The sequence below is a fragment of the Muscardinus avellanarius genome (assembly GCF_963383645.1).
Source record: "Muscardinus avellanarius genome assembly, chromosome: 15".
Taxonomy (NCBI): Eukaryota; Metazoa; Chordata; class Mammalia; order Rodentia; family Gliridae; genus Muscardinus; species Muscardinus avellanarius.
In genome coordinates, this window is record NC_137801.1 from 50,912,932 (window position 1) to 51,057,110 (window position 144,179).

The window sequence follows — 144,179 nt, forward strand, 5'->3', positions numbered from 1 at the left end:
TTTGGGAACTGGGTCTCTTAAGCCAGCACGGCTGGCTTTGAACCTGTGAAATCCTCCTGTCTCCAACTCCCAAGCACGGGGATTACAAGCATGTACCACCACGCCTAGCTTCTAGTGCTGGTTTTGAAGACATAAATTCCTTCAACTTCTGTTTGTCATGGAAGCTTTTTATTTCCCCATTTAATTTGAGAGACGGTTTTGGTGGGTAGGAAATTTTTGGCTGGAAGTTGTTTTCTTTCAGAATTTGGAGTTTGTCACTCCAGGCCCTTCTGGCTTTCATGACTTGGTTTGGGAAGTCTGGAGTGATTCTAATTGGTTTTCCTCTAAATGTCACTTGGCCTTTTGTTTTTGTTGCCTTTAAGATTCTCTCCTTGGCTTCTACACTAGTCATTTTGACTATTATGTGGTGTGGGGAACCTTTTCTCTGATCTTGTCTAAAAGGAGTTCTATAAGTTTCCTGAACCTGTGTATCCTCTTGATCTATGTTTGGAAAATTTTCTTCTATTACTTCTTTGAAGAGATTATTGATCCCTTCGGTTTCACCTTCTTTTCCCTCCTCTATGCTGATTATTATGCTCTCTTAAGATGGGCTCATATTTCTTCAATGTCCATTTCCTGTTGTTGAATTGTTTTTTCTAAGTTATTAACTATGCATTCATTTTTGGAGTGATCATCTCTAGGACTGAGATTCTATTCTCCATGTGGTCTAATCTACTGTTTATAGTTTGAATTGATACCTTACTTCAATGATTGCATTCTTTATTTCCTTCAGACTCTCTCTATATTCTTTTCTAAAATCCTGTATTATTTCTACAGTTACATCCCTAATTTGCTCTTTTGCAGATATTTGCATTGTTATCAGGTTCTGTTATTGTGGGGTTGTGAGAGCTCATTGCTCTGTTGTTCCTTCTTCCCATGATTTCAGAAGTTTGTACCTGTTGCTTTTGGTAGATTTCTCTCAGTTTTTTGGTGTCAGCTGGTATATTCAAGGGCAAGTTGTATTGTATTCAACAGTGAAGGTTGAGTAAGGAGGGAAGTGAAGGAGTAAATAGAAGAATAGAAAAAGGTCTCAGATAGGGTCGAATAGTATGAGTATATGAGTTTGGTAAGGTTGTATATACTAGAGATTAGAGATAGTACAAATGTAGTTGGATTCTAGTAACCAATATAGAGTTTCTGGTATAGTGATATGAATTGGATTTAATACAAGACAAGGGAGCAATAAAGAGAAGAGAAAAGATAGCAAAGGAATAGAGAGGCAAGAGTAGGTACGTAGAAGGGAAGAAGCTTGGTAGATGATTTGGGACGAGGTTTAAAACAAAAAACAAAAAAACCAAAACCAAAACCAAATGAAACCAAAACAAAACCACACACACACACACACACACACACACACACGCACACACACACCAGAACTCTCCCCAAAGGAAAAAAAATAGTCGGGTATACACTGTCACACACACAAAAAAGAACAGAAAACCCAAACAATCCCAATTATGAATTAATGTGATTCTATAAATAAATGACTATTCAGCAGTTTCTCTCTGTGTAGATACCGAGTGCCACCTTTCCCTCTGTGAGTCTGGTTCTCCGAGTCTTCTCAGTCTATGCAGATGGTTGATATCAGTGGGGCTGGATTTAATATTGAGTGAAGATCACCTTCCACACTTTCCCCAGATTTGGAGTCTAGGTCTCTCCCTGACACTGTTGGTAGCGTATGCCTCTGAGACCAAACTCAATGTAGGAGTCTCTGTTTTCCATAGCTAGGGTTGGGCTAGTCTGATTTCTCTCTGTACCACAATTGGGAGGTCTGTGGTATTCTCGGAGATCCTACTCATTGGGTTTAGTGTTAAGTGTAAGATTCCCCCAACACTTTCCACTGATCAGAGCCTGAGTCTGTCTGAGCATCTGATATGATCCCACTTCCACCTTCTCTAGGTTCTTCTCTGGATCACCATGACTTCACTTATTGTGCTCTAGATCTCTGGAGAGTATGGTAATCTCAGCTGCTACTACTCCTTCACTGGGTTGTTTCACAAAGTCTCAGACCCAGAGAGTTAGCTGCAGCTGCGCAAGACCCTGAGGGCACCGAGCTGGGCATTTTCCCTCAGGGAACTGCAACTAAGGTGTAGTAATTTCTACCACCCCTACTTCCTTACTGGGCTGAACTGCAAGATCTCAGACCCAGGGAGTTTATCAAAGCTGTGCAAGTCCCTGGGGGTGCAGAGCTGGGATTTCTCCTGTAGAGGTTGAAATTTTACTTATGACTGTGGTGAGTACTGGGCTGGAACTCTCATGGGCATGGTGAACTCACCACCACTGTTGGCAATATGACGCTGATGCCACGCCTTTGGCTGAGAGGCTGGCATATTTCTTTTCTGGTTTTGAGCTCCGCTCTGAATCTCTGGAGGGTGTGATGGGCTTGGCCGCTGACAATTCTAGCCAGTCTTTGCCCTGAAAGAACTGCTGAATTACAACCAACTGGACTGCAACTGGTCACTTCAGCTCCTTGTTTTCATCCCTGGAATCTGGTTCTGTGAGGCAAGATGGTATCAGTGTGGCAGCCACAGCTGCAAGGTGGGTGGGTTTCTTTTCTGCTCTCTGGTTGTTCTTCTAGTCTTCTTTTTCTTTGTCCCTTGTATTTATAGCTTTTATTTCTCTATTGATAGTATTTTCTGGCTATGTATGGCATTATTTTTGAGGCTATGTAGATCGAGTGTCTGCAGTATTTGTAGATGCTGCTTTATTTGGTCGCCAACTTCCCTATCTCCTCTGCTAATTTTTTTTAAAGTTCAAAAAAATCAATAGCCACATAGAATTAGGCATTGGCAGTTGTGAGGTGGTTGACTATAGATTTTGGAGTTAAACTGACTTGGGTTAAAGATCTGGTTCCACCACTTTCTAGTTGTGTGACCTGGACAGTTTCTTATTTCTCTGATGCTCAATATTTTCATCTTTAAAATGAGAAGGAAAAGCCACGCATCGTGGCATATGCTTGTAATCCTAGTACTTGGGAGGTTGAGATGGGAGGATCACAGGTTTGAGGCCAGTCTCAGCTACTTAGGCCCTCTGCAACTTAGTGTGATCCTATTTTAAAATAAAAAACAAAAAACTAGGGCTGGGGGTGTAGCTCAGGGGTAGAATGCCCACGAGTTCAATACTCAGTACCACAAAAAAAGGAAGAAAATACTCATGTCATAAAATGAGATTATCTGTAAAACACATAAATCTTTTAGCACAATATGAGGCTACAGTACATTGTATATAATAGATATTCAATACATGTTTTCTATCATTATTACTATTTAAACATCAAGCCAGGCGTGGTGGTGCACACTTGTAATCCCTGCGCTTGGGAGGCGGAGACAGGAGGATCGCGCAGGTTCTAAGCCAGCCGTGCTAGCTTAAGAGACCCTGTTTCCAAATAAAAAGTATAAAAATGGGTCTGGGAGTGTAGCCCAGAGATAGAAGGGTTTCCAGGAACCCCAGTACCACCAAAAAATAAATAATAAAGAAATAAACATCAAGGCATTTTAAAATGCCTTTTTCAGATGGGCATAGTGGCACGCACCTGTAATCCCCGTACTTGGGAGACAGGAGGATCACAGATTCGAGGCCAACCTCAACAATTTAGCAAGGCCCTCAGCAACTTAGTGATACCCTATTACAAAGAAAAAATAAAATAGGGCTGGGAGTTTAGCTCAGAAGTAGAACACCTCTGGCTTTAATCCCCAGTACCACCACCACAAAAAATAAATAAAGTCTTTCTGGAAAAATGCTAACATAGGTTTTTTTTTGACAGTAAGCTATGCCTGTAAGATGTTTTGAAGGCATGTCAGAAAATGTGGGCCTTAGTTTCAAGTTTGGTACTAGCTTATATCTCGTAGGAAATTAACATGAAGTGGCCAGCACCCGAACCCTTGCTCTTGACATTCACTGAATACACCTCAGTCCAATTTGTTCCTCTAGCTTTTGCCTCTTGCATCTACTCGTGGCACCTCCTGTTCCTGCTGCTGCAGCAGCCAGTCTGACCTGCCCCAGATCCATCCCCTTACCAGGAGGTCTGGCAAATCTTCCTCATCTAGGCAGGCCTGACCCTCTGGCTTGAGCACTGGTGTTGCCTTGCCTTTCAGGCCTGCGTAGATGGGTCTGTTTTGGGCTCCGCGCATGATACTAAGATGTTAAAGTCTATGTTTAATGAGATTGGTAGGAAATATACAAACCACTGTGGCACGAGCATTCATATGGAAGACCCTGCTGCGTTGGTTCCATTTCTACCACTGTGTTAAAATACCTGACATAGCTAACTGACTGTCAAGAGAAGTTTGCTTAGCTCATGGTTTTGGAGGCTGAGAGTGCGGACGGCGTAGTGCAGGCTCTGCAAGGGTTGCTCCCGGGCTGCAGCACCTCCTGCACAGTTGGCAGCGGTGGAGTGCGTGTGCAAGCAAGCCAGGGCTTACATCTTCAACAGGAGGAGAGAAAACGCTAGGGGCAAATTAGAAGAAGAACTATAGGGAGAAGGAGAAAAATAAGTGACGCTAAGAACAAGTCTGGGAATTGGAAAACTATTCTGTCCCTGGAGAACACTTCCAGTGCCATAATAAAAAAATATACTCATTTTTTAGCCAGGTGTGGCGGTGCACACTTGTAATCCCAGGACTTGGGAGGCTGAGACAGGAGGATTGCAGTTCAAGGACAGCCTCAGCTACTTAGTGAGGCTCTTGACAACTTAGTGAGACCTTGTTTCAAAATAAAGAATAAAAAATAGGACTGGGGATGTAGCTTGAAGGTAGAATGCCCTATGTTTCATCCCCAGTACTGCAAAAAAAAAAAAAAAAGAAAGAAAGAAAAAAATACTCATTTCTTACCTTGTGCACTGAAGCAGTGACTGTTAATGAGCAAGCCTGTCTGCTTCTCCTTCTGGAATTAGCCAGAATCTCTTTCTCAGCCTTCCTCACAGAGAAGCAAATCCAAATGAAGGTAAGCAGAGAGATATAATCTACTTCCAGGCTGCCTCCTCGCAAGTGCTCACAGTCAGTCCTCCATTCTTTTCCCACCCACCTTGGAAGCCATCTGTTGAAAGTGGTGGGACCCTGAAGAAGAAGCCTAGATTCCTTAATCTCTACTTGGAAATAGTTGCTTGCTTATCAGGTTATAAAAGCCAGACATTCACATTAATTTTTTAAAAAATTTAAATACTTTTATTGGTGCAGCAACATACATGCACACAGCACTTGGTGGGCTCTCATCTGGCTCTCTTCCTACCCTCTGCTTCCCAATACATGATATATTATTGGCCTGGATATTCTTACATATGTACACAGCATCTGTGGAAGTAAACCTTTATGAATCCACCCTCTCTTCCTCCCCCATTCTTGATTTGTCCTTTTCCCTTACTCTGCGCTTCGAATCCATCACTAAGTTCTTGATTTTGTTTCATAAATATTATTGAATTTGTTCCTTTTTCTTCATGCTCATTATCAATACTCTTGCCTGAGTTTTCCCATCGTCTTTGCCTGGGTTGTTTGAATCTTTCTAACCTGCGTCCTTTTAGCCCCTTTTCCAACCTGCTTCCTGTTCAAAGGGAGTGTTTTTAAAGTGAAACTCTGGTAACACTACTTATCTGCTTAAAATATTTAAATAGCTTCCCACTGTTGAAGAATAAAGATAGGTCCAAGAGGCGCCTGCAATCACAGGAGGAATCACAGGTTTGAGGCCAGACTCAGCAATTTAGTGAGACCCTGTTTCAAAAGGAAACATTAAAAAAAAAAAAGAACTAGGCCTCTTTAGATTGGAGATAAATGCTCTTGGGTTTAATCCCCAGTACTAAATAAATAAAAAATAAATAAAATTAAATAATAAAATAAAGACAAGATTCCTTCAATGGAATCTGCTTATCTTTATTTCCAGCCACCCTGGTATTTCACTTTCCTATATTCTACCAGAGAACATGCTCCCTCCCTCCAAAGGGCACTTGCAGGTGCATATCCCTTTCTGAACACCATCTTTTTTATGTAGCAGTTTCTATTATCTTTGAGCTCTCAGTTCAAGAGAAACTTTTCCAGGGTGGCCTGAGTGGGTCATTTTATTTTCTCCTTCTAGAGCCTATTGTAGTACCTCATGCCTTTTCTGTAGTACGTGGCACAGTTGTAATTTACAAATTACATTTGTCTGTAAGATTATTTGATTTGTTTTCCCTTCAAACTTTTAAGTTCCTTTCAAGTAGAAATGTTGTTTAAGTAGCTATCATACCAATGCTTGTGGAAGGAATGAAATAAGGAGAGAAGTAAGAAAAGAGAGGGAGAAAAGCTGGGGAAGTACAGAAAATGTTGGAAGAAATGTGATTTGTCACCCACGATTCAGTGTTAGGAGTCAGGATCTTGGTTGAGTGTTTGGAACCATAAACTTTATGAGGCTTCTTGGCCTGTAGCTTGTTGTCTTCTGTTCCTTTGCCTCTGTGTATAAATTCTCCTTTGCTGAAACACCCTTCCTTTACTTGAAGAAAGCCCATTCCACCTTTCAGATCAGCCAGGAGTGAGCTCTCCTTGGAAAATAGTCAGGTTTTATTTCCAGACTTATTCTATCCTGCTTGATATTTGGTCCTAACCAACTCGTTAAAATTATTTACTTACTGCCGGGTGTGTTGGCGCACGCTTGTAATCCCCGCGCTTGGGAGGCTGAGACAGGAGGATCGCACAGGTTCAAAGCTAGCCTCAGCTACTTAGTGAGGTTTTCAGCAACTTAGTGAGATCCTGTTTTCAAATTAAGTATAAAATAGGTCTGGGCGTATAGCCTGGAGGTAGAAAAGCCCCTGGGTTCCACCCTCAGTACCACCCCAAACATTATTTCTTTACTGGTAAAATTAGAGCTATGATGGGTCAAAAGCATCTCATGATAATAAGTGGTTAATAAATGCTGCCTATTTTTAAAAGTTGAATTCAACATATATTGAATATATATATTTTGCAGTACTGGGGACTGAACCCAGGGGCATACTGCCTCTGAGTTATATTCCAGACCTATTTTTAATTCTTTATTTTGAAAAAGGGTCTCACTAAGTTGCAGAGGACCTCATGAAGTAGCTGAGGCTCGCCTGGAACTTGTAATCCTCCTGTCTTAGCATCCAAAGTACTGAGATTACAAGTGTGCACCACCACGCTCAGCTTCAAAATATTGTTTTTAATTTTCTAAACATATCGTAAATTCTTTGAAGCCAGTGACTATGACATCTTTATCTTTGTCTCCTTAGTACTTAGCATAGTACCTGGCACACAGTGAATGCCCAATGAAATATCTACTAGAATTATAACACAAGATTCATAAGCTGCAATGTAATCAGGCATTTACGTAGCCTCAGGTCTTTTTTATTTTATTAATGGCTAGTCAATAGAAACAAGGAAGAAATGAAGGCAGATAATTACTAGTAAGAGATAAGTAGGGGGGATAGAACATTAAAGTGCTCTAAGTAAAACCATTCTATGGAAGCAAGGGTTGAAATATATTTTTCAACTTTTGAACCTGAGTCAGAACTTAATAATCTTAAATTCACAATTGATATCGGCAAGACTAAATAATGGCTATAGGTTGTGTTGGCAGCTGTGAAATATAGGGCCATCTCCTTTTTCTGCCTATTCATGTATTTCAAAACCCAGATTGTCTTCTTTGGTTTGGAAAATCTTTATTTCTTCAACTCATGTTTATGGCTGGTCTCCAAAGTGTTGAAAAGTGGTGGACTTTTAAGAGATGAAACTTAATGAAAGGTGATTGGGTCAAGACCACACTTGTAAAGGGAGGAATGCTGGTATCATGGAGTCTTGCAAGACTGGATTAGTTCCAGAGGGAGTGGGCTGTTATAGGAGAGCCTGGCCCCTCCCTGGTCCCTTGTATCCTCTCTGGCCATATGATCCCTTCCACATCACTGTAACATGTATTTCTGGCATAAGATGGCATCTGACATGATATAACTCACCAGAGGCCCTAACCAGAGGCCAAACAAATAGGGAACCTGGTCTTGGGCATTCAGTTTCCAAAACTGGGAACTAAATGAGTCTCTTTTCATAATAGTATTTGGTATTTTGTTATAGCAACACAAAATGAACTAGCCAAGTGTCCTTTTATAATTTTCACAAAAGTACCACATGTGTCAGCAGTAGGAATGCTTTGTGCTCTATCATCTGGAATCTACTCGGGTTTTGAACAAAGCTTGTACATATTTGGGGGTTCACTTCAAGTAAAAAGTACAAAATTATGACACAACGTAAAATTAGACACAAAATTCAGTTTTTATTTAGAATAATAAGAGACATCGCAATAAGTTACAAAATTTAAAAGCTGACAAAATAACATAGTTTGGGAAAATGCCATTTTTATAAGCTGCTTAACACTCCTTAATATTTTTATCTTCCACATATTTGGCTTCATATTCTGATTGCCTATATGGAAATTTTATATAATTTCCTATCGAGAATAGAAAGATAATTGAGCCTTTCCTCTTATAAGTTTCAGTTTTTTTTAATGATGGTTTCTATTGCTTCACAAATCACTACAGTGTCAGGAAAATATTTAATATTGTCAAATTTGAGAAACCAGAGTTTATATCATATAGGATTTATGTGAGTTTAGATCACCCCAAATTTTCTTGTACAATGATTAATTTTAATGCTCTCTGAAATGACACACATTTGTTATCCAATGAGTGGTGTCTAATTATTGATTTTGTGTTATCTTCCTGATGTCAGTGTTTTGTATTGAAGTAGTAGAAAATTTAAATCCTTTTCCAGTGTGTTCACATGATTCATTCTTCCTCATTAATTTGATTATCAATTAATACAAGAGTTTCTTCATTACTTCTATTTGAAATTTATTTCTTCCTCTCAATAAATTATAGCTTTTGGTATTTTCTGAAAAAAATTGGTTACAATTAACTTCTCACTGTTGGAATAGTTTTTGGTGAGTTCTCACAGAAATATATGCAAAATATTTTTACGGTATGGTGTGTTTATAATTGCATGCTGTATAATCAAGTATCTTCTTCGTGACTAGGCACTGATTAAAAACCAAACTGTCTGCTTATCATTTTACACCACTGCTGAATGGAAAAATTTCTCATAGTTTCTTATTGGCTTTGAGTATTCCAAAACTTGTTTTTCCTTTACTATTTACATCTGGTTCTAGTTGCTATAGAATATTATGTGATAGGACTCCTTTTCTTGAACTTTGGAGCTGGCTGTCAGATAAGATCAATACATAGGGTGGCAGGAATATTTTTAGAAGATGTTCCTATATCAGAGGAGCTCACACTAACCAACACAGAAGTGACTGTTAACTCTACAAATGCAAACTGAGTGTACCTTCCTAACACAAATTCCCTAGGCCAGATTTCCAGACATGCCTGTAACCTGCTCTAGTGTCACACAATATGAGGAGAAGTGTGACAGGGGAGCCTGAGAGGAAAGAGAAATCCTACAAGGCAGCAAAAATATGTTACTTTTGCAAATTTTACAAAAATATATGACCTTGTGAACACACAGTGAGAGTCCCTTCCAGGGCTTTGGAAGTGACTGGTGTAAGGGAGGGACCTTGAAGCTTCAGCTTCACTCGCTTTCCTGAAAACTCACTTCTGAAAAGCAACTCCTGTGACCCAGTTCTCTGTGGTTTGCCTTGTGATGAGCTCTGGAATCAGACAGGCTCTTGGTGCTAAGGACATGATACCACACTTTGCACAGTATCTTACATTTCTTTGTATCTAATTGGTATGGTAGTGCCAGACTGACTAATTAAATGATGCTTGGAGGAGAAGAAACCTTTGGTAGAAGAGAAAGAGAGGAGAAGGGGGGATGGGAGAATGAATAGTAAGAGGTCAAGAAAGAGGTTTATGTGATGAGAAGGCATTAAGGCAGTAAGTGACACAAACTTCAGATGCCAGAGGCCTTGAGCATTGCAATGCCCCCCTCACCCCTCAGCCACATGCTTACTGGGGGGGCAGTAGAAGTTGTAGTTTATGGCCCGATTGTGTCCCCTATTGAAGCTCTCTTCCCTCAACCTGAGGGCTTTCTCCAGCGTTGGAGAGCATACCACCTGCTGGCAGTTAGGTGTGTGTGGGTGACCCTAACTCAAGGGAAGGGACTTGGTTGATAAATGTCCTATGCCACCTGACTTCTGGTGTAATGCTTCTGCGGTGGGTTTCACAGGATTTCTCAGCCGATCCCAGAGGGACTGAGCTGTATGCTCTCACAGAGGGGTCCTATCATTATCTCACAGACTGACATCTTTCCCTTGCTTGGCTCACTTTCCCCATTTCCTCATGTGCTACCTGAAATAACCTCTCCATTTACTCCAACTCAACTCTTGTCTCAGGGTTTGCTTTTGAGGCAACACAAACCAAGACACCTGATGTAAGCCATGTGCAAGTAACTTACCTCTTAAAGAAATATAAGCTAACTATTCAGATGCAAAAACATTGAATAATTTTTAAAGGAAATAAATAATTTGGAGATACTTAAATACCTTGTTAAAATCATATATTTGTGTGATAGGCATATGTTTAAAGATAATGCTGATCTGCAGAAACTAATTTAGTTTATGTAGGAAGATAAAAAAATTACTGAATTATTGTATTCAGGTCTTTAAAATTCTCTTGCATTTATATTCCAATTCTGGCTTATTAAAGGATCTGTTCTCTGTTAACATACACACGTGCTTATAATATAAACAGCTTAACTAGACATTTGTGGGGACTACATATAAGAGGCGGTTAACTTTTTGCCTTGTTTCTGCTCAGCGATCTTGATATTTTAGTCTGTTAGCCAGATGAAACAAGATTGTTTTTTTTTGATACCAGATGTGTCATGGTTTGGGTTTGTATTTTGCAGGTGCTCCCCCCAGCTGGGAAGATGGAAACTTGCCATCTTTCAGGGATGATGATTCAGGATAGAAATATAAGTGTGTTAAAATAATTCAACATATTAATGGAGTGCTTTGTCCCTTGTGAGCTGCTTATGCGTAACATATGAGCAGACCCGCAGCTGTTCTATATTTTAAAAGGAGAGTTAGAAACATACACAGATATTCAAAACATAAGCAACTGCTTGAAGTCATGAAAATAAGGTTCAACAATAAGCTTTTGTTTGTGAAGCTTTCCTCCCCCAAGATAATCCCACCAGGTTGTGTTCAGGTGGTCTTAGAATATTCTGTCTCATTTGGATTAATTAACATATCTCCTTTATATAATGGTAGAGATGAATACATTTTTAAGATATGGGAACTGGTTTCTAGCTGATTTCTACCCTCCAATATTTATATTTTTAAATCACAATAAAAAAACCTACTTGTTTTTGCTTTATTTTCACCTAAATACATTGTAAAAGATGTAAACAGACTTTTGGTGACTGAGTTATTAATTGTGATATTTTGCTCCACTTCTAAAAGTAAGACACCCTTAGGGAATGATGTTCATTGTACATATTTTCTCCTTCAACAATAATTTAAAGAATATTAACCAATATTAGCTGGGAAGGGTTAGCACACACCTGCAATCCTAGATCTTGGGAGGCTGAGATAGGAGAATCGTAGGTTTGGGGCCAGCCTCAGCAGTGAGGCCCTCTACTACTTAGTGAGACCCTGTTTCAAAATAAAAACTAGATGGGCATGGTGGTGCATGCTTGTAATCCCAGCATTTGGGAGGCTGAGACCAGAGGATTGTGGTTCATGGACAGCCTCAGCTACTTAGTGAGGCCCTCTGCAACTCAGTGAGACCTGTTTTCAAAATAAAGAATAATATAAAAAAAATAGGGCTGGGGGTGTATCTCGGAGGTCAAATTCCCCTGGGTTCCATCCCCAAACCCGCAAAAAAATAAAAAATAAATAAAATATAATATAATTAGGTTGTAGGTATACCTCAGAGGCAGAGTGCCCTTGGATTCAATCCCCAGTAACACACACACACACACACACACACACACACACACACACACACACACACACACAACAAGAATATTAATGTCAAGAAATGGCAGTATTTAAAAAAATTTTTTTTTCTTTTAAGAATTTTTTTATTGAACATAAATAGTATACATTTAAACTATATTTGGTGCCCTCTCCCCCCTGCCCCCATTTTTCCTTCCCCCCTCTCACCAATGGTTGTCCAGGTTAACCATGTCATATTCATAATTTTACACATATTCAGATGTAGACCCTCATTAATCAAGATAAGCCTTCCTCCTCTCCTATCTTTCCATTCAAACTTTGTTGATATTTCCCCTCCATTATCTGGAGTCCCACTGGTATCTTCTGTGTTTCCTAGTTTGGGCATATTAGAGGAAACATACGTACCTTCTCCTTCTGTGCCTGGCTGATCTCACTTAACATAATGTTCTCCAGGGCTTTCCATCTTCTTGCAAATGATATAATTTTGTTCTTCTTTATGGCTGAATAGAATTCCATTGTGTGTATTTCCCAAAGTTTTGCTATCCATTCATCTGTTGATGGAGATCTGGGTTGGTTCCATATTTTGGCTATTACAAATTGTGCTGCTATGAACATAGATATGCATATGTTGCTGTATTTCTCTGAATTCAACCCCTTTGGAAAGATACCCAGAAGTGGTATAGCTGGATCATATGGTGGATCTATTCCCACCTTTCTTAGAAATCTCCACACAGATCTCCATAGTGGCTGAACTAGTTTGCATTCCCACCAACAGTGTAAAAGACTTCCTCTTTCCCCACATCCTCGCCAGCATTTGTTGTTGTTTGATTTCTTTATGCTTGCCACTCTGACTGGGGTTAGATGGAATCTCAGTGTAGTTTTGATTTGCATCTCCCTGATGGCCAGTGATGAAGAACATCTTTTCATGTATCTATTGGCCCTTCGTATCTCTTCTTTTGTGAAGTGTCTATTTAGTTCATTTGCCCATTTCTTGATTGGGTTGTTTGTTTTGCTAGTGTAGAGTCTTTTGAGCTCTTTGTATACTCTGGATATTAGCCCCCTATTAAATAGTGGCTGGTAAAGATCTTTTCCCACTCTGTAGGCTTCCTCTTTAGGTTATTGATGGTTTCCTTTGATGAGAATAAACTTTTTTAGTTTGATGCTATCCTACTTGTTTATTCTTGCTTCAATTTCCTGAGCTTTGGAGGTTTTGTTGAGAAAGTTACTTCCTTATGCCAATATGTTGTAGTGTTGACCCTATGCTCTCCTCTAATAACTTCACAGTCTCAGGTCTAATTTCTAAGTCTTTGATCCATCTTGAGTTGATTCCTGTGTTTGATGAGATATAGGGGTTTAGATTCATCTTTTTACAAATGGTTAGCCAGTTCTCTCAGCATCACTTGTTGAAAAGGCTGTCTTTTCTCCAGCGTATGTATTTGGCCCCTTTGTCAAAGATTAATTGACTAAAGATGTGTGGGTTTGTTTCTGTATCTTCTGTTCTAATCCACTGGTCAGTATATCTGTTATTGTGCCAGTACCATGCTGTTTTTACTTCTATTGCTCTATAGTATAATTTGAAGTCTGGGATTGTGATGCCTCCTGCATGTTTCTTATTGCTGAGAATTGCTTTGGCTATTCTGGGTCTTTTCTTTCTCCATATGAAGTTCATGATTGATTTTTCTAGGTCTACAAAGAATGTCACTGGTATTTTTATGGGAATTGCATTGAATCTATAGATCACTTTTGGCAGAATGGCCATTTTGATATTTATTCTGCCTATCCATGAGCACGGGAGATCTTTCCATCTTCCAAGGTCTTCTTGAATTTCTTTCTTTAATGTTTTATAGTTTTTGTTGTAGAGGTCTTTTACATCTTGGGTTAGGTTTATTCCTAGGTATTTTATTGGTTTTGAGGTTATAGTGAATGGAATTGTTTTCTTTGTTTCTTTCATTGTGGATTCGTTGTTGGCATAAAGAAAAGCCACTGATTTCTTTTTTTTAAAATTTTTTATTGGTGCACTGTATTCATATATCATAGTGGGATACAAAAAACTTTTGTAGACATACATGCACACATCACCCAGTCAGCCTCCACCCGATCCCCACCCCATTCCCTCCCAATCCCTCTTTCCCATGCTTGGCTTAGTGGTTGACATCTAGTATTATAGCAATTTATCCAAAATTAAAAATGATAATCTCACATAAGTTTCATTTGTCTGATACCAAGCTTTTGATAACTTAAAGATAACATTTCAATATTTCTTTTTGCTTTCTTTCTTACCGGAGAATTTTTTTTCTATTTTTTTTAGGTGAAACTATCATATATTTATATATTTATTTTTCAGAAAAAAATCTATCCTAATATCGAATATGGACTCTAGATACCCAAAACGATCTCGAAAAAGAACAAAGCTAGAAGATATATATTTTCTAATTTCAAACCATATAAAGCTACAATAATTGAAACAGTGTAGTACTGTTCTAAAGGCAGATATATAAACCATTGGAGTTAAATAAAAGCCTAGAGATACATTCTTCCATATATTGTCAAGTTATTTTTGATAAGGTTTCCATGAACATTTGGTTGAGGAAATAATAATCTTTTAACTAAATATTGTTGAAAAATAATAATTACATGAAAAAGAATAAAATTGGACCCTTACCTAATCCCATATACAAATATTAACTCAAAATAGATAAAAGACCTAAATATAAATCTTTCTGATTTGATCTTCTAGAAATCTCTGAATTTCTCTTTTATCGGGTTCTGATGTTGTGGGATTGTGGGCATTCATTGCTCCATTGTTATTCCTGCGCCGAAAAATCTGCTGAATCCCGCCGGGCTCTTCCACAGCCGCTCACCTTGGCTCGCTGTCCGGGCTCTTCCACAGCGGCTCACGTTGGCTCGCTGTCCGAAGTCTTCCGCAGCGGCTCACCTTGGCTCGCTGACCAGAATCTTCCGCAGTTGCTCACCTTGGCTCGCTGTCCAGGCTCTTCCACAGCGACTCACCTCAGCTCGCTGTCTGCCGCTCCTCTCTGGAGCCTGGTGGGCTGTTGAGTGCGTTGGTCTGGAGCCGCCCGGTGAGCTCACTGCTGCCACCGGCTGTAAAGCGCTGCTGCTGCGTCCTCGGCCGTGAGGCTGGCGTATCTCCTCTGTGGCTCTGAGCTCTGTTATGAGACCCCCTCCTCTCTGGGGCTGGTGATTTTTTTGTTTCTCTGGTGATGGTGTTTTCTGGCTATGAAAGGCGCTGATTTTGTGGTAATAGAGATTGGTTGTTAGCTTGGCTCTTAAGCCCCGCTTTTCTCGGTAGCCATCTTCAGCCACTGATTTCTTTAGGTTGATTTTGTATCCTGCGACTTTGCTGAATTTGTCAATCAGCTCCAGAAATCTTTTGGTTGAGTTCTTTGGGTCTTCCAGATAAAGGATCATGTCATCTGCGAATAAGGATAATTTTAATTCCTTTCTTCCTATGTGAATTCCTTTGATTTCCTTCTCTTGTCTTATTGCTACAGCAAGAGTCTCAAGGACTATATTGAAAAGGAGTGGTGATAGTGGGCATCCTTGTCTTGTTCCTGACTTTAGTGGAAATTCTTGCAGTTTTTCCCCATTCAATATAATGTTGGCTTTGGTTTTACAGTATATTGCCTTAATGATATTGAAGTACTTTCCTTCTATCCCAATTTTCTGCGGTGTTTTTAACATAAATGGGTGTTGGATTTTGTCGAATGCTTTTTCAGCATCTATTGCTATGATGATGTGGTTTTTGTTCTTGTTCTATTTATGTGGTGAATAACATGTATTGATTTGCGTATGTTGAACCAGCCTTGTTTTTCTGGGATGAAATCGACTTGGTCATGATGTATTATTCTCTTGATATAGTTTTGAATGGGTATAGCTAGTATTTTCTTTGGAATTTTTGCATCTATGTTCATTAAGGATATTGGTCTGTAGTTTTCCTTTCTTGAGGTATCTTTATTTGGTTTGGGGATTAATGTGATACTGGCCTCATAGAAGGAATTTGGGAGAGTTCCATCTCTTTCAATTTCCCAGAACAAGTTATAAAGTATTGGTATTAGTTGTTCAGTGAAGGTTTTGTAGAATTCAGGTGGAAACCCATCTGGGCCTGGGCTTTTCTTTGGTGGAAGAATTTTTATTGCCGTTTCTATTTCTTTGGTTGTTATTGGTTGGTTTAGGCTTGCTATGTCCTCTTGGCTGAGTGTAGGAAGGTTAACTGCTTAGAAATCTATCAATTCCTTCCATGTTTTCAAGTCTATTGGAGTATAAATTTTAAAGTAGTTTCTGATAATCTTTTGAATTTCTTCACTATCTGTGGTGATATCTCATTTTTCATTTCTAATTTTGATAATTTGAGTTGATTCTCTTTTTCTTTTGGTTAGGTTGGCCAGGGGTTTATCAATTCTATTAATCTTTTCAAAAAACCAACTTTTTGTTTTATTGATTCTTTGAATTGTTTTTTTGTTCTCTATTTCATTTATTTCTGCTCTAATTTTAATGATTTCTTGCTTTCTGCTGGCTTTGGGAATAGACTGTTGCAGACTTTCTAGGTCCTTGAGTTGTGTCATTAGTTTCTTTACTTGGTGCTTCTCTGTCCTTCTTATGTGGGCACTGAATGTAATAAACTTTCCTCTTAATACTGCCTTCATGGTGTCCCATAGATTTTGGTAGGTTGTGCCTCTGTTTTCATTTGTTTCCATAAATTTCTTTATTTCTTCCCTAATTTCTGCTCTTACCCATTTGTCATTCAATAGTGTATCATTCATTCTCCATGAATTTGAATACTTTCTTTCGAGTTTCCTGTTGTTAATTTCTACTTTTATTCCGTTGTGGTCTGAAAAGATGCAAGGAATTATATTACATTTTTTGAATTTGCTGGTATTTTCTTTGTGTCCCAGGATGTGATCTATTTTGGAGAAGGTTCCATGGGCTGCTGAGAAGAATGTATATTCCGTAGTTCTTGGTTGAAATACTCTGAAAACGTCTACTAAGTCCATTTGGTTTATGGTTTCCTTTAGTTCTAAAGCATCTTTACTCATCTTTTGCCTTGAAGATCAATCAAGTGGTGTGAGAGGCGTATTAAAGTCTCCCGGAATTATTGTATTTGCGTCTACTTGGGATCTGTTGTCCAGAAGGGTTTGTTTTAAAAATGTGGTTGCACCCATATTTGGGGCATAAATATTTACTATCATTATATCTTCTTGGTGTATTGTTCCTTTTAATAAAAGGAAGTACCCTGATTTGTCTCTTTTGATATGTTTTAGTTTAAAGTCTGTTTTGTTGGATATCAGGGTTGCTACCCCTGCTCTTTTTTGGTCACTGGTGGCATGGTATATTTTTCTATCCTTTCACTTTCAGTCTGTGAATGTCTTTGGCTGTAAGGTGAGTTTCTTGCAGACAGCATATATTTGGATTATGTTTCCTAATCCACATTGCCAGTCTATGTCTTTTGATTGGTGAGTTAAGTCCTTTGACATTAAGAGATATTATTGAAATATGATTTTTGTTTTCTGCCATTTTGTGTTCTGTCTACTTGGGTGGTTTTATCTTTCTTTTTTACTTAAATGGCCCACTTATCAACCTCCTCTCTTCTCTAATTCTGAAGTCTTCTTCTTTTTTCTTCCTTATGGTTTATTTCTTTAAGAATTTTCTCTAGTGTTGGCTTTGAATTCATGAATTTTTTGAGATTCTGTTTATCCTGAAAGACTTTGGTTTCACCATTGATCTTGAATAGTAGTTTTGCTGGATAGATTAGTTTGGGTTGGAAGTTATTTTCTTCCAGGGTCTGAATCATGTCGTACCAATCTCTCCTAGCATTCATGACCTGGGTTGTATAGTCTGGGGTGATTCTTATTGTTTTGCCTCTATATGTCACCCGTCCTTTTGTTCTCATTGCTTTTAGGATTCCTTCCTTGACCTCTATATTGGTCATTTGGGTTATTATGTGGCGTGGAGTGGTCTTTCTTTGGTCCTGTCTCAGTGGAGTTCTGTATGCCTCCTGGACATGAAGGTCCAAGTCTCTTTCCATATTTGGAAAATTCTCTGAGATTATTTCCTTGAAGAGATTACAGATGCCCTTGGTCTGTACCTGTATCCCTTCTTTAATGCCTATTATCCGTAAGTTAGGATGCTTCATATTATCCCATATTTGCTGGATGTTTAGGTTTTGTTGCTGTAAAGATTTCTGTATATCACTGACTGTTTTCGATTTGGGATGTACTGTCTTCTAATATTGATATTCTGTTTTCCATTTCATCTAATCTTCCAGAATTTCTTTCTATTGCTGTCTTCATTTCACTTATTGCCTGTTTCATTTCATTCCAGACCTCTTTCTGATTCTTTTTTAGTGTTTCTAACTCATCTTTAACCTCCTCTAGACTTGTTTTAAATCCTTCATCATATTGTACATCAAGGTTCTGAACTCCCCTTTTTGCATTTCTAGTAGGTCAGTATTCGTGATTTCTGCTGTCTCTTCATAATTCCTGATTCTCATATTTATAGTGTTCTCTGTCCTGTTTTTCTCATTTCTACTCATCGTTCGTGAGTATTATGCTTAGTCCAATCTTAATATTAGGAGTTTAGGGGTATCAGCAAGTCAGCAGAGCTTTTCCAGTGTTGAGGGTGGGTGATATGGGAGAAGCTGGGGGATGGGTAAAGGAGTCAGATTAGGTAGAAGATATGTTTAGGTTGAGAAAGACTTTAAGTATGATAAGGTAATATCTTGCTGAGAATGAGAGAGAGTTAACTAGTAGGACTCTTGTCGTTAGTAGAGTAAGTATGGATATATAAAATACTTTGAGTATTAAATAAGGAGGTATATTATGGGGAAAAGTTTTGGGGGAGAAGAGTATATAGGTTAGTGTGGGAAGCTTGTATGAGGGGTAATGGAAGGAGCAGACAAACATAAAAAAAAAATCCACACAAGATACCAAGACTATTATGTAATCTAAGAAAAAGAAAGGAAAAACTAATCAAAGGAGGAGAACAAAAAAAGGAAGGAAAGAAGAAGAAAGAGGAAAAAAGGACAAGAATAAAATAAAAGGAACTAGCAGCTGTGTGAAATCAGAAAACAAGGGAAACTATCAAATATATATAAAAAACAAGTTAAAGTAAAAGAAGGATGGGGAAAAAAATAAAACAGCAATAACCGTAACAAAACAAAAGCACTGTAAAATCAAAACAAAACAAAACATCCACAATAACAGTAAAAAAAAAGTCCTACTTATTTACGAATATGTGGTCAGATCCATATAATATTTGCGTATCTAATTGCTTTGGTAGCTTTCAGAATATAATCCAATGTCTCAGTTTTCTTTGTACTCTATTTTTATCTTCTTAGGTCACTGGGTGTTTGGACACCTTTCTTTCATTTAACTGCTTTAGGTTTATGTGTCAGGATGTCTGGTGTCACTGTTATTAGATTCTGTACAATTCCCAGGTTCTGCATAATTCCAACCTGTAGTCAGCACCTCTGCATTCACCACCCTAGACTCCGGCCTGTGCTTCCCTATAGCAGGAGTGGAGGATGTCCAAAGTAGACTTGGAACCTCCTCCTGTGTTCCTGTGCAGATATTGTGTCTCGATGGATTTTCCTGTGTCTCTGGAAATTCTAAGTGGGCTAGCTGGTGTGGTCCCAAGATGTGCCCTGGGCAAAGGGTTGCTGGTTCCTGGATGCCCACACTTACTGCCAGAGCTCTGCCAGTTCCAAGAGTGCAAGCTGGGTGTGCTGCTATTACTGGACCCAGGTGTGAGTGGGTACAGCTGCCTAGTGCCTGCTGCTATGCTCCTCCAAGGTGCATTGGGCTGTGTTCTAGACTAGAACTGAGTCTCAGGCTGCCGGGTGGGTGGGAACTCCCAGCGGTGGGCCAGGGGTGCGGGATAGGTGCACAAGTGTTCGGGGGTCACAGGCGCTGCGAGGTGTCCAGCAATGATCTCTGCCTCCCGTGGGCCGTAGAAGCTGGGGGCCTGAGGAGATCTCATGGGCACACAGAGCTTTTGCTGCCTGGAAAGCAGGCCTCCGGCAAGGTGGGTGTCTGGGCTCCAGAGGGGGGCGGGGGCTAGGCACACAAGGTAGGCTCCAATTTAGGGGTGGGGGTGGCGCAGGCACTGAGTACTAGTGGGGGTCTGGGGCGCAGACAGGGTGTGCGAGGACAGTGCTGGGTTCTGAGGCGTGGGACAGATGCCCCGGGCCAGTGCTGGGCCTGGGGAGCATGCTAGGACCCGCACTTTCCCTGGACGCACTCAGGTACCTGGCTTCCTTGGTCCAGGCATCCATGGAAGTCTCTGTGCCGTTGTGATCCAGTCGCTGGTGAGCACACAGAATTCTGAAGTGGGTGCTGCTCACTGCTTAAGGTGAGGCTCTATGTCCATTTTCAGTCTCGGATTATCTTGCCGTGGTGATTTCAGTCAGGGCTCGGGAGTGCAGTTTGGGCGGGCAGACAGCCTGCGCCGGCAGCCCACCGGTGGAGGTCCTGATTGTATCTGTGGTAGGTCTGGTGCCCGATCTTTGTTCTTCTTCTTCTTTGAGTTCAGAGTTTCCGCCGAGGTACCTGAATCTGTTTTGGTTCCTGGGATGTATTTATTTTGTTGATTAAGACACTACTTTCTAAGTAGTTGAACTTTATTTGTTTCAGCTACTGAGAAGTGCTGTGTCCCTCAGTCGCCATTTTGAATCTCGCAGAAATGGCAGTATTTTTCACATGAGCCTTATACCTTATAGTAGTTCTTAAGGCCCTGGACCAATACAGTGTTAGACTCTTCATCTTCACCACTTTGCATCTCAAAGCACCCCCCTTTTAGAGAGCTCCATTTGGATCTTTAGTGAATATACACTTTTAAAAAAATAATTCTGGCCGAGCTTGGTGGCACAGGGTTGTAATTCCTGTACTTGGGAGGCTGACACAGGAGGATCACAGGTTTGTTGCCAGCTACTTAGTGAGGCCCTCTGCAACTTTGTGAAGCACTATTTCAAAAATAAAGAATAAAAAAAAATGGGGCTGGGGATATAGCTTTGAGGTAAAATGCTCCTGGGTTTAATTCCCAGTACCTCAAAAAAAAAAAAAAAAAAAATCTGTCCTCGGTTCTTGCATTTCAAACTGTAGAGCACAGGACTATTTTACATAACACACTTACTTCTGCCTCTCTGAAGTTGAAGGGGCAAATCAGCTACAGTTCATGAGAACAAATCAGTATCATGTTGGTGTCTGTGTTATTTCAACCTGACTAAATGTGACAGTAGCAGGGTTGACCAGCCACGGAGCCAGCAGGGCTGGCTGGTAATGGGGACGGGGCATCTTAGAAGGAGCTTAGAAAGGAAGTGATGGCCTGCCGGTTTGAGGTATGGCCAGGGAAAAGAGCTCTCATCTAAGTGATGACGAGCATCCTAGGCCGTGTGCTCCTGCTCAACTAACTATGACCTCGAGCAAGCCTTACAAACCAGTGCATCTGACGAGATGGTACTTAAGTTCTCAAATCCTGTTATTCAATGGAGAGTATGTGATAGGAGAGATTTTACATTTTGATGGTATGGTGATTGCAAGTTATCAAAGCACTTAGGGGGAGAATTGGCAGTGAAGGGAAGCTATCTTTTTTCTGAGATGGCCTAACCACCAGCAGGCCTTTCTTAACCAGTGCCAGAAAATAACTCCATCTAGCTGGAGAGCAGGGGCATCTCTGCGCTCTGGCCACAGGCATTAGAAGGCAAATGGTGGAAATACTGAGGCTCACTGAGGGAAAACAGAGGTATTTCCCAAAAAAGCATGCATTTTGGATTGTAATGTTAAAACTTTGTAGTTGAATTAATTGGATTAATTTTCATGTTTTTAGCCCAATGATGAACCCTCCTTGTAAGTACCTGGTTTGGGGTGGGAACTGTTTTTAATTTCTTTCACCAAAGTCTGATACTCAAAGAATACTCAGATTTCAACATTCAACTTTCAAGAATTTGGCAAAAAGAGCTATCTCTTTTCTCAGTGCATTCTTAGGGTAGGGAATGCTTGTAGTTTTAAAAGCTGGAAAAATACCTTGTTTGAACATCTCAGTTTTATAGATAAAGAAACTAAGATATGGAACAGCTAAGTGATTTGTCCAAGGTCTCTCAGATGATTAATGTCAGAACAGAGTCTAGAATCCTGGTTCCTGTCCACTATATCACACTGAGATGTTGGAAGGGGATACTGAGACGTTTCTCAATAAATGTTAGCCAAGAAGAAAACTGTAATAATGACTCTGACAATGAATTATTCCTCTAATTCTCATTTATGGGAGCTGGTTGAAATCAATGATTTTCATGGTTGATAGAAGAAGGGAGGTTTGTCATATTGCTTCGGTTAGATTTTAGCCATCATATTTATTTTGAATTTCAAATTATATTAAGAGAGAACATATTTTTATGTTTACTGAGGATTATTGCCCCTGTAAAGGAACTTTTATATGTTAGTGTCTTGAAATTCTTTTCAAGTTTTTGTTCTCATGAATTAAAAATATTTACTTGTCATTGTTTTTAGTCAAAAATGAAACTAAAAATGGGTGAATTTAGGCCATGAGATTAGAGAACTAATAGTCTAAAAATCAGTTTCTTTTTGACATCAATGATAAAAAGAAATAAGTAGAAACATCTATCATCTGGTATCTATTAACTAATGAAGAGATAAAATGTAATTTATCTTTACAAGGAAATATTATACAGTACAAAAAAGAATGAAGTACTGATACATGCTACATTTTGGATAAACATTAAAAACATTATGTTAAATGATAAAAGTCGGGCACAAAAATTCACATATTATCTGATTCTATTTATTTTTTCTGTGGAACTGAGGATCAAGCCCAGGAGCATTCTACCTCTGAGCTATACTCCCAACCCTATTTTTTATTTTTTATTTTGAAACTGAGTCTCACAAAGCTGTGGAGGGCCTCACTAAGTAGCTGAGGATTGCTGAGAACCTTCGATCCTCCTGTCTCAGCCTTTCAAGTACTGGAAATTGCACCACTATGTCTGGCTATCTGATATTATTTCAGAATAGGTAAATCCTCAGAGATAGGAAGCAGATCTCCCTGGTAATTCTCATGGAAGGTTGTGACAAGTGAGAGAGGAGAGTGACTGCTCAGTGTTTATTTTTTAGTGATGAAAATGTATGGAATGAGATAGTGGTAATATTTGCAAAACGTTCTAAACGTGCTATATATCACTGATGTGTACACTTTAAAACTGTGCACACTACAATGATGATCTTTGTGAGGTATATTTTACCACAACTAAAAAGAAATTGAATGAGCGAGACTTCAGTATATCAACCCTCTCCCTGTGTGTAAGATTTGTGAGGAGGACCAGGCCTTGAGACAGAATGACAGTCGTCATCTTGGCAGTTACTGGCTTCTGGGAGTCTGGGTCACATGTACAGGGGCCGGAGTGGGTCTGGAGGGCCAGGGATCATGTATAAATATTCCAGAGACTCCTATCACTTCGATGCCTCCTGAGGAGCTGTAGACAAAACTCCATCTTTTTGTTTAAGAGTGAAAACATCTGGGCTTGGTTCTAGTACTTAGGAGGCTGAGACCATAGGATAACAGTTTGAGGTTAGCTTCAAAAACATAGCAAGGCCCTCTGCAGCTCAGTGAGATCCTGTTTCAAAATCAAAAATAGTGCTGAGGAGTAATTTAGAGGTAGAATGTCCTTGGATTCAATTCCTTAGGCAGGTGTCCCCCCCACCCCCGCCGCTGTACTGGGGATGGAACCCAGGGGCATTCTAAACTCTGAGCTATACCCCTAACCCTATTTTTCTTCTTTATTTTGCAACAGGCTGTCACTAAGTTGCAGAGGGCCTCACTAAGTAGCTGAGGCTGGCCTCGAACTTGTGATCCTCCTGTCTCAGTCTCTCAACTATTGGGATTACAAGCATGTACCACCATGTCGGGCTTTTCTCTCTTTTCTTGTTACCACACTCAGCTCTGATTTGAGAACTGTGTCCAGATGCAGAAAAATCACAAATGGAAGCATTTAGGTCAAGTCTTAACTCATCCGGAGTGTAGGTAATCAAGTAGACAGGTCTGAGGCAGGCATGGCCAGGCCTCTACCTTCTGCTCTCACATGAGGGGTTTATTTTGGTCCTATGTCTCTTGGTGACTTTCTTTTTGACAATCTTGAACTTTTCCTCTTTCTTTCTTTCTTTCTTTCTTTCTTTCTTTCTTTCTTTCTTTCTTTCTTTCCTTTCTTTTTTTCTTTCTTCCTTCCTTCCTTCCTTCCTTCCTTCCTTCCTTCCTTCCTTCCTTCCTTTCTTTCTTTCTTTCTTTCTTTCTTTCTTTCTTTCTTTCTTTCTTTCTTTCTTTCTTTCTTTCTCTTTCTTTCTTTTTTTTACAATACCAGGGATGGAACTCAGGAGAATTCTACCTCTGAGCTACACCCCCAACCCTATTTTTAAAGTCTTTTTGTTTTTAAAACAGGGTCTCACTGTGTTGCAAAGGGCCTCGCTAAGTAGCTGAGGCTGTCCAAGAACTGTGATCCTCCGATCTCCGCCTCCTAAATGCCAGGATTACAAGCTTATGCCACCATGCCTGGCTTCTTCACTTTTATTTAAATTTTTGAGAGACATTCCTTTTAGTGGCAAGTTTACTTGGTTATTCATTTGTACTTTGAAACTAGATGTAAGAAAAAATTGGCCGTATAATTTTTTGTGACATGACTTTCTTTTTTGTTTCTTCATCTCCTGGTTTATTATTTATATAGATATAAAAATCTAATGGTTGTTCCTTGCTCTGGCAGCTATAACTGATTTCCCCCCAGATATAAAAATTATATTGGCTGTTATTGGCCTCATTAAAAAATAGCAAAGATTGGGTGATCTTCTGAAAGGATATTTGTTTTTATTTAAAAATTTGACACATCAAAGTGAAACAGTTACATTTTAAACAAATAAGAAGACTTAAAAGCTTTTCCTAGAATCTGGAAAAAGGGATTTGCTTTAGATTCTAGTCATTCTAAATGCCAGGAAGAACCATTATCATTTTCTTCCTCTGTGAACACTAAGTAAAGCAAAGATGAAACATTTTACCTATAAATTAGTGGAGTGATAGGATTTTCATTGTATTTAAAAATCAAAGCTTCCCCAGTAAAATACATTCTTTTTTCTCATTTTGCTCTACATCTTGTGAAAATGCTGAATCTGGGGATGTTATTACATCTACTGAATTTTTTCCAATGTGCTTTAGAAACATTTAGAAACATTTTTAGAAAAGTGTGTTTCTTTTTTCATTTTCTCTTCTTAGGTTTCTCATTAGGCTAAATTTCTAGGAAAGACCTGATTAATTTGGGGAATTTGGGGAAATTTTGCTTGTTGTTTTTGAATAGTCATGATAGAAAATTTCTGATAAAAATTTCAAATACCTCACAGAAGCCAGAAGATTCTACAATAACGATTTGCTGCTATGTAATAAACAGCCACCTTTAGACTGACCATGAAATTGAAGATAAACACAAACATGATAGATTCTTCTTTTCTAAAGAAATATATCTTTATTGATTTTTTTCAGTTTTCTTACAAAGCAGTTAAAAAATTCATTGTTGCCCTTGCATGCTACTCAATGTCATGATGGCGGCCTGCTTCTGAGACTGTCAGTGGAGCTGCAGTTACGTTTCCCTAAGCACCACAGAAGAGCATCATTGCTTGATCCCATGTGTACAAGAAAGAATCCAAGTTCCACCGGATACTGCGTGCTTAGCTCTCTTGAAGAAGACCAGCTGAGTGGATTAATGTCTAATTTACACACAGTAATAAAGACACACTTCGAATCTTTACAGATTAAATGCCCACTGTATACCATGGTGTAATTGAATTATGAGTGAGTGTACAGCATATATAGGTAGATGTACTAGATAGATCTATAAATAAAATAGTGCTTTAAGGTAACAGTATTCTTTGGCTGACTTAAATGCCTGTGGTGGACTCACATGAAAGGCTAAAATGAAAATGGCCCCACTATTATCGTCAGTCTCAACACCGAGCTTGTGCGGAAGGTGCCTATACTGTTGACAGTCAGCATCTCCAGGTCCACGATGTACTCTCTCGGTCCTGTTAGTGACTTCACGAGCACAAGCATTGCACTCACAGGACTTGTTTGCTAAAATAAAAGTAGAAAGAGAGGGGACAGGTGATATTTTGGTATTTCTATCACTTGTTATTGTATCTCTTGTAAGCATGGGGAAGTAGTGAAAGCTGCTACCTAGTCCCTTCTTGGTTCCAACTTTCCCCATTTTATAGCTTTTCACCCATTACCACTAGCTCCAAGATGGCTTCCAAATAGTTTTTCCTTTCTAGTCCTCCCTGTTTAAGATTTCTCTACACTTTTAATAAGTTGTTCCAGCCTTTATGAGTTTAGTTGAGAATCTGATCATTTTTTCTTTGTAGTGCTGGAAATTGAACCCACCAGCACTCTACCACTGTGCTACATTCTCAGCCTTAAAAAAAAAGTATTTTGAAAGTCTCTCTAAGTTTCTCAGGCTGGCCTGGAACTTGCGAGTCTCCTGCCTCAGCTTCTTGAGTCGCCTGAGTCACCTGACTAAGCCACCACGCGCAGCTGAGAATCTGATCATTTTAAACCGGTAACCAAAGTTGTCTTTTTTCACTCTCTTAACATCATGCCTCTGTTTACATTCTAGTAGGCAAAGAGATAAGAACAAAGTTAAATTTTTTTTTTCAAGTGCTGAGGATGGAATCCAGGGGCATTCTACCTCTGAGCTAAACCTCCGGCCCTATTTTTTATCCTTTATTTTGAAACAGGGTCTCGCTAAGTTGCAGAGGGCCTCACTAAGTAGCTGAGGCTGGCCTTGAACCATGATCCTCCTGACTCAGCCTCCAGAATGCTGGGATTACAAATGTGTGCCACCATGCCCAGCTGCAAAGTTATTTATTTATTTATTTTGGTGGTACTGGGGGCAGAACCCAGGGGCTTTCTACCTCTAGCTATACTCTCAGACCTATTTTATACTTTATTTGGAAACAGGGGCTCACTAAATTGCTGAGAGCCTCACTAAGTAGCTGAGGTTGGCTTCGAATCTGTGCAATCCTCCTGTCTCAGCCTCCCAAGCGCTGGGATTACAAGCGTGCTCCACCACGCCCGGCTGCAAAGTTAATTTTAATAGAATGTGGCAAATGAGAAGATATAGGGGAATATTCAGGGTATGTGCATAAAGGTGTATATACCCAAGAAAAAAGAGAAGGAATCTTGAAACATTGAGGTAAGGCTTTTTTTTTTTTAGATTTAGATACACTGGAAAACAGAATAAACACTGAAAATATTAACTAAAAGATAAAATATATAATATGAGTCTAACTCCTTTAGAGGAATTCATATTTTTAGTCTAGACAAAAACCCACCTGGACGATGATGAGAAAGAACTTCAGGATAAAGATCACTGAGCCATGTTGACAGTTTTTGAGAAACCATGAAAAACAAGTTTTATCCCAGGGACAGAAAAAGGTTTTATTTAGAAGACAAGAAGAGTACTTCTATAAAGTTTAACTTAGTGAACTTTACAGTGACCTCTCACAAGACTCTTAAATAACTTGAGTGTTTTTTTTAGTATTTTAGAAAGGAAAAGGGCTATAGAAAAAAGGAGTCAAAAGACACCCAAAATGAAAACATGCCATAATAAACTTGTTTTCATAATGTGAAGTGTCAGGGGAGGGGATGCTGTAAATATAGTGTATCAAAAATCCAAGCCAGGCGTGGTGGCGCACGCTTGTAATCCCAGCATTCAGGAGGCTGGCACCGGAGGATAGCGGTTCGCGGACAGCCTCAGCTACTGAGTGAGGCCCTCTGCAACTTAGTGAGACCGGTTTCAAAATAAAGAATAAAAAATAAGGCAGGGGGTGTAGCTTGGAGGTCAAATGCCCCTGGGTTCCATCCCCAGACCCACCCACCCCCACCCCTCCCCACACAAAAGAATCCATCTTGGCAGTGTATGATATCTTTTTTTTTGATGGTGGTGGTACTAGGGGTGGAACCAAGGGGCTTTCTACCTCTGGGCTATACTCCCAGACCAGTTTTATATTTTATTTGGAAACAGGGCCTCACTAAGTTGCTGAGAACCTCCCTAAGTAGCTGAGGCTGGCTTCGAACCTGTGTGATCCTCCTGTCTCAGCCTCTCAAGCATGGGGATTACAAGCATGCACCGCCACGCCTGGCTTATGATATCTTTTTGTAGGTGATGTAATTTAGATTCAATCAATGATAGGTACTATTCATGACTGGTTGAAAGATGTGCAAAGGGGACTGGCTAATCTGATCAGCAAGTTGGGGGCGGGGGTTGGCTCTCACATAGAATAAGCCAGGGTGCATTATTTTCCACTCTGACTCTTTTAGTGACAAAACTGAACTATGAAAAAGGATACTGATAAAAAAGAAATAAGTAACTAACATATTACATGATTAATATTATTTCTAAAAACAATCAACAGGATAAAAAGCCTTATATAAAAAAGTTAAATTTGGCAAGTGCTGTGGGAATGGCCAAGAAAAAGTATACTGTTCAGTTCAAACAAATGAGTGCTTCCCATTCCCTAAGCAAGGCACTGTCCTGTACCCTGGGGATACAGCTTTTACCTTTTTTTAAAAAGAAAAGTTTAGAGGTACTATAAGAAATATAAAAAATAATACTAACAGCCAAGGGTGGTTTTTTAATTTGTTTACTTGTAATCTGAGTACTTGGGGGACTGAAATAGGAGGATTACAGGTTCGAGGCCAGACCTAGCATCTTAAGCCCGCAGCAACTTAATGAGACCTTGTTTCAAAATAAGTAAAATAAGGATAGGGGTATAGTTTAGAGGTAGAATGTCCTTAAGTTCAAGTTCAGTCCCCAGTAACACACACACACACACACACACACACACACACACATCAAAGATAATATAAATATATTCAGGACACATTGGGGATGAGTAATGAACTTGGTTGAAGGTAATTGGCGTGCGCTAGATTGATGAGACTCTCAGTACTTGCTGAGGCTGACCTTGAACTGTGGTCCTCCTGTCTCAGCCTTCCAAGTACTGGTGTTACAAGCATGTGCCACCATGCCTGGCATCAATGGGTATTTCAATATTCAGGAGAAAGCATATCTTTCTGAAGAATTTAGAAGATAAACATCTTTGTAAAGACTTGGACTATAATTAATGATAAGAGAAGTATTGATTCTGGCATGAATGACTTAATTGCTTTTAACCCACATTGGAATAAAGCAAGGAAAATTTTTATTGGGAATGATTCAATTTTGAATATTTACTTTAAAATCCTTTGAGAGAGGCAGTTTGAGGTAAGGCTTTTTTTTTTTTTTCCTTTGTGGTGATGAGGATGGAACCCAGGGGCATTCTACCTTTGAGCTACACCCCCAGCCCTATTTTTATTCTTTATTTTGAAACAGGGTCTCCCTGAGTTGCAGAGGGTCTCACTAAGTAGCTGAGGCTTGCTCCGAACCACGATCTTCTTGTCTCAGCTTCCCAAATGCTGGGATTACAAGTGTGCACCACCATGCCTGGCTTGAGGTAAGGCTTTTGAATGTGTGTGGTGTCTCCAGGGATAACAGAAGCTCTAGAAAGTAGCATGTTCAGAACTGTATGGAGTTTAGTTCTTTACTTTCCCTTTTCTTTTTTGTGGTACTGGGCATTGAGCCCAGGGGCATTCTACCTCTGAGATACACCCCCAGCCCTGTTTTATTTTTTATTTTGAAACAGTGTCTCACTAAGTTACTGAGGGCCTCACCGAGTCTCAGAGGCTGGCCATGAATTCATACTCCCGTCTCAGCCTCCCAAGTACTGGGATTACAGGTATGTGACTCATCTCTTGAATTTCTAATTCATCTCTTTCCATTCTTGCCTCAACATCTTCAGTGTAGGCAGGATGACTTAAACATGGAAATTTGATAGACTTCTCTACTTGGAAGCCTTAAGATGTTCTGTAAGGCCTTGTGTGATCTAGTCCCTGCTTATATCCCCAGGCCTCTCTCTGCTAGCACTTGCGTTCCAAACCAGTTGCACTTTTCAATTTTCCTTTCATTCAATATTTCCCAGTTTTTCCTGAACTGAAATGTGTCTTCAGGAGGCTCCTAGACCACTTCTTGGCTAGATCTACTGGTTATGTACACCCCTGAGAACTTGAGACTGTTGCAGTTTCAGCACACATGTGAGCACCTGTTCCACATTTGACTATTAGCTCTGCTGGAGCAGGATCTAGGCTGACTTCATTCCTTGTTGTGCCTTTGGGATCTTCCATGGTGGCTGCCGCTTGTGAGCAGTAGTTGTAGGTATAAGTAATACATTGGCGGTGCTCATGAATTAACTGATTTTTTATTTTTATTTTTGGTGGTACTGGGGTTCCTGGAAACCCTTCTACTTCCAGGCTATACTCCCAGACCTATTTTTATACTCCTTTTTTTTGGAAACAGGATTTCTTAAGCCAGTGCGGCTAGCTTCAAACCAGCGCAATCCTCCTCTCTCTGCCTCCCAAGCGCAGGGATTACAAGCATGCACCACCACGCCCAGCTTAACTGATTTTTTTTTAAAAAAATATTTTTAAGCACTTGCCAAGTACCATTATGCATGCTGAGGATAGAAGAGTTCACAGGTAGGGAGTCTCCATTCTCATTATGATGACATAGTTAAATTAATATATGCCAGTTAGTGAAAGGGCTATGAGTAAATTAAGGCTCAGTAGAGGGTACAGGTACTGGGGGTGGGGGAGGCAATACTCTACCTTCAATTTCAAGTATTGTTTCTTTACATTATGTCCCCATTTATTTTCCTTTCTTTTCTTTTTCTTTCCTTCCTTCCTCCCTCCCTCCCTCCCTCCCTCCCTCCCTCCCTCCCTCCCTTCCTTCCTTCCTTTTCTTTTTTCTTTTTTACCTTTTTTACTGAGGATTGGACCCAAGGGCATGCGATCTCTAATCTACACCCCCATTTTATTTTTATTTTGAAACAGGTTCAGCTGAGCATGGTGGTGAACTCAGCATATGGGAGGCTGAGACAGAAGGATCTTGAGTTCACTGCCAGCCCCAGCAACTTATTGAGCCTCTCTGCAACTTAGTGAGACTTTGTTTCAAAACAAAGAATAAAAAAAATAGGGCTGAGGGTGCATTTTGGAGGTAGAATGCCCTTGGGTTCAATCCCCAGTATCGAAAAAGGAAAGAAAGAATGAAAAAGAAAGAAAGAAAGACAGACAGACAGACAGACAGACAGACAGAAAGAAAGAAAGAAAGAAAGAAAGAAAGAGAAAGAAAGAAAGAAGGCAGTTCTCAACTTAGTTGCTGAGGCTGGCTTGGAACCTTGGATTCTCCTGTGTCAGTCTCCCAAGAACTGGGATTTCAGGTATGCACAGTGATACCCAACTTTATGTTCCCCTTTCTAAGGAAGATTTCTCACTATTTTTCCAAAAGAAATATAAATGAAAGTCCATATCTCACATATTCTTTCAAGTATCAGGTCAACTCTCATGACTATCAAGAAGCCTCCTCTATCAACTTCTCATGTCTTTAGATCATAGTTAAGCACAATATTGGCTTCTTTTTCATAGATGATAATTTTTGCTGCATAGTAATATGCACAGCCCTTTGGAATCAGAAACTGTGCATGACATGTCTTCTTAATTCCGCACAGCACCTAGCATGGAGCTGAGAACAGAGTAGGTACTTAATTAAGGCTCACGATTTGGTTCTATTAAGTTGCCCTCTGCATGGGTGGAGTTTCAGTGCAGAAATCTTACAGGATTTTATTTAAGTACTTTTGGATAAGAAATAGTCTTCAGGTATCTATTTTTATCAGTTTAATTAGTTTTTGTTCAAACAATTTAAAATAATTTAACTCTGGATAAAAATTTGCAATGTTTTATATTCATGAGGCAAAGAATTTCATTTGAGATAAACATGGTATTCATATTTTAAAAATCAAAGAAATAATGCTGATGTGAATAAAAAGCAATTTTCAAAGTGTCATGTTTATTGCAGAGAAGACATGTTGCAACTTTATTTAACTAGTGATTCTGCTAGGAATTTTTATTTTGTTAAATTATGGGGGTTTATTGTTGATACAAACATGTAAACTGTCTTGTAGATGTAGCAATACAGAATTCATAAGTTTTGAAAAGCTCTCCAGAAATTATTTTTCTATGTATAGTCAAATGTCACTGATTTATAGGCTTGTATTTTGGCAGTCATATATAACTCTATTAGAGTCTGAAGCGTTGTATCTGAGTGATTCTAGGGAAGCTACTTAATCTCTTTGCATTTTACTTTTCTGTAAAAAAATAGATGTTAATATTAATATTTATTTTGTAGTGTTACCAGGAGGATTGAGATAACATGGCATGGAAGTTATCTACACAGTGCTTACACTAAAAGCTCTTTAAATATTAGCTTTCCTTCCATGAGCATACTATACAGTGACAAATTTTCACCTTTCTCAACAGCTAATGCTACCTTCAGGATACTTACTCTTAGGTAGAACTCCCCATTTTCATTTCCAGATTTAATCCGAAAAGTATTGATGGTATTGGTATAAATAGTTGTGGCCTGTATCTGGAAGATGTCTGATGGCACAGACCTGTCCGAGCGGATGCTCATGTATTTGTAGACTATGGACTGGGGCAGATCTCGGCACATCGCATTAGAGACTGGGCAGACACATCGGCTGCAGAGACAAACAAAAAAGTAGTCATCAGGTTGGTGTGGGAGGACTGGGAAATGATCACTTTCAAAATTCCTGATTCTTAGCTGGGCGTGGTGGCGCATGGTTGTAACCCCAGCATTTGGGAGGCTAAGACTAGAGGATCGTGGTTCGTGGAGAGCCCCAGCTATTTAGTGAGGCCCTCCGCAACTTAGTGAGACCCTGTTTCAAAATAAAGAGTAAAAAATAGGGCAGGGGGTGTAGCTCAGAGGTGTAATGCCCCTGGGTTCTATCTCCAGACCTGCAAAAACAAAAAACAAAAAACAAAAAACACCCCAATTCTGGTTCTTACTTCTCTGATGTTAGAACATAAGGATCTTGACAAGGATTCCGTGGGTAACAACGGAAGCCACCATGGTAATTCCAACACATTTCGTCCTCTCGACATTCATTGGTGGTCTCACATTCATTTATATCTGTAGAAAGGAAGGATTTAAGAGTTTCTTGATCTATGAAAATTGTATATATGGCAGACTAGGACAGATGTAGCTGAGCTATTCTGCCCAGATTAGAATGTGTTATTTCATGATGTTTTATTAAGTACACATTCGTTCATCTGTTGAATTCAAAGCCAAATGTTAACCATTAACTCTGCTTATGCAAATGTAACAGAATATCAGTTCCTGCCCTCAAGGAGATGCTAATTTAGTTGGGAATACAGATAGGACAGTTACTTATAAGGTAAAATGGAATTAAATAAGAGCTTGGTAAGTGCACAGGAGGATTTGAAGTAGAATTGATTAATTCTGCCTAGAGGATTAGGGAAGCCTGAAGTAAAAAGTAGGCATCTTTACATGGCCTGGAGGGATGGTGGTTCTATGCAAATTTTATGGCTAGGGCGAGGAAGGCGTTCCAGGACAAGAGAGTGGCAAGTAAAAATGTATGGAGAGGGCAGCTGATCATCTGCCTCAGGAACCTGGGACAGGAAAGGCTAGAAAGGAAGTGTCAGTGGGCAGCAGGATGCTGAGGGATAGCTGATGCTCTGGGACTGAACGGAGCAGAGGGAGCACCGCAGGAGGGAAGCTATGAAGAGTCCTGCCTTGCAGAGCGGAGCTACCAAAGCCTGTGTGGAAAGGAGGCGCACTCAGAAAAGGCAGTGCCAAGGACGCCACAGGGCACAGACCCGGGAAGGAGCCCTGGGGGTGGCCCTGGAGGTGGGCCTGCTGCACCATTCATTTTAGATTTGGCTGTTAGGAGCCACCAGGTGACATCTGGAAGTACAGTTTTACTAGGGAGCCATTACCTATTCGACAACAGCAGCGATTATATTAATATCCATATCCCTACTAAGCCTATATCCTTTACATTTGAGTATGATTTATATTTTATTCAACGTTAGTTTTTCTGAACCATGCCTTCTCCACAATGCATATCTTTATTCCTTAGCTTACTGATTCCACAGGTACTTTACTGACTCCTTGCTGAAAGCTAGGCATGGGCGAGATGCTGGAATTTGATCTTTATTCAATTCTCATACCTCGAATTCCTCTTTTAGCATCTTTGTTGCTTTTTGCTTTACATTATTGAAATCTGTAAGTTTGTGTTAATCCCTCTATTGTAAAGTGCTTGAGGGCAAGAGCTATAGCACCTATATTCTAATTCCTTCATCATCTAGTGTCATAATGCACATATTAAGTTAACTAAGTTATTCTTCACACAAATTGCATGGAAATTTATCTACATTTGATATGGCAGAAACAGGCATCTTTCCACTGAAAGTTTCTCTAAATAAGAATAATTCCATGTCTTTTCTTTTAAGAAAAAAGTTCATGTAACTTTCAAGTGGCTTAAGTTATCTGAAATCCAGGAGGAGACTGGAGAAATAAAGTTTCCAAGAGTCAGCTGCAACTTTGAACTGGCTATGGCTGAAAACAGAAAACCTGCTTTCTCAGAAGAAATCACAACTGGCTTGCCCTTTCAATATTGTTTATTTTTTTTTGGAAAAACTAAAGGTGCTGTTTAGCTACAGGCCAAACTAACAGTGGTCTGTCACATGAAGTCCAAAACAGCAAAAAGAAACTATGATTTAACTTCATTTACTACTGCTGATAATTTAAAGCCTAGCAACATTGACAGTTTAAGCACTTAATTTCTTTAGAAATTAATAGTACTTGATTAAAGAGTGTGTGTGTCTTTTTTTCTTTTTTCTTTAGATACGTACATGGCACACACACACACACACACACTGTTTTCATTTTTGTAAGCCTGTGGAAATGAGAAAAGCGATTTCATACTTTAAATAAGCCTTTGGAAGAAGGTAAGACTCCAAACATTTTCATTTTTACTTTGTTTTTGTGGATAAGGCTCAGGAGGAATGCTTTCAGAGGGAGAAAAGCTTTATACTTAAAAAGAATGTTTTCTTCACAAAAAATGTTTTGGCTTAACCAAATATTCTGCTGTTACATATCTCCAACATAATACTCACGTGCCCACATTTTCAGTTTCAGAGTGCATTTTCCATTTTTAGCTTTAACAGATATAAATGCTTCTGGATATACAAACCAGACCAATAAAATCCTACTGTACATTAATTTGCTTCTATCTCTGCTGAGCGTCAAATTCATTTATGATCAGAAATTCATAGACATTTGCTTGAAGGACCTCAGGGAAATTGGTTAAAATATCCTACTGGCTAACATTTTTTCTGCATGTAATATTCATGTTAAGTCTCAATTAGGGCTTAGTAAGATCATTGGAATGCAATGTTTTCCCACAATTAACATTTACAGAGTCCCTGGTAACCTGGTACGGGTTATAAAGATGTTCATTGTGCAATGAATGGCATTCTGATTATGCACTTGCCTCGTGGTTGGAGTCTAGTTACATTGCTTTGAAATCCCAGATTGTAGATGTTCTTCTGCATTAATATTTCCTTGTATAATCAAGATATAGACTGATATATCTCCAGTGTATCCTTTCCTTGATCTTTTCCTTCCTTAGCTTTTGTGTTTCATAGATTTGAGACTGGCTAACCTATATTAAGTTGTATGCTCTAAACTGACACTCATAGCTAAATACTTTAATAATTGGATAGATGTAATCTCATAGAGATTATAAAGGCCATTTAGTAGGGATATTAATATTTTATTCAGATTATTTACATTTTTAGAAAGAAAAGCTATTCTAAATTCCAAAGAGTACAATGTTACATAACCATAATCCCAGAATTTGGGAGGCTGAGAAAGGACTGCGGGTTCAAGGGCAGCCTCAGCAACTTAATGAGACTCTCAGCAACCGAGCAACACCTGTTTCAGAATGAAAAGATAAAAATGGGCTGGGGGTGTAGCTTAGAGATAGAATGCCCCTGGGTTCAATTTTTAGTACCAATAAATAAATAAATAAAACAAATACATGAATAATAAAATAAGGCTGGCCTTAATAGCTCAGAGGAGGAGACACACACACACACACACACACACACACACACACACACACACATGCAAAAACCCCCCAATAATTTCTGACCCAGTTTCTAAAGGACATTTATAAGGAGTATTAGAAATACTGGGCCTTGAGATCATCACTAAAGTAAATAATAATCTATTTGTTAATTTAAAAATAAATTAACTGCAAAATTTTTTCCAAACCAAGTTAAAGTTAACATCAAATCTCATCTTTATGAGATGTGCTTTATCTCATGATAAATAGGGACAGGGACAGAAAGAGCTCAAATTATATATTCAGGGTGGGAAAAATGGAAGTCTGTATAGTAGAGAATCTTATAACTTCCTTCATGTTCTTCCTGGCTAAAACTGACACTCCGCATGCATGAAGAGACTAGACTTACCCTGGCACGTTCTACTTCTCACCACTTGGTATCCCTGGGGGCACATGCATGAGAATTTCCCGGGTTCATTGACACATTGATATTGACACAGATAGCTTGAGGTTCTGCATTCATCAATGTCTGTTGAGTCAGACAAGAGCAAAGGCACAGAGTTTAAAAGCATTTGTCACTATTTTGTCAATATATTTTGGCATGTCACTATTTTGGCACTATATTTTTTCAGATGAATTAAAGAGAGAGAAAACATTGTAAAATCTAATATAGAAATACAAGCCTTCATCAAAAGCTCAGGTCAAACAGTATCAGATCATGTCCTTCTATGACTTCACAGCACAAGGTTTTCTTACTATCAATTTCGGGTTCATTGTTTTTTTTTTTTTTTTTTTTTTTTTTGTGGTACTGGGTTTCCTGGAAGCCCTTCTACCTCCGGGCTACACTCGCAGACTACTTTTACATTTTTGTTTGGAAACAGGGTCTCCTAAGCCAGCGCGCGCGGCTGGCTTCGAACCTGCGCGATCCTCCTGTCTCTGCCTCCCAAGCGCGAGGATTACAAGCGTGCGCCACCACGCCCGGCTCGGGTTCATTGTTGACAGTTTAGCTGAGCCTGGACCCAACCACAATAGCTGAAGAGACTGAATGAACTGGTTGTGATTGACACACTCTTCTTTGGTCTTTTCTGACCCAGACAAAATGTAGATTCAGCTGGGCGTGGTGGCGCACGCTTGTAATCCCCGCGCTTGGGAGGCAGAGACAGGAGCAGGTTCGAAGCCAGCCGCACGCGCTGGTTTAGGAGACCCTGTTTCCAAATAAAAATGTAAAAATAGGCCTGGGAGTGTAGCCCAGAGGTAGAAGGGCTTCCAGGAACCCCAGTACCACCAAAAAAAAAAAAAAAAATGTAGATTCATGTCCAGCTTCTCAGAAATTGGGTGAGTCGGTTGCTGAGTTCACCTGAGCTTCGACAAGCCCCATTCCTCTGAAGGACCCCCAGAAGTAACATCTGGGCAGGCTCTGGCCTTCAGGCAAAGACAGCTTGGCATTCTGAATAGGGATGCTTCTGTATCTCACTCAGAAGGGCAGAGGCAGGCCAGGAGTGGTGGCACATGTTTGTTATCTCAGCATTTGGGAGGCTGAGACAGGAGGATTGTGGTTTGAGGACAGCCTCAGTTACTTAGGGAGGCCCTTTGCAACTCAGTGAGACCTTGTTTTCATATAAAGAATAAAAAATAGGGCTGGGGGTGTAGAAGTAGAATGCCCTTGGGTTCCACCCCCAGTACTTATGATTTTGGGTACACTAACATGATGTGAGGCCTCTCTGGGATGGGTATGACTTTTGTGGCTCCACGTAAACCCAAGAGGGAGGATGAAGAAGTTAAGGGCATCAAGTGTTGATGGCATCCCCTTTCTAGTGTCTTTCACCTTTCGAATTACATTTTGGAATATGGACCAGCAATGAACTCTGAAAGTCATCTAGGTGGTTGAATGGTCTTCTTTTTACTTGTATGGAAACTGAAACCCAGGCAGCTTAAGAAATGTGCCCAAGTCTCACTGTGGCATGATAAAGTTAGTGACCAGGTCTCTTGGTTTTTACTGTAATGTTTCTGAAATGGCCTCAAGTTTTCAGACTTAAATGTGCACCCAGTCACCTCACATCCTTGCTAACTGACTTCTTCCTCAGGAAGCCTAGGCGGGGCTTGAGATTCCGAATCCTCACTAGCTTCAGAGAGGTGTTGATGCAGGGTGCAGGGCGCTGGAGCACCTTTCTAGTGAGTAGACCCAGGCTGCATCCAATATTTTAGTTCTTTTCTTTTCTCTTGGTAACATATTAACATATTAAAAAGCCAAAGCTATACTAAAACTATATGAACTAGATTTTAGAACCAAATTTCTGTGAGTAAAAACTTTTTTTTTTTTGTCAATAGGTACATAATCAGCTAAAGCAACATCAATGATAAGGATGGATTTTTATTGTACCTTATTTGGAAAATATTTTACCTTCACAGTTGAGCCTGTCAGCGCTCAACTCGTACCCTTGATTGCACTGACAGATGAATGAACCAAGAATGTTGTAGCATTGCTGAGCACACTGGTTGCTGGCATCGCATTCATTTATATCTGAAAGAAAACGATAGATCTTTAAATCTGCCCTTGATCTTTTGTACCTGTATCATCTGATGATAAGTGAGTAATCCCCTTGCTGAGTCCTTTGCTCTGCAGAAGCTTACTGGGGAGTATCCCTTCAGTTTCATATTTGTTGGAACTACTTCAAAGGTCTGTCATATACTTCTTTTAGAAATACCAGAATATTTTTTTTCTAGGAATGACAGTTAGTTTGATGTTTGATAAATCTTCCTCAGAGAATTTCATGCTTCTAATAAATATCATTCTGGTATCTATTTTCTTTTGTTGTTCAGAATCAAAATGCCAAGTCTATAAATAATTGTTATAGGACACTCATACTGATATGGTCTCTCAGTATGCTATGGTGAAGATTTATTGATGCTATTTATTACTTTTTAAATGGTTTCTGTTAAATTCCATTACAATTATAACATAAGACTTTGAGACCCATACAGAGTTTTGCAATGCTCTAAGGCACTGGCAGTATTGTGAAAAGGCATTTTTCCTGCACTAGATTCCTTCCATGTCATGCCAATCTTATAATTGTGTGCCGTGACAGTGCATTCTGATAGGGGAAGAAAGGCATGTAAAAATCAGATGCACTTTCAGTGGAAGGTTTATGTATTTGAACTTCCAGTAACCCCTATAGCACCATCAGCATTTATATTACTGTTGACTAATTGGTGTGTGGATAGCAATTGATCTGTGATTTAAAAAATTCTTTTTGATATACCCACAGAGGGTATCTGAAATCAAACTTAAAAAAGTTTTCCATTCACATGTTGATTTGATGTGTTTTAAGAAACAGATTGGAGCTGGGTGAGGTGGTGCACACTTGTAATCCCAGCATTTGGGAGGCTGACAGGAAGATTGCAGGTTTGCCGTCAGCCTCAGCTATTTGGTGAGGCCCTCTACAACTTAGTGAGACCCTGTTTCAAAATAAAGAATAAAAAATAGTTCTGGGGGTGTAGTTCCCAGGTAAAATGACCCTAAGTTCAATCTTGGATACTGCAAAAAAAAAAAAAAAAGAAAGAAAGAAAGAAAGAAAGAAAGAAGAAAGAAGCAGATTGGTTACTATCTTTTCAGCTTTCTGATTGCTTAAGGTAACCTAATGAAAACCAGTTAATTCAAGAACTTATAAAAGTAGAAATATTGTACTGTGGCCTGGGGGCTTCTTTCCCTTCCTCCCCTTTTCTTTGAATCCAGGGGCATTCCACTTCTGAGCTACACCCTCAGCCCTTTTAATTTTTTTATTTTGAAACAAGGTCTTGCTAAATTTCTAAGGGTCTTTCTAAATTGCTGAAGCTGGTCTCAAACCTGTGATCCTCCTGACTCAGCCTCCCAAGACTGGGATTTTGGGTTTGAACTACTGTGCCTGGCTAGTTTTGCTTTCTCTTGAAGATAGAGATCAGTCAGTGAGAACAGGAGTTCTGAAGGCTTACCTACACAGGTGTAGTTGTTTGCTGCCAGCTGAAACCCAGGGCTGCACTGGCAGTAAAACGAGCCTGGTGTGTTCACACATCTCTGTTGGCAATATGGAGGCACCGTGCATTCATCTATGTCTAGGTGATCAGGCACACACAGAGACAAATTATTCATTTGCCAAGTTCTTAGCAGAGATCATCTAGGAAACCCATCTACAGAAGACATTATTTAAAATTCTGTCTCTGATGTTAATTTTGGGGTATATGTGTTTTAAATATATTTGGTCGGTATTCTGCAGTTTAGTAAGACGTTGAGAACAAAGACTGATGACACATCCCACTCAGTGGTAAATAAGTCTGGCAGGGGAGGCTGAGATGCAAAGAGGGAAAAATCAGTTTAGGGAGTGAACAGCTTATTTAAAATGGAAGAGGTAAAATAGGACAATGGAAGAATTAAGTGGTATAGCACAAAACTAAGAGGAAAGACTGGTGGGCTGTGCTCAGCTGGCAACTGTGGCTGAGTTGCTTAAACGTTTAGTATCTCGGGGATTTCTTCTGTATAACGAAACAGATAGTGAGGCTTGCCATGTGTGTCTTGGGAAGCTTTTCTGAATCATATGCAAGAACGCTGTGCAAAGGAAGGATGCTCAATGAGTTACCTCTTGAGAGTACTCTGCTGACATTGATGAAGTGCTCTAGCCTGTGTCCTTCTCAGATAAATATTTCCAAACATAAAGCGCTCAGCTGAGGACTTGCTGAGTAAGACTAACGTCTTAACATAATAAACGGTCACCAGCTCCACCACGGCAGGTGTAATTCAGAACAACGATATGCACCCACAATCTAACACTGTATAGTGACATCACCTTACAATAAAACAAGACACAACTGCATTGGGCTTTTTGGATATTTTTAAAACGTTGAAAGACAGTATTTTCAAGCGGCCCTACGGTGGCTTAAATATGAATCTTTTTTCTGGCCATTACTAGCTTGGTTTAAACCTCTCAAACTTCCAAGTCCTCTTCTGTAAGGAATAATGCAACACTATGATAGAATTGTTGGGAGGATTACATGACATAATGCAGGCAAACTATCTGGAACATAGCAAGTAAAAAGTGAATTAGAGCTATTATTACTAAGAAGCAAACATTTTTAAAATTTAACTCACATATTGCGATAAATAATAAGGTTGTTCACCTGGTTTCTGCCCTTTGTTCAGGTGTCTGCTCACCGTCACCTCCTGAGAGAAGACGATTCTCCCACACATGTAAAATGGCTTGTCCTGTCTTATCTATTTCTCTATATTATTTCCTTGTAGTCTCTGAAATTATTTGGCATTTGTGTCATGCGTTTATTTGCTTCATGTCTATCACCCTCACTATAATGGATGGCAAGCAAGAGCTGCATCCTCTCCATAAGGCAAAGTTGGTTGGGATTTTGCCATGCATGCTGTATGCTTAATATTTTTGCAACAAGGGCTGTAATAGCATGTGCTCAATAAACATTATTTAAATGTATGGAAACTTAATGCTAATTGAGAGCATTCGTAGCATAGAGCTTCCTAGTACCTTGTATTATAGGCAGGTGCCAGTACTGACAGCTAGCTTGTGTAAATGGTACTTTCTAATAGCTCCATGGGATCCATGATATTGCATGTTTTTTGTTCACTTCTATATCCCAGCACTTCAACACTGCCCAGTACACATATAGGCCTCGTTAAATATTTAATAGATTATCAAGAATGATGCATGTCTTCTTAACTAGTACACATTGATGAAACCATTGCTATTTGCTGGCATTGTGTTTGGCACTGCAGGTTTATAATAAAAATAAACACACAAACATTCTGCATCTGACTAGTGTGGAAGACAGGCATGAAACAAATTTCTCCATGGAATGAGAAGATCGACAATGCAAAGGTGAACAGGGTCAGAGGGAGCACTGTGCTATTTAAAGCATGGCCTGCTTGCTGACTGCTACTGGTCCAGACTATTTGGACCAGTCTATAACAAATGAATTTCGAGGCACATGTTTAGGAATAATAATCTGACATTACAATAACATCTTTATTATGCCTTACAGAGGAACTGGTATGTAATAGATTTGAAATTTACAAAAGAATGCTTCATAATTTCGCGACAAAGGAGAGACTAATTATGTCTGGGCAGATCTGGGAAGGCTACCCAGAGGAGGTGACCCTGAACTGGGATTTGATAGGTGGAATAAGACTTTGCTATGAGAGAATGTCTTTGGTACTGGAAAGAACTTGTACAGGGGCACTGAAGTGTGACTTGGTACCTGTGTAAATAGTGGGACACAGCTGGAGTGTAATTTTCTTTTGGCAGGGAGGGATATTGATGTAACAGCTGTATGCAGATCAGAATGAGGAAGACTTTTGTGTTCTACTGAGGAAGGAAGGAAGGCTCAGTTCTGTGGGTGAGGGGATCTCAGGGCAGACCCATGACTGGGTATAAGCATTTATATTTTCTCACAAAGGGCTGTGGTCATATGCTCCTTTCTGTGTGGCTTACTCCATAGTACGATGGTTAGTTTTTTTTCTGTACCTTTTCACCTATCAAAAGTTTATTTTCCTCACTGATATAATGGTAGAAATTTTGGTGTCTATACAGTTTCTCCAGTACTCTTCTTCTAAGTCATGGCTGCATTTGTTGCAAACCCTGGGCCTCGCTTTGAGGCTGAGCACCAATCCCAGCCAGGAGGCATGGCCCCAGCAGGCAGAGCTGGACTGAGGCCCATGAGGAGCTCCGTGTTGACATCCCGATGTCAGCAGCTGACACTTTCAGTTGAAGATTGATGCCGAGGCCTGACCCTGTGTCCCCACCCTCCGTTTCTAAGAAAAAATATGATCTCTTTGCTGGTAGGTGGTAAGAGATGGTATGTAAATAAACAGACTGAGGAGACCAACTACAGAGCTGTGGGGCTGCCTCTGGGCCTTAGGATTGCTTTATCTTACTTCACTGTTTGCCAGGTGGCCTCCTACTGTGTTCTTCCATTCATTCAAAATGTAGGTACAGAGCATCCACCTAGTTGTGGGTGGCACTTCCAGGACTCTGGGTTGTTGGTGACTCAGGCTGACCCGGCTCTTGCCCTCAGAGCCTCAAGTCAATAAGAGCTGTGCTTGGCTTTTCATTTATAACATGGGCACGGGCTTGCAACGTAGTCTTCAGCTGCTCAGCTGTGGTGTGATGATAGGGCACAGCTGTACCGGCCAGGGCCAGGAGCCTTCTGAGCACTCCTGATCTAGGGATCAGTGCTATCCCTTGAGGAGCAATGAACAAGGAAAGACACCAGGATTTAAGAAGCTTGTCCAAGGCCTCAAAGTGACTGAGGGTTGGAGCTGGGGTTTGAGGCTCATCATGTGCCCTGTGCTGAGCGCAGTGAACGAAGCTTACACCACGGCTGTGCTAGAACCATGCCTCCTCATTAAAATTATTTTTTTGTTGTTCCTATGGTCCTGCTTATACAGCAGATTCTACTTTTGCTAAGTTAACAAACCAGTGATATTCAGGATAGGCTCAACCTGTAAGGTTGATTCTTGTTAGTTGTAAAACAGATTGGTGGGCCATGAAAGCAGTGGCAGTTGTTGGCTGCCAGTCTCCAAATGAATATGAGTGCTGTGGTCAGAAAGCCTAAGATGCTCAAGACAGGACTTTGCCTGCCACGCCGCAGTACTTACCCACACACTGCTCTCCTCGCTTCTGATACCCTGGAGGGCACTGACAGGCGAAGGAGCCGCGTAAATTGATGCACACTTGGTCTGGTCTGCAGTTGTGAGTCCCTGCAGTGCACTCATCAATGTCTGCCAAAGACACGCGGCACAAAGATCATGTCAGTACTTGCTCTATTTTGCCATTATACTTTTCTTAAACTGAATTTTGTTTTTATTCTTAAAGCACTGAAATATTGTTGTGTTGGAAGTATTTAAAATTATAAGTTGCTCCAAATGTTCAGAAAATAGTCTCATAGGTCATAATGCCTACCACTCAGATACCACAAACGCTGACCTTGTGCCATGATCACCTTAGCTCCTTTTGTTTTGTGAAGAAATGAAACATTTCAGATACAGCCATGCCTCACCCCATCCTCCTCCCTTCACCCATCATGATCACTCTCCTGGTAGGCGTGAATCCTCCCCAGAAATAGTTTTATACCATTGATATGCTGAAGTTAGATGGGTGTACCTAGTGGGATACAGTACTAGTTTGTATTCTAAAAAGTTAAATAAGTTGCATGATTACGACTTTTTCCATCCAATATATTGGCTTTGAGGTAATTTCCAACATATTTGCTTCCAGATAATTTCTATTTACAGGTCTCTGAAAACCTGCACAACAACTAGGTATAATCAATAGTACATATTTTATTTTCTGTTTCTGTTTTTTTCAAATGGTAGGGTAACATGTATGTATACATTTTTCATTGCAAATTTCAAAATTCAAAGGATTCCATTTAATTATACTCTTCTAGGAGACATAGGCTTGTATAATATAAAATGTATATTTTCCCAAGACATTTTACTCCTGGGAACAATTCATCAACTATGCCTCAAGGAGCAAACAGGTTACAGTTCTAGAAAAGTAAAAACTCAAGGAAAGACACCTGGATTCAGCCATGACAAAAGGCCAATTCAGAGAATTTCTCATAGATGAGAATGTGATATGTATTTGTGATACATTCATACTTAGTTGTTTAAAAGTAAAATCTTGTACTGCCTTATCTATGTCACATTTGCACTCATTTAAATCTCCCATATCATGAAGTTGAATAGAAAGATAAAAGCAATACACAATTTGGCAATTTCCAACAACTGAAGACTCTAAGCTTCATTAAAAATATTGCAAAACATACTAATTTCCAAATGACAAATTTTGCTTAAAATCTGAGAGTTAGGATGTCCTTTTCTGCAGTACTGGGGATTGAGCCTAGGGGTATTCTACCTCTGAGCTCCAACCTCAGCCCTATTTTTTGATTTCTATTTTGAAATAGGATTTTGCTAGGTGGTCGAGAGTCTCACTAGGGTGCCGAGGCTATTCTTGAACCTATGACGCTCCTGTCTCAGCCTCCCAAGTACAGGCATGCATCGCCATGCCTGGCTGAGTTAGGGAGCCTTAAATCATCACTGTAGTACACCCAGGGTGGTGCTTTGGAAGGAATAGTGGGCTCAGAATCAGTTCAAAGAAAAAGAGCTGTCACCAACAAGAATCATTTGATTCCTGCCTCCCCCTTAAGAAGCTTAGATAGCGGCCCTTCATGTTGTTTTGCTTTTCATTTTTTTTATATTTTCAAGAAGAATGGTTGCCCTTGCACCATGTAATGTCATAATGTAGGAAGCGGAGGTTGTACGCAGTTCTTCCTTGGATAATAGCTGTACTTAACTGAGAATGGAAAAGATAAGAATGATTCTTTCTACCAAGAGAGGAGGGAGGAGAATATTTGAGCGATGTGTGGCAGTTCACTGGATAATAACCTATGGAAGCTTTTTCATACATAATTTTTTGAGCCTGATTATAAAACTTTACTAGGATATACATATATATATATATATATATATATATATATATATATATATAGCCAAGCACTATATATGTAGATATATATTTACCTACAAAGCAAATATATATATTTTCTTTGAAAGTTATTAGTATCTAGGCATGATGATGCATGCCTATATGCTTATAATCTCAGTGCTTAAGGAGCCTGAGATGAGAGACTTGCAGGTTCTAGACCAGCCCAGCAACTCAGCAAGACCTTGTTTCAAAACAAAAAATAATTTAACTAGTGGGCTGGGGGTGTAGCTCAGAGGTATAATGCCCCTGGGTTCAATCTCTATTACCACCAAAAAAGAAAAAAAAAGTGATTAGCACTATTGCTATTATTGTTAGTTTCAAATCAGTGATTAGAAAGCGCTCTTGTTAGTTACGATAGAATGGTGCAATGAACTTGCTGTGAGATTCTCTGCTCCTTGTTGTGTCTTTTATTATTTTCTTGTCTGTGCTTGATGAAAACCTTTCTCCTGGGGTTTCTTTGGAGCTTTATGACTCGCTAATGCAGAAATGACAGCAGAATTCCTATTGTTTTATGTCAAGAACATTTGCCAACATTTGTGGTGATAACAGTCCTGAGAGATATGGCAACGTTAGATTCAGATGTGGTAAGTCTCCCCCATGCTGGCAGAAGATCAAGGCTCCGCTGGCTGCGGTGTTTCTAAGGGAGGCCTTTCCATGACCGAGGCTTTGCTTTTTGAAATATCACTCTGCAAATTGCCTCCACCCTATCGCATGCCTGATGGCCTACAATTTCCTTCCTGTTTTCTCCTTGTTCATTTCTAAGTTGATCTGATAAACAGAATAACATTTCCAGTGGAAGTACTGTGATTACAGGTGTGCACCGCCACGCCCAGCTTTCAGTTACCATGATCTCTGGGCTCTGGCACCAAGTTCTTTGAGGGTGAAACCTCTGTCTCACTTTTTTTTTTCTCCTGTATTCTTAGTGTCTTGTATGGTGCATGAAACATGGTGGGTTTTCAACAAATATTTGTTCAATTAAGTGGACAAATACATCTTTATTGTTTGCTGAGAATTGGTGCCTACAGTTTAAGGAAAATAGGATCGGTGCTTTATCTCATGGAAGTTTCTAAGATAGAGTAACAGGCAAGGCCCGAGCAGCACAGCAAAATCAGCAAGATGTGCCTAAGTGGGAATAACGGAGGCCACTGAGTGCAGAGGAGTCCCGTGTGTGAGGGACGCGGCAGCCTCAGAGTGGGTGGCTGTGGAGGTCCCCAGAGAAGCTGGATTTCGAGCTGCATCGTGAAGGAGGTGAGATACATGGACGGGCAGTAAAAGGACCCTACTGTTAAGGCAAAGGCAGGTCACCGTGATCAGCCCCAGCTGCTTTGCGTGAGAAGAGTGGCATTGTGCTGGAGTCAGCAGGGCAGGGGCTGTGTGAGGACCTGGTGATGTGCCCGGCAAGAGGGACTCATAAAATGCTGGCTTGAGCAAAATGCGAAACATTAAAGGTGGGATGAGAGTTTAGATTGAACACCATAGGGAGCATCTCTGAACTATGCAGGCAGGGCCTAATGTTAACATTACCAAAGAACAAAATAATAGAATGTGCTTCTTAAAATATCACAACACATTTCATCATTCTCATAGATTAAGAATAGCTAATGGCAATATTTGGTAATTCCCTCATTTTTCAAAAATGTACCCATGGTCTCCCTCCTAGTGATTTATACTATTGTAGGTCCCTCTCTTGCTGACTTTGGCAACCTTAGTTGCTTTAAATAATCCAGCTTCATCTCTGCCCAGCTCTCATTTCTAGCTCCTTTATCTCACTGACTCCACCATCTACGGAGCCACATGTGTGATTGCGTTCAGAGCTGTTTCCTTTCGGCGATGTGGACATCGCTGCAGTGTCCGTTAGGCTCCTGCTTAGGTCTTCATTCTCTGCTTTTAGCTTCCTCCCTGCTCTGACTCATATTCCCCAAACCCCTGACTCATGCTGTTCTTTCTCTCTCTCTTATGCAACATTTTAATCTCCTCAATGTTCTTTCCATAATTTGATAACTCACCACGACATGGAGTCACTTTAGTATGTTTTTATGGGCAAGCACTATCTGCATCTTGAATGCTCTGCAGTACGATTTAGATTGTTCTGAGTTGTGTTGCTTTAGGTTTAAGAAATAATTCAGAACTATTTTTGAAGAAGTCACTGCAGACCAGTGATGGGAAAGCCCTGGAACAGGAGGAGAGGGACTGAAATTATTTGATTCTGTCACTGCTTGTGTAATTAGGGCCATGGTATAAAGACCTAATGGTTACTGGGAGTATTTATCTTATTTCTGAATAGAATCTTGGAGGGTATGGACTATTTTAATAAGAGCTGAGGGTATGGTCATTTTGCTATTGCTTTAGTAATGACAGCTGCTAATTGTAATCTGAGTAATGAAGACATTATGTTGATTGAAATATTACTAAAAGTAAAATGTACACACACACACACACACACACACACACACACACACACTTTTGTGGTACTGGGTATTGGACCCAGGGGCATTCTACCTCCCTCTGAGCTACACCCACAGCCCTTTTTAAGTTTTTGTTTCCATTTTTTGAAACAGGGTCTCACTAGGTTTCCAAGAGTATCACTAAATTGCTGAGGCTTATATTGAACCAGCAATCTTCTTTCTCAGCCTCCCAAATATTGAAGTTACAGATGTGTGCCACCATATCTGGCATGTATATTTGATATAACTTCATAAATAAATTTGTTGAAATTCTAAAATTAGGTGTAAAATGGATAAATACTTAGCAACATAAAAAGATTTATCATTTGTGTAGAAAGTCAGATTTACAAAACCTTTGATTTAAGCCTACTCACAGCCCTCTGGAGCAGGTGACTGCATCATCCAGAATTAACTGATGATGAGGAGAAGGTTAATAAAATGTAAACTCCTCAGTGAGGTGGCTTGCTTATGATCACACAGGGCACAGCCTCAAACCCAAGATTGCTATTTTGCTTCTGCAAGTTAGGTCTTCAGAAAGATTTCTTTTCATTTCCTCCTCTTCCTCCTCCTCCCCCTCCCCCCCCTCCTTCTTTTTTTTGGTGGTACTGGGAATGGAACCCAGGGACCTTCTATCTTCGGGCTACACTCCCAGGCCTATTTTATATTTTATTTGGAAACAGAGTTTTTTAAACCAGCTGAGGCTGGCTTTGAACCTGCGCCATCCTCCTGTCTCAGCCTCCCAAGTGTGGGGATTACAAACCTGTGCCACCACGCCTGGCTCTTTTTTCTTTTTTCTTTTCCCTTTCTCTTTTCTTTCTCTCTCCTTTTCTTTTCCTTTCTTTTTTCTTTTCTTTTCTTTTCTTTTCTTTTCTTTTCTTTTCTTTTCTTTTCTTTCTTTATTTTCGGTACTGGAGATTGAACCCAGAGGCATTCTCTGCACTACACCCCTAGCTCTAATTTGTTCTTTATTTTGAAACAGAGTTTCACTAAGTTTCAGAGGGCCTCACAAGTTTCTGAGGCTGGCCACAAACCTGCAATACTCCTGTCTTAGCCTTCCAAGTACTGGGGCTACAAGTGTGCATCATTATATCAAGCTATAAAGATGTATTTTCTGAGTTCTGTATAGCATAAGGTTTTCTGCAGCCATATATATTTAACATATTTTTTAGCATTATGGAGAGAGTTGCTAACCTTTAGCACCTTGATTCCTCCCTGGATTTGTTGTTTTTGTTGTTGTTGTTGTTGTTGCTGTTTGGAATAACATCCACAGCTCTCCAAATTTCCTTCCCCAGTCCTTAGCCAATTATCAACAATTTTTGTCAAACACTTTCTAGTTCCCTCACTACTTTCTTCATAGTACTGGAATCAGATGTCTCTGGGCCAAATGCCCAGTTCTAATTAGATTTTCACCCTTCTGAAATTATCAGCTAGAATTCACCCAAGTAAGCAGTTTTAGTGGAGAAAATAAATACTGATATTGAGTAACAGAAGAGAACTATCTTCATCAAAGGCCAGCCTTAGATTTATAGTTCTAGATTGTTATCATTTCTGGCAAGACAAATTGTTAATAATTTGGTGTGCTTTAACTGATAAACAAGAATATCACCAACATCAACAAATACAGGCCTCCATGATGGTTCATTTTCTTTGTTTTATTTTTGTGTTTTTGGTACTGGGTATTGAACCCAGGGGCATTCTACTTCTGAGCTACACCCCTAGCCCTATTTTTTATTTTGTAAAATAGTATCCCTAAGTTGTGGAGGGCCTCACTAAGTAGCTGAGGCCATCTATGAACCTGCAATCCTCCTGTCTCAGTCTCCCAAATATTGGGATTGCAAGCATGCACCACCATGCTTAGCTCATTTTCTTTGTTTTAGAAAGTGATAAATCAAGTATCCTTAAAGCTCCTGGCATTGCATTGTGTTCTGTCAGAATCTTACAATGCATTCTTCCCATATGGAAAAGTCATTCTACATGTACTGGAGTTTCCAAAATAATGATGCATTTGTACTGAAAACGGTCCCTTGCTCACCTAGTTTTCTATGAGGATAGCAGTATTCACTTGCGAGATGATTGACTGAAGCTAGACATATCATTCATGAATGTGGGAAGAAAACCAACTGCTGCCTGTGAATGATCAGTCTTTGACTCATTGGTACTACGCACCAACCAAATGAACAATCGATCATAAGCTAAAAAAGCAGAACAAGCAAGAAAACAAAGGTTTTAAAGCTCATTCTTTTCAGCTCTTTTTACACACTGGAAAAGTGAAGCTTACTGTTTTCAAAACCTTAAGGAAATGACATTTTCTGTGGATAAAAAGTTGTTTCATATCAGTGGATATTTTCTTGGCATCTCTGAAAAAGTGATACCCAGTGAAACTCCTTTTTTCCTTTAAGCTTAATTATCCATTTAAAAATGTTTGGGGAAAGATACCCTAGAATTTGGGATGTTACAACTAATTTTAAGCCTGCAACTGAGAAAGACTGTATTTTGAAACAAACAACACTCTTGGTCTTTGCTTTAGGGTAGCTCTGTACTCGGAAGCAAAGTTCCTCTGTGTGAAGGTTCCAGTTCATTCTGTGTAGGCTGGGGATGTGCTTCATGATGGATGCCCTTTGGAGAAATCATGATCTCCATGACCTTATTATGGGGTGCCTTTGCACTGACAGTTCAAACCTGTTTCCCTGGTGTCCTGCCATTTTACCTTACTCTTCTCCAATACCCAATTTCTGGGCCCCAAATCAAGCCTGGAGAGGGATGAGCAGGATGGAGACAGACTACAGTCAACTGAGTCTACTGAATCTTGTATGAGCACTGTGATTGGATTGTTGGCCTCTTTCCCCAGGCTGTACAGTCAGATTAGTAAGTCTTGCTAGCCCAAAGCATACACATTCCTGGCTGTTTCTTTCAGGCAAATCATCACTCGAGGTTACAAAAGCCCCTGGCTATGCCAGTGCTGATTATGACAAGCATGGCTTGGTGACCTCTTAATTATATGAGACCCAATTACATTATACTTGTGTTCATTCAACAATAATCAGTCTTTGTACCTAGTCAATTGAGGCATACTGCTAAATTTGGTGAGTGTAACTTGGCAATGCTTCTCTAACTCATTAACTCACTAAAGCTTTTTCAATAAAGTATGTCTTTGTGCCTCTTGCCTTCAGACCATGTTACCCTCTTGCATGTATTTTCCTGCCCATTTCATCACATCTAACTTAAGATATTTCTTCACAATGTTCCCTATATGTTTTCCTGAATTTCGAGTGGAGAAGAGAGGTAGGATGAAGGGTAGGAGCAGATGGATTTACCAAATTTTCACTAAATTCTTTTTTCTTTCCTCCCTTCCCTTCCTTCCTCTTTCCACTATTTTTGTGGTCCTGAGGATTGAAACCAGAGTATTCTACTTCAGAGCTATACCCCCAGTCCAATTTTATATTTTTATTTTGAAACAGGGTCTTACTAAGTTACAGAAGGCCTCTCTAAGTTGCTGAGGTTGTCCTCAAACCTGCTGTCCTCCTGTCTCAGCCTCCTAAATACTACGATTAAAAGTATATGCCACCAAGCTTGGCTCTTTATTTTTAATACAAAATTCCAGCAGAATTGAAGTTATAAATATGTGGGTAAATATAAATGAATTATGACTATGTAAAACAATAATAGTAGGGATTTATAGTTGAGGACTTAAAATACTTAGAATTAAGTATTTATCTACAAAAATACCATATAGATTGGCAGGAAGAAAATAGAATTTATATATTTTAAGATCTATACATTGTTCAGGAAGGGTTAAAACTTTTAATTTATTTTAGTTTTGATAATTCATGAATGCATGTTCAAAGAATCTCTATGGAAAATAATAAAGGAATAGTAAAAAAAAAACCTACAAAGCTAATAGAGGGAAAAATGGAGTCATATAAAATATTTCATCAATTTAAAGCAAAGGTGAGAAAGGGGGAAAAGCTAAAATGTGCAGGACGAATAGAAAGCAAACAGGAGAATAGTAGTTTTCAGCCTGAATGTATTCGTTGTTACATTAAATAGAAATAAACTAAATGCTCTCATAAAAAGCCACAAATTAAGCCAAGTGTGGTGATGCACACTTGTAATCCCAGTACTTGGAAGGCTGGCACAGGAGGATCCTGGTACGTGGTCAGCCTCAGCTCCTTTAGTGAGGCCCTCCGACAATTTAGTGAGACCTTGTTTCAAAATAAAGAATAACAAATCAGGCTGGGTGTATAGCTTGGAGGTAGAATGCCCCTGGGTTCAATCTCCAGCACCATACACACACACACTGGGCTTGGTGGCACATGCCTATAATCCTAGTATTTAGAAGGCTGAGACAAGAGGATCACAGGTTTAAGGCCAGCCTTAGCAACTTAGCTAGATCCTTAGCAACTTAGGGAGAGCCTATTACAAAATAAACAGAACAAAAGAATGGGATGTAACTCAGAAGTCAAATGTCACTGGATTCAACTTCCAGTATCAAAATAAAACAATCAAACCCAAATATGCTGTTCCAAGAGACATAGTTTAAATATAAGGATACAGAGATTTAAAAAAGATGGAAAATATACCATGTGAACATCAACCAAAAAAAGTTAGTTTTGCAACTTTAATACCAGACAACACTGAAGCAGAAACCCAGCCTGTATAGAATGAACCTGAACCTTCACACAGCAATACTACATAATAACAAAATTACTTTCTTTTTGGTGTTAGATTAGGAAATTACATTAGGAAAATATAGATATTTTAAATTTAAGTGCATTTAATCACATGGTCTAAGTATAGATAAAGCAAAAGTAGATAGAACTAAAGAGAATAAATAAAAACCTACCTCTCATAGAAACTAAGATAATAAGTATATATTTTCAGAAATGAAGAAAAATATAATATGATTAAAGCTTTGATTACTAGAACACTGTACAGATCACACAACTGAGGGAACATTAAAAAATGGCTACATGTTAGACTTAAGGCAAGTCTAAATAAATATCAGAAAATTACAATATACACATTGTGTTATCTAACTACAATGCAAGCTGGGCATGGTGGCGCACACTTGTAATCCCCGCGCTTGGGAGGCTGAGACAGGAGGATTGCACAGGTTTGAAGCCAGCCTCAGCTACTTAGTGAGGCTCTCAGCAACTTAGTGAGACCCTGTTTCCAAATAAAATATAAAATAGGTCTGGGAGTATGCCCGGAGGTAGAATGCCACTGGGTTCCACCCCTAGTACCACGAAAAAAAACCCCAACCCCAACAATAACAACAAAAACAACAACAACAACAACAAAAAAAACAACAACAAAAAAAACAAAACCAAAAACAAATAACTACAGTGCAAATAATATAAGAATAAGCAACAACAAAACAGTGATGATAGCTACAAAACTAGAAAATAAATAGCTTGTTTTGGAAAAGAAGGCATATATTCCAAAGCAACTCATGGTTTAAAGAAGATAACCAAATTGAAATTGGAGAAAAGGAGAATCTGAATTAAAATGAAAACATTGTATAACAAAATTGGTGGAAACAAATGTCAACTCATAAGCAGACCTAGAGTCCCTTCCTTTCTTATCCATTTTTCCCCTACTCATTCTACAAGAGTCATACCTATGAGGGTGGACTCAGGGTGTTTTTTTTCTTTTTGGTGTTAGTAGGGATTGAACCCAAGAACATTCTACCTCTGAGCTACACCCCTAGATCAATTTTATTTTTATTTTGAAACGGTCTTGCTAGGTTGATGAGAGACTGCTTACTAAAGCTGTCCTCCAACCTGTGATCCTCCTATCTCAGCCTCCCAAGTACTGGGATTACAGATGTATGACACCATACATAGCTCTATTTCAGAGATTTTAAGGAAAAGATTTGACCATGCATTTCCAAAAGGCAGGATTAGAATAAATTAGTAGATGCAGGGTATGGTGGCGCACGCTTGTAATCCCCGCGGTTGGGAGGTGAAGACAGGAGGATCGCACAGGTTCGAAGCCAGCCGTGCTGGTTTAAGAGACCCTGTTTCCAAATAAAACGTATAAAATAAGCTGGGCGTGGTGGCGCACGTTTGTAATCCCAGCATTTGGGAGGCTGAGACCTGAGGATCGCGGTTCGTAGACAGCCTCAGCTACTTAGTGAGGCCCTTCACAACTTAGTGAGACCCTATTCCAACATAAAGAATAAAAAACAGGGCAGGGGTGTAGCTCAGAGGTCAAATGCCCCTGGGTTCCATTCCCAGACCCGCAAAAAAAAAAAAAAAAAAAAAAAAAAGTATAAAATAGGTCTGGGAGTGTAGCCTGAAGGTAGAAAGGCTTCCAGGAACCCCAGTACCACAAAAAAAAAAAAAAAAAAAAAAGAAAGAAAAAAAAAGAAAAAGAGAAAAGAAAAGAAAAAATTAGTAGAAATTAACAGAAAGAAGAATGATGTTGTGGTCATGAGATATTTTAATGTATTAAGAAACAGTGAGCTTTCTGAAAATATGCACATGGAGCAATGTGGATCTCAGCAATGGGTGAGGAACTTGGCTAGTCAATTATGTTTAAATTATGGAACCATTCTAGGTATCCATCAACAGATGAGTGGATAAAGAAAACATGGTATATACATACAATGGAATTTTAGCCATAAAGTAGAACATAAGTATTTAATTTGCAGGAAAATGGATGGAACTAGAGAATACCATGCTAAATGAGGTCAGCCAATCTCAGAAAGTCAAGGATCATATAGCTATATAAGTAGAAACTAGAGAGAAAATAGAAAACAAAGAGACTTTAAATAAACAGAGAGAGAGAGACCAATAGGATGGTATAAGGGAATTGAGGGAGGGAAGTGGGGAGGGGGAAAAGAAGGATTGAGGAAGGAAACAGTTCAAATAATGTTATGTCCAAATATGAAGGTATCACTACCATTCTCACTAACATGTAAGTCTGACATAGATATAGGGAGGGGTGGGATTCAGAAAGAAACACATCAATTGCTATATGCATGTATGTTTGTATAACATTGCACCTCATTGTGAAGTATAATTTTATGTAATAATAAAAGTATATACAACTATGTTAGAGGAATGCATGCCAATATGGCAGAGATTTAATAATTTTTATGTGGATTATGATGTTCAATGTTCATATATTCTGTACAATCAACTTCTCTAAACTTGATAATGTTGATAATAAAATAAATGGAAATTAAATTCTGCATAAACTCAAATATAGAAAACTGTGAGGATTCAAAAATTGAATAACTACTTTCATTGGACATATGAGACACATTCATATATGAACTTTGCAAAAATTTGTATAGCTGTAGAGTTAACTTGTATGCTCTTATAATTTTTTCTTGTGGTATAAGGGATTAAACTCAGGGGCATTTTGCCTCTGAGCTATACTCCCAGCTCTTTTCTGAGAGCCTCACTAAGTAGCTGAGGTGGGCTGTGAACCTGCAATCCTCCTGTCTCAGCCTTTCAAGTACTAGGATTACAAACACACCTTGAAGAGCTCATAAAGTGGTGTTAGAAGTTGATATAATTAAGTCTTGATGTTGTAATCCTGGCAGTGGATAAATCCATTGTAATGGATTTGCTTGGAAGGATGGTAGGGTGAAGCTGGAGGTGGGTCCCTGGAGTGTGGCTCTGGGGACTCTACAAAGTTCTGTCCCCTGTCCCCCGGTATTTTCTCCCTTTCTTCTGGCAAGCACAGCCCATATGCTCTCCCTTTCTCTGCTTCCTGCCTCCATACTCTGAGATCCACAGTCCCTGGTTTCATATGGACTGAACCCCAAATCCTAAGAAAATAAATCTTTCCTTAAAGTTCTGTGGCCAATATTTTGGGTTATTGCTGTAAGAATGCTGACCAGAACAGAAAATGGTATCAGGAAAGTGGAATTGCCTTTATATCTAAATCTGACCTTGTGCATTGTGACTCTTTGGAACTGGTTTGTGAGAGGAAATTGGAAGAACCATAATGTGTCTAGAAAGGCAGATAGTAGAGACTGTGCTCAGGAGATTACAGGGGTCAAAGATGACTCCATAGGGAAAGGAAGTAGAGGCCACATGTATTACACTTTGGGAAAGAATTTAGCGGATTTTGCCCATGTCCTGAAACTTTGTGTGAGACTAAATTTAAAGACTAGATGGGCTGATTAAATTTGTGGAGGAAATCTCAAAACATCAAAATATCTAAACTGTATTATGGATATTAATGTTTGCATTCAGAGAATTGTACAGTGAATTTTGGGAGTGGACAGTGAAACAGAGATTTTATAGATCTGCAGTTTGGCCAGAAAGGCATGTATGAAGCTGCGGCCACAGAGATGATGTTGTGGAAGGAAGTAAGATGGCTGAAAGGAAGGAGGAAGCAGTGGTGATGGAGGTAGGGCTAGCAATAGCCACGATGGAGGCAGTAGATGGAGTTGGGGCCAGGGGTGGCCTAGATGGATTTGGGGCCAGTGGCTACCTGAATGAAGTGGGTCCAGGAGCTGGGATTCAAAAAGGCCCCAGCAGCAGTGATTAAAGAGGGCATGACTACCTCTTCTGTTGGTCACTCATCTTTCACCCCATGAAATACTGGCTTTGCTAAAAACGGGGACCATGGAGGCTTCCCCCACATTTCAAAGAAAGGCATAGGATGCCAGGCAATGTTGGCAGGGTTGGAATCCTTGCAAGAAGACCCAAAGGGGGCACTTGGTGAAGCTGTGAGGGCGAAGCCAAGGTTGCAAGAAAAACCCCTTAGATTTAGAGATGCTAAAAATGTAGAATGACCATGAGGAAAGGCTGCTAGCTTGGAGTCATAGATCCAGGTTGGAAGAGGCAGTGAACCATCCACTGCAATCTGCCACATGGCAGGGTACGGGGCCGCCAAGGCCCCATGGAGATTGCTTCTCACCAGCAGGTGCTCTGGATGTCAGAAGTGGAGCTAAAATGATGGCCCTGCCTGATTTTGTTACTGCTTTGTTTCCATCCTTCTTTCTATGGCCCTATTCCTCCCTTTGAGAATGCAAATGTTCATTAACCTTTTCATTGTATATTGGATGCATGTAAGTTTCTTTTTATTTTGATCTTCATTTTCTTTTACAGGGGCTCACAAGAGTTTATGCTGAATCTCAGAGGAGACTCTGGACTTTGGGACTTTTCAGCAATGTTGGAACTTTTAAGTCTGTGAGAACTCTTGAAGAGGACTAAATGCATTTTGCATTCAGAGCTGGGCATGAGCTCTTCAGGGACCAGGGATGGAATGTTATGGTTTGATACAGAATGACCCCTTGAAAATCTCATAAATTGATGTTTGGAGCTGATGTAATTGAGTCTTCAGGATTATAATCCCAGCAATGGGTAAGTCCATTGTAATGGATTTTCCTGGGTGGTACCCAGTAGGCCAGTAGGGTGTGGTTGGAGGAGGCCCCCAGGCGTGCAGCCTTGGGGATTATATTTAGTTCCTCCTCCTCCTGCCCTCCCCATTGCTTCCCACCTCCATGACGTGAGCAGAGCCCACATGCTCTCCCTCTCCCCACTCACTGTCACCATGCCCTTGGATTCATGGCCTCTGGTCTCTCATGGATTGAACCTGAATCTGTAAGAAAATAAATCTTCTTTCCTCTACATTACATGGTCAATCTTTTAGATTATATCTGCAGGAATGCTGACTGGATATTTACCATCTTGGACTTTGGGACTTGCTTGATGATAAAGTGTAGTGAGGAAAAATCTTGATTATTGGATTCTTTCCCTCCTTCTTGACAGGAAAGCAGTAAAGAACTCTTTGATTTATTTCTTGTCCTGCATTAAGATTTTTTTAGGGCAGAAGTCTCTCTTTATTATATTTATTCAGTGACCAGAGCATTAAATGTAAGAAAGTATCAGCTTGTGCCCAAATCTTTGATAAAGTGCCATTTCATTAAGAGAGACTGGACTTCTTTTATTTTGTTTCAAATTCATACTATAGTTACAGTTTCCCCTAAATTGTCCACAAGTGATCATGCATATTTAAATTTAATTTGCTGATAAATTGAGTTAGCAAAGACTGTGGGGTTTTTCCTCCCTCTCTGTGTTAAAACACCTTCAGTGTTGTAAAGCAAGAACATTCAAATTACTTCTGGGTAGTACTTGAAAGAATGCCTAAAGAAAATAACAGAGAAAATATTGTTCATCCTGGATGTGGAGGTGCATGCCTGTAATTCCAGTATTTAGGAGGCTGAGACAAGAGGATTGCAATTCAAGGCCAGCACATGGTAACTTAGGGAGACCCCATTTCAAAATAGAAATTAAAAGGGCTGGGAGCTTAGAGGTAGAACACCACTGAGTTCAGTCAGCACATCACCCTCCCCAACCCCTGAACAAGAAAATACTATTCAATAAAACTACTAGTTCTTCCTTTATTTTGAAACAGGGTCTCATTAAGTTGGATGTAGTTAGAGGTAGAATGCCCCTGAGTTCAAACTCCAGTACTGAAACACAAACAAAACAAAAAAACAAAAAATCTACCAATCCTATGAGAGTTTTAAGTCTAAAGATTTCTGAAAGCTAGTATATAAATTAGCCTTTGGTCTTTTAAATGCCATTTGGGAATTTTATCTTACATTTCCATAGAAGGGGAGGGGGATAAGTTTGGACTGTATATTCTCTGATATCTTTCAGTTTTAAGAATCTGAAATAAGGTTACTTTGATAAATTCCTGAGTGCTGTGTTAAAAAGTATTCATTTTCTAATCCTAATCTGTTCTCCTGCATAATTTATAATATTGGACCTTAAGAAATCTGAATACCATCTTTGTACTGTTTTAGGGTGACATTAATAGGTCTCTATTTCCTCTTTCCTTCATTTTCATTTTCCAGTAATCTTCTCCCTTCTAATCTGTAGGATCAAAGAAGAGTCTAAAAATGGACTCATCTTTCCGGACAGGATTAAATGTTTTCGCTAGTTAACTGAGTGGAATGAATAGAAAGTTCTAATAGATGTTTAAATGCACTACTGTGTACCTATCAAGCTGTATAATTATCAGGAATTTAGAGTAGCTTAATGTCTGCTTGGCAGTATAAACTGAAAAAAGTCTCATAGGGTAACATGCCCTGTACATGGATTCTATGTCAGTAGAGTACAAAGGCAGATGGACCCAAGCCAATTATAGTTGATAGTGTTAAAAATAGATGCCAAACTACTCCGGTCTTAAAGAGAATTTCTTGGCAAGAAAAACACACATGAAAAAACCCCTTTGTTCTTAGATCTCTTATATATACTTTAAGCAGTTATTGTACACAGTACTATCTTGGAGTCTATCATGTTCCACATCTTCATTTTGGAAGAATATAGAAAAATTGGTCAATTCATATTATTAATTTTAAAATTAACATAGGATTATTTTTCCTTTGAAAGGTAACCGTTTTGTTTATGGAAATCTTTAAATGAAAGCCTTTGGCTTCAGGCACACTTATGGTTAATATGGATGACTGAGCCAGGCATGGTGGTACACACTTATAATCCCAGGTACTTGAACATCTGAGACAGGAGAATCGCAGGTTCACAGCCAGCCTCAGCTACTTAGCAAGGCTCTCCACAACTTAGTGAGACCCTGTTTAAAAATAAAGAATAAAAAACAGGGCTGGGAGTGTAGCTCAGATGTAGATGACTGTGAGGCTGCCAGGTATGGGTGAGAAAGTCCTCTGTCAGTGACCTTCAATTACTGATATCTTTTTATTGTTTTCAGAAGTAGAGGAATTAGGTTATTCTCTCACTACCAGTATGTTTAAGTTCTAAGTGATTTTATTTGAGAGTGTATCTTTCTGTAGCTGCTTATTCTAGCTTTTTTAAAAGTCCCATTAGAACAAGCATAAATGGTTCTGTATAATTTATTATACCAAAAGTTAGAGTTTGTGAGGAGATTTTCTCATTTTCGAAAGTCTGAGAATCACAGAGTAAACTTTTTTTTCTTATGCAATCCATGGATAGAAATATGACCGACAAACAGAAGAATGTGTAAGATCAGGATATTTAGAGTCAAATGGGTCTGTACTTATATCCGAGCAATATTATGTTTTAGTTATGTGTTCTCCAAAATTTATTTAACCTTTCGAAGTCTAACTGCCACATCTATCAAATAGGACTAATTCCAATTTCACAGGGCTATTGTTGCTCGAGCACTAACCACAATAATACATGCCCCAAATAGCAGCTGGTCCTCCGTGAGTGCTCAATAAATTTTCTTTAATATGAAAATGCTAGAAGTTGGTAATGGATCAGGATAGTATTTCTATTGTATACAGATGTAAGGAAACAAGAAAACTGCAAAACATCACCAATTTTAATATAAACATTATATGTATTTGCATATAATTAAACATTCCTTGCTTTTTGTCCTCTTTTGACTAATGTTGACCATGACTGAAATCCAGTCAGGAGGAACATCATAGAATCTCATAACCTTCCTTCTCTTTGACACATTCCAGATGAATGGATACAAGAACAGGCACAGTCAACCCTTCTTTCTTAAAGTCACTTCTCATTAGGGAAATTTCAAAGATCCAAACAAAGGGGATCTGGCAAAACAAAACAAATCTAGTATCTTTTGCATTTCAAAAATGTTTTGTGATGTTTATGGCTGTTGGATCCTTTTATGGGGATGGAGTGTTAATGTTTATAAAGCCTCCTTAGCAAGCAAAGCACTAATTAGAGCTCTGATTAGAACCTAAATTCAACTCCAAGAGAGAACCAGTGTGTGAACATATTCCAGCTATGAAAAAGATATAAAAATGTACATTTCAGCAGCAATTTTTATTATATTGTATGTCAAAAACATTAGAGTCATCTTTCAAAGAGGTAATGAAGTTGTAGCTCAGAACTAGAGAAATATGGGAAATATTTGCAAGTGTCACCAAAGTGACTACATATAAAGGCAGGACAAGGAATTTTGGTTATTTGTTCTGAAGGACAAGGCTCCGAGTTAGACTCTAAGGGGAATGCACTGGATTACTGGATGCCTGACTTCTCAGATGAGCAGGTCCAAACACAATGGTGATCTGTAGCAGCTGAGCCTGCACCTAACAAAGCATCTGTTCAGTCATAATACATAAAATAATTTGATTTGGGGCCATTTTAAAAAATGTTTTACTAGTAATAGAGTTAGACCATTGAATATTAGAAAATTATTTGTTTGTAAAGTTAATTTTGGTTTCTTTTAACACCAAATAACTCCCTCCAAATGTTTTCATTATATATGTAAATAAATTATATGTGCATATATAATTGTCTCATTTTCGCATTAAGGGTATAACAGAGAGAATTGGCAGGAAAAATAAAATACCTTAAAGCCAGAGGAAAAGCACCAGGCTCATGGTGACAGTGACAAATCAGCAGGTGGATACACTGACTTTCTCTGTCCTCTTTCTATTCTGTTTCATCCTGCATTTCTGACCTCTTTCTTCTTTCTAGTCAATATTCAATTCTGCATCATGCTTCAGACTCTTCTCTCCTCTGGAGAACTCTGCTGCCACATCTGTGGTGATATGAGGACCTCCTCCTGCTGGAATGGAGGCCCTGGGCACCACTTCTTGGGGATGATTTGCATTCCTCCTCTGGCTCAGGGACATGGCAACCCAGTGTGCCCCTCAGGAGCTTGGCAGGACTGCCCCTGCTATCTTCACCTTGCTGGGCTCTGGTTAGCTTCTAAGGGCTCTAAGGCCTTGCCTGTGACTGCATGTGTAGATGTTAATAAAGCACAGATACCTCTGTGTGATTGTCTGAACCTTCACTGTAACATTACAGGTAGTTTTATATGCAAAGTCCTCTTTTCCTTGGGATCCAACTCATTGATGCATCTTATGCAGCCCTCCGTGTCAGTCTGGCTGTCCAATGGCATGAGCAACACACCCTTGCCACTTGTCTGTCCCTGTCTGTGAGACTTCATTTAACTCTTCAACCTCCCAAGGGCAGATCCCCCTTCAGGGTCTTTCTTTTGTCTGTCTTCTTTAAGGTTCCCCTCCTAGGTTCCTTTGGCCCCATGAGATCACCACATGTCCAGCTGGCCTTCAAGACAGCTGTACCCACAAATTATTATTGTTAAGTAGAGAAGTAGAGGTGCATTTTCTATCTCATAAAGTCTATTGACTTGTGGGAGGCCTCATGGCTCTCACCAATGAATTCTGGAATTCTCCAGCAGAAAATTAGCAGCTGGATAGCCTTAGGTACATATCAGTATCCTATATAATCCTATGGCTTCAACTATTTGAAGGTGGCAAATGAACTCTCGATCAGGCTTGATGTACAAATTCTAGCACTGGTTTGTTGTAAAGAGGGAAACACTTAAATAATATCTAGAGCTTTTGTAGTATTTTACAATTAAGTTGTCACTACAACAAAAAGTTAGTTTTGCAAGATTAAAGGATGCTATGCCAAGTAAGGTGAAGATGTATAATCTCTAGGTACTTTCTGCAAAGGCTGATTTTCAATTTTGTTTGCAAATCAGTGTTCTAATAAGCCTTAGTATAGACTCTAAAATTGAACAGACTTTAAGTAGTAAAAATCCTTTAGGACTAAGAGTTACAGTCTCTGTGGAGAGTTACAGGTGGCCTAAATGCTAAACAGATTTTGAAGGCTGGTTTGAAGCCTATAGGTTTTCTTGGGCTAAGATATTTTTCCCCCTGCATTGTTTGATAACATATAAACTTACAAACAGACCTGTACTGCTTTTACAATGAAGTCCATACTTAATTTGTCTTTGCAGTACTATTGTAAATGGGAAAAAATAAGTTATCTGGTTAGTAAGTTATAATTAAGAAATAAATTTTAAAAGAAACTCATGTATAGTATGTATGTCATACATTTAATTCTTTTATGAGCAAAAGTGACTTCATTTGGATTTGCCTAAGTAAGTTTTAAATTGTTGTGGGGCATCTTTCACTTCATACAGATTATGTCACTATTATCTTCAGAATAAAACTCAAACTTTTTAACATGACCCCCGTGTATCAACAAAGATTACACACTAAAGTGGTGTAAAACAACGCATTCCTTTCTTCTGTGTTCTATTTACAGTCTTAGCAAGTACGGCTCACTCTGCCTGGAACAGTCCTTTCCTTCCCTAAATTCCCCATTTCTCTACAGGCGAATTCTCACAACTTTCTGAGACTGAGATCTGCTTGTTACTTTCTCTAGGAAGTCCCTAAAATGAGACTCAGAATGTGACATCCTAATTACTGTCTGCTTCTTCATAGACTGTGAGCTCTTTGAGGGCAGGTCCCACATGCTTTTATCTCTTTATTTCCAGCACCTACTAGCCTTTGTGCACAGTAGTTATTCAGTTTAGCCTTGCTTACTAATCTTACACTTTGAAGCTTTCGGGAAGCCCAGCGTGGTGGCAAAGGCTTGTAATCCTCCTGCTTGGGAGGCGGAGACAGGAGGATCAAGCAGGTTGGAAGCCAAATAAAAATATAAAAGGTAGGTCTGGGAGTGTAGCCTGGAGGTAGGAGGGCTTCCAGGAACCCCAGTACCACAAACAAACAAACAAACACCCCCAAACTTTAGGGAATCTAAAAACAGGATACTTAGTCTGTGTTTTGTGCTATTTCCTCAACCAAGTCCATACAAATTAAAAAGTAAATCCAGATAACTAACACATCATTTCCAGATGACTCCCACTCCTAAGAAAGAAAAGTACAGGCATGACTCTTGTTTATGAAATGTTTCAGAATGGAACCTTGAACAGGTCAATAAATGGACAAACTAGGTGTTTTTACCTTTACAAACTAGCTGTGGGTAGGTCCTCAAAGATTAAACAACAACAACAATACCCAGAGTCAAGACTTAACGAAGTAGGATCTAAATCAAGCTACCATTCCTTTAGATTATTCCATAAACTAAACTATTCTTCGGTTCTTAAATTTTTGCTTTCTTAGCTTACAAGTCCAGCCTCATCCCTACTCCCAAACCTCTGTTCATCTTTTTGTATCCTATTAAAATTCATATTTTTTGTATTATTGGGGATTGAATCCAGAAGCATTCTACCTCCAAGCTATACCTTCAGCCCTGTTTTTGATTCTTTATTTTGAAACAAGGTCTCACTAAGTTGTGGAGGCCCTCACAAAGTAGCTGAAGCTGGCCACAAACCTGCGATTCTCCTGTCTCAGCCTCCCAAGTACTGGGATTACCAGTATGTGCCACGTCACCACACCAGTTTAAAAAAAAATGTATATATATATATATATATATATATATATATATATATAATTTCCTTGAGAAAGTATATATATATATATATATATATATATATATATATATATATATTATTTATTTTGTAGTACTTGAGAGATGGAACCCAGGGGCATTCTACTTCCGTGCTACACCCCCAGCCCTTTTTTTTATTCTTTATTTTGAAACAGGGTCTCACTGAGTTGCAAAGGGCCTAAGTAGCTGAGGCTGTCCATGAACCGTGATCCTCCTATCTCAGCCTCCCAAATTCCGGATTACAGGCGTGCACCACCACACCCGGATCTCTCTTTATATATTTTGCAATACTGGAGACAGAACCCAGAGGCATTCTACTTCTGAGCTACACTCTAGCCCTATTTTTTATTATTCTTTATTTTGAAATAGGGTCTCACTGAGTTGCAGAGGTCCTCACTAAATAGCTGAGGCTGTCTGTGAACTGCAATCCTTGTCTCAGCCTCCCAAATGCTGGGATTATAAGTGTGCACTACCATGCCCGGCTAAAATTCATATTTTTAAGTGAATATAATTTTTAGCTGGAATATGTAATTTCCCAAACATATCTGGAGAATTTGTTACTCTCTATAAGAAAATTATTCATTATTCATGCTTCTTTGTAGAATGGGTAGTAGGCAGATAGTAGGGGAGAGAAGGCCTATGGAGAATTGCCTTTTACCATAATTTCTGATAATTGCAAAAAAACCAACAAGCAGGGCAAGACTCTATTAAGGTCACTGCATTTATGAGAATCATAGCCTTAATGCTAAAATAAAAGTATTGCTGTTAACAATCTATGTTTAGATATATAGTTTATAGTTGGAGATTTTGTTCTGTATTTCTTTAGCCACACATTACAACTAGTAAGCATTCTACAGTTTAATGGAAGTGGGCATGAGGTAGAAAGGTTGACTGTTTGGAAGATCATTTAAGGGCTTAGTTAGCTCCTACTTAGTTATTTCATGAGGCAAGAAATAATTTCATCTTATTAATGCTCAGCTTCACAGTATCTATGAACAAATTCATCACTAAAGAATATTATAAACCATTTATCTTACTTGGAGTTGAACTCTTTAGAATGACTGTTTGACTCACAAGAAACTTTTACATGCAAAAATAATGAACATGCCTATTGGAAATAGTTTTAAATTAATTATCATGATCCTGAAGATAGTCCTCAGTCCCTTTAATGCTTCTTCTTAGCTTTGTTACTATTCTATAGTACTTGAAAGTAATGCCATTCTTTCATGAGAAATTTACTCAGTTTTCTATAAATCAGATTGACATATACCTTCTCTACCACATTCCCACCACAGTTCTATTAGAATGATTTAACAATTTAGCCATATCTGTGTACTTCTTTTTTTTTTCATCCTAAAACTGGATCACTTCTTGATCAGAATCTTTCTTATAATGGTTTTGAATCCAAATGGCTTGCCCAAGAATTCAGGGTTTTACCTAAACTATCTTCTAATGACTTTTCCAATCTTATTTCCTGATGCACCCACAGTGGCCTCCCTTTCCCTTACCCCAAACAGTCCCACAATACTTTTGCCACTATGCTATAAGCAGGGTGTCCACTCACTAATGCCTGCCCTGCTCTTCTCAGGATTAGTCACATCCCAACAGTCCACCTGATTGCAGCAACCAATCCCACCTCTAAATCCTTCAGGGTTACTTGGTAATTACCAATGACCATTGATTACATGAGAACAGAGTCTCTCGCAAGGTTTAGTGACTTGAATCATTGAGCTGAATTATTTGTCTCATGCAAATTTATCTTACCTTTCCAGTTTATCTGAAAAGTCCTTGCAAGCAAGACACTGACCTGGCAAATATCAAGTACAGTTTGAATATGCAGTAACTAAATGCACCAATTCATGGGTCCATGAATAAAGGATTACAAATTGAACAAAGGAATGTGTGAAGGGTACAGACTTCACAATACACATGGAGAAATACTCCCACATTTATACTATCAATTTGAGGTGTACTGGGGAAAAGATGGAGTTCTTAAAAACAAAGGCCTTCGACATTTAAATTACCCTTGAATGCCTATATGACCAAAAGTAGTGATCCAGCAAAGAATGGGCTGGAAACAAGCTCTTTTGGTTCCATAATTCCTCAGATGTGCTCTACATGTTTGGGAACTGCAGAGCAGAATGAAGTTATGGTGACAATCTGGCCACACCAAGTTCCCCCTTCCTTATTACCTAGGAGCGACTGTGATCTCATTCTTTGGGAAGTGGCCTCTTTGGTGCATCCCTAGACAGCCTTTTGGAAGGATTAAATGCAATGTAAAATGGAATAAAGACTCAGAGCACATGCAGGAGTCCCGGAGAAAAGTCATTGCTGCGTTTTATAATTTTTTCCCTTCCTTTGAAAAGATCAATGCTGGTTTCAGTTTAGTTTTTCTTTTTCTTCAAAAGAAACTTACATGACCACTTCTTCAAATTTGTTCCAGATGGATATAGTCATAGAATGATTGATTATCCACTCAGTTGTAAGCTATGTGGTTAAGCTCAGAAACCTACAAGAAGCTGGTGTGGAGCTCTGTTTCGTGGTAAGTGGTAGAAGAGATAATCCTTAAACTGTCATTTCAGAGTTAGTGATGAGGAAAGAGGAATTTAGTGGGGCTACTTATGTCAGGAGAAGGATTAGCAAGTGGATGGCTGAACAGGAGGAGCTCTTTTGAGCATAATGCTTTTTCCCTCCCTCTGTGCTTCATGGTAAAGGGAACCAGATCTGACTAGGAGCCTCCCGGAGGGCTGCCCTGGCCCTCACTGCCTGCTTCATGGACCAGACAAGCCTCAACGGGTCACTCAGGCCTGAGGCCAGACGCTGGTCTCTACCTTGCTGGTGAGGTACCCACTTATCCTACAACCCACATAACAGGCCTGAAGACAGTTTTATTATTGGCATTAAAGACACCTGGAAAAATGTTGAAAATAGATTGAACAAAGGGGAAAGTGTACTGTGCTTCACAGACAAGCTGTGCTATGTGCTCTAAAAAATAATTCAAGAATGTTTGGTCCATTTCCATCTTCTTCACACACATTAAAAACTTCCTTTGGATTGAACTTATTCTTCTTAATAGCTGCATTTGCTTCTTCTCTCTGGTTGATTCATAATCTGGGTTCTATACTGTTCTGAAAGAGTCTAAGTACGGCTAGCGTCCTTCCTTCCCTTCATGTTGCCATCTGATTTTACATGTCCTCCTATGTGTTGTTTAGCTGCTCACTTTCTACCATCACTGAGTTTTCTCTGATTTTCAATCATATATTGTTTCTCTTTCCCTAGAGCACTATTTGACTCCTTGTTGTGCCCTCTTGCTGAAAAATAAGCCACTATCCTGCTCCTTATCAAGGTACTCCTCAGGACCCCAAGAAAGTTCATGTTGGATTGTGTTGCTCCTAAATTTTTAACTCTTACACAATGCATTTACTGTAACCTTAATTTGTGTTTAGCACATGTCTCCTAGTGAACTTTGGGGGCAAAAGAAAAAAATGTAAACATAGTTAAATGTAAAGATAATTATTCCAGGAGCAACTTTTGAATAGGCTGTGGGAAGAAAAATGTGACCAAAATCAAACAGGGATTTCTCTAGAAGAGATGGAGAACATTTTGCCATGAGAAAAATACAAATATCACCATATCTAATGCCAGGTGTGGTGGCACATACTTGTAATCCCCGAGCTTGGGAGGTCGAGACAGGAGGATTGCACAGATTTGAAGCCAGCCTCAGCTACTTAGTGAGGCTCTCAGCAACTTAGTGAGACCCTGCTTCCAAATAAAGTATTAGAAATAGGTCTGGGAGTGTAGCTCGGAGGTAGAAAGCCTCTGGGTTCCACCCCCAGTACCACAAAAAAATAAAAATAAAAATAAAAACAAATATCACCATATCTAGAACAAAAGTTAACATAAAGTAAGAACAGTGTTTATTACATTTCTTTTATGTAACAGGCATGCAAGGACACGTTAATCTGCAAAATAAAAGGGAATTTTTGTGCTTGCTCATAAAGTTTTTGTAATATGGACATTATTTATAGAGTAAAGATTTTTGATGAAAACGTTTTAAAATCAAAGGAGGCAATTATTTAGGAGTGGATTCGGAGATCAGTGGCATTTTAAAAGTCCCAGGTCAATGAAGAAAAAAAGGTTGCATGTATTCAAAAAGAGCTGTCAGAAGCAACCAGGCTCTTCTTCTGGACAGGACTTTGCCTACTGCTGACCACACCCATCGGTCTGTGTGACTGAAAGAGCCATTCAGTCTCTTGCACTGCTTGGGAGAGAGGCATGCACTTCGCTTTCAGCTCATGTTTTGCTTTTTGAATCTTTTGGAATCCTAGATTTAACTGTAGAGGTTTGTCCAGAATTAATTCAGTGGAAATTTTAATCACAGATTGTGCTGGGCAGCTTCTGACCTTGCTCCCATTAATGCCAACTTCATTATATTTATGCTCTTAAGTGTGGCTGAACCTAGTGATTTGTTTCTAATGAACATAATATAGCAAAAGTGAAGGCTGTGGGGTTCTTTGATTATATTACAACAGGCAGTAACTTCAATCTAATTATCATTTTCTTGCCTGCCCCTTCTCTTGCTCTGTCCTTTACTCTCTTTGATGAAGGAAGCTGTCATGTTGGGAGATACTCTATGGAGGAGTGTAGGTAGCCAGGAATTGTAGTCATAACAGCTTGTGAGGAACTGGGGCAAGGAGGGGAGTATCGGCCAGTAACCCCTAGTCAGGGGTCCTTCCAAGTCAAGCCTTGAGATGTATGCAGTCTTGAGAAAGATCCAAAGTCAGAGAAACCAGCTAAGTTACACCTGGGACCCTGGCCCAGAGAAACTGTGAGGTAATAAATGCTTATTTTAAGCACCAGGTGTTGGGGTAATTTGTTTTGTAGCAGCAGATAACTAGCATATAACCTTCCTTACAGTATGTGATTGGTAACAATGCATAAGCTCAGGCAAGATGCACTGTTTTGGTTGTGATCCAGTTTAGAGTTTAAGGCTGGAAAAAAAATCCAAAATGTGAAATGAACAACCCTGTAGACTTCAAATAGGTTGTTTTTTTCAGAAAGGCGCTCCTGTCTCCAGTCAAGGTAGGGAGTCTTAACTTGAAAACCAAGAATATAATAAAAGGTTGCTCACATGCAGGACTGGCAGCTTTATGTTATAAATGAGTTTGTATTAATAAATGAATTTGTATTAATATATGCAAAAAGTATATTTACTGTGTACCCAAATCCAATAAAACCCTTCCTGAATTAGGCTTGAAATGTAGTCCTGGACTGTCGTCTCATGAACTCCAGTAATTGCTCATGTCAGTGCCTTGGGATAAGACCACTAGGATCTGGGTTTTAAAGCTTCAGTGATTTGGTCTAGACTTTTAGCAAACAATCACTACTAAGTGTGAACTGTTTTGTCAATAAAGCTTCAAGTTATTAGAACTGTCTAATTTTCAGTTCCTGAGTCATTAATACTATTATAATCATAGAATGCAACTGCATTCTTCTGAGAGCAGATTTCAACTTGCCTTGGCATGTTTTCCTGATAGATGTCTTCCAAAAAGCAAAGAGCTGCCATCAACACACACACACACACACACACACACACACACACACACACACACACACACACACGGTCTCCACATATCAAGCAAGAGCCTATCATTCCCATACTCTACAAGGCTTATAGCCTAGAAAATTTGCTCTTTCAGTTCATACTCGCTCTTGCTGGAAAGGGCAGCTCCATTTAGTAGTTGAGAAAACCAAAACCCAGAGAGATTAACTGATTTAATACAGTCAACAAATCACTTAATAGAAGATCCGAATGGAAAATCTTTGTCTCTTGCTTGGTTTCATGAAGTTTTCTACCATATTTTGCTGCCAAACACTACTTTCTGGAATCCTCCTGAGCATTCAGGCATAAAAGCATCCCACAACAGGAGAAAATTCTATTAATTAGTAAGCAAGGGAAATATTTGTGGGCTGTAGTTGTAGTTGTTACAATAGAATTTACATTGGAGAAACCGAGTATGGAACTAAAGGAGAAAAATCTCTTTTTGAAAAATCACCACACACAGATCTAATCCTGTAGTTCACACCATTTTGCTACTGCAGAAATGGAGCATAAAAAATTAGATCTATGAGCTTCTTGGTGGGAAACACACTGTCAGCTACTGAAAGATACCCAGTGCATACATCAACAAAATCTAAGAGCTTGTTAGAAATGTGCAAACTCAGGCCTCAACCCAGATATACTGAATCACAATCTTCATTTTAATGGGGTTCCCAGGCAATTCTTATGTTCATTGGTCTTTGGCCGGACATGGTGGTGCACATTTGTAATCTCAGCATTTGGGAGGCTGAGACAGAAGAATCATGGTTCAAGGACACCCTCAGCTACTTAGTGAGGCCCTTTGTAACTCAGTGAGACCCTGTTTCAAAAATACAGAATACAAAACAGGGCTGGGGTGTAGCTCGGAGGTAAAATGCCCCTAGGTTCCATCCTCAGTGACTCAATATATATATATATATATATATATATATATATATATATATATACTGAATTTAAAGACTCTTCTAGCTGATATTATAAAAATAGCAAAACTGAGTTTTTATGTGTCACCTTTCATTTTTTCCTTCTCCAGTCTCTTGAGGAAAATGTGCATTTGTGTTGATATGGAGAGTTGTAATGATAATGTTATTTTAGGGGGTATGTCAGGAGAACCTGCTTTTCATTAGTGCAGTCCTGTGATCTCTCATGTCCTCTGTGCGCCTATCTGCTCTCTCTGTCTCCCCCCTCCCCTCAGTTCCATTCCACATTTTTTTTCTATCTCTTATTCCTCTTACAGCTGCTCGTGTCTCCCAGGGTAAGAGGAGGCTCCAGATGGAGAAGTTGTTTCCTCTATTTGACTCTTTCCTCCACACATAGATGGATACAGCCCTCTTCCCTTGATTCTTGCTTTTTCTTTAGATGACTGCTTCACCCCCGAGTGCTGTGTGGTGGTGGTAGGTGGTTCTGGGGGGGAAGTGCCACTGCTACTTGAGTCATTCAGCAGAGGAGCCAGAAAAGTCCAATGACTGGTTTCACCATTTCATCCTAGTGATAAGTGGTAAATATTTTAAAATTCATTATTGGGCAAGTAACACTTAAACGTCATATGTTCCTAAGTGACTGAAATTACCTACAGGTGATCTTTGTGGTTGAATAGTTATGATGGTAAATTTTCTGTGTTAATTTTATTAGGCTAAGGGTAGCCCAGATAGTTGGTTAAATATGATTTCTGGGTGTGTTTGTGAGGGTGTTGTTTCCAGAACAGAGAGTATTTCTGGGTGTGATGGTGTACACTTATAATCCCAGCATTTGGAGGCTGAGACAGGAGGGTGGTGGTTTGCGGACAGCCTCAGCTATTTAGCGATGTCCATTGCAACTCAGTGAGACCCTCTTTCAAAATAAAGTATTTAAAAAATTGGTCAATGGAATAAGACAGATTACCCTCTCCAGTGTAGGCTGGATGTCATCAGTCCACTGAGAATCCAAATAGCCAGTCAAGGGCACAGGAAGGGTGAATTCACTCTCTCATTTTGAACTGGAACATTCAACTTATTCTCCTCTCAGCTACTGGAGCTCCTGGTTCTCGCCTTTGAACTCAGAGACTTACATTAGTGGTCGCCTACCTCCACACTTTTCTCCCTTCTCAGGTTTCAGACTAAACCCAAATGACATACACTGGCTTTCTGCTTCTTCAGCTTGCAGATAGTATACTGTGGGCCTTTCTGGCCTTCATAAGCACATGAGAAAATTCCCATAATAAATCTCTCTCTCTGTATATCCTATTGGTTCTGTTTCTCTAGAGAGTCCTGACAAATACAGAGGTTCACCTAACTATGACAGAGAAGAAAAATTATTTCTTCTCTTTTAAGGGAAAGTGGTATTTTCTTTCTGCTGAGTAATAGTTTTGACATAACAGTGATGTGTCATCAGATGATAATGAAAAAATTGAGATACTTCAAGTCTATGGCGAAGGGTTGGTCTGAACTTGAATCTGTGCTGTTTCTTCACCTAATTTAAGATTTACACTGAGGAGTAGACAGACCATTGACTGCAGCTGGTTTTACCCATTTCTCAGGAATTTTATTTGATTGTTTTTTAAGCTCTGGAGAAAATTCCAAACATCATTTAAGTCAAGTAATTTAGGCAATCTTCCTAATTGAGGTCTTCCTTATTTTCTCTCCTTTTTAAAAAATTGTTTTGGCTTGCCGGGCGTGGTGGCGCACGCTTGTAATCCCTGTGCTTGGGAGGCAGAGACAGGAGGATCGCGCAGGTTCGAAGCCAGCCGCGCACGCTGGCTTAGGAGACCCTGTTTCCAAAATGAAAATGTAAAAAATAGGTCTGGGAGTGTAGCCCGGAGGTACAAGGGCTTCCAGGAACCCCAGTACCACCAAAAAAAAAAAATTGTTTTGGCTTTATTTATTTATTTATTTATTGCAGTACTGGCAGATGGAACCCAGGGGCATTCTATCTTCGAGCTATTCCCCAATTCTATGTTTTATTTTTATTTTTATTTTTAATTTTTGGTGGTTTTGGGGTTCCTGGAAGCCCTTCTACCTCTGGGCTACATATATATATATACATATATATATATATATGTATATATATATATGAATTTATAAAAATTTTATTCATATCTACTTATATATATCTATATCTATCTATTTATCTATATGTATATATATATATAATTTATTTATTTATTTTTTGGAAACAGGGTCTCTTAAGCCAGCAAGGCTGACTTCAAACCTGTGGGATCCTCCTGTCTCTGCCTCCCATGCGTGGGGATTACAAGCGTGGGCCACTATGCCTGGCCTTATTTTCTCTTATTAATATAATCTGTATCCTTGTCACTATAAATTCAAGACCAGAAATATCATTTTACTATGCCATCATGCCTGAAAGATTCACAATATTTATTATATTATAGTATGATAATATTGCATGATAATATAGTATGCCTGCCTACTCCTGATTTTGATATTATAGTATGATATTTTTGATATTATAGTATGATATTATAGTATGTCTGCCTACTCCTGATTTTGATATTATAAGCAGATTTTCCAATGATTCTTTAAAATCATATTAGAACCTAATACTTGTGGACAGGGTTGAAAACGGCAACTAAATAGTCCAGGCTATTTTTCTTTCTTTCTTTTTTTTTTTTTTTGGTGGTACTGGGGTTCCTGGAAGCCCTTCTACCTCGGGGCTACACTCCCAGACCTATTTTTACATTTTCATTTTGGAAACAGGGTCTCCTAAGCCAGCGCGCGGCTGGTTTCGAACCTGCGCGATCCTCCTGTCTCCGCCTCCCAAGCGCGGGGATTACAAGCGTGCGCCACCACGCCCGGCAAAGGGCTATTTTTCTAATAGAGTGATATTCTGATTGTCTATTTGGGGTATTAACCATTTTAAAACTATTGCTCTGACGTTAATGAAGATTTTTTTTTCAGTTTACTTAGAGTTGAGCTTTAATTTACAGCTGGTTTTTCTATTTAACACATTTTTTTTTGTGGGTCTGAGGATGGACACCAGGGGCATTAGACCCCTGAGCTACATCCCCTGCCCTATTATTTAAAGTTGTGGAGGGCCTAAGTAGCGGAGGCTGTCAGCAAACCATGATCCTCCAGTTTCAGCCTCCCAAATGCTGGTATTACAATCTGTGCCACCACGCCTGACTTATTTAACACATTTTAAAAAAAATGAACTATTCACCAAATAATCTTTCCTGGTTCTTTTCTTTCTTTTCTTTCCTTTTCTTTTCTTTTCTTTCTTCTTTTTGTGGTACTGGGGATGGAACCCAGGGGCATTCTACCTTTGAGCTCCATCCCTAGCCCTATTTTTTATTCTTTATTTTTAAAACAGGGTCTCACTGAGTTGCAGAGGACCTCACTAAGTAGTTGAGGCTGTCCATGAACCACGATCCTCCTGTCTCAGTCTCCTGAATGCTAGGATGCTGGGATTACAAGTGTGTGCCACCATGTGTAGCTCCTGTTTGTTTTGTTTTGTTTTTTAAGAACTATCATTAGCAGCTTAAATTGAAGCACAATTAAATTCCCATCTTTCATTTAGCTTCTTTTTATCATCATCCCTCCTCCCCCTTCACGGAAGGAGGGAGTCATACAATTAAAGTTCAGAACAAGGCCTTGCATCTTTCCCAGTTTGTGTGGGAGGGCATTTTTCTTTGGCTTTCTCCCTGGAATAGGGTTCTTATGATGCATCAGGTCATGAACCGTTTTAACAAAAAGAGACCACAGCTCTTACTACACAGCTGAATTCATCATGAATGACTGAAATTTTCTACCTATATCCTGTGTGGGATTTTATTCCAAACTTCCTTCTGACATATAATATACCAAAGTCTAAAGAATGAGTTTGACAATTCCATGTTAGTATTGCTAAAAATTCAGTTGTTTAGTATAAAATACAAAGATGAGTTGAATAGAATATAGGTAAATATCTCAGAAAGAAATAACCGAGATACTGCAGGAATGTAAAATAACAAAGCCTCAGCGGCTGTGACTTAGTAGTTTCATGTCTGTTTTGTTGACCCTTTCTATATATTCATTTTAACAAAATTATTTGTTCATCAAATCATGTAGTACCGTGTAAGGTGCGTTCATTTTTTGTGAAAGGTAAAAGATACATTTAGAAAGCAGTTCCCCATGTTTACGGGAATAATGAGAATAGAGCTACATTCTGATGTATTTCAGAAGCATAGCAACCTTTTTCTTGGTACTGGAAGTTAAACCCAGGAGCATTCTACCTTTGAGCTACATCCCCAGGTCTATTTTTTTTTTTTTTTTGAAACAGAATCTTACTAAGCTGCAGAGGGCCTCACAAAGTTGCTGAAGCTGGCTGTGAATCTGTGATCCTTCTGTCTCAGCGTCCCAGGTACTAGGATTACAGGTGAATGTCGCCACACGTAACTAGTATAGCAGCTTCGATAAGGCTAACTTTGATATATGCCACTTTCCTTCTAAAAAATAATGGCATGTGTTTATTTGTGCATGTGCATGCATACAGTTATGTACTTGAGTAAGTGTGTGCACGTGTACACATGTGTCAGTGTAAAAACTAACTCTAGGCAAGAAAGGAGGCAGCTAAAATGTGCATAAACAGATTCCTAAGGTATCATTTAATGATCTTTCCTGGAATGCTCTTTTATGTTTTAGAGGAGGGATTTTCTGATATCACAATCCACTTGGGAAAGAACATGGGTATCCCTTTAGGCCTCAAATTACATAAAGTGGTCATTTAAAAAAAAAAAAAAAGCTCCCTGGTGAATTTTGTAAAGTTGAATGAGGCCAGATACCCAAATTGCTCACATATTTCAGAAGAATGAGTAAAGTTGAACAAATTCTCTAAGAAGCCTTTTTTAAATCGACGTTTTAAGGATTCAGCGTCAATGCTGAAAACCAGACTTGCACTGCTTTGTGTCATTATTGCATATTAGAAAATACTGAATTTTTTTTCAGTGAATATAAAAAATTTAACAATAACATACTTGTGTGAATGTATGTACAATAGGAGGGCTTTGCTGCAAAAACATTTCACAAGTAAAATTTAATCATCACTGATAAAAATTCTTCCCTAAATCTAGGTTGTGATGGACCCAGTCTCTAGGGAGGGCATTGAGCAGGACTCCTGGTATAGTTTCGCACTTTGAACTGTGCTCCATGGCTCCACTCAAGGGAGCAGGATTAGATTCCTTGCAAGCACAGCTGTTCAGAGTGAAAACTTATTTCACCACAGTCCCCAGAGCCTTTTAAGATTTAACTATACGCACAAAGGCAATTCCAACTCCAGTCGTGATTCTCACTTTAGCTGGCACACACAGAGCTATAGAGAGTTTTTGTGACAGTCTCTAGTTCCACCCCTACTTCACTGTGATTTTACCTTCAAGTTCAAGCATAAGGCAGTTATCAACTCTCAAGGCACCCTCAGTAAGGTCCCTGACAGCTGGGCTTTCCTTCTCACATCCTTAGCTATTCCATTCTTTCTACTTTGGGACCAGGTCAGAATAGCTCTTCTTTAAGTCACCTACACTTAACAAAATAACTTTCCTGGATTCTACAAACAAATTAAAAAGAATAATTTTTGGCCTCCAGCCTAAGAAAATGTCCAAGGTAAGAGGATTGCTCTAATCCTCTCTTTTTTTCTTTTTTCTTTTTTCTTTTCTTTCTTTTTTTTTTTTTCCTGTAGTACTGGGGATGGAACTCAGGGGCATTATACCTCCAAGCTATATACCCAGCTCTATTTTTCTATTCTTTATTTTGAAACAGGGTTTCACTGAATGCAAAAGGCCTCACTAAGTAGCTGAGGCTGGCCGCAAACCCGGATCATGCTGTCTCAGCCTCTCAGATGCTAGGATTACAAGCATGTGCCATCATGACTGGCTGCAAAGTTAATTGTAATAAAATGTGGAAAATGAGAAGATATATGGGAATATTCAGGGTATGTGCATAAAGGTGTAAATACCCAAGAAAAAAGAGAAGGAATCCTGAAACATTGAGATAAGGCTTTTTTTTTTTTTTTTTTTTTGTGGTACTGAGGATGGAACCCAGGGGCATTCTACCTTTGAGCTACACCCCCAGCCCTGTTTTTGTTCTTTATTTTGAAACAGCTTCTCACTGAGTTGCAAAGGGCCTCACTAAGTAGCTGAGGCTTTCTGCGAACCCGGATCCTCCTGTCTCAGCCTTTCAAATGCTGGAATTACAACCGTGCACCACCATGCCTGGCTTCTTCCTTTTTCTTATTTCATAGCCTTCACCAAAAGCCTTCATTTTCTTCAGAATATCAAAAAGCTCACATAAATATTTTCTAGATATGCAGAAAAACAAGTAGTGTATAATATCACTTACATGTGGAATCTAAAAAGGTCAAACTCTTAAGAAGCAGAAAGAAGAATGTGATTATTAGATGGGGAAGAATGGGGAGATGCTAGATGAAAAGGACAAAGTTTCAGTTAGATAGGAGGAATCGTTTTTGAGACCTATTGTACATACTGGTAACTATAGTTAATAATGATTATGTTTCAAAATTCCTAAGAGAATAGATTTTAACCATTCATACCACAAAAAGACAATTATGAGAGGTAATGGTTATACACTCATTATTTTGATCTAATCATTTCATAATTTTTTTTTTGCAGTACTGGGGATAGAACCCAAGGGGATTCTACTTCTGAGCTACCCCCCCAACCTTATTTTTTAGTTCTTTTTATGTTTGAAACAGGGCCTCTCTGAGTTGCAAAGGACCTAAATAGTAGCTGAGACTGTCCGTGAACACCAGTCCTCCTGTCTCTGCCTCCCAAATGCTGAAATTACAAGTGTGAGCCACCACGCCCGGCTTAATCATTCCATAATTATATAACATCTATCAAAAGTTATCTTGCATCCAATAAGTATATACAGGTGTTTGTATCAAAAGTAAAACTGAAAAAACAAAAAATTTCCAGCTTTATGATTATCTTCCTTTAAATATATAAATATTAATGTGTTCTCAGTCCAGGTATATTTTCATTATTCATCAGGAGCTTTCTGAGGAAAGATATTTGATAGAGAGATGCATTCGCTGGTTGAATGTCTTGTTAGAAAATAAAGAATTCAGCAGGGCTTGGTGGCACATGCTTGTAATCCCAGTACTTGGGAGACTGAGATTGGAGGATTGCAGCCAGAATCAGCAACTTAGTGAGGTACTCCAAACTTTGTAAGGCCTTATTTCTAAATAAAAAAATAAATGTGGGATGGAAGGCCCCTGGGGTTCCATGCCCCCCAAAAATAAAAAATAAGAGAAAAGAAGAAAGATGAAGAAGAGAAATAGTCCAGTGTTTTCAATCACTAATCTCTCTAGGAATAACAGCAGCTTGTTTAGTCACCAATGTTATTAAATCCTAATAATCCAGGATATAAAAAATAGGTTTTATGGATTATTTTTTCAGGTATCTTCAGCTTAAATTGGAAACACTTAAAGCATTTAAACATCTAAAAAGTCACCCAAGACATTTATTATCAAAGGCATAGACTGGTCTCTTTCAGTAATTACTCATGGCTACACCGAGTTTCTAACCTCTATAGTTGGGAAATACACTGTTGGCACATGATAGCCAACAGTTCATTTTCAAGGGCGGTATAACTTTAAGTCTGAACTCTCCTATGATTAAAAAACCTTTATGCAAATTAAACAGAAAACATTTTAAACTGCCTTTTCAATACTAAGTAAAACAGAACACATTCTGGAAGATGTTTAATCAAGGCTAGAAAGTCACTAATTTTTGTTGAAGAGAATAACTGAGGATGGGACCAGACATAGATGTGGGCGGTGCTTCCTTGTCCTTTCTAACTTGTTCTTCATCTCACCTTACCTTGCTAGCATTCCTATCAGAAGCACACTGCTCCTGGGCCTCTCCTCAAAGGATGCTGTAGGAGGGAATGAACATGGACACCATGCCTCTCACTTAATTTTGCATGGCTATAGAATGACTATTTCTTCTGATATTTGGATCTTAATTTCTATATCATTCCTCCCAACTTCTCATCATTCTTCCCTCCTAAATGCTCCATTATAAGAAGGAAACAGACTTTTGTCTTTGACCATATGGGGCATGGCTTTTCTTTTCCTATTTTGTCCAAATGTATATTTTAGTAAGTATTTTCTATGTCACAGACTAACTTTACTTCTACTTTGGGCAATCTATCATAGACTTCCTGTGATGTCCCAGGTATTACCTTACTGAACTGGTGTTTGTTTTATTGTTATTTGGTAACTCATGAGTCAATTATGCCAAGTTCCTTAAGGACCATGAACATTATTTTCTTCTACTTTGACTCTGTCAAAGTGCCTCCCATCTACTTAGACTCTATCAAATCACAACAGAAGGTGATTCTCAAGTTTTATTTTGTTGAATGCTAACTGAATGTTCTTGTATTTGTTATTATCAATTCCACTTGAAATACTGAATATTTACACTGGGCTAGCATAGATAGACAACTATTTGCAAGGTAGTTGAGTTTTTTAATTTAACTACAAATCTCAAAATTCTTACTTTTTTGTACGCATTCATATAATATTGATTTACTTCAATCCATGATTGTATGAAATTGACAGCAACAAACTATCCATGCTCCTGCCAATATCTTGGCACTCAGTCTTTATTTCATGTCATTTCTTTATTTTATTTAATGTTTATAAATCATTGAGGATTAACCTACCAACCTGCAGTTGTGACTAAATTCTTATAATGGTGGTGTTTGAATGCAGTTTCCTTGATCAGTTTTATTTTTGAGCATGCACTTTGTGGTTACCTCCTGGAAAAAGCAGCATGCTAATGAATTTCAGATGTGGCGTGAATTACTTATTTGTACATTTGTGCAAAATCAAACACATTTGGGACAAACTTTGTTTACTCTTTTTCTAGTTTCAAAGCATAAAACCGGGCCAGTAATTCGACAAGTGCAAAAGGCAATCCTAACAAAGGGGTAATTTGTTGATTTCAGAGAATACAGCTCAAGACTTTCTGTGGGAGAACAAAATAATGAGGCAGTACCAGTGCACATTCCTGAAGGTACCCAGGCTTGCAGTTCTCATCTGCTTCTTTGTACTTTTCTATGGGGAGAGGGAAATTCACTCCACAGATTGTTAACTAGTCTTAATAAGAATCTTCTTCTCTTTGATGGGATGTCAATCTTTGATCAAATTTATATTGAACAAAATATGCTAATGTGAATACTCCTTAAATATCTGGTGACTCATGGAGTCTAAATGTAATGAGAAGCTCAGTCATGCATTTGATATTTGAAAGATCACCTATAACTTTGGTAACTGGAAGATGCTTTCAGATCAAAGTCAGAGTCTACATCTTTCCTTTTTGTGGCTTTATAGAAATAAAACCTTCAGACAGCATTTCTTCATATCACAAATTGGTGCCATGAGATCAAAGGTGGTCTATATAGGGGACGTGGGTTTCGCTGAGTACTGGTCATTACCATAGATAGGACATAACTTGGTTTCACCCATGGCAATTTAAGGAAAGCTATATGATTTATTCTCTGCAGGTTTTATAGAGAGATACAAGGTTCTCCTGTCTTTTTAAGATGCCACTTTTCCTTGGGAGTGCACGTATCCTTGGTTCAGGGATACAATCCTAACCAGGACTCACGACCACCCATGTCCAGGGATCAGGGTACTGGTGATGACAATACAAAAGGTAAGAGAAGGAAAATAATGTTGTTCTACCCTACAGAACAGTGCATATTTTGTGTGCTTTCTCTTCACTTCTACCCATATCCCAAGTAAAATACTCTGACCCTGCCCTCTGATTTATACAGCTGGATGATGTTTTCTGAAGTTAAGACTGGGTTAGCGCACTGGTTCTCAGACTTGAACAGGCATCAGAATCATGAGATTGTTAAAATGCAGATTGCTCTCCTTCCTGCTCCCTCAACTTCTTTCTTTTTTTTTTTTTGTGGTACTGGGTGTGAAACCCAAGGACATTCTACCTCCAAGCTATACCCCCAGCCCTATTTTTCGTTCTTTGTTTGAAACAGGGTCTCACTATGTTGCATAAAGCCTCACTAAGTAACTAAGTCTGGCCAGGAACCGCGATCTTCCTGTCTCAGCCTCCCATTTACTGGCTATGCCTCCTGGATTTCTGATTCAGTAGGTCTGGGGAGGGACTCAGGAATCTGTGTCTTTCATAAATAACCAGATGATGTCAATGTTTCTTGTCTAGAGACCACATTCTGGGAATGACTGAATTGGGGTGTTTTATAGTACAGTCTTTTACTGAAGAAGGGTGATTATATTGATCTCGTCTATCCTACCTCAAATGATTATCATTCAGTTCTTATGAAGAAATTTTAAAGAAACATGCTGACTATGCATAAATCAGATACACAAATGCTTCCCAAGGGCATATTTATAACATCTTAAATTGACTAGAAATTCAATGTCTGCAGTATTTTGAAAAATAAATTATGAAACAATGCTAGATATTTTTAAGAATGAAACTAATCACATCTATTACATTGCCATCAGTTTATTTAAACAGTAATTAAGTTTTCCCTAAAAGCTCAACTCCTATCCATTTATATGGCTTCAGAGAATTTTCAGGTACTCAAAGGTAATTAATAGCTAAAAGACAAAGAAGAACTGTAAGCAGGATAACTGCTTATTTTATTTTCTGCTTGAAGTAGATTTTTAGATTGATATCATAATTTACTCAATTATAGTATTCCTTTGCAAAATATCTGCTTTCTCAGATCAAAGCTTTTCACTGGGCCATGTAATTATATGCAGAAAAAATTAGGCATTTCCTCACAAAATTAACCCAAGCAATCAGAGACCCTAATAACACTAGTCAGATCAGCAGTGCTTGAAAGCTTTTTGGTAATGACAGTGCCAGGTATGCTAAGCCACTGGATTACACTATAATTTATAAATCTCCTTTTGGATATGAGACTTTAAAGTGAAAGAAGTCAAAGAAAGATGTTGTTCCTAGCATTTGAGAAGTTCAACATGTTAGTTCAAGTTTCTCTTTTCCAAAGCTGATGTACAGATAATAATTTCTTTCCCTTTCAAAATAGTATTTTAGTAATCCTTCTGTTTTTAAGGAAATATAGAGAGAATAATAGATGGTACCCAAGAATAGAAGGTTTTTTTTTTAAAGCCTAAGCATAATTTGTTGCTTCTTTAGAATTTATAGGGGCAAAATACGTTTTTAGTAAACCGGGTGTGGTGGTGCACGCTTATAATCCCATCGCTTGGCTGAGACAGAAGGATCTCACAGGGTCGCAGCCAGCCTCAGCTACTTAGTGAGGCTCTCAGCAACTTAGTGAGACCCTGTTTCCAAATAAAATATAAAATAGTTCTGGGAGCATAGCCCAGAGGTAGAAAGCCTCTGGGTTCCACCCCCAGTACCACCAAAAAAAAAAAAAAAAAAAAAAACAAAACAAAACAAAAAACAAAAAAACAAAAACGTTTTTAGTGTTTTAATTGTTCTTGTATCTTGGGTAATAATAATGCAAATAAAATTGCAACATTAAAAATACAGCTGGAAGTTGAAATATAAAGACTTTAGCAAACTGAAAAATACAAATTATGCATGGTGCTTAAGTCTGCCGTGTGGAAGTGTGCTCATTATGGTGCGACAGATATCTAAGTATGTAAGTGCTAATGGCTAGGTGTCTCTTCATGCTGGGTCTGTAAAAAACGTGGAGACCTGCTTACTGCACAGGAAGGCTCTATCCAAGTCCTTAAAAATCAGTGAAGTTTGGTTTTGGCTTTCAAAAGTTTAAAACAAAGTTAAAAAATAGTCTCATTGAACAAACAATGTCTTAACCTGAATAAATGACTTTCATGTTAGGACTTTCTCACTCTTGGCTGTGAGGCTCATGGGATTTGGCTGCATGGCGATGTGTGCTAGAGTGGTCAACCATCCTGTTTACCTTGATCTGAGGTGTTTCCAGAGACATAGGTTTTGCAGTTTTAAAACCAGAATAGTTCTGGCAGACAGAGACAGTTGGAAACCTTAGGGTATGTTTTTATATCTCTCGGTGACACCTTATATAACACAAGCCAGGAACTGCCTCTGGACTTGGCTCTATAATTAACTTCATTAGGTATTTGTACTGAATTCATTTCTTGATGTCACAATTTTTAGCAAGTTAGTAGTCATACCTGTAAATCTTAACTGAGCTGGTGACGGCTTAACTACCAGCTTTGCAACATGCCTTATGTTTAAGTTTTTTGAAAGTTCAATTAAAGTAAATTCCTTGAAATTGGACACTTGATGTTTTCTCTTTCTTGCCAGTTTCTAAATGATATTTTACCCACAAAAATGGAACTCTTAGAAAGTTATATATGATTTTAAAAAATCCATTCTCATCTTGAACCAGTAATTTCTAACTCCATTTCCTTTGAGTAGGACTAGAAAGTATATAATAATAATGTATGAAAGTAACAGCAATATAACATAAGGGTATATGTTCCTTATTCATCCAACATCTTTTTGGCACAGATAAATATTTGTTGTCATTGAGGTAGATGCTATCTCATGGAAATAATTAACTTCTAAAAACTTATACTGATTTTGGGTATATAACATTGAAATGATCTTCATGTAATTTTATAGCTAAGAATTTCCTTAAAATGTTAGTCATGTGGAACTCAGTGTAACTGGCTTCCTTCATTTGGCAAAAATTACCTGAAAAACAAAACAAACAAACAAAAACCTAAGTAAGATGTGGTGGTGCACACCTGTAATCTCAGTAGTTGAGAGGAGGATTGCAGGTTTGTGGCCAGCCTCAGCAATTTAGTGATGCCCTCTGTAACTTAGTGACACCTTGTTTTAAAGATAAGAAGTAAAATAAAGATGGAGATGTAGCTCAGAGATAGACTGCCCCTGAGCTCAATCCCCAGGATCATAGAAAACAAAATACTCCCCAGCTGATTATAACTTGATATTTGGATATTGTGTTGTATTTCAAACCTCTTCTTTTTGCACAAAACTGAGAACACATCATGTTTTCACTAAACTGTAAAGACAGATGGTTAAAAGACCATACTTATTTTATTAACAGTATACATTAAAAAATCTAATGGTATTATTTAAATTACTAGGAACTATGACTGATATCCATTCAAAAGCACAGGTGACTTTAAGTCTGAAACAGTATGGACATCAGCTCTTGCATAAAATTTTTCTCAGTTTTAGGTTATGTAATGGTAAACTGTATCTGTTGAAAAATATATGTGGAAAAAAGAAGTAATTTTTATACAAATATGACTCGTATGTAGGCATTCATTTATTCTAACCTAGCCAATCATGGTAAATGTGTTTGGCTCCCTAGGCATAAGTATGCACCATTTAAAAGGGAGTGGAGATCTTTATTCAAACAGAAGGCTCCTCAAACTGCATGATGATGTCAGGAATATAGGTCCTTGGAGCACATTATTGTTTTAAGCGGAGGTCCCCACACTTTCACATTGGTTATAAAACATTATTTTGTGCTGCTGGCCTGGAATGAAAATGTCATACATCTGTAGGCAATTAGAGGAAGCTGGATTGCATGTTTGATTAGCTCAATAATAAATGGGCACAAGTGTGACTCGACTTATGTTAGTCAGATTCCCTAGACAGATTATCCTGTTGTTATCATATGAAATAACCACTTTTATCAACAATTAAGTAAATCCACATTTATGGGCACTTTGCAAAATTGTGAGGTGGGAAGAAATCCAACTTAAGCCTTAAATCATCCAAAAAACTTCTAACCCTGCTTTCAGTGGTGCAGACCCCAATCTTAAAATTTAGAAATTGACTGAATTACACAGAATGATTTGGGTTGAAAATACCCAATAAACAAATATGCATTTACATCTTCTATAAACAAGTTACTTATAGTTTTAGTTTGTAACTAAAAGAAAAATTCCCTTTAAGAAGTGAAATATATATTGTAATATATGAAAAAATAACTTTGTAAGGTAGTCAAAATATTCTCAACAAAATTTTCATTTTTGTTAATCAAAGCATAGTTTCTATTGCAACCAATGGGCATATAAGTCTTGAATATATTTTTTTCTAGAACTCCTTCATTCAGTTCTAGACACTGTTCTTGAATTCAACCATGAGTGTCAATGATGGATTATAAACTACTTTGGGAAATAACTCATTCACCTATTTGCTTTTTAAAAAACTTCCCTAGTTCTATCAAAGTATACAACATATGAAAGGCTAAAAGTGACCCAGAATATAATACGCAGTACCTTAAAAATTTCAGTAAAATCTTTTAATTTCAGAAAAAACCACTAAGCCTTCCTATCTAATTATATATTTAAGTAAAATAATTAAAGGTTGGTCTATCTTAAATAAATTCAAGGTATTTAAAATCAATGCTCACCCAAGTACATGTATGAAAATAATCTCATCAGTTCATCTCCTTGACATCATCCTTAAATTAAATATCAGAATATTAAGCAGATGCTGAAGCATTCATCATTAATATTGGAATTCTGACTCATGACAGTAACACGGAACAGATGCTCCTATGATGCTCCCTCTGCACAGGGACACTCTCACTGCCTTGGTCAGCTCTTGATGTGGAATGGCTTAAAATTTGCACACAAAATATGAAACAATAAAAGTCAGAGCATGATAAGTTTCCTGACTTCAATTATAAGCCATTTGAAATCTAGTGTTTCTTATACAGAAGATAAAGTGTAGCACTGGTAAACAGGGTAGCCTCCTGGAGCACAAGAATATGCACTTCTACAGAGCTCCATGATCCCAGCTGTGCTGATGGAGGAAGGCAAGCACTCAAGGACAGGTAGAAGGTCAGAACTCTTAGGCTCTTTCCACTGGCCAGGGCATATGTACCATGAACTTATGTGGTGGTGACACTGAGCTTCCAAATAAAGGGTCTACCCAGACAGCCCCTGGCAGTGTGAAAGAAGTCTGGGGTTTCCTGTGATTCCATCTCTGTAAAATAATCTCAGCACCAGGCACCCCTGAAAGGGTTTGCTAAGAAGGAAAAGGGAAACCAAAGCCCTTAGCACAGTCCGGTTAGCTAATATCCTACATGTCTTCAAAGCCTGAGATTCTTATCACTTTGCTAGCACAAGTCTACAGCTGTTTCTAGAATACACAGTGATGTGTGCTCTTTGTGAAAATAAACAGAAAGCCCAGGCAGACGGTGCCATGGTGCAAGTGATAGAAGCAAAATGTGCTCAAGGGAGAGCTTTAAAACAGATATAAATGTTAAAAAAAAAAAAAGAGAGCTATAAATGTGAGCAGCAGAGACTCACTTCAAGGTAATGAGAAGCAGGAGTCCCATTTCTTTACTTTTGAAAGATGAAACTGAGTCAGTGTTAAGTTCAATGACAAGAAAGCTCAAGACACCAATGGGAGGCATTTATGGAGTAGCTCCCCAGCACAATTTCAGATTCTAGACAAATAACCTGCCCTTTGCTTTGGACAGCTGTGATTCCGGTGCCTGCCTGCTTGGGCTTGAGAGCCTTCTCTGCACTTAACACCCGTGTGATCTCTGGCTCTCAGATTTGACTGCAGTCTGGAACCATGTTGAAAGACTTAAAAAATACTGATGCCTGGAATCCATCTCTAGGGACTTTTAATTGTGCTAGTGTGTGTTTGGCCATTGAAAAGTTGTAAAGCTCCTAAGTGACTATAAATAGGGGCGTCTAAGGTTGGGGACCACTCATGAACTTTCTCAGCCACAGCTCACTTGTAAAATGGTAACTCTGGGAGCAACTACCTTTTAGGATTATTGTGATGGTTGCCTATGTTGATGCAGATAAAGCACTGGGTACAATGTCTGATGAAGTCCTTGCTAAACACAGCTGTGCTTACCATCCTCCTCAGCATGCACTTGGGCAAGAACCTTGCTGTTAGCACAGGAAGTCATGCTCACCTTGGCACACGTTGTGCTCGCTCTGCTCGTAGCCCGCTGCACACTGGATGCGATGGGAAGGGTTGGAGGGAATACGCTGAGGGTCAGCTGGGTTCCGCCGGATGACAAAGTTATTTCTGCCAGTTTGCACCTCGGGGCCTGCGACTGCAGCAGCACTGGCCACAACGCCACCCCCAGGCACCACTCCACTGGTGGCCACGCTACTGGCAGCTACACCCCCGGTGGCTGCACCCGAGGAGGCTTCCGCTGCTGGTGTTTCTTGCTGAGGCTGTTCATTATTGACAATAATCTGGGCTGTCTTAGGAAGGCAGAGGTATCCTCCATAGTGGTTGACACATTTCATTCCACCTTTGCAAGCATCTGGGACAATGTCACATTCATCAATATCTGTGATCAGCAATAAAATAAGTCATTGATCTTCTTTAAGGGAAAATGGGACATATAAATGCATGTACAAGCTTTTTGGAAGAAAACAAAACAGGACAGGAAGAGCAACACATGAGATGGAGATGGAAAGCTAAGTTCAGATGAAAAGGCTTTGAAACTGGCTGACCTTTGCACTGCTGTCTTACAGGGTCCCACTCGTATCCATCAGTGCATTGCTGCAAAGGAAACACAAAGATGAAGCCAGGAGACAATTAATGTTTCCCTAAGAAGTCACGCTAAAAGCTTCATTTTTTTTGTGGCAATAATTCTTGTGCCGGAATCCTAGATATTTGAGATAGATAGTTTAACATTTTCTAGCCTGTCTTGTTTGTAAGCCATGCTTATGTATGGGGTAGCTTCAGGGTTCACCTTCTCAACCAACAGCTGTTTCAACTCCTCTGCTAGGTTTCGTACAGCTGCCCACCACCATCTTCTTGGAATTCTTGAGACTAATCTCTAATCTCTGACTGACCATTTATTGGGGGGGGGTTATTTAGTAAGTTTATTATCGTAGCACAAATTCTCTACAGTTTGTTAAAATATAGACGGTATATTTCTTTTGTGTTTTTGCAATACTGAGGATGGAACCCAGGGGCACTGTACCTCCGAGTTACACCCCCAGCCCTATTTTTAGTCTATTATTTACTTGTTTGTTTGTTTATTTATTTATTTATTTATTTATTTATTTATTTATTTATTGCAGTACTGGGGATGGAACCCAGGGGCATTCTACCTCTGAGCTATATCCCCCAGTCCTATTTTTTTTTTTTTTTTGCCAGTCTGGGAATGGAACCCAGGGGCATTCGACCTCCAAGCTACACCCCCTGCCCTATTTTTTTAATTCTTTATTTTGAAATGGAGTCTCACTAAGTTGCAGAGGGCCTTACTAAGTAGTAGCTGAGGTTGTCCACGAACCACGATCCTCCGGTCTCAGCCTCCTGAATGCTGGGATTACAAGAGTATGCCACCACACCCAGCCCTATTTTTTATTGTTTATTTTGAAACAATATTTCACTGAGTTGCAAAGAGCCTCACTAAGTAGCTGAGGCTGTCCATGAACCGTGAGCCTCTGGTCTTAGCCTCCTGAATGGTGGGATTACAAGGGTGCACCACCACACCTGCAGTCTTTTTATTTTTGAAACAGTGTCTCACTGAGTTGGGAAGGGCCTCGCTAAGTAGCTGAGGCTGTCTATAAACTGTGATCCTCCGGTCTCAGCCTCCCAAATGCTAGGATTACAAGCATGCACCACCACCCAGGCTCTAGATGGTATATTTCTAATAAAAAGTAAAAACCTCTTTAATTTTTAAACATATAGAAATATAAAACTTGAAATATTTTTTAAGCTGGGTGTGGCGGCACACGCTTGTAATCCCAGCATTCAGGAGGCTGAGACAAGAGGATCACGGTTCACAGATAGTCTCAGTTACTTAGTGAGGCCATTTGCAACTTAGTAAGACCCTGTTTCAAAATAAAGAATAAACAATAGGGCTGGAGTGTAGCTCGGAGGTATAATGTCCCCGGGTTCCATCCCCAGTGCATATATATATATGTATATGTATATGTATATGTATATGTATATGTATGTATATATATATGTATGTATATACACACATACACACACATACATATATATACACACACACATATATATATATCATAGAGTTTAAGTCTAGAATATATTTGAAATTATGAAATTTAGCATTTAAAGTTCAACATTTAAAAATTTTAATAGCTTAAGTTATAATTGCCATAAATGAGCTGCACACAAAGTATACAGTTTTAAATATTTCGAATGCATATATACTTGTGTATACTCTTTTTTTAACTGGTGCATTGTAATCATACATCTTGACGAAGTTCAAGGTGATGGAGGCATACGTGCACACAGCACTCCCCTAGTTCCAGCCCTACTGTCTCCCCCACCCCTCCTTCCTGTGCTCGGCAGGCACAGTGATTGGCTTTGATAATTTAGCAAACTTAAGTTATCAAAGCCAATCACTGCTCTTCTTTATTTGCCTTTTTAACCAAATTGTAAATTTTACTAGGAAAGAAATAACAGTCCAACCAAATTCTCTCTTCTTCCCCCAGCCCTGAACTCTTCCCCCTCTCTCTAAATCCTCTTGAGCCTTCAAGCACCCAGGCTTCCTTACAATTCTCAGCCTCTGGCTCACTCCCTGGCTCCTTGCTTCAGTTCCAGTGGGTCCTCTCTAGTTCACTGAACAAGCATCTATACACACCAGGGATTGTCCTAAGCCCCATGGATGCAAAGATGGTGAAGGCCTTGTCCCTCTCCTCAAGCAGCTCATGGCCCAGAAGAGGAAACAGATGGACAAGTTGGAGCAAGATGTCAGTGGCATGACAGACTCTGCCCAGGGTGGTGGGCTGGGTGTAAGAGGACAGAAGGGAAAGCTTTAAAGAGGAGAAGACAAGTGAATTGTGCCTTACAGAATGAGCAGGATTTTCTGAGGGACGTGTCTGTATTCTAGAAGGGAAACCATTATGAGCAAAGGCACAAAACTGTTAAAGAGGGAAAGAGCTGCAGGGAGTTCTGGTGGGAGATGTGGTTAGAGAGGCGGGCAGGGACAAATCCAGGGAGCCTTTCCTTGGGGCAGGAGGAACTAGATTGTGCCCTGAGGTCAGTGAATCTCAAGCTTGTTAAATTAGGATTCCTAGGCTCACCCAATAGATCTGATTCTGTAGGTCTGCATAGGAGGCCTGGAATCTGATTTCCTAACAAGCATCCCAGTTAATATTCATACAGGTCATCTATGGGCTGCAGTTTGAGAAATGTTTCTACCAGTGGCAAGAGTCCCCTGAAAAAAAATTTTAAATTTAATAACTAATTTATTATTATTATTGCTATTATTATTATTTTGTTGTTGGGGATTGAACCCAGGGGCATTCTGCCTCTAAGCTATGTCCCCAGCTCTTTTTATTTTTCATTTTAAAATAGGGGTTCACTAAGTTGCTGAGACTGGCCTGTGATCCTCCTGTCTCAGCCTCCCAAGAACTGGGACTGTAGGCGTGTGCCACCATGCCCGGCTTCTCCTGCAGAATTTGAAAGCTCAGAAAACAATTTGATCAGATGCTCATTTGAGAAAGTCACTATGAGGGAGATGCTACAGGAAGAACTATGCAAAAGCAAGGTAAATAAACAAACTTAAATTCTCTTAATATAAAGCTGAAAATTCCTCATTAAACAACAGATGATTGGCAAATCACTTGCTGCATGGAGGCAGAGTGAGCCATTTAGCTATTTTACTGATATCTGAAACTCATTGGGCTGACAACCAAACTCATGTTATTTCCCAGACTGATTTTTTTCTAGTTACCCCAGCACCATTCAAGGCCCCTTTCTATCTGTTTCTATATCACATTGGCCACATTTCTCCATACTACTTCTTGACCTTAGGAGAAGGCAAGTTCCCACATGGCTACCTTCTGCACACACCACCCACAACAATGTGTTTTGCTCTTTTGGTTACATTGCTCCTCCATCTAAAAGCCCCTCTTATTGTTGTCCCCAGGTTCTTTCCACTCCCTGTTCCAACTGATCTGATTTTATTCCCTCTTGGACTTGTCTTAGTTGTTTTCATCCTTGTTTAATTATGTTGCTATCTGTGACTCAGGTGCCTTTGGCTTTTCTAGATCAATCTAAGGGTCCAACCTTCATTATGATCAACATGGAGTTCTAAACTTTTCTAAGATATCAGTACCAATACCAATGATCTCTCCTTTTCTATTTCTTTAGCAACTTGTATAATATGCATAATGATATTATTTGTACTTGCTCAGGAACTTTGTAGTTTTAACGGTGTTTTCCCAGGGTAAATTTCCCGAGATAGAAGGCTAGATTTTCTTAACAAACAAATAAACTTCAATTCTTTGATAGTGATAAGAGTTGCTTCTGCAGACACTTGTGAGTAAGTAGCTGAATAAACCTTATCTTCAATATAGAAAGGGAATATGAAGATACCTTACAGACACAAACCCATCTTTTTAAAAAGTATCTTTCAAACCATTCAAAGATGGCAGTTCACATGAATACTTTGTGTGGTAAATAGGGAAGACTTGCAGTTCATTGTGGGTTTTTAGGTCTAGAACATTTAATGTAGACCTTTAATTAAACAAGTTGAATTTAGCTTTGCTGCTTGTTGGTAATATTCTTGAGCAGAGCAGACCCTCTATCTAGTCCTCAGCTCTATTTTCAGCAAAAAGACCACGATGCCAAAGGGAAATAGTGTCTCCATTGTGGGCTACTCAAGAATAGTTATCTTGTCCTTTAACCATGAATTGTTAGGCACACACAGTACAAATGAGAATAGACCTTATCCTGGTAACATAATCTTAGCACAAAAAGGGTGTCCTGCTGGAAAATCGGTTACAGTAACAGTGAGCTTTAGTTAGTAGTCTTAAGACTAGAAACCTGAATCCATAGGAAACTTTCTCTGCTAAAAAAAAAAAAAGAGTTATATTTAAATAATTAGCAAGAGGAAGGGGGGTATTAGCATTTGTAAAAAGCAATAAAACTTTTTATTAAATGATTATAAAAGCGCATAGCAAAGTCAATTTTGGCTCCCCGAGACAGCTGTAAATGACATATATATTCATTTCTTCTTCTTTATCGCTAGCAGAGGAAACAACTGCATTTAGCATTAAGTGAACAAAATACTTATAATATTTTACTTAGAGTTGATAAATAACAGCAGAAAGGAACAATTGCCAGATGAATAGTAACATTCTAAGGTAACATGATGCCCCAAAGTGAGATAATGTGTACTGTCAGTAATTGACATTAGCTCATTTTTAGATTTATTTTCCAAAAATTTTCACATTGTTTTGAGTAGGATTACTTAATTTTTATATTTAGGGGCAAGTAGGATAATGTGTTTTTCATATTCTATCCAGGGCAGAAGTCACTTCACCACACAACACTGACCAAACCCTTGAAAACACAACACGGTGCAAACTCACCCACAGTGAGGTAAGCACTGTTCTCACCACAGTGGGAGGGGGCCGATGAGATTTTTTAATATTTTGTAAAACATTGGTTATACTCATGCATTCGCCAATTAATCAAGCATTACTTGGAACTCTCAGAGATGCTAATAGAAAAAATGCAAAAGAGATCAAATTCTGTATCCTGGTAACATATATATTATGTTGGAAGGGTACTTACCTCAGTTATACCATAAATGAATATACAGCCTTTAAAAAGTTAATAACTGGCACTTCCATGAAAACATAAGTTACACACACACAAACGAGATGTGCTACTATGGTATTTAATGCTCTTATCTGACTTGAGTGTAATTCTGCCCTTTTGATTTCATCTGCATGTACATAGGAATCCAGGTTTTCGGATTCCTCACATCCATTAATTTATTGAATATGTTGGAAACATGTAGCTTACTTTGATTTTAGTTTTAAAAGGAATCAGCCCCTTTTTTGACCTCACGCAGATCATTACATTTTGGAACTTGAAAAAATCCAGGGCAATTTCCAACACATCTGAAATGTGAACCTTACTAAAGTGTCAATTAACTTACTGCCCTTCTCCCAGTGCAGTCCACATTCACTGGAGGGGGTTGGCAAAATCTTTTTTGTGTCCTAGAATTTCGCAGAACGCACTTAGCCCAAGGAATCACCTCTTACCGTGTATGTAATAGTTTCTTCGGTGTCCTGTGACCTGACCATCGCCAGGGTCAGCACAGTTAGGAAAAGGACTTTCAGCATTGTGAACCTCAAAGAAAACACAGGATAAATAGATGTTTAGTATCTTCTTCGGGGGAATAAATCTGTAGCAGAGAATTACTAGGCAAGAAAGGAGGGTGGCGACTTTGGGATACCCAGCTTCCCATCTGCGTCCTCCCTCCCCTCCCCCTCATCAAATTTCTCCGCTCCACGGAACTCCGCACGGAAGATGGAAAACTGCACCAAAGACCGAAAAACGGCTGCAGGATTGTACTTCACTTCGCTTTACCCAGCCGTATCCAGGACGTCCAGCATCTTATACTGCATTTACACTCTAGGCTCCCGAAAAAAGGAGTCGAAGGGGAAAGAAATAGAGCGATCAATTTCAAAGGCGACCGTGTAGTTCATTTTCGGAGGTGGAAACGGGACAGCAAATCTCTGTTCCCTTGCACATTAAGGAGTGCCTGTGTGCTCACCTCTAGCTAGCGAAGCTCCTTGCACAGCTCAACACGAATACCTGCAAACCATTATGAATCACAGGGCCTCTAACTTTTCTTTTTCTTTACAAAACGCCCCAACAAAACCTGAGAGCAACATCTTCCCAGTTCTAACAGAACACTAGAACTTCCCACATCCCTCGGAGCTTTTCACATCTCCCCGTACACACCCTCAGACTGCATTTGCACGCCTCTCTGCGGGCGCACAGCTTTGTTCTAAAGCCTGGGGTTTTGCACGGGGAAGCTCAGAGCGTCCCGTCTCCTTTTGTCTTAACAGGTCCCGGGCTCGCCACCTTGGGATCGGCTGCCCAGGGGCGGGGCCGCGGGGCGCTGCGGCCGGGCACGGCTGGCCCGGAGCCTGCCGGGAGCGGGGTGCCCCTTCTCTAAGCGAATAGGCGGCGGCCCCTCGGAGCCGCCGAGGCTGCAGTTCCTAACCGGTTCCTGTGGAATCCAGGTGCGGCTTCAACCTTGCACTCGGGTCCACAGAAACCATCAAAAGCGGGTTTACAGGCAAAGTCCTGCGGGTAGGTTGCGCGCACACCAGCGGGTCCCAGGAACTCGCTCCCGCTGACAGATCGCCTTCCGAGACCGCGCACCGCGATCGCCTTCTCTGCCTGAGACTCTGCAGAGCTTGGGACAGTTTCCGAGTGCTCTGCACCCCGCAGGTCACCCCACCTTACTCCCGGGCGCGGGCTGCGACCCTGGTCTGGGGTCCTACCTGCGCGGCCGTGCGGCGCTCGGCCAGGCGGCGAGGGGAGTGCGCAGGGGAGGGCAGCCCGGTGGGTCTGAACTGGCGAGTCTGGCAGCGGCCGGGGCGGCAGAAGGAGGAGGAGAAAGGGAGGGAACAGGGAGGGTGAAGGGGGGCGGAAGAGAGAGCTGAGGGAGGCGCCAGCGCCCGGGCCAGCGCTGCAGACCGCGGGGAGCACGGAGCAGCTGGGTCGGCGGCGCCCCCAGCCCCGGGCGGTCTGCGCGGCGGAGCCGCCGCCTCCCGCTTGCTCCCCTGACCCATCTGGACCCCGGTCGGAGGGCACGCGTAGGGTGTGATGCCCTGGCTTTGAATCAATCTTGGTGATGCTCCAGGCCTCTGGGGTGATTTCTCTTGTCTCAGGAGGGGGCAAGCATCTCTCCTAAAGAACTTCCAAGGGTCACCAGAAACTGCTTAAAAGCATAAGTGAATACTAAGAGAGCAAATCAACTCTATTCGTAGAACTGGTCATTTTGCTTTTTCTATCAATTTTATTTTTTGAGGGGGAGAGGTCTGCATCCTCAAATGGTCCAGAGTGAGAATTCATGTCTTCCCTTAACAAATATTTTTGGCCTACTATGTGCCAGGAGTTGGGAATGGGCCAGGTGGAACTCCCATTAACAAAGTTGCAAGGGGAGTTTGTTTTGGTTTTTTTTCCACTGTCTTTTTTATGTCTCTCCTTTCTCATCTACAGTTTCTCCTTTCTCCACTGGTTCACTTGCTAGAGTTTCCAGTATTGCTTAATTGCTTATTAAAAGTTGAGCATTTTGCTTCCACCTTTCAAACTAATAGTGGAATTTTAGGAATCTGAGGGTGGAGAGAGGAGAGAGGAGAGAGGGAGAGAGAGAGAGAGAGAGAGAGAGAGAGAGAGAGAGAGAGAGAGAGAGAGAGAGAGAATGAATGAATGAGAATATGAATCCTGTGGTTTCATCAGATCATACCACATAGACTGCAGTTATCTCTGAGGACTGCAACTCTAAAGTCAGATTAAGAGTTTGCTTCCACAGCAGCCTGGAGCAGAAGGCAGAAGTGTGGGCAAGGTGCGAAGGTGCTGGAGACTACAGGAAAGAGGCTTCCATGGGAGCTCCCCCTCATCCCAGGTATATCTGCTGGGTTACCCAGACCTTGCCAGTTTGGTAACAAGCCACAGGATCCTGGACAAGATCAGAGGACTCCCACCACCTTCCCTAAACCTTGTTTGAGTATAGTTTTGCTAATTGTATCAAAGGTTTTTAAATACCAAAATTTTAGTAAGTTTCTCCCCTAGGCATTAATGTTCTGGATTTCTGTTTTTCTAACACATTCTGCATTCAAGCCTTCAGAAAACTTCTTTTGCTTCATCTTTAAAATATATCCAGAATTGGACCACCCCACCACCTCCTTCGCAGCCATCCTGGTCTAAGCCACTGCTGCTTTCCACCTGGATTAGTGCCTCCTAACTGGTCTCCCTGCTTATACCCTTCTCTCTCTGCAGCCTTTTCTCAGCAGAAGTTCATGTGAATGGAATCACAGAGTATACTCTTGAGCCTGGCTTCCTTCACTTGAATATTTTAAAAGTGCAGCCTTGTTAGATGAATTAAAAGTTCATTCCTTTTCACTGATGCATGGTATTCTACTGTGTGGATACACCCCAATTTATTCATCTATTCACTTATGTGTGTGTGTGTGTGTGTGTGTGTGTGTGTGTGTGTGTATATATATATATATATATATATATATATATATATATATATATATATATAGCTGTTATGGACATTCACATAGAAATATTTGTGTGGGCTCATGTTTTCTTTTAGGTAAAGACTTTAGGAGTGAGGTTGTAAGATCATATGGTAGTGGTACATTTAAATTTATAAGACTGCACCAAAGTATTTTCCAAGGTGAGTGTATCATGTTGCATTCCCGCCAGCAATATGTAAAATCCCATGTGCTTTACACCTTACTAATATGTGTCAAAATATATATTATTAGATATTTATAGTGTCGGCCATTGTGGTGGCTATTAAGTGGTATCTCACTGTGGATTTACTGTACTTTTTCTTAATGACTGTTACTGAACATTTTTGTATATGCTTATTGTTCTTTGATCTATCTTTCTTTTTGAAGGGCCCATTCAGATCTTGCTTGTTTCCTTATTAGATTTTTTCTTACTATTAGATGTAAGAATATTTTTAAAGAATTGTCTTCCTGCAAGTTTTTGTCAGGTGTTTGTGTGTGTGTGTGTGTGTGTGTGTGTGTGTGTGTGTGTGTGTTACTTTCTCCTAGTCTTTGTCATGTCTTTTCAATTTAATTGTTTGAGAGCAAACATTTTTAATTTTGATGAAATTCAATTTATCATTTCTTTTATGTTTTGTCATTTTCTGTTCTATTTAATATGCCTTAAATAAACCTTTTAGGTCTCTAAGTCTCAGTTCCTGCTTTTGTAAAAAGGGAAGGATACAGTTTCTACTTCTTAAGGTTATTTTTGAGGATTGAGTGAGACATCTATGGCAAATATCAATTACGTGTGAATGTTTTTAGATACCAGAACTTCTAGTGTACGACGCTGTAGTAGGTCATTCTTTCATCCCAACATAATCCAGTTTTATTCAGGTATTATGTCCATTCTGAACATTAGGGTTGTCTCCTTACTAGTCTAAAGGTAATGCAGTCAGTACCAGCATTTTATGGGGGTTGTTTCAGGGCTAGACCATTGTCTGTAGGACCAAAAAGGACAGAAAAAAAGTGATTCTTTTCCATAGTTGGGAGAAAGGCTTCCAGGGTTGAGAGTAGAGGGGAAAAATGAGCCTATGACTTGGAGGTAAGTCAGCCTGAGCCCATGGGTGATAAACTCTCTGCATGACCAACAGATGGAAAGAACTTGGATCCCATTCATGCTAGGACCTATGATACTTGCAGGGGTCCTCCATATTGATTTAGTTTCTTTTAAAATCAAGGTAAAAATATCATAATGTTAGATTATATATTTATCTTTTTACTATTATAGCCATAAAATATGTAAGTTTTTTGAGGGAAAGAGTCATTAATTGGCTTCTGAGTGACTCAGAGATGGACTCTGTCCTACCTCTACGCCCTGGTTTGTGAGAGGATATATTGCTTTATGGTTTGCTTCAGGTGCTCAGTTTCTTGCAGCAGCAAAGGTACTCACTGCTGGCTTAGGAACCCTCTACTATGAGAACAATAGTTCTTGGCATGTGTTGTGTGGGCCTGGGCCCTGTCCTCTGAAGTCACAGGCTTTGATTGCTTTTTGGGAGAGACTTTCAGCCTCTCTGTCCTTGGGCTAGCTGAGCAATTAAACTACTTCTGCTAGGAGCAGTTTTATGACTCTCTCTCTCTCTCTCTCTCTCTCTCTCTCTCTCTCTCTCTCACTTTCCAAGATTTAAGATGAGACTTCTCTTTAATAGTCACTGCCTCCTCAAAGCAACTTCAGCTTCATTTGATCTCAAAAGCAACTAGTGAACATCTTTAATAAGGGAGCCCTCTGCTCTCCTCTCAGTTTGCCAAGTATAACATTATATGCATCACAAAGAAACGTTATTATGCATTTTCTTTAATATTTACCTTTTTAGACTTCCGGGAAGATGGCGACCGAGAAAAGCGGGGCCTAAGAGCCCCGCTAACAACCATTCTCCATTACCACAAAACCAGCGCCTTTCATAGCCAGAAAACACCATCACCAGAAAAACAAAAAAACCACCAGGCTCCAGAGAAAAAGCGGACTGAGAACAGAGCTCAGGGCCACAGAGGAGACACACACGCCTGAGGACGCGGCAGCAGCGCCATATTGCCGGCAGCAGCGGCGAACTCAACGGACGGCTACAGCAAGCCGAGGTGAGCCGCTACGGAACAGCCAGGTGGGATCTTTCGGCGCAGAGAGCATTTAAAGCTCACAGTGGCCGAGCTCAGCACAGGCTGCAGGGATTCAGAGTGGAAATCAAAACCAGAGAAGAAAAAATACGCCAGCCTCACGGCCGAGGGCGTGGCAGAGGCGCCATATTGCCACCGGCGGTGGCAGCAGCAGTAAATTCACCGAGTCCAGTACAGCTACATCTGCGTACTCAAGAACAGTGAGTCAAATTGCGGGCCACAGAGAAGGAATCCCAGTACGGTACCTCCTGGGACTTGACCCAGTGAGGGAGTGGTGGTGGCAGAGATATCACACCATAGGAGAGCGTGCAACCTGGCACCCCCCATAGTTTAAAGCAGCCTCTATCGACTCCCTGGGTCGGAGACTCTGTGATACAACCCAGTAAAGGAGTAGTGGGGTCTGAGATAATACAGACTCGAGATCCAGAGCACCTTAAGTGAAGCCATAGTGACCCAAGGGAAGAACCCAGAGAAGGCACAAACCTCCGAAGTCATGGGAAAGAGGAATAACACTGGAGCAATGAATGTGCACAACCCCACAACATCAGAACCTGATAAAACAGAAAATCAGAGATTTCTAGAAGATCAAATCAGGAAAATAACTGTAGAAATAATAGAGGTGCTTCGAAAAGAACTCAGAGAGAGCCAAAAAGAGATAAAGGATGCAATTAATGAAGTAAAGGCCTCAATTCAAAGCACAAACAACCGATTAGACCACATGGAGAATAGACTCTCGCTCTTAGAAGATGAGCAATCCAAAAATGAATGCATAGTTTCTAATCTAGAAAAAAATATCCAACAGCAGGAATCTGACATTGAAGAAATATGGGCCCATCTTAAGAGAGCTAACCTAAGAATAATTGGAATAGAGGAGGGAAAAGAAAGTGAAACCAAAGGGATCAACAATCTCTTCAAGGAAGTAATAGCAGAAAATTTTCCAAACATAGAGCAAGAGGTTGATACACAGATCCAGGAAACCTATAGAACTCCCTTTAGACAGGATCTGAGAAGAGGATCCCCACGCCACATAATTGTCAAAATGACCAATGTGGAAGCCAAGCAGAGAATCTTAAAGGCAACAAAAACAAAGGGCCAAGTGACATTCAGAGGCAAACCAATTAGAATCACTCCAGACTTCCCAAACCAAGTCATGAGAGCCAGAAGGGCTTGGAGTAACATATTCCAAACTCTGAAAGAAAACAACTTCCAGCCAAAAATTTCCTACCCAGCAAAACTTTCTATCAAATTAGATGGAGAAATAAGAAGCTTCCATGACAAACAGAAACTGAAGGAATTTATGTCTTCAAAACCAGCGCTAGAGAAAATACTCAAAGAGATTAACTACAAAGAAGAAATAGGTAACACTCACCAGAACCAGAGAAACAAGATTTTCCATCCAACAGACAACTAAGATTGGTTATCTGTGGAGATTCATTATTTATGTTAGTCTTTTACCTATCTCTAAATTGTATTGTTTGCCTTTATTGTTGTTAATTTTTAGGATTTCTAGTTGGAATATTAATATACCTTCAGATATAGCATTTGGAAATATTTTATCCAATTCTATTAGTAACTTTTAACTTTTTTTACATTGTCTTTGGATATACAATATTTTTTTTATTTTTTATCTTTTAGGGAGTTTATTTACCCTTTTGTTGCCTGTGCCATTGAAATCATATCCAAGAAATCACTGCCAATTTCAATGTTGTGAGGTTTTATGACCCAGATTTTCTTCTAAAAGTTTATAGTCTTAAGATTTATATTTAGGTCTTTTATCTATTTTGAGTTAATACTTGTATGTGGGATTAGGTAAGGGTCCAATTTTATTCTTTTCCATGTAATTATTATTTTTCAACAATATTTAGTTAAAAGATTATTATTTCCACCACCAAATGTTCGTGGAAACCTTGTCAAAAATAACTTGACAATATAGGGAAGAATTTAGCTCTAGGCTTGTATTTAACTCCAATGGTTTATATATCTGCCTTTAGAACAGTACTACACTGTTTCAATTATTGTAGCTTTATATGGTTTGAAATCAGAAAATATATATCTGCTAGCTTTTTTCTTTTTCAAGATCGTTTTGGGTATCTAGAATTCATATTCCATATTAGGATAGATTTTTTTCTGAAAAATAAATATATGAATATATGATAGTTTCACCTAAAAAAAAACAGAAAAAAATATGCTCTGGTAAGAAAGAAAGCAAAAAGCAATATTGAAATGTTATCTTTAAATCATCAAAAGCTTGGTATCAGACAAATAAAACTGTTATGTGAGATTAAAAAAAAAAATTTACCTTTTTAAAATCCACTGAAAATAATTAGAAGTCTCAAGTCCCCACATGGTCTAGTCAATAAGTGCTCTGGTTAAAACATACTTAAGAACATTAACTGGTATGTAGAGAAGTGAAATCTGTGAAAACAATTCAGTAAGAAGGAACTAAAGATGAAATAGCTATATGGCAACTTACAGGGTGATCAACTCATCCTGGTTTTCCAGAACTTTTCTGAGTTTTATACTGCAAGTTCTGTGTCCTGGAAAACTTCTCAGTCCTAATCAAAATTTGGAGATTTGTATAGTGGAAAAGTATAGTGCAAAGAAAGGGGACAGGTGGCCAGGAGTTCTCTCCTGGACTTCTTCATGCTCTAGCTGGACAACTGTGGCACTGGCCCAGGTTGGGTTGGTTCTGCACATATTGACAACATTTTTGTGTAGTAATTATAGGGTTCTCACCTATTGTCACCATATCAGGAGTTATTACATTGTTTTTCCTGTTCCTATTTAGTCTATCTTCTGCTGGTAATAGTATCCTGGTTTTCCTTTGGAAACCAACTTTTTTGGTGGTAGGCTTGACCAGGTCTATCCATGGGATGACCCTAAGTGTATACCAAAGGGAAACTCCTAGGCCCTAAAACATAGGTGAGGGGTCATGGGCCCGTGCCAGCACATAGAGCATGTTGAGGCACAGGACCTAGTTGTTAGGCGTGCAGGATTATTGACTTTTGTACTGGTGTAAGTTGTTTCTGTGTGCTGGGGAGACTGGGGACACAGGAGCACTGTTTTCCTCCCCTTTGACTGGAAGGTGACAGGCCAAAGGCCTGGGGGGGGATTTGGAATGTCAAGATTTTAGGCTTCAGATTAGTCTCTGTGAGCTGTAAGGCGGCTCAGAAGCTGAGGCATCCTGTTAGCACTTATTTCATTGTATCTTTGCCTGGATGATATTTACTGATCCTTGAATCCAGGCACCATGGTTTGCCATAGAACATTTCTAGTCTACATGATTTGCATGGAGTTTGTTTTTCCTCTGACTGTGAGATGACTCTCAATGAAGTGGCTGTGGAGTATGAGGCTTAGAGCCAGCAAACCTGTGTTCAGGCGTGACTGTGGGCCTCCCTGGCCGTGTGAACTTGGGAAGGTTACTGAACCTCTCTGGGTCTCTTTTTTATAAAACGAGGTTTTATAAATATTAAATAAATAAATGCACATAAAGCCTTCAGTGTAGCTACTTGCCTATAACTGTTGTTGCTGGTCATGATAACCTATCACTTGTTGGTTTGTGCCATTAGCTTAGTTAATCAGATTCGTTGTATGATGAAATGAGTTATTAAATCTGAAAATGTTTTCTTTAGTAGCTATCCCTGGATTATGGGATATTTAGAAGCAAGCTCTGGTTACAGTCTGGTGCAATTTGGTGGTTGGATCATGGAAATGTGTGTCGCCATAATATGCAATATCCTCAGATAAAGATATTTTGGGAAAAATGTCACTGGAATACTTAACTTTTTGAATTTCAAAAAGTAAAAGTATGATAAATTATATTCCCTTACTATCAACAAGTAGTAATTATCAATACTTATCTAGCGCATTTTATCAGGAACTGTGAAAATCGGTATAAGTGTGTTAACTTAATTGTACCATAATTATCATCCCTATCATATTAAAAAGGAAATTGAGGCAGAGTGGTTAAGTAACTTGCCCCAGGTCACATAGCCAGGGAGCAACAGAGAGGGGTTCAAACCCTGGCTGTCTGGTGCCAGGACTCCTGCTCTGAATGCTCCTCACATTGCCCCCCCCCCCGACTGAATTCACTATGGCAGGAGCATAAAGAGGCAGAGATGATCTCTCAGATGGTCTGCAGCTAAAGAGATTCAAGCTGGATGCCTGCATACATAGTTAGAGGTCACAAGAAAGTCACCTTGATAAAATGATTTGAGCTTAAGAGAAACTGAAATTTTAATAATTTGAAAATGTGTTCGGTGGGAAAAAATTCACAATTTCAGTAAAGATTCACAGATATTGGTGATAATGCCTGTGTATCCTTTTATGTATGTGTCAGAGTCAAAGGTGTCCTATCAGTGTGACTCTTTTCTAAGAGTGACTCATATAAGTGTCAGTTGAGTCTAACAGGGACCCACAGTGGTGTCCCTGCTGAGCTAGAGACCAAAACATGAATCATCACATTAGCCTACAGTTTCTGGCTCTGTATTCAAACTAGGCAATGTTCTGGTCCACTTGGTTTATAAAAGGTTATTCTCTTATAAAGCCAAGGCTAGTGCCAGAATTGGCTAAATAAATATCTTCCTTTCATAGAAGAAATTCATTGTTAAATACTGGCATTCTTAGTAAGTTGATAAAAATTGATTACTGACAACTGATAGCCCTGTTAGGTACTCTTGCAAGAACAATGTTGATTACATTATTTATTTTCTTGGACTGTTTTCATATTGATGGTTAAAACTTTAGTATTTTAATAGCTTCATCTGCTATGATTATCCATGAAAATATTCTCATGCTGAACATACATGAATTTTCTGATATACCTGCCATGACTGAAAAAAGTCCTCAGAATAGATGATTACTAGAATTCTTTTTAGTGTTCAAATTCTTTGACTTTATGGTGTGTGTGTGTGTGTGTGTGTGTGTGTGTGTGTGTGTGTGTGTGTTACTAGGGATTGAATCCAAGGGCATTCTACCTCTGAGATATACAACGAGCCAATTTTAGCTTTTGTTTTGAAACAGGGTCTCGAACCTGTGATCCTCCTGTCTTAGCCTCCCAACTACTGGGATTACAAATGTTTGTACCACACCTAGCCTCCATTTTGTCTTTTGTCACTGTGTTAAAGTCTACATAAGGCCAAGAGAAAGGATGAATTTGAGTGAGCTTTCAAGAGATGATAAGTGTTTTCTTTAAAAACATAAGATACACAAATAATTACAAACCTGTACACAAACATTAATGTGTATTTATTTAATTGGCTGCTAAATAGCCTCTAAACATGAACCTATGTGGTTGGTGGTCTATGTGTTAGAAGGGAATTCACTGAAATATGTGGTGGTTTATTGGTGGTTGTATTAAAGCTTGGGCATCCAAGAATATTGACAGATTTGTGTTTATGTGGCATTAATTGGTTTTAAGAAAGTCATTGGTGAGTTCTTTGTTTTAGTGAGTGCCAGATGTATCATTCTTCAGAATGAATTCAGCAAAATTCTGCTCCCAAATGCCAAATGGACATGAGAAAACTTTCAGTCATCTGGAGCTTGTAAATTGTTCTGAAATTTTTGGAATTTTATTAGAGGCTTGATCTCATTACAGAGCAGAGAATACCTTGGATGAATAAAAGTCAAATCATTCAGAAATGATTGGAACCAGTAATTAGAATTTTTTGGAGAGATAAAAATGTATGATGTAAATCCATTGCCTTGCAAGAAAGATTGCTTTCTAACAAGTTATCAGATCTTACAAAGAAATCTCAAATGTGAACACAGATGTGAAAATTTATTTTGTTTTTGGCTTCAAGTCCTTCCCTCTCTTCTTTCAAACTCAGTTTTTGGGAAACCTCATTGGCTAATTAAGCTTGATGGGGTTTCAAGATGATTATATGATGAAGCATAAAATTAGAAATAATACCCTATGAAAATTAATAATTTTATTTCAAAATATAATTTAAATAACTAAATTATCACTCTCTCCCTTTTGTCAGGTTGGAATATTTCTGTAATATTTTGTTGATTTTCAGAGTTTTTGATATTCTATTTTCCTTTGATTGAATTATTTTTTCTCCACACTATGGATTTTCATTACAATGGAGTTGCTCCTCATCTGTCCTCTTGTGAATATTTAATCTTATATTTTGATACTGACTACAATAACAAAACATTAAAAAATTTCTTTGAAAATATTACATTATATTTAGGGAACAATAGTTAATACAATATCATAAAAACTTTGTGTATATTAACAGCTATAATTTAAAAATAAGTAATAGCATTGGCAAGATGTATTTATGGTCTTTTTTCCCTAAATAAGTTATATCCTATTCTAGTAAAACTCTTGAGACCAAAGCCTAAAAACAGAATAGACATCATTCTTTTCTCTCTGCTCTTTAAAGAATTTTAAAACATAAATTACTTTGATAAACTAGCACTAACTTCTTTCTCACTGTAGAATGTGGAAACAAAAAATTATCACTTTACACTTAGAATTTATAGTGCACTTCCAATGGATAAAATATAGAAATGACACCTCTGATTTTTATTGTTGATTATATAGGGCAAACGTGAAAACTCTGTTCAAGGTAAGAGGTCAAAAGTTTATATAGCCACCAAAGAGATATTGCAAAGATATTTCTTGGATTTAAGGGTTCTTTTTTTAAAATCTTTGTCCAACCAGATGCTTCCATTTCATTTTTAAAAAGACTATGAGTTGTAAAACATGGATGAACTTGTTTAGTTAGAAGAATGGCAGGTTCAGAAAGGACTTTCCAATATGATTTAAGAATAGATGAATTCCTTTAGGGTGAAAAGGAAAGACAAGAAAAGGGGGATTTTAGCAACTGTTTGCTCACATTCTCTCATAAAATTTGTAACTTTCATGAGTGGTCTGAGTTGCCACTAAGTTGGTGGTAGAGCCGAGGATTAATCTGGACTCCCATTTTTAGACTTTCCACTCCCCCTCCCCATTCCCTGCCTTCTCCCTACTTATAGCCTCCTTTGTCTATTAGGCACAATTAATCTTCATTACCATCAAAGAGCCACCCAAGGCATTCTGACCACTTGACTGAGGCGTGTTGTGTCTCCACCCTTCAGCCTTTGGGAGGAGCTGATGTCTACACCTGTGTTATTGCTCTCTCCCCCAGGCTGTGATCTTTTTATTTTATTTATTTATTTTTTTTTGAAAATTTATATCTTTTTTTTACACGTTTATTTATTTTTATTTTTTATTTTTTTAACAATTTTTTTATTGAACATAAATACTATACATTTACACTATATTTGGTGCCCTCTCCCCCCCGCCCCCGTTTTCTCTTCCCCCCTCCCACCAATGGTTGTCCAGGTTAACCATGTCTTATTCATAATTTTACACATGTTCAGGTGTAGACCCTCATTAATCAAGATCGGCCTTTCTCCTCTCCTATCTTTCCATTAAAACTTAGCTAGTATTTCCCCTCTAATATCTGGAGTCCCACTGGTATCCTTTGTGTTTCCTAGTTTGGACATATTAGAGGAAACATGTGTATCTTCTCCTTCTGTGCTTGGCTGATCTCACTTAACATAATGTTCTCCAGGGCTTTCCATCTTCTTGCAAATGATATAATTTTGTTCTTCTTTATGGCTGAATAGAATTCCATTGTGTGTATTTCCCAAAGTTTTGCTATCCATTCATCTGTTGATGGTGATCTGGGTTGGTTCCATATTTTGGCTATTACATATTGTGCTGCTATGAACATAGGTATGCATATGTTGCTGTATTTCTCTGACTTCAACCCCTTTGGAAAGATACCCAGAAGTGGTATAGCTGGATCATATGGTGGATCTATTCCCACCTTTCTTAGGAATCTCCACACAGATCTCCATAGTGGCTGAACTAGTTTGCATTCCCACCAACAGTGTAAAAGACTTCCTCTTTCCCCACATCCTCGCCAGCATTTGTTGATGTTTGATTTCTTTATGCTTGCCACTCTGACTGGGGTTAGATGGAATCTCAATGTAGTTTTGATTTGCATCTCCCTGATGGCCAGTGATGAAGAACATCTTTTCATGTATCTATTAGCCCTTTGTATCTCTTCTTTTGTGAAGTGTCTATTTAGTTCATTTGCCCATTTCTTGATTGGGTTGTTTGTTTTGCTAGTGTAGAGTCTTCTGAGCTCTTTGTATATTCTGGATATTAGCCCCCTATTAAATAGTGGCTGGTAAAGATCTTTTCCCACTCTGTAGGCTTCCTCTTTAGGTTATTGATGGTTTCCTTTGATGAGAAGAAACTTTTTAGTTTGATGCTATCCCACTTGTTAATTCTCTGATTCTGAAGTCTGCTTCTTTTTTCTTCCTTATGGTTTATTTCTTTAAGAATTTTCTCTAGTGTTGGCTTTGAATTCATGAATTTTTTGAGATTCTGTTTATCCTGAAAGACTTTGGTTTCCCCATTGGTCTTAAATAGTAGTTTTGCTGGATAGATGAGCCTTGGTTGGAAGTTATTTTCTTCCAGGGTCTGAATCATGTCGTACCAGTCTCTCCTAGCATTCCTGACCTGGGTTGTATAGTCTGGGGTGATTCTTATTGTTTTGCCTCTATATGTCACCCGTCCTTTTGTTCTCACTGCTTTTAAGATTCCTTCCTTGGCCTCTATGTTGGTCAATTTGGTTATTATGTGGCGTGGAGTGGTTTTTTTTTGGTCCTGTCTCAGTGGAGTTCTGTATGCCTCCTGGACTTGAAGATTCAAGTCTCTTTCCATATTTGGAAAATTCTCTGAGATTATTTCCTTGAAGATATTATAGATGCCCTTGGTCTGTACTTCTATCCCTTCCTAATTACTGCCAGAGCTCTGCCTATTCCGAGAGTGCAGGCTGGGTGCGCTGCTAATACTGGACCCAAGTGTGAGTGGATGCAGCTGTCTATTGCTGCTGGTATGCTCTCCCAAGGTGTATTGAGCTGTGTTCTCGCTTAGAACTAAGCAGCTGGCTACCAGGAGGGTGGGAACACCCAGCGGTGGGCCACGGGTGCAGGGTAGGTGCTCAAGGGTCCAGTGCGCGGTGTCCAGCAATGGTCTCTGCCTCCCGCGGGACGTAGAAGCTGGGGGTGCCCCAAGGAGATTTCCGGGTCACACAGGGCTTTCACAGCCTGGAAGGCAGGCTCTGGCAAGGTGGCGGGGGCTAGACACACAAGCAGGCTCCAATTTAGGGGTGGCAGTGGCACAGGCACTGACTACTAGCAGGGGACTGTGGCGCAGACAAGGTGCGCGAGGAGAGTGCTCGGTTCTGAGGCTTGGGCCCATGCTGGGGGGTTGGGTATGCACACACGCTAGGACCCCAACTTACCAGGGCGCCCTCAGGTACCTGACTTGGTGCAGGAATCCGTGGGAGTCTCTATGCAGTTGTGATCCGGTCGCTGGTGAGCACACAGAATTCTGACGTGGGTGCTGCTCGCTGCTTAAGATGCGGTCCTAAGTCCGTTTTTAATCCCGGATTATCTTGCCGCGGTAATATTGGGCAGGCAGCTCCTCGGGCAGCTGCAAAAGCAGCCCGCCGATCGGCGTTCTGATCAGCGTTCCGATTGTATCTGCAGCAGGTCCCGTGTCCGATCTTTGTTCTTCTTCTTCAAGTTCAGGGTTCCGCCGAGGTACCTGGATGTGTTTTGGTTCCTGGTATGTATTTATTTTGTTGATTAAGACACTGCTTTCTAAGTATTTGAACTTTATTTGCTTCAGCTACTGAGAAGTGCTGTGTCCCTCAGTCGCCATTTTGAAAAAAAAACAAGAAACAAAAAACGGCTGTGATTTTTTTAAAGGCAGAGATTTGCTTACCTGCCTCCCTAGCAACCCACATTGATGCTTTATGCAGAGTATACTGAGCCTCAGAAAAATTCTCCACCTGTTTCTATCTTATGAATTCAGTGTCTGTTTTGGTTCTGTCCCACTGCTTTCTACTGAGCAGTTCACTTGGTCAGCTTGGGTTTGATTTGGATATTGCACATAGACACTATCTTTTATATTATCTCTGCTTAATGTTATTCTCTGCAGATGTTGGGCAAGCTGCCCTCATATTTGCCTTTGCTCCTAGGATGCTAGCCCCAGCTTATATTAATGCTCAAAGCTTACCTGTCTGAAAGTGTAAATTGATAGTTTTATCTTTGTATATCTGAGTAAAAGCATAATATTGGGACTTGGTACATATTCAACAGATGTTTATTGAATAAATAGTAAAGATATTTCATGGTGGAATTTTTGGCTTCATCCTCCTCATCTTTTTATTGGATGTTTATATTGGAGAGACTGTGGTAAGCATTATATTTGCTATAAAATGGTTCATGGTTTAGCTCATCACATATTTGATTTGGTTTGAATGTCCCTGAAAAGACTCATGTTGGAGTTTAATCCTCACTGTGGGGTATTAAAAAGTGAGACCTTGAGGAGGTTATGTCTTGAGGGATCTTCCCTCCTGAATGAATCGAGCTATTAATGTGTTATCTCTAGATCAGGTCTGTTACAAATGCTAGTTTAGCTCTTGAATGTGTCCCTAATCATATGTTAACCTACGCTGCCTTAGGACTCTGTAGACCCTCACCAGATGCTTCCCCTTGATCCTGGACATCCTAGCCCCTAGCTTTCTAAGAAAGAAATTAATTTTCTTAATAAATGACCAAGTCTCAGTTATTCTGTTATAGCAATAAAAAACTGACTTAAACTTAGTCTTGAATTTCCAGATAGTTGATTTAAATTCCTGGAAAACTGTATGAATGTTTGTTTTTCCCCTCTTCTGTGTATTGTGAATACTTAGTTTGAATACAAGTTTATGCTATATTAAGAGATTATTTTCTCTACTCTCCAAGAAACTAATCAGCAGAGGAAATGGATTTGTTCTGTATATATCATCTGTTTCTATAACTTAGTTTTCTTTCAAATGCTTTCAGAAATCCTGAGCTGGAGATAATTAATATGGAATAATTAGCAACTTAAAAATGGTGTGTAAATAAGCTATATTTAAGACAAAAGAGTACCTATTTTTCTTTTGCAGAAGGAATATCAGACCAGGCTTAGGATGATGATCTTAATTAAGAGCTTATTTTCAGTGGTTTGCTAACATTTAACAATGAATTTTTCATCTTTTAAATATTGTGTAGCTTCCTTCTTCCTGATGATTTTTAACAATAATATTTGTTTTTTTCTGGTTGCTGTGATTTGAATCCATCCCCAAATTTATGAGTTAAAAGCTTAATTCCCAAGTCTGGATGCCAATGGTATTTGGAGGTTATATCTTTGGGAGGGGATTGGGTCTTGAGGGTTCTGCAACCATGAGTGGATTAATTCACTCACTCCTGGATTAATTGGCTAATAGGATTTGGAAGGAATGGCTTTTCTGTAAAAGTAAGGTCTCTATCACACTTGCTTTGTCTAACCATGTGCTGCCCCCCTCCCTGTTTTGATGCAGCAAGAGGGCCATCATCAGATGCCAAGCAGATGCTGGACCATGTTCCTGGTCTTCCCAGTCTCCAGAACTGTGAGCTCAATAAATATTTATTCTCTATAAAGTACCAGGCTTCAGGTATTTTATTTTAGCAACAGAAAATTATCTAAGCTGCTGCTTTAAAAAGTAATAAATGAGCCAGGCGTGGTGGCACACGCTTGTAATCCCCGTGCTTGGGAGGCTGAGACAGGAGGATTGCACAGGTTCGAAGCCAGCCTCAGCTACTTAGTGAGGCTTTCAGCAACTTAGTGAGACCCTGTTTCCAAATAAAATATAAAAAAGGTCTGGGAGTATAGCCCAGAGGTAGAAAGTCTCTGCATTCCACCCCCAGTACCACCAAAAAAAAAGTAATAAATGTTCAATATAGATATTTTAAAAGCAGAAAAATATAAAGGTATACATTAATCTATAATCAAAATGACTAAAATATTACTGACCTAAGAAACAACCATTGTTAACATGAATTTCTTTCTTTCTTTTCAAACTTGTCTATATGAACACACTCTCCATGTTTATTCTAAGCATATATATATATATATATATATATATATATATATATATATACACACACAATATTATTATTTTGGAGCATATATACAACACCTATGTATGCACTATTATATTATTTTATTCTTGCTCAACATTATATTGCTTTAAATATTCCCCATATTGTGTAATGTTTAATAAGGCTCATATTTAATTTGGAGCATATATACAACACCTATGTATGCACTATCATATTATTTTATTCTTGCTCAACATTATATTGCTTTAAACATTCCCCATATTGCATAATGTTTAATAAGGCTCATATTTAATTTTCTTTATGAATATTCTCTAGTCCTAGGTTCTGGTCATTACTGAATGGGGCAACTATAATTTCCTGGATAATAATCATACCCTACTTTTGTTGATTGAAAATATGGCTTTTGTGGGGAAATTATTCCTCCCATTTTCTGATTCTTTTAGATAGACAGTACCATGTATGTTTCCCTTTTTGATACAGTGATCTATAGTCCATAATTTCCATGTGTATATGGGTCTGTGTGTCTGTCACTCTTACTGCCAAAAGCTCCTTGAAGGACCAGGGTGACTCTAGTTGTTGCTTCATATGCACATGTCAATTAAAGAGATACGAGGAAATGGAGGCCCTTTGACATGCAGTGAATGTTGAGGGAACAAGATTAGCCTAAGCTTTTTTGCTAAAGGGCAGGCCTGGCCTCATTACTCCAGGCTCCAGTAAGCCCACATTGAGAATGATAATGTTTTCTGGTTTTCTACCTATTTTTTTATGTGGATCATATTGAAAATGGCATATATTCACACAGTGCTTGGTGCCCCCCTGCTTTCCCTCCCCCCCAACAATGAGTGTTAAGGTTGACCATGCTACATTCATACTTTAACACATATTCGAATGTAGCTCCTCCATTAATCAACCTCAGTCTTCTTCCTTTCCTATCCTTCCTTTCTTGCTTTGTTGAGGCTTCCCCTCCATTATCTGGAGTCCCTCTGGCATCCCTAGTACTCCCTAGTTTGGGCATATTAGAGAAAACATATGTCCCTTCTCTTTCTGTGCTTGGTTGATCTTGCTTAACATAATGTTCTCCAGGTCTTTCCATCTTCTTGCGAATGACATGATTTTGTTCTTCTTTATTGCCGAGTAGAATTCCATTGTTTGTATTTCCCATAATTTTTCAATTCATTCGTCTGTTGATGGAGACCTAGGTTGGTTCCATATTTTGGCTATTACAAATTGTGCTGCTATAAGCATGGGTATGCATATGTTACCGTAGTTCTCTGATTCCAAACCCTTTGGAATCACTCTACCACTCAGGAGTGGTAGAGTGAATCATATGGTGGATCCATTTCTAGTTTTATAAGGAATCTCAACACTGATCTCCATAGTGGTTGAACTAGTTTGCACTCCCACCAACGGTGTAAGAGAGTTTCTATTTCTCACATCCTCACCAGCATTTATTGTTATTTGACTTCTTTATGCTTGCCACTCTAATTGGGGTTAGATGGAATCTCTGCATAGTTTGGATTTGCATCTCCCTGATGGGCAAAACTATAGGACATGTATTCTCATGAGTATATTCTTCTCACCTCTTCTGACAGCTAAGAGCTGCTGAGCCTGCAAAATTGGCATGTCTACTGAGGATGATGTCTGAAATATTTTACTGGGCACTATGAATTCCAAGATTGGGCTGCAGCTCTTGAAGTTCGAAATGATACTAGGTTTTGGAGCCTTTGATACTCTGAAACTGCTCTGGTTTCATGCAAAAAAGTAAAGGAAATGTCTCTTGCTCTCTTTCGAGCTATACTTATATGGACCCTGGCATGTCTTTATATTGGACAGCAATATTTACATAGCCCATAGCAGAAACAGCTTCTCAAGTCTATGTTCATATAAGCAGGCTACTCAGGATGTGGGAGGAAGACTACTCATATGATTCTTGGGTTTCTTTTTTGGGAGAGCAGTTGGATGGATGGTACTGTGATCAGCCAATACAGGAACTAGAGGAAGAAACACAGAAGAGAAAGAATAAGGGCTGAGAGCAGAGAATAGAAGAATGGAGAAGCTGATGAAGTTTCATGACTGTTGAGGAATCTTTACTCCCCCAAATGGAAATAGATCTGAAATGCTGGATATTATCTTTCAAGACACATAATACACATTTGAAAGATAATCAGGCCTGGCAGATAGTTTATAATAACAGAGCAAAGTGATAAGGTACATTATTAGAGCTAGAGGCAGGTGATTCAACTTCTGTATTTGTTTTCTGTATTCAGAAGGTGCTGTTAAACTCTTCTACATCTAACTATAAGCTCCAGAAAGGAGAGGCCATAGCTTCTGTGTCCATGTTTGCCATGGAGGAGGCTCTCAACAATAAAATGTTGGGGGAATTACTGAAGGAATGGTTAGGTTTGTCTTGGAAGCTGTGGTTTAGCTGAAAAATCTCAGAACACACACCATGAGGATATTGTCCAGAAAATTGCTCCCTTCCTCCCATTCCCTTGTCAAGAGTGATTAGTTTCAACAAAATCTCTTCAGATTTCTTTCTCGGGTCCATTTGCTTATGTTTTAGTCTTTCCAATTAGATTTTTTAAAAGTGAACAAGTTGGCCAGGCGTGGTGGCGCACGCTTGTAATCCCAGCATTCGGAGGCTGAGACTGGAGGATCATGGTTCGCGGACAGCCTCAGCTACTTAGTGAGGCCCTCTGCAACTTAGTGAGACCCTGCTTCAAAATAAAGAAAAAAAAAATAGAGCAGGAGGTATAGGTTGGAGGTCGAATGCCCCTGGTTTCCATTCCTGGACCCGAAAAAAAAAAAAAAAGTGAAAAAGCTGCCTTCCTCCTCCTCCTCCTCCTCCTCCTCCTCCTCCTCCTCCTCCTCCTCCTCCTCTTCTCTTCTTCTCCTCCTCCTCTCTTTCTCTCTCTCTTTCTCTCTCTCTCTCTCTCACTGGGAATTTAACCCAGGGGCATTTTACTTCTGACTTATACTGGCTTAAACTGAACATTTCTAAAAGTGTCTTATTCTTTTGAGTCACTACTTCATTGAGTAATATTGAGCCTTTAAAACATATGGAATAAGCCGGGTGTGGTGCTGCACGCTTGTAATCCCTGAGCTTGGGAGGCTGAGACAAGAGGATCACACAGGTTCGAAGCCAGCCTCAGCTACTTAGTGAGGCTCTCAGCAACTTAGTGAGACCCTGTTTCCAAATAAAATATAAAATAGGTCTGGGAGTATAGCCCGAAGGTAGAAAAGCCTCTGGGTTCCACCTCCAGTACCACCAAAAAACAAAAACAAAAAAACAAAAACAAAAACAAAACAACATAACACATGGAATGTTTAAGATACATTTAGCTGGGCACAGTGATGCACACCTATGCCCAGATAGGAGGATTGAAGTGAGGCCCCTAGCAACATAGTGAGACCCTGTTTCAAAATAAAAAATAAAATAGGGCTGGGGTATAACTTGGAGGTAAAGTATCCCTGGGTTCAGTCCCCAATAACTAGCACAGAGACACATAGACACAGACACATAGACAGAATACATGCGTGTACAAACACACACACATGCACACACACAGATACATAGACACATAACACATTCAAATGCAAAACTTATTTTCAAATTAAAGTGAACTTGTATTTTTAATTTTATTTGTGCTTATAGTAATGCACAAGCTCACCTTTTCCTGGATCTTCAAGTTTTGTGGAAATAATATTTGTATGAGGAAGCTCTTAGATATTTCAGACTGATTAATAGACTGTTTCTAAGTTATAAAATCATCATAAAGCCGATTACTGTATGATATTAAGTAGCCATTAAGTCAATAAATTCTGTGAAAAAATAAAACCAAATAACCAAGTTATTTGCAGATAATAATGTAGGCTAAACCACTGGTTTTACTACTGTACAGAGATACCAGTATTTAATTTGCTGATTAGATTAAATTAGGTGATTATAGGCTAGATAACTGTTAATGATTTTATTTCAAATTAGTAAGTAGTTTTTGGTTGTTGTTGTAATTGAGTTTTAAGAATAGAAAGTAAAGGGCCAAGTGTGCTGGCACACACCTGTAATTCTAGGACTTGGGAGGCTGAGAGAGGAGGATCCTAGGCTTTGAGCCAGCTATAGCAACTTATTAAGTCTCTTTCAAAAGAAAAAGAAATTAAAAGGTCTAGGAGTATATATAGCTCTGAAGTAGAATGCCCCTGGGTTTAATTCCCAGTATAAAACTAAACAAAGCTAGCAAAAAATAATACAAAGTAAAATTTAGTCAAAAGTAAGTTTGGGTGCCATGCTAGTCTCAGGGATGTGGGGAGGGCTGAGGAAGGAGAACCACAAGTTCAATGCTAGCCTCAGCAATTTAATGAGCCTCTGTCTCAAAATTTAAACAAACAAACAAGCTCAGTGGTAGAGTATCTGGGTTAAATCTCCAATACTCACCCACACCCTAAACTCTATGTAAAATCATCTGAACATTTGTGGATACAGATTGTGCCCTTTATTTATTTAATGTTTGTAATTTATTTAATTTTTAAGGACACATACTTATACATATTATGGGGTGAAGAATGATATTTCAATACACCCATACAATGCATAATGGTCATATTGCGGTGGCATATCTACTGCCTGAAGCATTTATCATTTTTTGTGTTGGAAACATTCAAAATCTTTTAAATAGCTATTTTGAATGTGTCATTTTTATGACAGATTAAAATTGTTCATCTGATTTTTTTTAAAAGAAAATTTGGCCTCTCTGTTTTCCTATGAAGACTTGCAGAACACTCACTCCTCCACATGTTGAAGGATCCCATTGTCTGGAGGGAGTATCAACATCTGCCTAAGCAAGAATTATAATGTGCTGCAATGGGGCAGGCAACAACGTGCTAAGAAGAGACACCTAACAGTCTAACAGCCTCAGGAGTCAGGGAGAACTTGCTTCCTGGAGGAGGGACATCAAGGACAGTCCCTGAGGACAGGAACAGCAGGAAATAGTTTCACAAAGACTCAGAGAACCTTCAGGGCAGCTGTAAGCATCAGTTCAGTATGAAAGGAATACTGAGACCAAAAATTAAAAGGTCTAGGAATATATATCTATATCTATATCTATATCTACTATATCTATATCTATATATCTTCTCAGAAGTAGAATGCTCCTGGGTTCAATTCCCAGTACAAACAAACAAACACATGAATTAAAGTAAAATTTAGTCAAATATAAGTTTGACTTACTTTGGGCAGTGTTTAGGATACTCCTTATAGGATTTGTTTGACTATTTTTTTATTTGTTACAGTACTGGGGATTGAACCAAGGCCATCTACCTCTGAACTACACCCCCAGCTCTATTTTTTATTCTTTATTTTCAAACAGGGGTCTCACTAAGTTGTGGAGGGCCTAAGTACTTGAGGCTGGCTTTGAAGCTGTGATACTCATGTCTCAGCCTTCTAAGTACTGGAATTACAAGTATACGCCACCATGCCTGGCTTCTTTGGCTCTTTTTATACATAAAATTATTTGACTAACAAGAGTTCTGCAGCCAGGTGTTGTGGCACACATAATCCCAGTGCTTGGGAGGCTGAGACAGGAGGATCACACAGGTTCAAAGCCAGCCTCAGCTAGTGAGGCTCTCAGCAACTTAGTGAGACCCTGTTTCCAAATAATATATAAAATAGATCTGGGAGTATAGCCCAGAGGTAGAAAGCCCCTTGCTTCCACTCCCAGTACCACAAAAAAGAGTTCTGCAAATATTATTCTATTAGCATTTTTTGCATAATATTATCACAGCAGCCCACTTCTACCATAAGTACTATGTTGCATACTTTTCTATACAATTTACTATTCTTAAAGCTATTTAAAAATGAAACAAAGACGATCCCTCTGATGATAAATAACTGCTATCTGGGTGGGACTCGGCCATGAAGTTAATGAGACTTCAGCATGCCTTACTTGCACAGTCTTCTACCTAATTGTGTATTTACGATTTCTAAGGCCCTGAATTTAATTTTGTATTAATAACGTCATTTTTTTTTTAAAAGAGGGCTTCCAAGCTGGGCATGGTGGCACATGCCTATAATTCCAGTACTTGGAAGGCTGAGAGACAAGAGGTTTGCAGGTTTAAGGAGAGCCTCAGCAACTTAGGGAGGCTCTCAGCAATTTAGTGAGACCCTGTTTAAAAAAATAAAAATAAAATTGAGCTGGAGATATAGCTCAGAGGTAGAATGCTCCTGGATTCAATTCCAAGCCCTCCCCCTTCACAAACACACACACACACACACACACACACAGGCATACACATGTCTCCAAATTTCAAAACCACAAATATCTGGGTCTGCCCATGATTTTTCTGTAATAGGCAACCCCTAAATAAGTAATTTTAATGTAATTATTTAAAGGTTTTGCTTTGAAATTTATTAAGAAAATAGCAATGCACCACTGAAAGAAGAAAGACACTTAAATTTTAAGCAGGTGCTAATCAGTAGGCCCAGTAGAGAATATTTTTAAAAATCAGCAAAGCAAGAAATTTCTACAACTAAGTTTATTATTATTATTATTGTTATTATTATTAATTTTGGTGATACTGGGGATGGAACCCTTCTACCTCCGGGCTACACTCCCAGACCTATACTATACTTTTAAAATTTGGAAACAGGGTCTCTTAACACAGTGAGTCTGGCTTTGACCCTGCATGATCCTCCTGTCTCTTCCTCCCAAGTGCAGGGATTACAAGTGTGGGCCACCACAACCAGCCAACTAAGTTAATTTTATCATCATGTTACTTTGTTGTATAGTAAGAGCCCACATTTTTTTTTTTTACTTTGTTTTCATATTGGGGATGGAACTCAGGGGCACTCTACCTCTGAGCTATACTCTAGTCCTATTATCTTATTCTTTATTTTGAAATAGGATCTCACAGAATTTCAAAGAGCCTCACTAAGTAGCTGAGTCTATCTGTGAACTGCAATCCTCCTGTCTCAGTTGCCTAAATGTTGGGATTACAAGCATGCACCACCATGCCTGGCTCACAATTTTAAAAGTAATTTTATTGGTGCATTGTAATCTCACATCATTATGTAGTTCGGAATGATAGGGACATACATGCATACTGTACTTGGTGACCTTCTCTCCAGCTCTCTCCCCACTCTTTTCCCTTCCCCATACATGATAAGGAGAGATTGGCATTAGTAATTTCACGCAGGTGCATAACTTCAGTGGCAGTGTTTCTTTCACTAATTCGCCCCCCACCACAACATCACAGTCCCCCAAACCTCCTCCATCGCTCTACTGCGGTTTCTCCTCCATTATCTAAAGTCCCTTTGTCTCTCAACTATTCTGTAGCTTCCATATATGAGAGAAAACATGTGACCCTTCACTTTCTGTGGCTGGCTAATTTCGCTTAACATAAATTTCTTCAGGTCCATCCATTTTCCTGCAAATGACATGATTTTGTTCTTCTTTATTGTGGAGTAGAAGTTCATTGTGTGTATATCCCATAATTTTGTAATTCATTCATCTGTTGATGGACACCTAGGTTGGTTCTATGATTTAGTTATTGTGAACTGTGCTGCTATAAACAATTGATATGCATGTATTATTATAATATTTTGATTTCAGGCCTTTTGGAAAGATATTCAGGAGTGGTATAGCTGGATCATATGGTGGCTCCATTCCCAGTTTTCTGAGGGATCTCCACATTGATCTCCATAGCAGCTGCAGTAATTTGCAATCCTACCAACAGTGTATAAGAGTTCTTATCTCCCTACATCCTTGCCAGAATTTATTGTTTGGATTCTTGCTGATTGCCATTCTAATTGGGGTTAGATGGTATCTCAGTGTAGTATTGACTTCATCTCCTTGATTGCCAAAGATATTGAAAATTTTTTTCATATATTTATTGGCTCTTCACATTTCTTTTTTGGTGAAGTATCTATTTAGTTCAATTGCCCATTTCTTGATTGGATTATTAAATCTAAAAGAAAATTCTCCTGGTCATAGGTAGCTATTAGAGGCCATGGCTGGCTCAGGGCATACTGAAGACCACATAGGAACAGAGAAGCCAAATCTACGGTTCTTCAAAAGGGGCCTGTCTGTGGGATTAGTGACATATATGAATGATAATTTATGATTTTGCAACATCTTAGATAATAAATTTTCTACCTATATATTTTTTAATATATTTATATATATGTTTCTACATATATTATTTTTCACCCCAGGAAAGTATCAAACCCTGAAAATTCTACTGGTTGTCAAAAATGAGAATCTAGTTAAGTACATTTGAATGGTTATCAGGAAATTGACTTCTTAAGAGAGAAAAGTAAAGATACAGGCTTCTAACAAAATACAATAAAAAATATGGGATTAAATTAACTATGGTCACAGGTTAAAAAAAAACAAACATCAGAGTTGGGGATGGTGAGGCACGCCTATAATCTCAGTACTTGGGAGACTGTGACAGGAGGATCACAGGTTTGAGGCCAGCCTCAGCATTTAACAAGGCTCTCAGCAACTTAGTGTGACCCTGTTTCATAAATAAGTAAACAAACAAGCAAACAAATAGATAGTGGCAGGGGTGTGGATCAAAGGTAGAATGTCCCAGGGTCACATAAGTATGCATGTGCACATGCATGTACATACACACATGGTGGAAAAAACACAAAATATCCAGTAAATCCCCTTTTAATATTGAAATTAATAATATATATATTTATATGTATGACTCAAATACCTGTTGTTTTATACAAACAGCCCAAGATTTATTTGATTACTGAAGTATTCAATGGGTGTAGGGCTTTAAGTAGATGTAACTAGAGTTGGTCACCTCAAATAGTTCATTCCATTTCTTCCCCAGCCATCAAAGCATTTATGTCACCAAATGGAATCATATTATTTTGTAAAACCGAGGGGATAGGAGGTTGGAAAAAAGCTATCTAAGGCACATGATGTATCTAAACAATCCTTAAGCTAAATATGGGAGGGAGGGTTAGGGAGGGAAGGGGGTGGGATTGGATGAGGGCTGACTTGGTGATGTGTGCATGTATGTTTACACAAGTTTCTTTTTAATCCCACTATGATGTATGAATACAATGAACCAATAAAAAAAAGAATGTGGTTAATTGAATCCTATGGTGATTTTGTTTTCGGGTTGGTCCCTGGTCTACAGAATTATTTCTAGAAGGCTGGAAATAGTTTAGTTGCGTATGAGCTCATTTTTCAAACTATTAAGCCCTCCTGCCATCCTACCATTTTCTCTTAGCAATATTTTATTTTTAAAGAGCACCTGGTACTCCATAAATACTTTATTTTCCTGTTTCAAACCTGAGCTCTGATCTTTTTATGGAAAAAAAAGAAAAAGCCTACATCTGGGGTCAGTCAGAATCAAATAAGTTTTAGCAACATCTTTCGCTTAAGTAACTTTAGTTATTTAGGTTTTTATATTTGCTAAGTTACCCCCCAAATAAGGTCTCCTGTTAGAAATTTACCAAATCATTTTTAGCTGAAATATCTGCTTCTGAATGTTATGTTTACACTAAATGGGTGGCAGATTTATCCTTCCAATAACCTCCCACCCCTGCCCTATGACCCACTACCTATCAATTTTGTTTTATTCAGTCATGAATAAATAGCAGTTTGTGATGGCCCTCGGGAGCGATGAGATGCTCTCATGTGAAATTTAAATTTCTACAAGCAATCGTGTCAATTTGTCAGATTTTGGGATCCCAGCCATGTATACTTAGCATTATTCAACCTCCATTCTAAGTCATATCTCTAGGAAAGAACAGGTCTCGCCACATAAATTCTGTCTCTGAATAAAAGCCAGCATGAGTCAAACAGATGCAACTAATTGTTTTACACAGTAAAGAACTTATAAGGAATGTTTGTTAGAAGTTGCAATGTAATTGTTTGTTATCTGATAACAAACCTTTTAAGTGGGAAAATATTTTGCTATGAAAATATGAAATGTATGGGTGGGTTGCTTATTGGGAGGTACCCACTAGGAATTTTAAGCTAAGCATTCGATGTATCAGGAAGCTTGGACTTTTTATGTTAGTGTACCAAATTTGAAATGGCCCAATTATCTTTGGGTTGATCAAGTTTGCCTTCTAATTATAGCATGGTTTAGTATGTTTTATGAAACTTACTATCACACGTGTGGATGATAAACTGGCTGATTATACGTGGAATTTAAGCCACCTGCATTACTGAATTGTTCACTCCCTCCTTTCCTCTATTCATGCATGAATAATTATTTAGAGGATGGGTAAAAGTCAGGCTTGATCTTTCACTTCGATAACATTTGTAGGGGACAAGTAGAGGTGGCACCTTGGTAGGTATTCTTTGGATTGAATCATTTTTCCCTCAGCCAGGAAATCATGCAACTTCTGGGAATGAAGTGTAGGTTATAATTCTTAGTCATTGTTGATCTAGGCTCAATTCCAAACAATGAACTAGTGGTGAAAGTCCCTAGGTTTTATTACTAATCTCCATGGCCTCTTTGGTTCCTTTTGTTTTTCTTCTCATTACATTATTAACTATGTATTGTCAGGGGATATTTCAAACTCCCATAATGGAAGCACAATGTATAAACAATTTATAGCTTAAAATATTCCTTGCCCTACATGTAGGGGGGGCTCATATTTAATATATGCCATCATTGAACTCTAGATAACTTTCTATAACTTTGTTAAATTCTGCATATTTTCTCCTAATACTGAATTTTAATTTTTATGACTTCCTGGTTCTTTTATGACTTCCTGGCCACATTTTAAGAGGGCATTTAAAATCATTTCACTGGTGACCTTCACCACCTTCCATAGTTGAATATCCTTGTATTGGACTCCATAGTCTTTCTTGAGTTAGAAGGCCTTTTTCTTTAAAAGTGACAGATTCATCAAAAAGAAAAGATAAAGTTTATATAAAAGTTGTATTATCTGATATAACCTTTATATAAACTTCATACATATAAATATTTTTACAAGTACTGTATCTAATTTTTAAAAAAAATTAAAAGTGATCATCACAGAAAACAGTGACAAACCAAAGATATAAATTAAAATCATTTAAAATCTGACCATAACAGGGTTACAATATTAATCTTTCTATTCATATATATATATTTTTTTTCCATTTAACATTATTGGCAACACATTTTCCTTTTTATATTAGGTATCTATTCTATCATTTAATGTTTACATAACATATTTATTTATATTACTTAATTACTGATTACTTAAATTGCTTACAACTTTATATTATTACAGAGAATTTGATAATCAGTGTCTTTATACATAAATATTGTGAACTTGACTATTTTCTTTGAATGAATTTCTAGAAAGTTAATTTCTAGGTTATTAAACATATATTAAGGCTTTTGATATCTGTTACTAAAAATTTCTCCAGAAATATTGCATTAATTCATAATTTCTCCTGCTAAAATGAGAGATATTTCATCCTATATTTTTTTCTTTTTGGTCTTTGACATTTGCAAATTTGGAAATGGTATTATATTGTTCTGATTTATATTACATTAATGACCAGTGAGATTTAATGACTTTTAATATTTTTTACATATATATGTATGTGTGTTTGTATATGCACATATGTATATATGTGCACATATGTATATATGTAATGTATGTATATTTACACACACACACACATATATATATACATATACATTTGCACACATATATTTATATAGATATATATTTTAAAAATATATTTTTTTGGTAGTAGGAATTGAACCCAGGGGCATTCTATCTCTGAGCTACACTACCAGCCCTATTATATTATTTTTATTTTGAAACAGGGTTTGGCTAAATTGCTGAGAGTATTGCTAAGTTTCTGACACTGACTTCAAATCTGCAATCCTATTGTTTTGGCCTCCCAAGTACTGGGGTTATAGGCATGTGTTACTGTATCCATCTCTATAATTTTAAATAGATTCTTTTTTTTAGTATTTAGGATACTTTTTGAGGAGTTTATTTATAGGATTTAAGATGTATTCTTTAGATAAATATATATTTTTACTGTTATTACTTTTAATATTTGTAACATTTTATGTTCATTTGTGTATTTTATATTTGTAGTTAGGCTCCAGGTAACAACATTTTGGCCAATGATGGTTTGCATTAACAACAGTAGTTTCATAAAATTATTTATAGAGCTGAAAAATTTCTATCATCTATTATTTTCAGTGTACCTTTTCTATGTTTAGATGCAAAAATACTTACCATTGTCGAGGACTTTCGGGAAGATGGCGACCGAGAAAAGCGGGGCTTAAGAGCCCCGCTAACAACCAATCTCCATTACCACAAAATCAGCGCCTTTCATAGCCAGAAAACACCATCACCAGAGAAACAAAAAAATCACCAGGCTCCAGAGAGAAAGCGGACTGAGAATAGAGCTCAGAGCCACAGAGGAGATAACCGGCCTCATGCCCGAGGACGCGGCAGCAGCGCCATACTGCCGGCGGCAGTGGCAAATTCACCGGACGGCTACAGCAAGCCGAGGTGAGCTGCAGCGGAACAGCCAGGTGGGATTTCTCGCCGCAGGTAAAATCTAAAGCTCCCAGTGGCTGAGCTCAGCACACGCCACAGGGATTCAGAGTAGAAATCAAAACCAAGAAGAAATACGCCAGCCTCACGGCCGAGGGCGTGGCAGCGGCGCCATATTGCCACCGGCGGCAGCAGCAGAGAATTCACCAAATCCAGTACAGCTACATCTGCGTACTCAAGAACAGTGAGTCAAATTGCGGGCCACAGAGGAGAAATCCTAGTACTTTACTCCCTGGGACTTGACCCGGTGGGGGGGGGGTGGTGGCAGAGATATCACACCATAGGAGAACATGTAACCTGGCACCCCCCACAGTCTAAAGTAGCCTCTATCGACTCTCTGGGTCGGAGACTCTGTGATACAACCCAGTAAAGGAGTAGTAGGGTCAGAGATACTACAGACTCGAGATCCAGAGCACCTTAAGTGAAGTCATAGTGACCCAAGGGAAGAACCCAGAGAAGGCACAAACTTCCTAAATAATGGGAAAGAGGAATAACACTGGAGCAATGAATGCCCACAACCCCACAACATCAGAACCCGATAAAATAGAAAATCAGAGATTTCTAGAAGATCAAATCAGGAAAATAACTGTAGAAATAATAGAGGTGCTTCGAAAAGAACTCAGAGAGAGCCAAAAAGAGATAAAGGATGCAATTAATGAAGTAAAGGCCACAATTCAAAGCACAAACAACTGATTAGACCACATGGAGAACAGAATCTCGCTCTTAGAAGATGATCAATCCAAAAATGAACGCATAGTTTCTAACCTAGGAAAAAATATCCGACAGCAGGAATCTGATATTGAAGAAATATGGGCCCATTTTAAGAGAGCTAACCTAAGAATAATTGGAATAGAGGAGGGAAAAGAAAGTGAAACCAAAGGGATCAACAATCTCTTCAAGGAAGTAATAGCAGAAAATTTTCCAAACATAGAGCAAGAGGTTTATACACAGGTCCAGGAAACTTATAGAACTCCCTTTAGACAGGATCAGAGAAGAGAATCCCCACGCCACATAATTGTCAAAATGACCAATGTGGAAACCAAGCAGAGAATCTTAAAGGCAACAAAAACAAAGGGCCAAGTGACATTCAGAGGCAAGCCAATGAGAATCACTCCAGACTTCCCAAACCAAGTCATGAGAGCCAGAAGGGCTTGGAGTAACATATTCCAAACTCTGAAAGAAAACAACTTCCAGCCAAAAATTTCCTACCCAGCAAAACTTTCTATCAAGGAGAATCAAGAAGCTTCCATGACAAACAGAAACTGAAGGAATTTTTGTCTTCAAAACCAGCGCTAGAGAAAATACTCAAAGAGATTAACTACAAAGAAGAAATAGGTAACACACACCAGAACCAGAGAAACAAGAGTTTCCATCCAACAGTCAACTAAGATTGGTTATCTGTGGAGATTCAATACTTATGTTAGTCTTTTACCTATCTCTAAATTGTATTGTTTGCCTTTATTGTTGTTAATTTTTAGGATTCCTAGTTGGAATATTAATATACCTTCAGATATAGCATTTGGAAATATTTTATCCAATTCTATTAGTAACTTTTAACTCTGTTCACATTGTCTTTGGATATACAATATTTTTTTTTATTTTTAAGGGAGTTTGTATACTCTTCTGTTGCCTGTGCCATTGAAATCATATCCAAGAAATCACTGCCAATTTCAATGTTGTGAGGTTTTATGACCCAGATTTTCTCCTAAAAGTTTATAGTCTTAAGATTTATATTTAGGTCTTTTAACTATTTTGTGTTAATATTTGTATATGGGATTAGGTAAGGGTCCAATTTTATTCTTTTCCATGTAATTATTATTTTTCAACAATATTTAGTTAAAATATTATTATTTCTACCACCAAATGTTTGTGGAAACCTTGTCAAAAATAACTTGACAATATAGGGAAGAATTTAGCTCTAGGCTTTTATTTAACTCCAGTGGTTTATATATCTGCCTTTAGAATAGTACTACACTGCTTCAATTATTGTAGCTTTATATGGTTTGAAATCAGAAAATATATATCTTCTAGCTTTTTTCTTTTTCAAGATCGTTTTGGGTATCTAGAGTCCATATTCCATATTAGGATAGAGTTTTTTTCTGAAAAATAAATATATAAATATATGATAGTTTCGCCTAAAAAATAGAAAAAAATAATCTCTGGCAGGAAAGAAAGTACAAAGAAATATTGAAATGTTATCTTTAAGTCATCAAAAGCTTGGTATCAGACAAATGAAACTGTTATGTGAGATTATCATTTTTAATTTTGGATAAATTGCTATAATACTAGATGTCAACCACTAAGCCAAGCATGGGAGGGAGGGATGGGGAGAGAATGGGTTGGGGATTGGGTGGGGGCTGACTGGGCGATGTGTGCATGTATGTCTACAAAAGTATGTATCCCACTATGATGTATGAATACAGTGCACCAATTAAAAAAAAAAAAGAAACAGGGTTTCATCAGAAAAAAAAAAAACACAAAAATACTTACCATTGTCTTAGAGTTATCTATCATATTCAGTACAGCAATGTGCTGTACAGATTTGTGGAATAGAAGCAAAAAGCTATACCATAAAACATAGCCTGTAGTAGGCTATACAATTCAAGTTTGTGTATGTATATTCTGTGATGCTTGCACATGACAAAATTTCCTAACAATCCACTTCACAGAATATACTCCTGTTATTAAATGACACAACTGCACTTTAAAAATTAACTAGAGATTTTAAGGAAAATGGTGTGTGAGACACAGCACATTTCAGTAGTTGTAACAAACAAAAATCAACTACTGAGAAGGCAGCTCCTAGACATGAAAAACAAAGCAGTGAATACATACGAACAAAAACACAGAAAAGGGAACCACAGCAGAAGAAAATAGTCAGAACACAAGATTGATAGCAAAAAGCCTGAGTGTGTGACTCACCTGGTGTGGCAGCCAGTGCCATCTTGGGCCGCCGGCCCAAACTGTGACTGCCAGCCCTGTAGCCCCAGGAAATTCTGGCAAGGAAACCAAGAACTTGAGATGAAGTAAGTGGTGGCAGAACTCCAACATCTTAAGTGACCAGCACCACACTTCAGGGATGGAGAAAAAGATACAAAGTCCATATGCTCACCAAAAGCTGACATCTACAGCAGTGCACTATGATCTTCAGAGATCCAGGCTCACAGGAGAGTAAGTCAACCATGTTTCTCAATGGATTACTGCCCAGAGCAGCCACAAGGACCCTGGCAGGCTAAGATCTGGTGAACCACCCCTGAGGTGGTCAGTTGGAACCTACAGAAACACAGGAAATGCCCATAGTGCCCTGGTTGAGTACCAGCACAGGGTCACAGTGGGTCACTACAAGATTACACTGGGCACTCCCTGCCAGTGCTGGTAGGGAGGTGCAGGCCCAGTGTTCGAAGGTGCAGAGCCCAGGGGATGGAAAGTGCAGAGCCCAGGGGCTGGAAAGTATAGAGCCCAGGGCTGGAAAACAGAGAACGCTTTGCTTACATGGAACTTATTTACAGTGACACCACCACCCCGACACCTGAGCACAAAGGAGGAAAAGGTGAGAAAGGGATACAAACACTCATTAAGTGGGTCCAAAAACTGACAATAGGTTATTGAGCAAATGAGAGATATTGAAATCTACTACAGTGAACAGATATTATATGGGCCCTATATGTGTAAATTGGCAGTACTGTATTTTTTTTCTTTCTCACTGTCGCTATTTTTTTTTTTTTTGGTTGGATTTGTCTTTGGTTTACTCTTATTGTTGTTAGTTTTTGTTGCTTTTTTGTTATTTTATGCATGTTTGCTGGCTCCCACCTCCACTCTTTTTATAAGCTTTCATCCCTCTATCCTATCTACTCTCTTTTCTCAAAACATTTTTCTCTTTCTGTATCTCCTTGTTTTATATTAAAGTTATTTCATACCTAAATACTCTACACTAACTATAAGAATCCTACACTATCACTACCTCTCATCTCTACCAGACACTATCTTATACTTAAATCCTTATTCAACTTAATTATATCCTCTACTTTACCCTACTCCTGTACTCATCATCCCAGCTCCTTCTCCCTCACCTAACCCTCACCATTGAAAACAATACTATTTACCCATGCATATACCTGCTGACACCTCTAAATCCCTATGGTTAAGATTGTATCAGACAAGTGAGCCACAGGAAAGGACAACCAGATAATAAAGATAAACTAACCACAGCTGGTAGAAGGAAGCACTGAAGAGACCGCAATCCAGGTTTAAAAATGCATTGGTCACAAACTATTCTGCCCACACGATTGAGCTGACTCTTCATAAAGGTAGTGACACCTTAACACCTGAAACCCATCAATACCACCATAACAGCAAGCAGAAGGTACCCCACAGCAATTCAGTTTGGATGATCTACAGGTATAACAACAATGGGGTTATGGTAGACACAGTCTTTAGGGTTAATATCAAAGTGTGAGAAACCCATCAATACCACCATAACAGCAAGCAGAAGATATGCCAGAGCAATTCAGTTTTGACGATCTATAGGTATAACAACAATGGACTGATGGTGACACAGTCTTTAGGGTTAAAATCAAAATGTGAGAAATAGCCGGAATCATCTCTCCCAGAAGCGATCTGGAACAGCATCTATCAACAATGACTTACACACAATAAGAGAGAAGATACCAAGACAACAGAAACACAAACCTGAGAATTCTGAAAATATGAGAATGAGGAACAGTTAGGAAATAAGGGAAATCACAAATATTCACCTACAAAAATGGCAAGGAGAATTCTGAATCTTCATATTCAACATGATGAAAGGCCTCACAGTAAATGTACAAAAAATGAAAGAGGAAATTGAGACATTAAGAAAGAATCAGAAAGAGTCCTGGAATAAAATAAAAAAGTCAATAAATGAAATGAAGACAGCAGTAGAAAGAAATCCTGGAAGATTACATGAAATAGAGAATAGACTATCACTGTTAGAAGATAGTTCATTCAAAACCAAAAGCACAGAGCCAGGTGTGGTGGCACATGCTTGTAATCCCAGTACTTGGGAGGCTGAGACAGGAGGATTGCTCAGGTTTGAAGCCAGCCTCAGCTACTTAGTGAGGCTCTCAGCAACTTAGCAAGACCCTGTTTCCATAAAATATAAAATGGGTCTGTGAGTGTAGCCCCAAGGTAGAAAGCCCCTGGGTTCCATCCCCAATAACACACACACACACACACACACACACACACACACACACACGCACAGTCAATAGTATATAGAAGGCAATACAACAACAGAACCTCCAACAACTATGGCACAATATGAAATGTTTTAAGTTATGAATAAAAGGCACTGAAGAAGGTATAGAGGCACAGACCAAGGGTATCTGTAAACTATTCAGAGAAATAATTTCAGAGAATTTTACAAACATGGAAGACTTGGCCATCCATGTACAGGAGACATACAGAACATTGCTAAGACAAGATCAAAGAAGGACGTCCCCATGCCATTTAATAATCAAAATAACCAACAAAGAGGTAAGGAAAGAATCTTAAAAGCAGTGAGAAAAAAAGAATGGGTGACATTAAGGGGCAAAACAGTAAAAATCACCCCAGACTTCACAACCCAAGTCATGAATGCCAGGAGAGACTGGTATGATATAATCCAGACCCTGGGAATAAAAACAACTTCTAACTAAAAATACTATATCCAGCAAGGTTATTATTCAAAATTGATGGAGAAATAAAAGTGTTTCAAGATAACCAGAATCTCAAAAAAATTTATGAATACTAAGCCAGCATTAGAGAAAATACTTAAAAAATAAATAATAAAGAAAAAAAGTTGCAAATTTCAGAATCAGAGAATAGATGAATTCAATAAGTGGGGCAACTAAGTAAAGAAGAAATAACATTATAGCAAACAGAATATAGAACACAAAATGACAGGAAACAAAAATCATATCTCAATAATAACACTGAACATCAAAGGACTTAACTTACTGATTAAAAGACATAGACTAGCAAAGTGGATTAAAAAACATAATCCAAATATTAGCTGCTTTCAAGAAACTCACCTTACAACCCAAGATATTCATAGGCTAAAAGTAAAATTATGGAAAAAGATATATTATGCCAATGGAGACCCCAAATATGCAGGTGTAGCAACGCTGATATCCAATAAAACAGACTTTAAGCTAAAACACATCAGAAGAGACAAAGGAGGGCATGTCCTATTATTAAAGGGAACAATTAAGCAAGAAGATATAATGATAATAAATGTTTATGCCCCAAATGTGGGTGCACCTACATTTGTAAAATGAAACCTTCAGGATATCAGATCTCAAATAGACCCAAATAAAATAATATTTGGAGACTTCAACACACTATTCATGCCTCCAGATTGATCTTCAATCAGGAGTAAAGACTCTTCAGAAGTAAACTATAAACCAAATGGACCTAATAGGCATATACAGAATATTTCAACCAGGAGCATCAAAGTACACATTCTTCTCAGCTGCCCATGGAACTTTTTCCAAAATAGATCACATTCTGGGCCACAAAGCAAGCACCACCAAAATCAAAAGATGTAATATAATTCCCAGCACCTTTTCAGATCAAAATGGAATGAAAGTAGGAATCAACAACTGGAAGAACAAAAGAAACTATTTAAGTACATGGAGATTGAATGATACACTATTGAATGAAGAGTGGACAAGATCAGAAATAAGTGAAGATATAAAGAAATTCCTGGAATTAAGTGAAAACAAAGACACAACATACCAAAATCTATAGGACACTTTGAAGGTGGTGTTAGGGAAAAGTTTATAGCATTGAGTGCCCACATAGGAAGAACAGAGAGTCATCAAGTAAACAACCTAAGGACAAATCTCAAGGACCTAGAAAAACAGCAACAGTCTAATCCCAAAGCCAGAAGAAGGTGGAAAATAACTAAAATCAGAGCAGGAATAAATGAAATAGAAAAAAAATACAAAAGATCAGCAAAACAAAAAGCTGCTTCTTTGAAAAGATTAATAAGATTGACAAACCAAAGGAGAGAATCAACTCAAATCATTACAATAAGAAATGAAAAAGGAGACATCAGTACAGACAGTGGGGAAATTCAAAGGATTATCAGAAACTATTTTGAAAATTTATACTACAATAGATTAAAAAACCATGAAAGAAATCAATACATTTCTAAGCACATATAACCTATCTAAATTGAACCAAAAGGACATAGCAAGCCTAAAGCAACCAATAGCAAAAAAAAAGAAATAGAAATAGCAATAAAATTTCTGCCATCAAAGAAAAGTCCAGGCCCTGACAGGTTTGCAATTGAATTCTACAAAACCTTCAGTGAAGAAGTAATCCCAACACTTCACAACTTTTTCCAGTAAATCGAAAGAGATGGAATTATCCCAAACTCCTTCTAGAAGGCCAATATCACATTAGTACCAAAACCAAGTAAAGATACATCAAGAAAAGAAAATTACAGACCAATATCTTTGATGAACATAGATGCAAAAATTCTAAACAAAATACTAGCTATGTGTATTCAACACCATTATCAAGAGAATTGTACACTACAGCCAAGATGATTTCATTTCAGAAAAGCAAGGCTGGTTCAACATATGCAAAAGAATACATATAATTCACCTCATAAATAGAACTGAGAACAAAAACCACCCGATTATATCATTATATGCTGAAAAAGCATTTGACAAAATCCAACATCCATTTATGTTAAAAACACTGCAGAAAATTTGAACAGAAGAAATGAATCTCAACAGCATTTAGGCAATATACAATAAACCTAAAGCCAACATCATATTGAATGGGAAAAAAACTACAAGAATTTCCTCTAAAATCAGGAACAAGACAAGGATGCCCACTATCACCACTCCTTTTCAATATAGTCCTCGAGATTCTTAGCACAGCAGTAAGACAAGAGAAGGATATCAAAGGAATTTAAATAGGAAAAGAGGAATTAAAATTATCATTGTTTGTAGATGACATAATCCTATATCTTGAAGACCCAAATACTACTATCACTGACTAACCAATTCAGCAAAGTGGTGGGATAAAAAATCAACCTAAAGAAATCAGTTGCTTTTCTATATGCCAACAGTGAATCTACAAAGAAAGAAATAAAGAAAATAATTCCATTCACAGTAACCTCAAAACCCAATAAAATACATAGGAATAAGCCTAATCAAAGACATAAAAGACCTTTAAATGAAAACTACAAAACATTAAAGAGAAGAAATTGAAGAAGACATTGGAAGATGGAAAGATCACCCTCGCTCATGGATAGGCAGAAAAATATCATCAAAATGGCCATTATGCCAAAAGTGATCTACAGATTCAATGCAATTCCTATTGATGTACCAATGAAATTCTTCACAGACCTAGAAAAATCAGTCATAAATTTCATATGGAGAAACAAAAGACCCAGAATAGCCAAAGCAATTCTCAGCAATAAGACTCAGGCAGGAGACATCACCATCCCTGACTTCAAATTATACTACAGAGCAATAGTAATTAAAACAGCATGATATTGGCAGAATAAAAGGTACACAGACCAATGGAACAGAATAGAAGACACAGAAATAAACCCACACACTTATAGTCAATTGATCTTTGACAAAGGGGCCAAATTCATACACTGGAGAAAAGACAGCCTTTTGAACAAATGGTGCTGGGAGAACAGGCTATCCATTTGTAAAAGATGAAACCAAATCCTTATCTCTCACTGTGCACAGTAATCAACTCTAGACTTCAAAGTCATTGATAGCTGTGAAGCGTTTGGTGTGGTTTTAGTTAACATTTCTTGGATTACTGATGAGGTGAGCATTATGTTTTTTCATTTGTGGATGTCCTTTTTTTTTTTTTGGTGGTACTGGGGTTCCTGGAAGCCCTTCTACCTCTGGGCTGCACTCCCAGACCTATTTTTATATTGCAAACATGGTGTCTCTCTCTCTCTCTCTCTCTCTCTCTCTCTCTCTCTCTCTCTCTCTCTCTCTCTCTCTCTGTGGTACTAAGGTTCCTGGAAGCCCTTCTACCTCTGGGCTACACTCCCAGACACCTATTTTTTATATTATTATTTGGAAACAGGGTCTCTTAAGCCAGAGAGGCCAGCTTCGAACCTGTGCGGTCCTCCTGTCTCTGCCTCCCAAGCACAGGGATCACAAGCATGCACCACCATGCCTGGCTGTGGATGTCCATTTTAGGAATATCTTTTCATGTGTTTTGACCATTTTTCTATTGGGTTGCCTGTTTTTTTCTACTTTGATCAAAGGTGTTTTTAAATATATTTGGATAGAAATCTTATGTAAGTTCCATGAGTGAAATGCTTTCTCTTCAGTTTGTGGCATTCTTTTTTGACACCATAACTTAACTAAACTTTAATGATTTAGGCTTTTGATTTCTTGTTCAAAGTCTTTTTTTATACTAAAGACACAAAGATATTCTCTATGTTTTTTCCTGAAAGGCATAAAATTTTCGCTTTCACATTTATTATCCTTATACATCTGAAATTTTTGTGAGTAATTTCATAGGCTGTGATAATTGCATTGTTGATCTTACCTCTTCACCCTTCCTTGTATCCATATCCTTTTTCCTGTGGCTTCAAGTTCCTCTCATAAAATTAGATGATATTTTCCAAGCTCTTAACCTAAGACCATTCATTTGACATGTTTTGGTTAACAGAAAGAAAAGCAAAGACAATGGTTCTGAGCTCAGGCTTTAAGAAAATGTATGTGTTTCTGCTTCTTCCATTGCTATGAGAAGGGTATGCCAGAGCTTGTCTTGGTTCACTATTCTTTTCTTGTTTTTGTTGTTTTTGTTTTGGTGGTACTGGGGATGGAACCCAGGGGACTTCTACCTCTGAGCTACACTCCCAGACCTATTTTATGTTTTATTTGGAAACAGGGTCTCTTAAATCAGCTAAGGCTGGCTTCAAACCTCCGCGATCCTCCTGTCTCAGCCTCCCAAGCACGGGGATTACAAGCATGCGCCATCACACCCAGCTTGGTTCACTATTCTTAAGAGGAGAATGGACACCCAGCCCACCAGCCTAAGCTGAGCCCAGTTAATTTCAGGTGAATTCTAGATGACTTCTAGACTTGTCATGATAATAAAGCATTGATGGTATAAGATGCTGAGTTTAGAGGGGCTTGTTCTGGAACATGATTTAACTGATATAGATACTAATCCAGTTTTATTTAAATTTTTTCTGCATAAAAACCAATTATCTCTCTTACAACTAAATAGTATTGTTTTTAGTCATTTTGTTAGTATTTGCATGGTATATTCTTTGAAGGAGTTATTTTTATTTATAGTGATTATTTTTTACTTTAAATTCATCACTACTGTCTTAACTCATTTTCTCTGTCTTGCCTTTTTTCTATGGTTATTTTCTTCCATTTTTTGGCCATCTTTTTTATTGTTTGCTATGCTGTTTTCTTTATTCTAGTTTTTACTCTTCCAGTTTTTAATTGAAAATAGTATTTTTATTAATTTTGTGATTGTCTTAAAATTTATGTTGTATATATTTAACTTAAAATATTCAAAGGTCATCACTCTCTTCTTTCTCCTTTAGAATAACTTAAGGACCTTAGAAATCTGAAGATCATCTTCAGTACTGTTATTTTTATTCTATTTTCTTTTTGCACTACTGCGGATAGAGCCCAGGGGTATTCTACCTCTGAGCTACACACCCCCGCCCTATTTTTTATTCTTTATTTTGAAACATGGTCTCATTGAGTTGCAAAGGGCCTCACTAAGTAGCTGAGGCTGTGAACTGTGATCCTACTGTCTCAGCCTCCTAAATGCTAGGATTACAAGCATGCGCCACCACACCTGCTTTTTTAAATTCTATTTTGAAATCTCCACAAAGTAGAAATTGTTTTCATTTGCAGTTTATTTTTAAAATGTATTGTATTTTCTCTTGGAATTAGCTTCTGCATTTCAGGTTTTTCTTGGGGATTTTGTCTTAGAGTGTTTCATTTAGAAATTTTTTAGACTGGGAATGAAGACACATGCATTTAATTCAGGGACTTGAGATGTTGCGGCAAGAAGATCTTAAGTTCAAGGACAGTATAAGCAACTTAGTAATACCCTTTCTCAAAATTAAAAAAAAAAAAAACCTAAAAGGTCTGGGGATATAGCTGGTATTAAAGTACTCCTTGGGTTCATTGCAAAAAAAAAAAAAAAAGTTTCTTTAGTAAGGATATGTGAGGTTACGTTCTTCATTTCTTTGTATTTGAAAGTATTTTTATACTTAATCTGAAAGATACTATTAATGGGTATATAATTCCAGGTTGAAAGTTTTTGCCATTATTCCATAATATTCTGGCTTCCATGGTTACTTTCTATAGTCATTTTAATTGTTCATTTGTAAATAATCTCTCTTTTCTCTTTGGCTTATTTTGAGATCTTTTAAACTCAGATATGCTATAATTTCTCACCATGTACCTAGGTATGGTTTTATTTTTATTTACCTCTCTTGGCTTTGTTATAATTCCTGAATTTAAGAATTTATGCCTTCCTACAATTCTAGTAATTCTCTTCTTCCTCCTCCTCCTCCTCCTCCTTTTTCTTCTTCCTTTTCTCCCTCTCCTTCTCCTTCTTCCTATCATCATCATCATCATTTACATGCTATTCTCTCTCTCTCTCTCTCTCTCTCTCTCTCTCTCTCTCTCTCTCTCTCTTTGATTTTGTGTATGTGTGTGTGGGTGTTTGTGTTGCTGTGGATGGAAAACAGGCCCTTGTACATGCTAAGCATGTGCTCTACCACTAAGCTACATCCCTGGCCCTAAATATATCTCTGTCTTCTTGCCTTATCTTCCACATCTTGACTTGCATATAAATATTTGATTCTTATAAATATATATAGGTACTCAGATTTATCTTCTGGTTAATTTTTCTGTCTTCAGCTCTAACTTGATAAAACCTTGACAATTAAGTCTCTAATTTTAATTATGATAACTTCCATTTCTAGGAGTAATATTTTGTCCGTTCTCAAGCCTGTCTTTTTTTGTAAATAGTTCTTCCCTTTTCATTATTTTCAATATATTTTTCTTCAAACATTTTAAAATAATGTATGTTCTAATTTAGTATCTGATATTCCAATACCAGAAATTTCTGAGTCTGACTGAATTACTTGGTTATGCTATTTAGTCTTGTCTTAGTGACTTATTTTCTTATATTGTTAGGATTTTTTTGGGGGGGAGCACATAATCATTGTAACTCCATCTGTGTGAAATCTATGAATCCTGAGGTTGAAAGTAACTTCTATAGAATTTTGTTTTTGTGTGCCAATTGGGGCTAAAATCAAGAACACTATAGTCTATTTTAATTTAATATATATATATTAAATAATAAATATTTAATATATATATATTAAATAATAAGTCAAGCTGCATAAATAATTTTGGTTCTTTTACTACAGAAAAGTACAAGTTGCCCTGAAGTTATTAATTTTTAGGTGTTTTCTTCTTTTTTTCAGAGTTTAGAAATTAGAACCCTTGTTTCGTGGGGGATGGTTTCTGTTGCTGTTTGTTTTTTTAATTTAACTATTTTTACTGAGAATATCTCCTTTAAAAATCTCAGCTTTATGGAAAGACATCCAATTTTGGTATTAATTACTGTCAACTCCAGAAATCAGCAATTTTCAAAAAATGTTCTAGGCAACTGCAAATTTTAGAGTTCAATTATTTTTTCAGATTCTAGCTGTTATGCCATTTTTTCTTCTGAAGAATTTCTTTGTTTTCTTGCTAAGTTATGCTTCTAGAAAGATATTAGAATATTTTATTAAGAATTTTTAGGTATCCTGTACAGAAATACTCTATGGAGTATTTCATATTGCTGAAATTTGGAATTTAGAAACTTAATTTGATATAGTTAAATCTAAAATTCCTCTTATGAATTTTACTTTTGGTATTAAGTTTAGGAAGTCCTATCTGAAGAATATCTAAATGTTCACATTTTTTTGTAATTTTACTTTTTTTTTTGCGGGTCTGGTGCTGGAACCCAGAGGCAGCTGACCTCTGAGCTACACCCCCTGCCCAATTTTTTATTCTTTATTTTGAAATAGGGTCTCACTGAGTTGCAGAGGGCCTCACTAAGTAGCTGAGGCTGTCCGCGAACCGCGATCCTCCAGTCTCAGCCTCCCAAATACTGGGATTCCAAGCGTGCGCCACCATGCCCGGATATAATTTTACATTTTAAATGTTTATTCATTTTGAATTTATCTTGATGAAATATGAAAAGTACAAATCTGTTTTTCCCCCTCAGAGAGTTAACTTGTCTTAACAGCTGAGTAATTTGTCAAAAAAAATATATGAATATGAGCCGGGCATGGTGCTGCACGCTTGTAATCCCAACATTTGGGAAGCTGAGACCAGAGGATTGCGGTTTGTGACAGCCTCAGCTACTTAGGTCCTTCACAACTCAGTGAGACTCTTTCAAAATTAAAAAGACTAAAAAATTAGGGCTGGGGGTGTAGCTTGGAGGTATAATGCCCCTGGGTCCCATCCCTGGTACCGGGAAGAAAAAAAAAAAAAAAATATATATATATATATATATATATATATGAAATAATGAAGACAGACATCATTACTAATGAAAAGCATTGTGTTTGTGTAAAGTTATATAAGCATATTTGTTACTTACATAATGTGGAAAAATTAATTATAAAAATGTGTTTTTATGATTATTTTAATTTCTTTTCTAGTCTTTGAAGAGGAGGCTTAGTTTTATTTGTCAAGATTGTTGAATATATCTCATTTTTTTTTCCTCAGAAAATTTTAGGATACTGTAAAATGGGGCATTAAAATAGGAGCTAAATATTTTTGCTGACTTCATGTATATATTCTTTCTGTTTTTCTAAAATCAGAATCTTGCATATATTGAATTTCTCCCTTGTGCCATAATTATTGGTGACCTAGTAGAGAATTAGAAACAGACACACATTTCTTTAAAAGGAGAATATTTGCCTGTCTCATTTCCCCAGGGATGGGGGCTATGAAAAGAGAGAGGAGGTATGTGGATAACCCATATGGAAGATTGTAGGGTTCTTCTTCATAGATTCAACTTGTTCTTTCTAATCAAGCTTTCTTTTATCAATGGAATTATTTTCATTCAAACTAGAAATCTACTAAGAAGTAAAATTAAACATCCAATCAAAACTTATTACTCTCATGGTCACAGACCTATGGTGAAGTAACATAGGTTTTACAATAAGAAAATAGTCTCAATCATTCAGTGGTTATTTACTGACTCTGAAACTCCATGCTTGGCTTTGCATTGGATAAAAAGAGATTTAATATTCATTTACTTATAACGTGGGCCAATAAATTAGTTGTATTAATAGGATATATGAGTTATTACTCACACTAAAAATGAGCTCAAAATGGAAATACATTTGAAACCAAAATTATGTGGAAGACACTTGACCTTCTCTGTTGTTTCTGGATTTTAAAATGTTTTGCATTATAGTTAAGAGGTTTGACTGTCACTGTCTAGCCCCGTAGTTACAGATGAACAGGCAGATAGGGGTTATGGATGTGTTGGAAGTTGCTCTATAGGCTACATTTCTGGAATCTTGTTAGCTTGTTATCTTTTCCTCATAAATCCACCATTGTGGTATCTTTCACATGCTGACCACATCCACTACAGCACAGGAGCATAGTAGGCATTCAGTAAGCACCTGTAAATGAAGGGGAAGGGGACACAGGTAAACACCAGCCTATTTGTTTAAACTTTCTGGTTGATTGCATTCTAGATAATTGATGGCTTATTGTAGGAAGAAAAACAGGATCTGATAGAATCTAGGAAAGATGTGGGAAGGGAGTTTGTCCAGCAGGTCAGGAAATCTGAAACTGTTGTTGAGAGTTCTAAATGTCTTTCCTGTTGAGCATTACGAGGCACTTACTCATTATTCATTTTAGTTTGTTTTTATGTGAGCTTAAACTTTGGGTGATTTCTTGACTAGTGCTTTTTTTTTAATTTCACATCGGGCTTTTAAAAAAGTGATTTGCATTTTGTTTTACAACAGCTGCCCAAACTATCCTTGAAAAAGGAAGGCTGTGTTCACCTTTAATACTTAAAAAATCACTTGGAGGCAGTTCAATTAAGCATGAGTATGTGTTTGTAAGAAAGTAAAACATAACCAGAATGAGGAACCTCTGTTCTTGGAGGCTTATTGCATATCATTTATGCTTGAAAAAACAGAGTGAATTTATTTGTTTTAATGTCCCAAAACTCTGACCTACAAGTTAAAAGGAGCTAGCTGACCAATAAAGTAAAAATAGCAGCAGATTTACTTTTTAACTGGGATGATATTTAACCTTACACCTCTTCATCACAGAACATGTTGAAACAGTTTGAAATAATTTTCTGGAGTCAGAAGCACATTTAGAACTTCTCTGATAACATCAACTGTTGGCCAAATTATCTGACTAACTCAGGAACCCAAGCCCACCCTGGAGGTAATGGAGAGTTTTTTTTTTTTTTTTTTTTTTTTTTTAGTTTAAATGATCCAAAGTAGCTTATCTTTATAATTCTATGACACCCAGTAATTTTTCAGTCTTCATCTGATCCATGCTCCTTTATGGATTGGGAAATATGAATGAAATGAAGGGAGTTGAGGGAATGGTGTGTTGGGAATCAGAAGCAAAGGCTCATTTTACTTTAAAAATGTTGATTTTACATTAGAGGTGATACATGATAATTTAGTCAAACATGAAAAAATCCTGACTAATCTCATATCTCTACATTTGATAGGTTAATTCTGGGGGATTTTGCTCTCTTGTTTTCTGTTTTCTCTAGGCAACTAGGTGGGTCTTCTCTTGATTCAAGGATCCCTCCCAGGCCACTGATAAAGGCGGGTCTCTTTCCCAAATGACTTTTTGTTATCTTTTAGAAAAATGCTGATGACAATATTTTTTTATTACCCTTTAAACCGAGCCTTTCCATTCCTTCTCAACTGAATATGATAACATTTGATTATTTAATATTTAATGACTAATTTGGGGCCTCTCCCTTCCTGCCAGCCATTTTACAGCTGTAAACATACCCAAGAAAGCATAACAGAGACTACAACTCACACATTTAGCTGAGTTGTTTATTTTAGACTCTGGGTTTGATTATGGAGACACTGACATTGATAAAATGGCCTTTCAATAATGAAGCACTTTTGTCCTTGGTATTGTGCCATATACATGGTGGGATATAAGTGCTTGAGAGATCCTACTGCCACCAATTTATAGTCTAAATGAGGCAATTATATGAACATCCAACAATTAAACAGCAAATGACTGAGTACCCCAAATAAGCAGTATAAATAGCAAGTACCACAAAAACTCTTAAAAGGGGTTAAGAATTAGCACAGGACATTTAACTTAAACAGTAGAGTCACCTCTCATTAAATGAGACACTAAAGTCAATACATAGTATGAAAATTATTTGAATTCAAGCTAGGTATGATAGCATACACCTGTGATCCTGGTACTTAGGGGATTGAATCAGTAGGATTGCAGGTTTGAGGCAAGGCTCAGCAATTCAGCAAGGACTTTAGCAATTTAATGAAACTGTTACAAAGTAAAAATTAAAATAAAATTAGGGTGTAGCCCAGATGTAGAATGCCCTTAGATTTAATTATCAGTACTCCCGCCAAAAATTGTGTGGCATTGATATCCTTGAAAACGACAAGTGTGCTGCATTGAGTATTGGCTCACATTCTCACTGTCATAGCAATTTTTGTATTTAGTACTTTCTTACTGTAGAAACAGATTACTGAAAAAATTGACTTTGATTTATCTTTAAACCTGACAATCAACCTCAGCATCAGGCTGCTTCTAGTGCATGGATGGATGGGCATGGGAAGTGAAGTCTTCTTCAGGGGAGTAGCGGTCATAACTAACAGTACTTTACAATTCTTCTTGCACCTTTTCCATTAAGACTCCAGAAACAAGTTGAAGTAAGTTAAATGTGTATGTATGTAATGTGTTCCACTGCATATAAGTTACATATATTCTTGCCTTCTCTCTCTTCTGTTTCCATGGATAATATGTTTTATTTGGCTATATACTTACCTTAACCTGTTATTTGGCGTAGTTAGCCTAGCATGTTATTTTTCCATGATTATTTCTATAACACTGAGGCTTTTTTTTAGGACTTTTATAGCTTTCTCTCCCATTTACCTGTATTTTACTTTTCATTCTTTTAGTGTCATGGGAGGAAATATATATGCCTGTTCTATAGATAAAGCAAGCATCTCTCCCAGGATCATCTCTTCTCATTTCCTCTGGGACTCTATCACCCAAAGTATTTACTGATTATCAAATATCTATAGAACAAGTAGAATTCACCAAGTAGACTTAGCTTTGGAGAAGAAGCTTTGAAGCACATCAAAAGGGAGAACAGAAACATTTAGTAGCTCAAAATACCATGTTGTAAGTGCCAAGCCAGTGAGATAGAGGGTAAGTGATGTAGCCATTTAGATGGAAGAGATACTCATGATCTGAAGAAGTGGTCTAAGAAAGCCTAGGGAGAGGGCTGGGATTGAGCTATGGGTGGAATGTTAGATAGGATTTAGATATGCAGAGCAGGGTGCATTCATAATTGTGCTCATTCAAAATGAGATAAATGTGTACTATGTGGTGTTGGTCCTCCGGGAGCTTGTGGTCAAATGATGGAGATGGACAGGTCAAAGGATAACTCAACACGAAGTGTACACTGTGCTTATATAAGGATTTGAACCAAGTCCCGTGGAGGCACAGATCATGGAGGGACATGCTGGATTCTTATGGGAGTTAAGAAGAGAGGGGTTATTTAAACTGTACCTTTAAGGTAGGCAAAAGTTTGTCAGGGTACAGAAGGATGAGAGAAAAACTCTTTAGATCAAAGAAAGCACTCCTCCCAGGCCTGGGTCTTAAAAAGCAAGAAGCCCCCCTAGTGATGACAAAAGGGAGGTGGCAAAGGGGTACGGATGTATGTGGAAGCAGATTGCAAATGTCTTTCATGTTTCAGGGAGGACTTGCATTTCATCTTGTAGAGAAAGGGGAATTAAGAGAGAGCCGAAAGCCACAGCATAATATCACCAGGTTTGTTTTCTCATAAAAAGATGCACTTGAGTCTGATGGCCTGGAGAGCAACTAAGAGAATGGAAGCTATACAAGGTCAAGATTGTGTGTAATTGGGATGTTCCCTTGGGATGCTTAGCACCTTGCATTAGTAGGCACTCTATAATATTTCACTGAATTGAAAATTTTTGCTGGCTGAAGACCTTAGGAAAGAATGAGGGCTCAAATTAGGGCCTAAGAAATGGAGCATGAAAGAAGACATTGCATTTGAGTGAGGTTTGTGAGATAAAATGCATAGGATATATGGTCTCATCCAATGTGGTGGGAGGTGGTTAGGAAGAAGAGAAAGGTGAAGATAATGCCAATACTTCTAGCTTGAGTTATCTTAGGGACTATATATATGACCCTGTATACACCCCACCCACTTCACCCTCTCTGCTTCCAGCCTCCATTGTGAGAGCAGAGTCTCTCTGGTCATCCTTTCTCTGCTTTCCACCTCACCCAGCCGAACATGGACCGAAACTTCTGAAATCTCCAGAACTGTGAGCAAATGAGTCATTTTCTTCTTAGTTATTTTTTATCAGGTAATTTGGATCACAGCAGTGAAACTGCTGATTGAAACAGACAGTTTATTTTATTTTATTTTATTTTATTTTTTCTGGGGATGGAACCCAGGGGCCTTTGACCTCCGAGCTACACCCCTTGACCTATTTTCAATTCTTTATTTTGAAACAGGGTCTCACTGAGTTGCAGAGGGCCTCACTAAGTAGCTGAGGCTATCCATGAACCGCGATCCTCCAGGTCTCAGCCTCCGGAATGCTGGGATTACAAGTGTGTGCCACCACGCCCGGCTGAAACAGACAGTTTAAAGATAATGTAGCAAAGGAACTTGGGGCCATTGAGATACCCTTCTGTGCCAGATGCAGTGGCCTCTGATAGTGGGGCAAGTGGGTTCTTGGCTGATTTTACATCTCCAATCCTTTGTCTCTTTCTCCCTCTTACCTTCAAGCTCACACTGGTCTACTCTATTTTGTAAAGGACAAAGTAAAAGATCTTGGGCCTCATTTGATGTCCTTCTTCTCTTCATCTGTGCCCACCACCTCCACTTCCTCACCACTCACCCTCTGAGATATGTTCTCTCTCCTTCATTTCTCGAAGAACCTTTAACTTGTTAAATCTAGTGTTGCTTAATTTCTCCTTGTTTTTCTCACCTCATTGAATCTCTTCCACATTAACGTTTCTGATCTTCTCTTCCTCATTGAAAGATTCCTTTCCTGTTAATTCTCTGTTACTCTATTATTCCAGTTCTTAAATTGCATTTCCACCTCCTGGGGTTCATTCTTCCTTCTGCTGCATAATGTGGATTTTCTTGGTTTAACTATGACTTCCATTGTTTCCTTTCTCCCTCAGATAATTTGTATACTTATTTATTTACTGTATTAGTTATGGATTAATTCAAAATATATTAAGCCCATCCAAATCCTTTCTTTATATCTGACTTCCATCAAGCCTAATTTTGGTTAGAATATTGAGCTCATTTCAATTCATATTTGTTTAGAATTCCTTTTATTTGGATTGCAGGTTTAAGACTGTTTCAGCACCCTAGCAAGACCCTGTTTCAAAACAAAAAAATTTGAAAAGGAGTGGGTTTATAGCTCAAAGGTAGAATGCCTCTGAGTTAAATGCCCAGCACCACAGAAGAGGAAAAAGAAGTGGAAGAAGAAGAAGAAGAAGAAGAAGAAGAAGAAGAAGAAGAAGAAGAAGAAGAAGGAGGAGGAGGAGGAGGAGGAAGAGGAGGAGGAGGAGGAGAAGGAGAAGGAGAAGAAGAGAATTCTTTTTATTTTGTGTTTCCTTAGGTGCTCATTGAAGGCAATCAGAAAATACAGAAAAAAGGGAGAAGATAAATATCTAGTATTTCCTTTTCTTTAACATAAATAATTTTTGTTTAGTTTTATAAGCATAGTTACACATGAATACTTAATATAAATGTATGTATAATATGATAATATTCTGATTTTTAATGTAATATTACAAGCATTTTTATATTACCAATGTTTATTGATATTTCTCATGGCTATATAGTATTCTTTTGAGAGATCATATTTATTAAACTTTTTCCCATTGTTCAACATAAATGTTTTTCTATTCATTATTACAAATAGTTTTGTGGTAAATTTATTTGTGTTCAAAGGTTTTTCCTATTCGTGATTTTCTTTTTTATATCAATGAGAAATACTTTAAAGTGAACTTTTTGGATCTAAGGCATAAACACTTAAAATCTCAATGTATATTGTCAAGTTGTTTGCACCAGGGCTCTACTAACTTGTAATCCAGTGATCAGAAAGATTACCTATTTATCACAATTCTGCTAAATGCTTACCTAAATTTTTTCCTCTTTTTTTCCTTATTTTTTTTTCCTGCAAAAACATTGATGGTGTGTCTTGGTAAATAGATACATAATTTAGATATTTTTGTGATACATGCATTTTAAGGACCAATAATAGAAGCTAAGTTGATGGAAAGGTTTCTTTGGAAGCAGAATGTCAGAAAAGGAAAGATTTGAAAAGGAAATTTAATATGGTCTTAGAAGCAGTCTCTTTCAATCTGCAAGATAGCATTTTTGCATGAATATGTCTATAATTCCTCTGCAGAATGAGAAATTATTCTTAATGTCTTAATTTTAAGTGGAAAAACATATCTAACATAGAAGGTATAGTTTTCTTATGTGCCTTTACTGGTGCATCATAGTCTCACACCATAATGTAGGTCCTGTTGACAATGGCGGACATTTACACAGCACTTGGTGCCCTCCCCCACCTCCCCATTTCCCTCCCTCCCAATACCAAGTGTCCAGGTTAACAATGTTACATTAACATGTATACACATAGTAGCAGGTAGCATTTCCATTGATAAACCTCAGCTTCCTTCCTCTCCTACCCTTCCTCCCTGGCTCCACTAAGGTTTCTCTTCCAGTATCTGGAGTCTCTATGGTATCCCAACTCCCTAGCTTGAGCATATTAGAGAAAACGTATGACCCTTAACTTTCTGTGCTTGCCTAATCTCATTTAACATAATGTTCTCCAGGTCTTTCCATCTACTTGTGAATGACATGATTTTGTTCTTCTTTATTGCTGAGTAAAATTCCATTGTGTGTATGTCCCATCATTTTGCAATCCTTTCATCTGTTGATGGACACCTAGGTTGCTTCCATAGTTTGACTATTGTGAATTGTGCTGCTATGAACATGGGTATGCATATATTACTGTAGTTCTTGGTTTCAACCTTTTTGAAAAGATACCCAGGAGTGGTAAAGCCAGATCATATGGTGGATTCATTCCCAATGTTCTCCATATTGGCTGAACTAGTTTGTAATCCTACCAATAGTGGAGAAGAGTTCCTATTTCCCCACATACTCATTACATTTATTGTTATTTGACTTCTTGATGATTGCCATTCTGATTGGAGTTAGATAAAATCTCAGTGTAATGTTGATTTGCATCTTCCTGATTGTTAATGATATTGAACATTTTTTCATGTATCTATTGATCATTTGTGTTTCTGAATTTCATATGGAGAAACAAAAGACCCAGTATAGCCAAAGGAATTCTCAGCAATAAGAACCATGCAAGAAGCATCACAATCCCTGACTTCAAATTATACTACAGAGCAATAGT

General features: G+C 38.6%; 1 protein-coding gene across 1 annotated transcript; it reads right to left on the reverse strand.

Annotated features, from left to right (window-relative positions):
• Positions 1 to 25,893: 25,893 nt before the first annotated feature.
• On the reverse strand, positions 25,894 to 94,181 carry EFEMP1 (EGF containing fibulin extracellular matrix protein 1; the record flags this gene model as incomplete). Its single annotated transcript, XM_080711940.1, has 11 exons — positions 94,018 to 94,181; positions 92,764 to 92,851; positions 87,235 to 87,283; positions 86,682 to 87,068; positions 43,672 to 43,794; positions 39,993 to 40,112; positions 38,425 to 38,544; positions 36,433 to 36,552; positions 32,938 to 33,061; positions 32,414 to 32,609; positions 25,894 to 26,055 (listed from the first exon to the last, which is right to left on the reverse strand). Exons 2-11 carry the CDS (start codon positions 92,842 to 92,844, stop codon positions 25,894 to 25,896), a joined length of 1,482 nt encoding a protein of 493 aa, XP_080568066.1. The 5' UTR covers positions 92,845 to 92,851; positions 94,018 to 94,181.
• Between the last annotated feature and the right edge of the window lie 49,998 nt (positions 94,182 to 144,179).